We start from the raw sequence: 144,179 nt of genomic DNA on the forward strand, positions 1-144,179 counted from the left end.
AAAAATATACATATCTTTAAATAGCAGAGAGTAGAAATACGGATTTATCATTGTATTATTGACAAATGAATTAATACCAATATGGCCACGAAACATTAGGTAGGTACCCAGTGATCGGAACTCGATTTTCGATTTAATGTTAATATGGAAACAGATTATGAACTGCTTTCTGCGGCAAAGTCAACAAATTCACCTAGATTAATTTCACCCTTTATACCATATTTTTAGGTTCTATGAATTTGACACATTACCGCAAACGATCGCTCCAGACGTTTTACAAACTTGCCATTATATGCCAAAAATCGTTCGAGTGGATAAAAGCCCAGCTGGTTGTAAAATTAAGTTTTTTTTTTTCCATTATTTCTGGCTTTCACCCTTCAAGGGTGTTCTTGGCCATCATTTAAAATTATTGAGAAAGGTGTATTGAAAGGTGAATTTAAATATTAATTTTATTTAAATAGGCAAATTTCAAAATTATAATGAAAATTGGAGTCGAGTTCAGACTTAAAAGAGATGAAATGTTGAATGGAGGGGAGGCAATTTTAGTTAAGGCTTGATAGAAGAGAGGATATTTGTTTAGAGAGGGACAACCAAAAAATATGTGATCTAAAGTTCCCACTTCTAGACCACAGAATGTACAATCTGGGGAGTCAAGGACGTGAATTTTAAAAAGATGGGAAGGAACGGAACAATGACCGATCCTCATTCGAATGAGTGAAGAAATTTCTTTTTTGGAAAAATGAGGGAATTGCTGAAACCACGGTTTTGATGGAATAGTCCTTTGTATTGAGGCATAGCAGGCTCCCTTGGATTGACTAGCAATGTGCCAATACTCTGACCAAACATTGCGGGATCTTTCTTTGATGATGGAAAAAATGTCAGATAAGGGAATGTGGTTTACGAGGGTAACAACAGGGTTGGACGCTCCTTGTTTTGCCAAGGCATCCGCAATATCATTACCCATGATACCAACATGTCCAGGAATCCAAATCAGAGTTACAGATTTACCAGAGCTTTGAATGGATGCTATCATCACTCGAATAAGGCATACAAAATGATCATCAGGATGAAGAAGAGGACTGGATTTAAGTTTTTGGAGGGAACTGAGAGAGTCAGAGAGAACGAGGGAATGTTCAAAATTATTTTTGATTATATATTTGAGAGATTCTATTATTGCAATGCACTCAGCTGAAAATATTGAAAATTGATTTGAAATTGAATGAAATATTCTATCATTAGAATTATTGTGGTAAACGTTAATACCTATACCACAGTTAGGAGAGTCGGGAGATTTGGATCCATCAGTAAATAAAAGAGAAAAGTTGGGCCATTTAGATAAAATAATGTCATTGAACATATTATTGACAGTTCGGGCCGGGAGATTGGAATGACTTTTAAAGATTCCGATCCCTTCTAATATTGTTGGGGATAGGGTGACGTGACTATATTTTAGTTTGTATAAGGGAAGTAGATCATTTTGGATGATGTGGAGCTCTGAGAGAGACTTAAAATTTTTACAGATGTCAGGAATAGGTTTAGTTGAAGCTCTGATTGTAGATGAATGGTTTGAGTCAATGAACAACGAGACGCTGGGGATAACCTGATGACATTTAGAATTTAAACATTTAAGAACAAATTTGTCAGCAAATAGTTGACGCCTTAAATAAAGAGGAGGATCAGAACATTCTACTTGAAGGGAATTGATGGGTGACGATTGCATCGCTCCAGTTATTATTCGCAAAGATTTAGATTGAATTTTGTCTAATTTATTAAGTACATTTTTTGAGGCAGTACTAAAAAGTGGGCAGGCATAGTCGAGATGGCTTCGAATAAGTGCATTGTAAAGCAACTTAATGCAAGTAGGGTGAGCTCCCCACCAAACGCCAGATAATGATCTGATGATATTTAAATTTTTTTCGCATTTAGTAACTAAATTATTAATATGGGAAGACCATTTAAGTTTCCTATCAAATGTTACTCCCAAAAATTTTACTTCAGAAGCGTTGGAGATTGGAGAATTTTTAAATAAAATTTGAACGGGGGGGTTTTTATGGCGGTTTGAGAAGGTGACACACTGAGTCTTTTGGATTGAAAGTTCAAGACCATGTAACGTGAGCCATGTGCAAAGGGCATTCATGGCTTCGTTAAGATATTTGACGGCAAGAGGGATGATTTTGGATGATAAGAAGAAAGCTATGTCATCTGCGAACTCGATAATTTTTATTTGTGGGGGAATAGTGACATGCATATCATATGTGTATATATTATACAGTAAGGGGGACAATACATCGCCTTGTGGTAAACCCTTCCAAATAGACCTACTTTGAGGAGAAATATCTGGAAGTTCAATGAAAATTTTTCTATCTAGAAATAGATTAATAATTGATTGGACAAACATGGGGGGAAGGCCAAGGCCTAGAAGTTTTTTTTTCAGGATTGGGATGGAAACATTGTCAAAGGCGCCTTCTATATCTATAAAGACGGCAAGACAAACTTCCTGTTTAGAAATTGATAAATTAATATCAGTGCTGATGATGGCAAGGTTATCCTGAGTGGATTTTTTTTTCCTAAATCCAAATTGAGATGGAGAGAGAAGCTGTTTACTCTCGACAAAAAATTCTAATCGGTTTTTAATTAATTTTTCATAAAGTTTACTGAGGGTGGATGAAAGAGCGATTGGCCTGTAGTTGGATCCAAAATTTGGAGATTTGTTTGTTTTTAAAATAGGGATGATTATTTGACAACTCCAGTCATCAGGCATTATACCAGTCTGGAAGATTTTATTTAAGATGCTTAAGAAGTGATTTAGAACATTATCATTACTATTTTTGATTATGCTGTAAGGTATACCATCTCTGCCTGGAGATGAGTCCTTGACTGTTGATAAACCATTTTTTAGCTCAATTAAGGTGAATGGAGAGTCTAGCCAATGATTAGACATGGGAGTATTATAGATGGGCGTTATTTCATCTAAGTTAGGAACAGAAGGGGGGGCAATTTTGTCCAAGAATTCATCTATCCATTTAGAATGGGACGCTCGAGGAGATGGTGAACTGAAGGAGGATCGAAATCTTCGGATCATAGACCAAACTTCCGAAATTGGAGTGTTCGGAGATACTGAACTGCAAAAGTTGTACCACCCGGATCTTTTTTTTGACCTCAATACCCTTTTGGCATTGGATTCAGCGTTTTTGTATATAAGATAGTTCTCCATAGTCATATTGTAACGATAGGAAAGAGATTTAGCTTTCCGAATTCTTACTACTTTGGAACATTCCTCATCCCACCAGGGAGTTGGAGGGAGTTTTTTGAGAGATTTAGTTTTAGGGGGAGGATTTGATTTATTTATTGCAGTTATGAGCATTGATTTGAAGTTATTATAATCATCTTTGACGGAAAATATATCGGTGGCGGGTGAATTTAGTAGGAACTTGTCCATATGAGAGTTAAATTCATCCCATTTGGTGTGTTTCGTTTTAATCTTTGTCGAAATATGAGACTTGTCCGATTGGAAAGAAGTTTGATAAGTAATGATGATCGGGAAATGATCACTGGAGCAAGGGTCGGGGGACACCACCCACGAGGAGAGAGAAGCCAGACTAGTAGAACATATCGATAGATCCACTGCACTGGGGTTTGTGCTGGGGCGTGAGATCCTAGTAGGAGATCCGTCATTCAAAAGGAAAAGGTTGGATTGATCTAGGAAATCCATCACACTTCGACCATCTCGGTCGGAGAAAGCAGAACCCCAGACGGGGGAATGGGCATTAAAATCGCCTAATATAAAGAAAGGAGGGCTTAGTTGACTTACAATTTGCAACCAAGTTTGTTTATTGAAGTGGGCTGTTGGAGGAAGATAGACTGAAATAAAGGATGTGTCCTTTATTTTAGCTGCAACCATTTGGAAGTCAGCATTGGGGGGTTTGATATTATTTATTGGGGAAAATGATATGGATTTTTTAATAAAAAGGGCAGCACCGCCGCCCGAACCTTCCGGGCGATCGTCGCGGAGACAGGAATACCCTCCCACATTAAAGTGGGTGGATGGAGTAAACCAAGTCTCCGAGATAGCAGCCAAAGAAATAAAGTTGGAATTTAATAGGTTAAGGAGATCAGATTTGTTAGAAATAGCACTTCGGCTATTCCACTGAAGTATTCTGACATCCTGAAGAGCCATTTTGAATAAATGATTTTAATGTGGAAATAATAGTAGCAGCGTTGGACGGTAGATTAGTTTGAGAAGAAATAAGGTCAATTAGAAGAATAATAAGAGTTTGGATAAATGAAGAATTGTCTTGGGAGAGTTTTTCAGAAAGTTTAAGAGAGTTCATTGAGGACGGATTATAATTATTTGCACACCCATTTGTGGCATTTGAAAGAGGTGAACCATTGGGATTTAAGAGCAGTGAGTTGTGTTGTTGCTGATCGTATCCAGGAGCCGGTTTAGAGATAGCGTTTTTGTATGTGAATTTAGTTGAACGAGAAGAAGTTGTTGTAGTGGAGGGAAGAGGGTTGGATGAGGAGTTGCTGGATAAAGCCTCAGCAAATGATTTTTTGACAGGCGGGAATAATTTAGAAGCCTGCAGAAAAGACAAGTTCTGAGAGGCCATAGCAATTTTAATATTTTTTTGGCGAGATTGTTCTGGGCAAGATGTGTTGATAGCTGTATGTGAGCCTGAGCAGTTAAAACATTTAGGTGAGGAGGAAGAAGGACATTGGTCAGCTGCGTGGTTTTCTCCACATTTAAAACATCTGGGTTGAGATCTGCATGCAGCTTTGGTATGACCAAAACGGCAGCAATTGAAACATTGAGTGGTGGGATATGTATACATTTCAACTGGTAATGAGTTGAAGAATAAATATATATGGGAGGGAAGAGATTGACCTTCAAAGGTGATAACAACAGATTGGGAGGGCTTCCAGGTAATTATACCCTCAGAGGAGTCCTTGTAATTTAGCCTCCTGGCTTTTATGGGATTGCCAATGTGTTGGGGGGTTGAAAGTGAAGACAGAATTTCTTCGATGGACAGATCGGTCGAGATACCTCTGACCAGGCCCATGCGAGTGACATTGAAAGTAGGGATATATGCCTTGAACTTTGAATTAGATGAAATGAAGATATTTTTGATGAAACTGTTGGCAGCTGGCCCTGAGAGGAATTCGACGGAGATTCGGAAGCGACCCTCGGCTTTTACACCTCCAGGTTTGATTGAAAGATTCTTGCTATTTGATAGGAATTTGCCAAATTCAAGAGGGTGGATGGTTTTTCCTTGCTCAGTTTTTTGGGCGTATACTATGAATGGGCCACGGGAATGAGGAGAATAAAAGTTTGTTGGAGGAAGTTGAGAAAGTGCTGGTGGGGACAGTGAAGTTGAAGGCGAGTCAAGTTTTATTGGGGAAGAAGGAGTAAATTTCCTTTTTTTGGTAGAAGTCAAGATGACAGAATCACTGTCAGAAATTTCTACATTTTCCCCGTCTGGGGGGTCTGGAGAGGGATCTGGGGGCTTTGTAGGGGGTCCAGGAGGGAAATCTTCCTCCATTATTCACAACAGTAAACAACTACAATAATAGTATGAAAAATGACAGAAGTAAAAAAGTTTATAAATATCTGGAAATCAGCAGCGAAAAGTGACTCCTGGAAGATCAGGAGGGAGAAGAAACCTCAAGGCACAACACACTACACTTTTTTTTTGCCAGAAAACAAAAAAGAATGGTAAAAAATTAATTTTAGATAGAGCAAAACAAAACAACTGATGACAGCCAAATGTTATTGTTGCAATCTAAAATTAAGTTCTGCTTGTGAATTTAATCCTGAAATCGATTTAAAAATCAGGTTTTAAGTGTTCTCTCTAGAAAAAAAAATAGATTAGGTTATGTTAGATTGTATTTTTGGACAATCTGATAGTTACTAAGTTACTATGCCATGTTGTTATACTTCCTTTATTAGCCAACGTTTCTACCAGCGTTACGGTATCCATCATCAGGGCAGAAGATGTGTAGATTGTAGTAAAGTGTGTTTATGTTGGTTCCATGATAACTCAACACACTTTTAAAAAGTGATATAAGGTCATTAGAAACGATGAAATTATTTTTTTAACCTAAACTAACCTTCTTAACCCAGTTAATAAAGATTTTGTTTCATCACTTTCCATGACTTTATATAACTTTTTAAAGATGTGATGAATTATCATTGTGATGATTTATCCGGTCACCGTTTATGTCACGTAGATGTGATACCGTGTTGGACGGGTCAATCCACTTAGGGCCGGTATTTCAATACAATAATGGGCGAAATTTATATAGTTTTCTGCGTTTAGTTTTGGTGTAGCCGTCAAGTACCGGATATCAAGAACTATTTAGCTTAGCAACACAACTCTCAGAAATCCAAAAGATCTCAAATATGTGGCCTACTGTTGTTGTTTGTAAGATAGTCTTAAAATTGCAAATAATTGTTTTAAAATATTATTTTTGTGAGGGTGGGCGAAACCTTCCGAATGCTGCAATCTATTCATACATATTATAGATACTAATGCTGTATTTTCAAAAACTATGATTGAAGTTAAATGTTTGTAAAAGGTTTAAAGTTTATTTTTCTGATTATGATTATCTTACTAAACATATATATTTTTTATTAATAAATATTGTTTAAAAAAAAAAAAACGATTTAAAACAGCACATTCCAAAACGGTTCCAACTGGCTACAACGTCATTATGACACAGAAAACTCCCATTGTTGACATTGTTGCTGACGACGGCTCACGTCAACGCCGCCGAATTCACTAATAAAAACGAACTTCTCGTTTTAGCGGCAAAACGAAAATTGCACATTTTAAATAGTTTTTAAAAAAATATTCGTCAACATGAAAATAACTTCATTATCGTAATTTTCTTCAAAAATAAATAAACAATGAAAATAATGGTGACCGGATAACTCATCAAAATAACAATTCAACTCATCTTTAAAATGTGGTATAAAGTCATAAAAAAGTAATTTTTCGAAGAAAATTTCTTCTGAAAGCTTATCACTTTGTGATGACATTATTAATTATGTTAAAACACAAATAACTTGGTTTACATCACTTTAATATATATTACCGCTACATGTTTCATGAACAAAGTTCACCTCACCAGGAATAATAATATACTTTTTTTTTCATCGCTTTATATCACTTTTTAAAGGTGTACCGAATTATCAATGTGTTAAGTTATCACGGAACCGATTGTACCCTAGTATTGATTTTTCCCATAAATAATAGTACATATATATATTAGTGTGCAGGTACGGGAATTTAAAAGTCGCTTGTTTTTAACAAGCTTTATGAACCCAAACATATGTTTGGGTTCCTACCTATCTACATACGTCACATCGGTAGTGATAATTAGAAAACTCGTTTTCAATGTCATTAGCACCCGATTGATTTTGACCAACAAACAAGCCGTTATTATTTGAAGATATTATGTTTACTTATGGCACTAGGCACAGACCGAGACTTTTGAAACAAATCAAGTCTGTGAAACAAGTCGATCAAACTTACTGCAGATTTTGATCGACATCGAGAGACATTGATCAAAAGCAAACATTTACGTAATGCAATCGGCACATTTACAATATGTTTATCAGTCATTCTCAAGTCACTTCTGGATCAAGGCTTTCCCAGGCGAGATTGTCTTACAGGATAACTTCTTACAGGATACCTTAATCTTAAATCTATACTAATTATATATACCTACCATATTTTTTTTCGATTTTATTATGTCCGGGTTAAATCTTCCCCACAGGAAAAACTAAACCCTTCCACACACTTTTGCACAAATGATCATCTAGTCAATCCAGATTATGCAAGTTCCTTATATAAGCATAATAAATACAAAAACAACAAGTCAAATCACCAGAGATCAAATGGGAAAATAATTCACCGACTCCAGATATTTTCATATCAGAGGGTTCGGCTCAGTAGAACTCCTAACTGGACCTATATTTCCTACTGATCCCTCAATATAAATATTTAAAAAATCTTTTGTAATCCTACATGTATTTAAAATGACTGATTTTTGCTTTTTTATGTATAAATTCTTTGACAGATCTAATAAGCCTAAATTTGAAATGAGAGAGCTAGGTATAATGCCAGCAGCCGAAATAACAAATGGTAATTAATTAATTTTAAAATTATATATTAATACAGTACATATTTATTATATACAACTGTCAGTAACAATCTTTTGTATTTGTTAAGTTATAAATAAAATATGTCCACTGACTCGGTATAATTATTTCCCTCCATAAGTAATCTGGGTAGGGAGGAATACATATGGTAGTTAGTACCAAAATTTCTGCGCTGAAATAAAACCCGACTTCTAGAATTACGTGGTGAAAACCGAAAGCTTATAAATGCAAGCAATTCTGGACTACAAATGCATGATTTAGAATTTTATAAAGAAATAGTCAGTGAAATCTTTCTATCAGACAATTTAAGCTTATTCGTTTCATTCAAAGGAGTGTTATAGTTCAACAAGACTGCTGGAATACCCATTTTAAAACTTACAAAACGTAAGAATTTATTTTATATTCTTTTAATTCCTTGTACATGAATATGAGGGTGTTGTGATTATCAAATCATTTTTATATCTGTTTATTTTTTAGCAATATTTTGGAAAACGAAACTCAGAACACCGCCTATTCAATGCTAATAAATGTAATATAAACGATGGTCACCTACTAATAAATATTAACCTGAAATACCTATACAAATTGAATAAAATAATTTATTTATTTATTGCATCTCACTATACAACTAAGCCTGTATCGAGGTTAACAGAGAAAGTTTTAGGTATTTAGTCGAATAATTATTATTTATATTAATTTGTTATCCTTTGTGCTCTGCATACAAAACCTTGTCTTATGAACATTAGTTTATCATTTAAAATAAAATAAATAAATATAAATTTGTTCCCATTCGATCTTCAGCAAGCTCATTGTTTTACAAGACTTTTTACATTAGATTTTTTTAAATTACGTAGATAGTTGATGTTTATTTTATATTTTTTACTTTATTGACTGAACCGAATGAACGTAGCGAATTCCTGTTTTAACTCGACCGTTTTTGCATTTCATCTGTCTGTAAATTTGATTGAACATTCATTTTCCGGTTCAAGATGATAGCAGTTTTAATGGTTCAGTAACGATTATTTTTCAAATGTGAAATCGTCTTGCATTCACTTTCTTGTTCCCATTTTTTCAATATTATGGTACACGTACCTACCTGAAGAAAGTTTGAAAAAAGAATTATCAATGATATCTTAGGACAAATTGTATAATTCCTTATTTTAAATAAGAATTTTTTTTTACATGAAATACACTCATTTCAGTACCTACGTACAAATCTTGTTATTTCAGAGAAAGTTTTGGTTTTGATTTATTGAATAAGAGAAAATTAGAAACATGCTATATGGAGGCGAGGTTGACTATTCTCAGAACTAAAATATTTATTTTTTTTTTCTTGGGCGAAATGTTGTTGTTTGACTTGGCTTCGATTCATCAAAGACACTTACCATAGTGCGGACTCGAACCAACTTGTAACAGTCTCCGACTAAAATGAAATTGGTAAAGAACATCGATTATTAGCATTCTTTTGGAACGAACTAGTTTTTAAAATTTATTTTTTCAAGTTCAAAAAGGTTTTCTCAAAATATTTATCGGAAAGAATCAATAAAATTCCTCTTAAAAGTAATTTATTATAAAAAAATATCAGATTCACTTATTTCATATTACATTTCAGAACAAATAATAATATTCTTGTTTTTTTTATATAATATGAGCTTGTATAAAAATTGTATCTCGCGTTTCACTGAGCACAGCACCAAAGTTCTTATAACATGAAATAAATAACATCATCCTCCATGAAGAGTGGATATGAAGAGTATGGAGTCCCTCGGCTGCAGCTGATAGTCTCCGGCCCCGCAGAGCTCCCAGTCCTCCTGGTTAACCAGCACCAGGATCCCGGGCCTCACCGACTCCTGCTGCAGGAACAGCTCCGGCCTCTCGCGGAGCAGGTTTTTCTCCATCCAGCGCAGGAGGTGTGTGATGGTCCAATGGTTAGATGGACAGGTTGATGAGAGATACGTGTTTATGGGCGGCAGAATTACCTGAATTATTAATAATATTTATTTATTTATATATTTTCCATACGGGCTTTTACAAACATTTGACATACATAATAGTTTATGGAACAGTATTCAAGAAGTAAAATTTGCTATTACTTGCAAAGAAATTCCATACAGATGGATTATTAATATTATTGAAGTATGTTATTATAGCCTTCTTGTAACTATATTCCATGCAGTTGAACACATCTACTGTTTATTTTATTTAGTTATAAAAAAATTACATTTTTATTTCTAGTATAAACCTTTACTAACTACAAACAACTTATTTGTATGACATTTAGGCACACTTTCCTCACACTACATCTAAAACTTATTCTATATAGCATTTAGGCATAACCCACGAAAAGCAAGCAGCAAGGCTTTTAGCTTCTCTAAGGCCACGTAGTAAGCGTTCAAAGATGGTTTGAAAGGGAGATATGTATACAGGGTGTCCGGAAACTCGTAGTATAAGCGGGAAACTGGTGAATCTACATCACATTTGGAGTCGATTTTGTAGTATATATTTTTTTTATTTGAGCTTTCGTTATCGAGTAAATCGAGTTTGAAGTTGATTTTTTTTTTTTTTTTTTTTTTTTTTTAATCAAATTCTTATAAATTATTACTGAAGATCAAAGTACCCAACTAATTAAAACTATTTTAAAGTAAAACAAATGAAGAAACTCGGATTTGAAGCATTATTTTGAAATCACCCTTCATTTAACCCGGTGTAATCATAAAATATTTCTGCTCTGCAGGGTTAAAACATCTGTTATTCAACCCTAAACACCAGAAAAAACTTTAACCCTAAAATAGCCGAAAAATATTTTTTTTTGGTTTTTTTTTTTTTTTTTGAAAATGCTCAAATCAAAAAACTTTATGTTTTTTTGGGTTCCCCATGTGGTGTAGATTCTCCAGTTTCCCGCTTGTACTACGAGTTTCCGGACACCGTGTATACGAATTTAGAGGGAGCGCACTAATATTAAAAAACGACAATAATTAAGCGAAAATGGTGAAAATATTTAATAAAACACGTTTGAAATCTCTCGATAAATGCTTGGTTGCATTTATAGATACACTGTCAATTTTTTCACGCCCATAACATATTAAATAACAGAACAAAACGTGTTTTTATAATTTACGGAGTTTATTTTGCGTTTTTTTTCTATCGAGGGAATTTAATTTACTTAACGTTTCGGCATAACAAATGTATAGATATTACCTTAACTGTTTGAAAATCAAATTCGGCTAAGTAGCATTCATTACCCAAAGCCTGTAATTTGATAGAGTTTTTCATTTGTCAGGTTAAATCTTTTCTTAACAAGGGTGCGTCTTGTTCTTCTTTTTGCAGAAACATTTCTTCACCGTGTGAGAATACTTGAAGCACTTATCGCATTAATCATTACACGGCGTATGACAATTGAAATCAACAAAAATAATTTTATGAAAGAGCCAGTTTTTCTGGGATACAGTTCTCTTCCTTGCACTTATACATACATTGTTGGTATACATATTAAGGTCTATTGATAAGTATTCTTTGTTGGAATCATTCCTGGCATAATGAGAGGGCATCTTGGGGAATGATCTTATGACTTCTTATGAATTCTTAAGTTTCATCCGGACTTTTTGAGGAAGGGGGTTGGCGCCCTTTTTTATTTTGATACAAAATTGAGTGAATTTCTTTCCGACAGGACACAAAACGACAGGCAAAAATTTTGAGGAAATGTCTAACATTGAAGTCATAAATCGCTTGCAAACTTATAGTTTTGCTCCTAAGTTGTTTTTGAAATAGTATTCGATGCTTTTTGATCTCCTGGAGACTAACTGAACTGTTCTTGTGCTTTTTCTATCCCCAGATTTCAACTACTTAAAAATAAATTTTGTTTTTCCATATCTCCAATAAACCAAATGGAAGTAAAAATGCTTTGTCGCAATGATTGAAAACTTTTCATTGCAGGATCTGGGACATTTTCCGTAATCCTTAGTCTTCCAAGTCTCCCCTCCACACTTTTACCTCTCGTGGAAATATAAGCCTTTCCGCTTTTCCCACATTCGTTATTATTCCACTCCTTGGGATCTGCTGTCTCAAGGCGATGCACTACGTCGTGTAATATTTTAAATTGAGCCGCTATCAATAAACACCCTTATGTAGATGGCGATAAGGTTTAAATTCCCGCTTAACACCATCCGCCTGTTTTGATTTATGCAAGAAAAAAACATGGCCAAAAAGTGCCTTTTATTTTATTTTGTGGATGTTCAGGCATAAATATTTAATTTTTTTTCGATCATTTTATAAATAACTTAATTTGCCACATTATACAAGAAAATCATAACCGAAAATGGGTTCGTAACTAGGAGATTTTGAACTTTAAAGCAGTTTTCATAGGCCTTATACATTATTTTTTTCTGGGCTTATAAAAAGACTTATCTAAAAAATACTCGATTATTTCAAAGGCCAAGATGTATTCTACTCGCAGTATTTAATTAAAGCATCTGAAACATTTCTAGGCGACCAAATTTTCAAACCAAAAACACATGATTTTGCATTACTACGTATGGCATCGCCTTAATTCCTAATTCAAATGTTCAATCATGTATGACAAATATAAATATTACTCGCTTACACTAAGACGCATTAGGAATTCTGTACGAGACGACCTACTACCAGTACGATGTCTTACTTACAATTCTTCTTTCATATGGTGGGGGGTCAGAGAAGAACATCTAGTGAGCCAGTCTAGTCGCCCTGTGGACATAATCAATCCCGCCGGGAAATGAATGCAGCATGCATTCTTTGACCACATGTTCGGTGGTCTGCACCACACCGCATTCATACATCGCCGATTCTTTAAGGCCCCACCTGTGCATCATATGGGCACAGTGGCTGTGGGAGGACCTTACCCTATTGATGGCACTGTCTCTCAGTGGGGTCGTGCACGAGATGGGCATTTCTCATGTCTGCTGATTGCCACGCAAGTTTCCACCTATCTTCTAGAGTGAGAGGTATACAGAGGAGCCTCTCTCCTTCCATCTAGAAGGATTTTCGGGATTTCAAGCGGCATTTAAGGCACCGGCCGCACCTGTATAGCGCACAACCTCACATGACGCGTGACAGTATAACACTAAATCGAAAGGACGGCAATTACTGTATCTTTTGCATGTCACTTTGAGATCTCCACAGTGTGTCTATTATTTTTATATTGGCATTGATGTATAATAATAGTGAAGTTCCGATGAGTTTTTTCGGACTGAGTTTGTATAAAAGTGAACACCTTGTTTGTTCAATAATTTACCTCTCGTTTCTTTATTTTATCAAACAGCAACTCAGCACCACCAGCAAACTCTATTGTGATGGGGAGTGTTCCTTCTTGTTCTGCCATCCTGTAAAATACGTGTTTTTTAGGTTATGTTAGGAATATTCTTAAATAGTTAAAAATAATCCCCAAAAAATTGTAGAAAATATCAAATGAGGAATAATTTTATCAGAACCTAGATAGTCCCAGCAATTTGTGACATACTTTTTTTAATAATTATGTACAAAAAACATTAACAATCTCTGCTGTTTTATTACGGTTCGATTTTTGTAATAATTTGTGAATTACTATTTATTTTTTATGAAAGGAAAACGATTAAGTAATAAAAATTAAATTATGCCTCTTATTGAATCCTTGAAACTTCACGAATTTAGGTAGGTAGATTATCAAAATTTATTTGAGAAATAAAGAAATCTACTTTTGACAGCTGACAGCCGGAAAGTAGGGTTATGTTGTACTTTTTAAATGGCTGTTAAAACTACATTAATATTTATTTTACGGGGTATTTTTGAACAAAGTATTATTATCAGTTAGATTTTTATTAGAGGAAAGAATGCCTCGCATACTTACTAAAACACATCGCACCTCCGGTGCTAAACTGTCACTTATGCAAATGATGTAATTTTTCAGGAGAAGCGTTTGAAAATTCGACATCCTATTATTATATTTATTTTTTATTTTAAATTTATCTTTATTTTAATGTTGTTTTTCTTTTATTTTTTTTAAATGTATAAATTCTTAAATTATAAAATGGGGGCCCCAGCACGGGTAAACAACCCAGTGAGGCCAACATTACTAAATTGAAATATGAAATATTGTAAAAAAAATGTATCAACAATAAAAAATAAAAAAAAAAAAATGTATAGTTCTTCTTGTCTAAAAAATGAACTGGTAATTATTTAAACTACAACTTTAAACTTCATATCAAAGTAAAAGCAAACGTCTCACAACTTTGTAATAAAAAAATATAAACATTTTAAATTTAAAACCCTCCCAGAAGTGACATTATGGCACTAGAAAACAATTTACCAGGCAATTATGTCATAACAATCAAAACACGATATCATACTTTTCTAAAGTTTTATTAATTAAAATATCAAAGCAGTATAACAAACTTTCTCAATTCTACATATAGAACTTTACTATTAATCAGACTTTTTAATCTCAGCCTTCTTACCATTTTACGAACGGTTTTCAGCGATGTTTCATATTAAATCAGTCATTGGTCACGTATGGTTCCTATTTAAATACTATAATTACGCAATTATCAACAGTATCAAACAAATACAATTTCTTTTACTTATTATTATTTTTTTAATTAGCATTAATTTTGTACTAATTGGGTACTCTTAAAAAAACAAAAACCTTAAATTTATTGTCACATTCCCAGGAAAATCAGGGAGTCTTTAACGATGTGGTTTCAATAAACTTGTTTTCCCTGCAAGTGGAAATGTGACTTTAAGAATGTTAGAAGCACAAAAAATTAAATGATATCACTATAGAAACTTTCATAGTATCTTGGTATGATATTTGCCTCCACTAATTGCAATAAATCACGCTTTTTGCGTTCTGTAATTGGTATTTTTGAAGTGTATGCTTGCTTGAAGGGAATGTCATCTATTCTTTGGGCGTTGCCTCTACTTACGCGTAATTTTTTTCCTCTTGGTTGAATTATAGCTTTTGCTTCCTCCCAGTTTTCAGTTTTGTAAGTTGTTCGATATTGGTAACTTTCACAATTCTTTGTGAATTTAATGCATTTAATATCACCAGTTTTGATTACATCTCCGTTTAAATTTTTGCTATATTGAACTTCATGTTTTCCTCAAGTGACTTCAAATCAAAGAAATCATCGAAATTCATTTCTTTTACAACAAATGGTTTACCAGTCTTCTTTGCCCCACGAATCAGGAACATTGTCACAATTGTTAATCGAACGAAAACTTTATACCATAAAACATAAGGGTTGGAGAAACAATGTCACTACGTACACAAGTATCTTTATTATTTCATGTCACAACCAACTTAAGTGTTGTTATTGCTCCAAAATCATAAAAATGAATTGTCATAATTACCTTAGTGGCGTTGTAGCTCCAGGAGACTGCTATTCGTGCGGGGTGCCGCGCGCAACTAACCAATCAAACGTTGTTTCTCCCAGTGGTGGTTAGATTTGCACCAAAACCATAACGACATAACTACCCTCACGCGGAAATTATACGCACTACGCACTACACAAACGACGATGACACACCAAGTAAAGAGGTACATTAGTTATTTTTTCTCATACTTAGATCAATTTTGACAAAACTTGCATAAGTGACAGTTTAGCACCGGAGGTGCGACATATCTAATTTACAAAGAAATAACAAAAAAGTTATTGATTTGTAGCTGAATATTTTGTGCCTTCATATTAAAAAATCATTTGCCAGCATTGTTGAAAGAAAAATGTATTTTGTTTTCCATTTTTCATGATTCAACTCTTTTCCGGTTTATTTATGTCTTTTCCTTTCAGTGCCTTCATTTAACGGAAATAGGCTGTCGTTTGGAAAATATGTGTTTATGTAAATCGGACTAGTAAAAATTAAATAAATTAAATGAAAATACTTGGTTTGAGGTCTCGTTAAGTATTTTCATTTCATTTATTTAAAATCTCAAGTCACAATTTGTTTGCTTCTTTTGAAAAAAAAAACAGACTAGTAAAAGTCTGAAAGACATTAGCGTGTAGGAGGTACAAAAACTTTCTAAAAAGTAGGATTTCCAACATTATTGGTTACGGATCATCACTTACGCAATCAAAACAACAGCTTTGACACTCGAAATCTGGCTCAGGCCGGTTCTGTAAGGGTACAGTCACCCCAAATGGTTCGCTACGTTTGGTGACTTAGCAGAGGTGCCCGGGATCATAGGGTGAGGTTTGTCCGGGTCCTGGGGGTAGTTGCGCTTACCCACCTACTTACTGCGTGGCGGGCCAGATTGGGAAAGACTGGTTGAGGGAGACCTTTTGACCTCTCCAGCAGGATTCTCTTAAACATCGCCTTGCACGGTACATTCATCTGTCACTCTTGGACACACTGACCCCCAGATTCCTACACATCCCTCATCCCTTTTTCTTTCCCAAAACCTTCTCTCCTTCCTTTCCTAAAAAACCCTCCACACAGCAACTCCAAAGATGACATAGGTCCTGAGGGGAATTATTTTCCTTTAGGCCTTCTGTGTGAGCTAATGTAAAAAGATAAAGTCAAATTAATTCACTTGTTCTTCATTGAGTCAAAATGCCAAGAAAATACATCCGCATAGTCATGACTAGAAATGCAACGAATATCCGGTTATTATCCGATATCTGGCAACTTTATTACTATCTGCTCCATTCCCGGGTAGTACAAATGTAAATAAAACAGGTAAACTAAGTTAACTAATGGAAAATTATGGTTAGTATTTATTAAACTGATCATTGCTTTGTGCTGTCAGTTGTGCCATGCCAAGCTCTGTTGCGAGTTTGACCTTGAAAGTTTCACTTCTTGCATCCAGAATTTAAGCTTACTGATGGCCGGATATCCGGTCAAGGCGTATGTCAGATATCTGATGTCCGTCAAATACTAACAAATTTAATTTATTTTGAAATAAGCTACTCCCAGCGTCTTTACTTGCATACCTCTTGGCAGCCTCTTTCGCGATATTGAATGCCAAAATATTATAAAAATGCTTAGAAGCTACATGTCCACTATAATTTACTTTCTTCCACAAACCCCCCAGACATCAAACACGTATTCCGCATTCAGAAACACTGAATGATATATTTTAAATAATCAATCATTTCCAAAAGGTTTTCTTGTTTGTTCCATAACTACATTTCAGTAATAAGGGCTAGTATTTCAGTTCGGCTTATCTTGTCAGGGCTCTTACCAGAGAGTGACTTGATGGATGTAAATATATCTTGGATATCATAAAGAGTTAAATTTCAGTCCTAAGAGTCACAGTTTTTGGAATTGGAGACGATTATAGGAAATTAAATAAAACATAGCGATGAGGTTTTCTTTGTTTATTTAAACAAATTCCGATTGCTTTTATACACATTCAAAACCATTCACAGATTACACATTATTTGTATTGATCGTAAAATGTTTATATTAAAATATTTTTCTCGAAAATTAGAATCTGTGACACAATAGTGTGGTGCAGAGGAAGAAAAATAATACACAGACCTTGTAGCACCTTGTTAGATTATTGTTTGTAGTGTATCCATTCTTTTGAAATCATCAGCAAAAATGTTCTTCTCATTATATTCTTTATGATTTAGTTATGGATACATTGATGTAGGTATTTTATTTGTTGCATTAATCGGTATATTTGTAAACAAACATTAAAACTGAAGTCATTGACATTCTCATATCAGAACTTCAGAAGAACACTTTTGTGGAAAAATTATTAACACCTATCCCATGTGGACCTTCAAAAGCAGGCTGTTACATAGGATGATATTTTTTCACATTTGAACTAAGTAGTGATTTATTATAAAATAAGGCATTGTATTTATATAAAAGGTAAAACTTGAACTGAAGATAAAGATAAAGAAAAAAGGATTACGACATCACATTTCGCTTTATTTATCGATAAAAAATTTGTCCGCACAGAAAAATACAATACATATCAAACACATATTCGCTTTCATTCGTGTTGCAATCATCACTTTTAATTTTAAACATTACATTCTTATTTAACTCAACAATTATTGTACTAATGTAAACATAATACTTTACTAAAATAAATTATTGTATTGATTCATTTAAAATACAATCCATACATCTAAGAAAAATAAGAAATGCTAACTTCAAAAGATCTATTTCTTGTCGGAGAATGAATTTATGTTTCTTTTTCGATAATGCAAATGCACACCCTTTGATTGTAATGTAAAGAGATGCATACATCAACATGTTTGTATCAAAGTTATTAAATAAACCATTTGGTTAACTATTAAAATCCTTGAAAACTACATTATATAAATAAACTCGACTTCCAATGATAATAATGGTGTAAAGGCTTCTACAGTTAAACAAAAAGAGAGTTGCAAGGAACACAGAATGTGTCGTTCGCAATGAAAAGTTAAAGAACCAATAGAATACTAAAGGAAATAATACTTCAAAATCAAAATCAATATAAACTCTTATATTATTTCTGGAAACACCACGGCCTATTCAGTTAGTAGGTTATTCATACAGACAACAAACTTCCACAGCAATGACTAGTTTATCAAAATACTTTGTCTGCTGTGCTTTCAAAAACGACATTAACATTAAGTTTGAAGCCTAAAACTAAAATATCTCCAATAAGAATTTTGGCAGTTTCATGTCATTACAAATACATATATGGGTACATACACAGAATACTCTTACATTATGAGTAAAATGATAAATTGAATAAAGTTTACCACTGATTCGACATTAGCATACATGACAAGATGGAGCGGACAAGGTAATGTGGGATACAGATACATATTGATTGGGTTAGTTCCTACTCCTCACTCGGAGTCACCTGGCAACACACACCGAGTCCTTACCCAACTAAAAACAATGGAATATATTTTTACAGCTTATAGCAAATGGATGGCAATTCTAAATCATATAAGAAACAATCAAATAATTTTACATCTACATTCTTAAAGAAGCATACAAAAATGACCATATTTATGGTTTTATCTACATAAAAGTAAAGTGAACTGTGAACACAGATATGCATTATATCAAGTTAACACATAAAATGTCTTTATAGAGTATAATTTTTGTCAAATAATAGCAGATAGAGTTAAAAAAAACTTCACAGAAAATCTGTAAATTGTCATTACCATTATGTTTAATCATTCTCACTACTAAACAATATTTAATATAAAATTATATAACACAAATACTCGAAACAAAATAAGACAAAGGTGTTTTAAAGTTGCTCGCATTCTGAACACTTCGCGTCTTGCTTAACTTGAAAAAGTTACATTATAAAAATAATTTTATAGAGTCATACTTTTTGTACCATTTTCATTTGGTATTCCCGAAATAATGATCTTCTTGAGCGTCAAGAATGAATTGGTTGTAATCAATTTTTTCTTTACCTGATGTGGTGTGAATTGTTTTATTACAATAAGTCCTAAAATAAGGAAAATTATAATTTTTATAATATGTTGGTCTCGTTACATGTTGTAGAATAGTAAAAGTTAATGTTGAATTCAACCGCCTAATTGAATTGAAGGTACAATGTATTTAAAATCACTAATAAAATACTGCTAAAATCAAAATCACCACGCCAAGTATTTAGAAATGTGATATGACAGTAATATAATGCGTGGGCTTTATTACTAACACATTTGATGCTATGCTCAAGTGTAGTTAACATTGGGAAAAGAGATGATTGTAGCGGCGCACCTAATCGATCAAGAGCTCGAGATGAACGGATCCCAGTCTGTCGTGGCGGTCGTGCTTAATGTTGTGCGCCCACGCCTTGCATTCTATGTTGATCAGGATTCCAGCTGAAATGAACAATTATCAGATTAATCATACTGTTGTCATATGAATAATAAATAATGTTTGTTGGGCTATGAAAGCCATCATTTACGTTAATAATTAATAATCTGTCAATTTCAAAACCATTCTAAGTCGTATTTAAAACTTCGATGAATTTCAATTGCACTTATCAAGTTGTATTCAGCAATATATTTAGTTCCGCAGTTAGGTGAAAAAATTTAACATTATTTTAAAAATACATATTAACCACTTGGATTCAACCATTTTTATTTTTTAGATACAACTAACTTGTTTCGTGAGCAATGCTCACCACATCAAAGTGGTTAAAACTAATTTTCAAGTTTCATGAAGGTTCTTTCTATTCAAGTTCTATTATTATATCAATATTGGCTACACAACTAAAATAATAATAACAGAACTTGAATGGAATATTTACAGAACTTGAAAATTAACTTTCAAATTTGATAAATTGTTATTTTTAATTCAAATGGTGCTATAAGATATGTTTGCTGTATTTGAAGAAATTGTAAATTGTTATTATTTTGAAGTTATCCATTATATTTATCTGTGAAAGTGAACAGTTGCTAAGTAGTAACGTTATCTATGTAGTCAACAACATAACAAAAATTTTGTGTACTGATGAATTCTTATCATTTAAATCTCAAAAACCTATCAAAACCAGGTCGGGACTTAATTTTGTGCGTTAATCATAATCTGAAAGAAAAATCTACAAAGACGCATTACATAGTCATCAAAAATAATCCAAGACTTAGATAAGATAATGTACATAGAAAGCATGTTATTGACGTACATCATATTATTAAATCTATTTCGCAAAGGAATAGAGAGGTGTTACTCTTTGATGCCCCCCATGAAGACTTAACATTATGAATATGTTTTTAAATTAATTAATAACTTACGGGTAGGCCTTTCTAAGTGCACAGCCACGAGGGGGCTCAGGTAGCCCTCTGAGTTCTCGAAGGGGTAGAAGTACCCAGGGAAGCCCCTCCGGGGGTAGTACTGGATAGGGCCCACATTCTCCACATCGGCGGGGTTCTCTCCCTCACACGATACCCACACTGTGTTCAACTGGAAATAAACAGAATTATATTAAAATATTGGCTTTAAATCATACATACAGCCTTCAGGGAACCAACGGGGAGTGGACCCGTGGAACCAAGGAGGAGTGGAGAGGAGATATGAGAACTCATCCCTTGTGGGGCGTTCACGGAACCAATGGGGATTGGAGAGGAGAGATGAGACCTGGGAAGACACATTGTGGAACCAGAAGACATAGCCACATTTCCAATGACAACCCTGGTGAACTTTATGAAAGGGACCGGGTGACTGTTAAAGGAATGAAGTGAAATGGGAGATAGCACAATGGGCCTATGGCCTAAGTGCTCACGGGAACTATATGTAAGCCGTCTCCGCTCAATAAATAAATGAATAAGGGTATTTGCTTACTTCTATCTATTCATTATTACTACGTATTCAGCATAGGTATAATAAAGAATAACACAAGAAATGCCTTGTGTGTTTCGTGATCCAAATATTTTCCCAATTTATGCCTATATTTCCAAACAAAACTGTGTTTTAGAAATTCAAATGTGAAGGAGATCTACGATTTCAGGCGAGTGTAAATGAGACAGAAAGCTGGGTGGTTGGTCTAAATAAATATTTGTTCCCATTCAAATATCTGTATGGAAGGCCCTTTTAGTGTTATATTCTCTATTCTATGTTATTCAACAACAACTGTTACTTGCATTTTTTCTTATATTTCGTTTTACGTACCTATTTAAACACTTAAATAATTATAATTTGTTTAATTATGTGCTAAATTAGTAAGCAGTTACTTGTATCAAATTATATCTCATAAATACACAATTACAATAGGCAATAATTAACAAGCTGTTCCAGTGCAAACTGAAAATAAATTCAATAACCTTCAAGCAATCTGATGATTTTATTAATAAATCACTGATTAGATTGACAGATTGTAGATCTTTGATATAACATTTGTCTCTAAGATTGACTTGAAGGCCATTTTAATAAATTTAATGATAATGTAATTTGAACAATTACAGAGAATATAAAATCAAAGATTATGACTTTTTCCATTAAGTCTGTTGAGATTAATTTAAAAGGATGATTATCTAATGGCATTTTGATATTTATCACGATTTATTCTAAGCCGCAGGGCTTAGAATAAATAGAAAAGATAGATTTGAATTGTTTCCTCAATACTATATCAAGGAAAATGCGAATGTTTAACACATGTCACTTGCCGGAAAACAGAGGTTTATGATACATGCTGTCACATGTGTTTTGTCAAATGACACATGTGTTTTTCAAAATCAGTATCAGTATAAAAAAAGATGAATGTCTTTGGGCGTGTCACTATTCAAGTATCTAAGTGGTCGCGTTGTGAAACTATTGATTTACTACATACTTCTACAATACAATACTTGACTTCCCTGACTGTTGTGACCTGAGTGTTTTATCGCGTCCCTGAATAAAAGACGTATACCTACATTGTGTCATATCACATCTCCTTTATTATGATGATGGACACTGCAAGGTTGTCTGAAACGTTGTCTCAAGAAGGGGTGAGAAGTGCAACATGGTTTCTCACCATAAATGTTAAACAATATATAAAAAAAGAGGTTACAACAAAGCCATCAGCGGCAAGGTAACAATCAATCAATCAAATCTTTATTTTTTTACGTTAATACCACACAAGAGATTCATCTGCCTAGAGTCAGTGGAACTACAGAGTCCCCAACTGGGGTACATTGTGGGGCTGAAAAGAATGTGAGGGGAAGAAATTGGGAAGAGGAATGTCTGGTCAATAAATACGGCTGAAGCCATAACAAGCATTCTCAATTGTGGTCATTCACCAGTGTTATACCGATATTATCAACAACTCTGGAATGTACTGCAAATATATAATACATTATCGTATATATTAATTATTATGAAATTTTAGTGAAATAGATCAAATCTTAGCACTGGGGAAGGAATCTGAGAGGGCATCCGGAACGAACCATGCAACTACTCAATATGGACTGAAATTAACTGAGGGAACTGGTAGGCCTCCTAAGTGATGGCCAACTACCACTTAGCAATAACTGCCACCTCAGCAGACACATGAAGCTGTTGGAAACACCAATATTTGTAAGAAATGTGAAGAGGATGAAGAGACTTCAATTCACCAATAGTACTAATGTCCCGCCCTGGTGGGAACAAGGCTCAGATACCTGGGAAGACACATTGTGGAGCCAGGAAATATAATTATATCCGATGATAACCCTGGCGAAGTTTATCAAGGGACCTGGTTACTGTCAAATGGGAGATGGGCTCATTGCCTGACTGCTTATGGGAACTTTTGTATACTGTCTCCGCTTTGAATAAATAAAACTGAGTAAAATAACACGGTATTGATTTTGTACTTGCAGCCAACGATCTAAACCACTAAAACAAAGATTTATAAGAATTATTAGTTACCATTTTGGCATTTTCCTTCTTCTGTTCAGCAATATGATTTTTTAGTTCCAGCGGCATTTTTTCGGGCAGGTTAACCGTGTCGTTGTAGTACTCGGGTATCCATCCGTAGATCTTGTTGAGCTTGAGGAAGATGCAGGGAGCGGACTTGTGGAAGTTGAAGTGGTTCTCCTGTGTGCACGGGAACCAGTTCTTCACATCCACGTCGCACACCTGTCCCTTGGGCGGGTGCTTGTCGTAGTCACAGTTGTAGATGTTCTGGCCGCGACCAGGCGTCAGGCCGGGAGTCTTGTAAACTGGAAATAACAAATTATTGAATTTTAACATAAATTATCTTTTTTAAAGTGCTCTCGATGATGGTGTTAATTATTGAAACAATATGATATATGTATTCATAATAAAAAAGGGGAATTTTTTTCAGGATCAACCGGGCTTCGAGCTAGGAATAAGGCTCATAAGGCTCTCATTAATAATTACATTGGATATATGACATATGAATATTCCAATTATGTTAAACTCCTTTTACACTGTATGTTTTGATTAATTTTATCATTTATTAATTTTATTACATAATAATATAAGGTAAACCACAACAACAAAACTTCTCCAGGATTGTCATTGGATACAATATAAGGTAAGCAACAACAACAAAACTTCTCCAGGATTGTCATTGGATACAATATAAGGTAAGCAACAACAACAAAACTTCTCCAGGATTGTCATTGGATACAATATAAGGTAAGCAACAACAACAAAACTTCTCCAGGATTGTCATTGGATACAATATAAGGTAAGCAACAACAACAAAACTTCGCCAGGATTGTCATTGGAAACAATATAAGGTAAGCCACAACAACAAAAATATTGAGATGGGATGAAAAACTTTTAAGATATTTTTAATCTTCAAGACTAATTTCTAGAATACAATTTTAAATTTAATTTGTTATTTGGCTCATAAAATTTAACTGGTATTATTTAATATAAAACCAGATTATTACCAGACAAAAAGTTGTTTTTAAAACTAACTAACCATCACGCGTTTCTGCAAGGATAGGCAGAGGACAGATGGCTATATAGCTCGGTCTTGGCATACACTCTTTGCCTCATTCGCATTCATACATACTCTTCTGTTATTCCAACTCTTGACATGGTCCGACTCAAGTATCTGGTTCACTTGAACGTGTCATGTCTTCCTTTATAAAAAAAACTTTAAAATTATATAGGTATAAGATAATCTATGGGGATAATAACGAGATTTTTTAACTTTGGTATTTCAGTAGAGTACTTCTTTTCCAGGTCATTCGAACAATCATAAATTATATAATAGATAAGTAACCAGGAAGGAGGAATATATTTTTTGAAAATCCTATATTATTTTTATTTTGATTCTTCATTAAGATTTAACAAATATAAGTTAGAAAAAAAATCAATAATATTATTACATTGATTATACCTTCAAATTAAAGAAAAAGTTGTTTCTGAATATTTATTTACAATTTTAGAAAGAGTTAACATGTATTCCATTTAAATAAAAATTGGATATGTTTATCTGAGACACTATCTAGGTTGCAAACCAATTCATGGGAACTTTGTGATCTATTAAAATGGTAGCTACCAAAAATAGTTAAAGATGATATTGTTAATTCTGAATTTGAAATATGAGATCCACAAACATGACGTTTTATAATTATGTCCCAATGGTCGAGTGGTTAAGACGCTGTTCCGGTAAGACAAGAGATCCTGGGTTTGATTCCTAGATGTGACTTTTTATTTTATTTTCTGTGTCTTGTTCTGTTTCATGTTTCGTTTAGATTTGTAAGTATTATCTTCTCTTTCAATTACATATAATTTAATTCGATTGCAACTCTTCAGTCAAGGTTACAACTCAAAATTACTCGCAATAAGAAATATTATCAAAATCTATGCTTTGTTCAAAATAAAGTATAAGATATTACCAAAGTAATCCCAGAAATGTTGAAATAAATCGTTCAAAGGTTCATCTTTTGACAGCCAAGTTCGTAAATCTAAACCTTCTACAATATTTTCACAGTTTTGCTCAAATAACAACTTTTTTCATAAATATTATGTTAAAAATCACATAATTAATTTCTACACGTGTTATCTTTGTAGTCCATTGATTGAAGAATGCGGGCTATTAGGCCGATGGAACTGTTAATCAATTCGACTAACTTATAGGATATTATAATAAATTGGTAAAGAAAATGTCCCTTAGTTCAATTTCATTCTTAATTTAATAACCATCGCCGTTTCTTCGCAGGGGTCAGAGAGGATGGACCGCCAAACAACTCGATCGTCTCACCTTTCTTTTATTCTGACTCTTGACAAGGTCCTCGAGCGTCACCGACTTGTTCTACTAACAACACCCATTTCTTCATTCATTCGCTCTACGTGCCCAAACCATCTAAGTTCTTACTCGGAATTCTTTAAGAAACTCCACATGTCTCATTATATCTCAATACTCACTGCCAAAAAGTAACACATACGGGTTTAGTTCGGGGTTATGGGAAACAGATGTTGGGTTTCAAATGGACAAAACATCAAAACAGACAAACAGATACTGGGTCTGAAATGGACAAAGCCACCAAAGTAGTGCAAGATAGGAATTAATTGTTCATGTGATGGTTCCTTGACCCACCTTAGAAAAAGGGGATGCATAAAATGACAACCAGTAGGTTCATAAAAATGTTAGGTCTTTCAGTTTATTTATGTTTATCTTTAATCCGTCGTGTTGTTAAGGTTATCCAAACACAGCCGGGATAAAAATAACATTTGAAATCAGGTCACTGATTCATGTTACGATTATTTCGGAATCAGACGCTCTGTTTCTCGTAAATGGAGGAATTACGAATGCATGTAGTAAGCAAACTTTTGTTTTATGATGTAATAAATGAACGAATCCGTACGAATACTGATATCGTTACCGATGTTTTTGAAAATTTCTAATTGGCGTTGAATCATTGTATTTATCAAGTAAACCGTGGAAAACGACTTTACGAATAATATCAACAAATACTGTACCTATCAACGATTTCAAATATATAAAACCTTTTATGTTAAGTTTTGCTTGGCTTGTATATTTTCATAGGCAGTTGCACAAAATGGTATTATTCTAATCATAGAATAAAGGATAAAACTAGAAATGCCTTCCATATAGGGTTGCCATCTCTAAAATTTGGCAACCAGGACAAGAGGCGTGAAAACCCCGGATTTCAGAGCCCATAACCCGGACATGTCAACAGGTTTTTTTTAAACACAGTCAGTGTAATAAAAACAGTTTAAAATGTCATAAATCACCTTTTTATTTATTTGCAGACCTTAAAATTGAATTTTGTCACCTTTTATCATCATTTTAAATGTATCTAACAAAACAGAATCTTATTACAGCTTGTTACACATTGTTTTCATAATTAGTTTATTCTTAAAATAAAACAAAAATTATTAATATACTCTGTTATGAAAACTAAACCTAATTGAAATATTAAACTTAACAAAATTCAATTAAAATTTTAAACAAAAATCTTAAAAATACTGAGACCATTTAGGTATTCAGTCTTACAATTTTTGAGGTAACTCTTTTAACTGAATAATAATTATCTTCTTTCAATTTGTATCAGCAGCCATTTACACAACAAAATACCTCTTAACATAATATGTACTAAATTCAGTCTTCTTAAATCTTAAGCAACAAAACTGACCCTTTTTAAAGTTTAGACTTATTGGAATGTAAGTTACATTATTAATTTTTTAAAACATAAAATATCCAAAACTATTCTCATTTATATCATATTAAATTTTAAACAACAGCCATATTACCTTCACGGGCATTAGCCTAGTATGGTTGTAAAAAAAACATAACAATTTTAATTTCAAAAAATCTATGAAATAATAAAAAATAAAAATTCTGCGTTTCTTTTACGTAATGAAATCAATCATAACTTTAACTACAAAAATGAATAGAAATTATAGCACTTGTAAGTAAACTATTTGATTATCTAGCTATTAAAGATTTTTTCTCAGCCTCTTGCCTTTTTACTTTTCAGTTTTTTTGTATTTATCACTCTTTCCGATAGCTTTTAGAATATCTTCCCTTTTTAAAAGGAATTTGTAAAAATCAATGCAGCTGTATTCTTGGAAATTGAATTTAATTTTAATTACTGACGAGTTTGTTTCTACGTTTAGTAAATTTCTTTCTTTTGTCCATTGTTGTGAAATTAATGAGAATATTCTCTCCACGTTGGTATTATGAGCCGGAATGCAAAAAAATACTGTGCAATTTTCAGCAATTCCGAATATAAATTCGCTTTTGGTGTTTTAAAAAATTGTACCCAAAGTTGATTTGAATTTAAAAGCTTATCTTGTTCAGTTAGGTTTTGACTAAAAGCCTTTAAATTCACCCACTCGTCAAATAATTTTGGTTCGTCGCGGGCGGCGTGCAGGCACAGTCCGTGTGTGGCGGGCGGCCCAAGACTTTAAATTTTTAAACCCGGACAGCAAATGAAACCCCGCCCGGACGCTCCCCGGACGCCTTCTAAACTAGGACAAATCCGGGGAAACCCGGACGGATGGCAACCCTACTTCCATACAAATGTTTCATTTAGCCGAATAGCTCAGCGCTCCGTCTCACTTTGATTTACGTAAACAGTTTTGTATTGGAATTTTAAGTCTCGATTAGCTAAATATTTGGATCACGAAACACGCCAACAAAGCACTTCTTGTGTTATTCTTTATCCCATGATTCTAATAATTGTTATTTCAAACTCAAATTTTATCAGCCATTATATTTGATATAACCGCTATGTCTCCAAGGAGACTATCGAAAATGATTAAATTAATACTTCAAATTAATATTATTTAATAATTTAAACATGTAGGAAAGGCTTATGAGAATTCAAAAATTATTAAAAGAAATTAGGCTTACTGACCAACCTCTCAAAATGGCTCGTAGACGCGACTGCGGACAGCAGTTCAATTTATCATATAACCAAAATAAATTTGTCTTCTCGAATATCAGAAGAAAATTTGATATTTTCATTTATTCCATACTAAAATTTAAAACAGAAATTTATAACATTTTGTTTCGCTAACATTATTATATTATAGAATCTGTAACTTACTTTTATGTAAATATTTCATTTATAAGTTAGTTTTTCTTTTATGTTAATTTTGGTTATTCAGGCAAGTATTAATACCTTTTTTCTCTCTTCTCTTTTTTATAGATTTTGCATTGATGTATATTTATATTATTATTTTTATGATAACTAAATGCACTAAGACTTATAGAATAAATAAATAAATAATTTCTTGCGTAAACTTGCGTTCACTTGAAACTTTGGTAGATACTCGATTGACTGATTATTAATAAATAAGTGACTGTATTGCTATCTTTGAATGATGAATTGACCATTCTATTTGGGATTAGGGAGAACGTCATTGTTTCAAAAACAAAAAATCGAAGAACGTCATTAATAAAAAAAGCAGAAATAATCAGGTAAGTTAATTATATCGATGTCAGGTAACATTTGACGTAATCACTGCGTACTCCTACGCACATTACAAATATTTATGTTCTTAACAGATTAAAAACATACGTTCACTTTAATACCCGCAGACGTCTTCAGATTAATGTCCATTAAAATATAAGATAACAAAAATTAGTAATTTGTTTATCTAAAAACATATATCACTTTTCGGTAGGTAGTACAAATCTACAAATGCATTCCATTGTAACTGTTAACTATTCTCTTTGATAATCAATCATTGAATATGGTGTAATCGCATGGGGTGGTGCAACACTATTATCTGAGGCTCGAAAATTAATCATTAAAGTTATACTCTAAGTCCCCATAATTACAAGAACTGTAGATATATATTTGACAAATTTCAAGTACGAGATGTTCGACAAATTTAAAGAAAACAAGTAAAATTTACTTAAATACACAAACCATACGGCTTAAAACCAACGAACTCTTAGAAATATCTAACAAAAATACAACTGTCGGACAAATAAAGTTCAAATACATTTCTACTAAAATATACAATAATCTATCTGATAAAACAAGACAATTAAAAAATCTAAACAAATTAAAAATCTTGGCTAAACACTAAACACATTCTTGGTGAAATAATTAGTCAACTCACCCAAATCTAAATCTAAAGTAAAATTTCTCTAATCCCAATATCGTAACCATGTATCTGTGTACCTATCGTAAATAACCTTATATATTATTAAAAGAAAATAACTGATGAGACACACGATATCCCTAGTGATACAGGCTCGGAAAAAATTTGCGTAAACCCTACCTACATAGATGTCTAAAAAATAATAAATAAAATAATACATTTCACTTACAGAAGTTAATAAAATAACTATATCATCAAGAATCGTTATTTCCACTGCTTTTGATAAAAAGCCTTCAAAGGCCTACCAAGTAATGTAGAAGACGTAGTATTACGTTGTTTCTGCTATACTTAATTTTAATCAATAAAAAGGTTGTAAAAAAGTAGCTCTAGTATTCATTTTAGTAGACATAATGAAAAATCTTACCGCTTTACCACGGAGAAAGTCAATTGATTGACGGTGAAAATGGCTTGTTAGTGAGAAAACCCTTTAATTTAACTATCACAGACAACTCTCATCGTAATAATGCAGGTCAGGGCTTGTTCAAGATGCCACAAGGCAGAAAAGATTTATTTATTGTTATTAAGTTTAATTTGGAGAACTCCATTTTATTTTTTTATTTTTTTATATATACAATAATATTATTATTGGGTTTATAAAAACAGTTTATTTTAGTTAGTGGCATTTATAAACTCCAGTGTGACGAATGCAACGCTGTTTATGTTGGACAAACGGGCCGGTCCTTTAACACTAGGTTCAAAGAACATATAAGATCTTTTAAAAATAATAATAAAATACAATCTCAATTTGCCAAACATCTCCTAGATGAAAATCACTCACTTAATGATAATAATAAACCAACTCCGTTACACGTACAAAATAAAGGCCGTAAACTGAATCTTTTAGAGCAGTTAGAAATTAACAAAAATTCTAATAATCCGAAAGCTATTCTGATTAATGAACAAACCAATATAATTCGTTCACCCCTACTAGATATCTTCAAACCTAGTGCAAATACGAGTGCACATTGAAGTACTTAATTATACTATTAAAATAACCCTATGAGCCATCGTTTGGGAAGACATTCAGTCAAATTTAAACATTACAATAATTGGGGAAACTTTACTAGGGTAGTAACCATCAATAATTTCTAACATTTTTACACAGAAATCAATTAAGAAATCAGTAATTGAAATTAAAATACCTACCTAGAAATAATATAAATGTATCGTCTGTAAGTGGGCTACCCACAGTTTGATAATGCCTTCAGAGGGCGAAACAGCTGTCACGCGTAATAATAATTACACAGCAGAAAAGATGTTTTATCACAGCATAGTATGACAAGAGGAATGGTGATATTGAATACAAATTCTAAAACAGTTAATATATTTAATTACATTTATAAAAGCGTCATGTTGATAGTTAGCAAAAAACCCATTTATATTTCATTTGAAAAAAAATCTGGCAACTTGAAAAGCTATTACCTATTCAAAGTTATCAATTTTCACAGCCGATTTTGTTCGTTGGAACCGTTGCTAGGTTTCCCATAATATCAAAGCCACAATGAGTCACAACAGAGCCACGATGAGATGCAACAGAGATGGCATGTGGAAGAGAAATGACTTATAAATGTTTATAAATTATCAGAATATGAAGAAGTCCAGAAATGACCACTTCCACCTTTACGCAAGAGAGAGGGTCTTTTTGACCGATGCCAGAATATCAAATCCTAGCTAATGAGCCATACAAGAGCTGCCGCCGAATTAATAAACTTATTTAGAAATAAACAGAGTATGGAAGTTGTAATATGCTTACCAGCGATGAATTTCTCCAGCGCGTCAGTCCAGAACTTGAAGTTCTCCTTGCCGGAACCCTTGTACCAGATGAGCGTGCTTTCGACCTGCTCTTCTGGGGGCAGGGGACGGAATCCAAGACCAGGGTTGGTGCCGATGATGGATTGGTCTAGTTGCCATGTGGGCGTGCGGGGATCGAGCGTTTGGAAGAACACCCACATGCAGATGGCCACCAGGGCGGCTAGCACTCCGTAGAAGATGGAGTAGAACAGGCATATCTTGGCTGTAAACAAAGAAAAATATAAAATTAGTATAAAGTTAATAATATTCACACATTTTGGCCTTTGGAATAATCGAGCCTTTGTTTATAAGTCTTTTTATAAGCTAAACAAATTAATTATCAGGCCTATAGAAATTGCTTTAGAGTTTAACATATTTCTACGAACCTCTTTTCGATTATGGTTTTATTATTTGTGACAAATAAATTTCTTTATAAAATGATCGTATAGTATCTAAATATTTGTGCCTGAACTTCGCAAAATAAAATAAAACAGATTTTTAATGTACCTAAATTAAAAACGGTGGCTGGTGTTAAACGGTAATTTAAACCTTATCGTCGTCTACACATGGGGTGTTATTGTTAGCGGTCCAATTCCAAAGTTTACACGACGAGTTGCATCGCCTTAACCTTTTTTTATTAAGGTTGCTTTTTAAATTTATGAAGGTTCACAAATTGGTAATGTAATTTATTGCACTATTAATATTAAGGTGCTCGTTTAAAAACCTGCAATATCTGGATAGTATTCAAGTTGTTTCATAAGGTCATGACTCAAGTCTAAGATTAGTAGTGTATTTAGAATCGCAGCACAGATGATAATAAACGATTATTCAAAGTTGATAGATTCATTTGAATGCATCAGAGTTGGCACACTAAGGCCTGCATTTCAAGCTCAAAACGAAGGCTCGTGGGTAAGGTACCACTCCATTATGAAATTAACCGGTTATAGCAATAAAAACACGAAAGAAATAAACGACTGCCAAGTTATGTATGTCTTTAAAACTGCATCATAATGAAAATTAATAAGTTTATTGAAAGTCTGCGGGATGAAGCATACTAAACGAATACTTAAAGATTATTTCACGATTAAAAGTGCATTTTTACAGTAGTGAGATTAATGAGATAACTAAGAAAGGTTTGAGAAAGTAGAGAAATATGATGCAGGAATATGAGATAGGTAGATACACGGAGAAAATTTACTCCTAAAAATATAGCTAATTTATTAAGAATCTCTTCAAATTATTAGTTATCCGGTTACATACGAGATTTCAGGCCGTTTCCCGATAAACTTAAGATAAAGGCCCCTAACAAATGAATTGTAATAGGTTTCCTGATAAACAATTAGTAAAATACCAATGAATTGTCACGATGTCGGAACACGTGTTTATAAAAATCTTCGCATTTCGTTATTATATATTTTAAGACAAACGCAGGTGGATGAACACGTTTTCCGATATTATTAAGAATTTAATAAAAGTTTATCAGGACAGAAATCGGCCTGCAGTCCCCCTTTAAATCAGATTACCAATCATTTTAAGAGATTTTTAATAAATAACCAATACTCTTTATTAAGCAAAATTTAAACAAAAAAATATCTTCGGTGTTAGGTTAGGTTAGTAAGTAATTTAGTTCAGTTGTATGACCTCTTTCATTAGATACAACCTGTTATAACTTATAACTCTTTGAATTATGGTGGTTGTCTGCAATCACAGATGCAGAGAATTTATCACTACTATACATGCGGAGATATTCCGCTCAGTACCTACCTATTCGCTATTCCTATTCGCGATAACTTTGAAAGACAATTATTTATTTTTCTTGAATACAAATTTTATAATAATGTTTGATATGCCCGTCTCGCTGGGAAGATTATGCCAATCAATTGTTAAAAATAAGCTATTTTTCGTAAAATTTAACATGTTTATGTTCCGTGCCACTCGGGGTTGAAATACGATTGACGTTTCATGATGGAGAAAACTTTCTGATATAGAATTTATTAAAGACTAGCTGACGTGTAGTACCTACCCGGCGTTGCTCGGAATTGTGAATGATTTGGAGTAAAGTTTTGATTCTAAGATAAACAGCGATTTGTCTCTACTTTAAATTTAATATGGATGTATTATATATATATAAACCTCTAAAGGAAATTCTCTAAATGATACTGAAAACCCTCTCAAAATCCGTTGCGTAGTTTAGAATAACCAAGCGCACAAACAGACAGACGCGGATAGCGAATTTATTTTATACTGTTTAGAGATCTGGTCAAATTATTCATATTCCTTTTAAAAATGGGAATTGACAGGTTTCATAACAAACTGTCGTTATGAAACCTGTCAATTCTATTATTTTATGGTGATGTCGGAACACGTGTCCATAAAAATTCTAAAATTGAAGTATTTCGTCATTATATTTATCAGGAAAAGCGCAGTTCCCAGTACACATATTCCGATATATTCTGAATTTACTAATGTTTCATTAAGAAATGGCCTAACATTACGTATAAACAGGATTTTAATAAATAAGCAATACTCATTTTTCTCCACGAAGAAAACTTACTGATATAAAATACTGTTCATTTATTAAAAATCTTGTCAAATTATCGTTTTCCTGTTAAAAACGGGACTGCAGGCCTTCAACGAACGAATTCACAAAGTTGCTAACAAAGTGTCAGTCAAAAGCGAATGTTTTATTAGTACGGCGGAGCACGTGTTCATAAAAATATTGATATTGATATACTGATACGTGTTCTCGATATATTTTGAACGACTAATATTTTATCAGAAAATTGGCATGTTGTCACTTTTTAACAGGATCATTTTTATCAGTATACGTGTATTCATATCCAGTGAAGTTATGGATTAGTTTGGGTAGAAACCTCAAGATCTACGCAAGAATTTATCGATGTTCTGAGTTGCTATGGGAGGTACAAGGGCTGAATGGCAAGTGTTGCGACCCCGGTGTAAGGGAAGAGGGCCAGGGTCGGGAGTCCCCACAACTGCCGTTCAATTAGGAAAGTCTAGGGCATATGTCATCAACTGTTTACATACACATTTCGTACAAGTGCATAAATTCAGTTCATGATCAATTGAGAAATTACAATATGATTCTAGAAGGCAGTCAGGTATAAATTTCAGCAATGTTCACGCTTAAGAAACATACCAGACGATCGTTCAAACACCGGATTCGTTTTCAGTTACTCCCTTGTTGCTCACGACCACCGCAACAATTAGAAAATAATAACATTGGTGTGATTAAGAGGAAGCTACAAGCCAAAAATGTGTATATTCTTGTTATACCTTATATCGTAGGCAATAGGCATCAAAATCACTTGAAAAACGGAGTCTAGAAACGTTCGATTTCAAGCAAAAAACTGGTTTTTACTTATTTTGTAAATAATTTTATAAGAAAGCAAAAAGTTAATCAAGTGAAACTGTCACAGATAATCTTAGCTATAAAACTGTTTTTTTTTTAAGTTAAATAAGCTAATAAAAAAGTTCATTGGACTTTTTGAACTCAAATAGGTACGTTAGATATCTGAGGAAAGTACCTACAATACGAAGGATATGATAGGAATCTACTTATTAAGAGGAAGCTACAAGTCAAAAATTTGTATATTTTTGGTAAACCTTATATTGTAGGTAAATATGCAGTAAAATCGCTTGACAAATGGAGTCTAGAAACGTTCAATTTCAAGCACTTTTTATTTTTTAAATAATTTTATAAGAAAGCCAAAAAGTTAATCAAGTAAAACTGTCACAGATAATCTTATCTATAATACTATATTTGTTTTAAGTTGTTTCCTTTATGCGTTCATTCATTTCTATTGAAAAAATATTTTTTGTAGTAGTTTGTATTTATATTTTTTATTGATTAATTTATTTTTTATTTGTTTTCTACTCAAGCGAAGCGATAGGAAAACTTTCAATTTAACTAAAGCATATTTTTTGGTTATCATAATGTACACCAATTCGTTATAAAGATTAATCAAAATAGTGATTTGGCATTAAGCTTCGCCTTAATGGAGTCCGATATGTAGTAATAGCTACTAACCACAAAGCAACGTAAGAAAGGCAGTAGTTGTTGTAATACGACACTTTTTGAACCCCTTAAAGCTTACTGAAACTGCTTTTAACCCCTTTATCTATTTTGCGTACTTTGCAAATAAAACAGTTGGCGTAAAACTCCATTGCAATCTACAATTCTCTAAGAAAACTCGTTATCGTAATTTCCATTGAAATCGTATCGCTTGACTAAGTGTACAATGGCCAGTGTACAGTTAAAAAGAGGAACGACTAACGACATTATTCGGTTGAAATACTTGCTTACTGCCGTGAAAACGCAAAAAAGTTACTTCGTTTAAAAAACCGATGTGGTCAGGGTATTGATAAATAAACTGTGATAAAAATACAACACAGAAAACGTGACCGTTGAAGCTACAAGCACCAAAGCGCTGAAGATTAATTTGTTGTGTACGAGTATAAAACAACATTAATATTATTATTCTATAATAGGACATTGTTTGTATCGCGGTGTTAAATAATGCTATCAACTCAAGGGGAGGCACTGAGTATATGTATAATTTATTTATACATACAGGCACTGGTGACGACATTATACTCTGTGAAAGAAGTCAAGGGTAGGTAAGGTTTACAATTTCTCATCCCCGAGGTGAATGGATATATCAGTGGCGTGGCGTCAAATTTCAGCCCCCGATGCACGCCCGCTTTAACTGTATCCAATGGTAGTACTTTTTATTACTTTAAATTGCATAACTTTAATGTTACCTTGATTTATAAAGAAAACCATAATTATTGTGTATCCGGTAATGGTAAATAATAGTTTGCCTAATAAATTTATGAGAAGGTACAATAATATAGGTTTAGCTATTAGAGTACCTATAACGCACGGAGTAAAATATCACATAGTTGCCCTAAATAAATGGATTTTCGTTTTGATCAAGATCTGGAATAATAGTAGAGAATAGGTATTGTCGTATGTTTAAATATGAGCATATGCATGTGTGCGTTTATCACAAAGAGTGGTGCGACGTTCCGTCCTGTCCGCCTATTTCTGAAAGGTAATGGCGTAGAAATTTAATAGACATTTTTTCTTTGCTATGCGTAATCATTTACTAACGGAATCGCAATATGGAGAATATATGAAGCTCTTGTTCGCAGTACACTGGAATATAGCTTCATTATTTGGAACCAACCCCTTCTGAACAAAACCATATACTAGAAATAGAAGTATAAATTTGGTTAATGCGTTGCCTATATATGTGAGAGAATATATGAACTACGCATTCCTGTTCTTAACAGGAATGCTCGATTTAAAAAATATATTTTTTTAAAGTAAACTCTGGAACTATACTTATTCCACTTATATGGGAAGAGTTTAACTTATTTTTTTGGTAGGCAAAATACAAGTATAATCGTGAGAGATCCCTTAATCTTTTTTCCGAAAAGCGAGGACTATAGATACATCTAGCCTATCAGAACGCGCCAATCACTAGAGTGACTCAACTACGTAACTCCCTGCATTGACCATCGACATTTTAAACGTCACTTACAAACAGTTCGGCAACTATCTTTTGACATGTCACAAAATAATAAAACTGACCCCATGACCTTTTATACTTACGTGTACCTCAAATTTGTGATCTTCTCCGTAAAATATTGGTACATAACCGTATTATGAAGAACATAAATAAATATTCGCCCAGTAGAATGGAGCGATGTTTCTGGAGTCAGGTTTAGGCCACAGGGCGGTTACCTAGTCCGCACGAGCAGTCGTTACGCCACTGGTATATTAAATGCACGCTTATAATATTATCATGTTCGAGTACAACACTTGCGCATTTTTTAATATTACGTATACATATATATACACGTATACACAATCATAATAAAATTATAAGAGTTTTGTTTTAATCATCGCCCATGAAATATTTAAGCATAACTAATTACTATTATGAAATGGAAACTGAATTTTAGCACTTACGCTAATTAATATTGACACCAACGATTATAAATGGTTGTCTGCTTTTTAAGTATCCAAATTACGGGCAGAATTAATTAAGTGGTGAGTTTGTCTGCTAAATGACTGTTAAATAGTCGAATTGAACATTTGTGGCGACGTTTCCGCTGGCAAAGAATGTAGGTGCATAATGTGGATAGCTGGATTCAAATCCAATTATTCGTAGATAAACCATATTACGCGCATGAAATTGTAGACTGCAATTACTTGGCGTACAATTTAATGCATTAAGTTGCTGATTTGTGCACTTCAATTTAATCTAAATACAATACAGTAAAATCTGATTGTAACTAAATCATGGCTGTATGGCACAAAAACACAAATGTTTAAATTTACGCATGTTTTAAGAGAATCAATATAAAGTGTTTGTTTCATGGATTATACTGAAAAAACATTTGACGCTCCCTCTAAAACATTGTAGGCCCCCTTTAATATTCTTTCATTGAACTTTGAGGTAATCCAACACAGAAAGCTCGTAAAATATGGACCTCGAAAACTATTCTGTTTTGTATCGTAACATTTTAATTTATTTTTACAAAATAAACCTCGATATTGTCTAGTGTATTTTCGGGTTTATAAATGATAGGATCATTTGTTCACGTATAACCACAATGGTTTATTTTATAAATATTACTTTTTGTAATGCGTGTTTGAATGAAGATTACATATTTGTGGCTAGCGGTTAACTAGTAGATAACGAAAAGGAGTGTGAAGTGTGAATTTCGCGACCATAAGATTATTTTATTTATCCTTAAAAACTACCGAAATTCCTCTGGATGTTTATTAACCTAAAGGCCTGATAGAGCCTGCAATTATCGATATGTTTTGAATAGACAGTAAGTAAACACTACAGTAGAAGTCAAGAAAGGGATGAGAAGAAAACGTGCATATTGATGTGGTAAACAATCTCCCAGAACCCGGAGAGGAGTGGTACATTTTAGAGATTAATTAAAAAAAACTATACAAATTACTAAATAAAATAAATTACTTAAAAATTTCCAGGATTTTTTGCTGACAGTCCGGACGAAACATCCTTCAAAACACGACGAGCAAAATTCTCACGAGTAACATCGACAGCTGTAACTCAGATTTTTTTTTAACATAATCTAAACTTTTTGAATGTTGATAACGATGGCCTAGTGCACACATGTTTTAAGCGCAGTTTTAAGTAAAAACAATTACGTTTTTTGTAAAGTATTTATAGAGATCACTTTCTTTGTAAATAGATGCTTCATGGGAAATTTACATGACTTATTTCATATACAATGGATATAAAGAAAATATTCACATTAATTTTGTTGCATTACATTTTATAATTAACCTGGAGTATTCTTATAAATTCATTTTACAAATTGCAATTAACTAGTATACTGCGTCAACACGTTTGTAAATGATGCACATATAATGTGGCGACTATTTTCCCAAGGCGTTTCAAAGGGTTAAGGTTTTTTTTCTTTTGTCGGCAATCAAATCCAATTCAAAGATAACAATCCTAAAGCGATCGTCCGAACAGAAGCGATAATATTTGAAAAATAAAAATATTTTACAAAAATATTTATATATTTTTTCATTATAATTGAGTAAAGTAATGAATGATGCGTGGGTGTTAATCATTTCGCCGGTGTATTACCTACACTAAACGTATTTGAATGTATCAATTATTTACGCACACGTGAATGTGTGATTATTTGTCCTGAGTGTGCAAATTTGTTTACAGGATCTTCACAGAAAAGTACTACTTTCCCGACCTGACTAACATACTTAGCTTTTCTAGGAGGGCGTAACCAATACTACATACCCGTGAATTTGTTTATTCTTTCAAATCGGAATACATACAATTCTATATATTTTGTATATTCAGTGATTAAAACAAAAGACATTCAATTATTGAGGACTTTGGAAATATTTAATATTTGAAAATAATGATATTAATTATTATTCATTTTCTTTCCTGTTTCCTTGCAATCCTTGTTCTACATTTTAGCTTGAATGCAAAAACACAAAATGTCAGTATTTACCTTCGATTGTGTGCATTTTGCAGTAATTAATATTCACCTCGCGCATTCGATAGTAGCAATAAAACTGGCATCACGCATGCCTGAACAATTTTATTCAGTTACAGTATTAATTTCGTGGTGCAATGTTTACGTTTCAGTAAATAATATCGCCGAGAGTAAAAATACTAATTTATATAGCGTTATTTATTCTGAAATATCACCTCAAGGAGGGCTTAGTGTTTGTTATTGGTCATGGGTTATGTTTAGTTTGGTGTTATTAACCCCTCGTGCTAATTTGATCAGTTTTGCGAACAAACAGCTAATACCCGTAGAGTCATTTTTTTCGCTTTTCGTAACAGATCATGTGGTCTAGGTCGTATGGACATCATTGTGTCTCCCTTACTGTCGTAGTGATCTAAACGGTGTTAGAAAGAGAAAACACTACACTTTATATTCAAATCCAGAAGTTAACTAAAGAATAATTAAAATGTGCACCACTATGAAACCGAAGGTTCCCACCGCAATTTGAAAAAATAAGAGATTTTTTTATAAATTATTTTTATATGAAACGTTAAAAAAGTGAGCTGACAGTAATGTTTAATATACAAAAGTCTAATAAAATTTGTATTTTTTTCGTTATCCGTAGTTTTAGTTCAGTGTTTAGACGAAAAAACGTAAGATGAGCCATTTTTAAAACTTTTTATGTTTGCAAAAAAAAATTAAAATTTCGATAATTTAAAATTCATTTTCTTTAAAAAACATTTTATTTTATTTTTTGGACCCGTTAAGAAATATTCCATTATTTGGATTTTATTGCAAAGCTGAAATACACTCCAATGCTCCGACCTTCCAACAGCGTCTTTTTTTTATTTTATTTTTTATTTGGTACAATATATTTAACATTTCAAAGTTTTCCAGTAATGTTGGCCTCACTGGGTGGCTTACTGGCTTGCCCGTGCTGAGGCCTTCTTTTTATAGTGGTAAGAATTATAATAAATATAATTATTATTTAAGAATTATAGTGGTATTTTGACATCTGGCATGTTCTGGAAAAAAATGAGTATCTTTTGTTTTGATCCAAACTGAAACCTTTTGTTTAATTTTACGAGTTTGTGTATTAACTCTCGGCGGGTTGTTTCAATGATGTGGGCATAGTAGATGGTAGCCGTTTTTGTAAAATATCCAGTCCTTGTATTGTAGTTACTCGACCAAAGTAATATCTACAACTTTTTTTATGATTCTGATCGCGCACGTAAAACACAGGCGAAAGCCTCACCTTGCTGTGAATAACTAGAACATCGTTGAATTAAATTGTGAATTCAATGACGATTCAGATATACGGATTTCTACTTGCCAATAAAAAAAATTATTTCGGCCTTGGGGGCTTATTGCGCAATGTAAATTCTGTTACCATGTGCGCATAGTTAGGTCAAATGCTTACGGTTGCGCATGGAATTTGCAAACAGGTTTTCTACATTGATAATGCGCCAATGAATAAATAAAACAAACAATTAAAACTTAGTAGAATTCTTATTTCAGTACTTGCCCGAAGATAAAAATTTGGTGCAATCCGAAGGGGGTTACTAGGGTCCCCCATAAAATCGCACAAAGATAGTGTCTCTTAATGTTCCTTTTGCCCTTTCCAGTAACACTTATTATATTAGTTGTAACCACCTACCATTTTGATTGGACCTCGTCCATCTTCGCTCATAGTCAATCCGGTAAGAGAGTAAGGTACGAAATCGAGTGTAACTCAAATATATATTTTTGGCCCTTTCCAGTAAAATTCATATTTTATGACCTCACTTGCAGTTTGTTTTCAATAGGGGGTATCTGGAGGATGCAGGGGAGAGTATTTTTTTCCGGAATTACATTTTTTTCAAATATAGATCGAATAGTGAATAACTAATTGCCTAAATTTATAAAAACTCTCGTTTGGGGGAAGTGTAATACCTGTGTTAACCTGACTTTAAGTACAGTTTTTAGTTATTTAAATGTTTTTTTTTTAACCACACGTCCTTCGGGTGAATTTTCAGAAAAATTACGCTAAATAAATTTATTTATTTTATTACAATTATATTATTATAGTAATATAATTGTAAATGTTTTGACTGTCCAACTAGGAGTTTCCGTTTTAGGACAGTCAAAAAATGAATGAATTATTCAATTAGATAGGTACATATACTTAATAATAAGCGATTACGGTAGTAACTGGAGTTTGTCATCTATCCCGCAGCCAAGTGGGGAAGTAGGTAGTACCAACCCAAAATTACTATCCTCCTTATATTAGCTTAAATACCTGAAATATCATTTTAGTATTTTACGTATTCCTGTGCAAATACATAAGTCACCACTAATAATTGACTGAGTAATTTGGATTTCTATAGTTTAAAAGCCAGAAAAGTCATGGGGTCGTCGGAAGACCCACTTTGTTACAGACGTTTTGTTTGGCATCTTGGCCTGTCAAGAGTTAAGCATATTAATTAATTAATTAGTTCTACATTCATATTTTGTAACGAGTAGAAAATTTTACGTCAAAATTTGAAGCTTTTGTTTTTAGAAAAAAAAAGTAATATTAATTTAAGGCGATGCACTACATCGTGCAATATTTTAAATTGAGCCGCTATCAATAACAACCCTTACGTACATGGCGATAAGGTTTAAATTCCCGCTTAACACCATCCGCCTGTTTTGATTTATGCAAGAAAAAAGATGCCCAAAAAGTGCCTTTTATTTTATTTTTTGGATGTTCAGGCATAAATATTTAATTTTTTTCGATTATTTTATAAATAACTTAATTTTCCACATTATACAATAAAATTATAACCGAATGTGGGTTCGTAAGTAAGAGATTTTGAACTTTAAAGCAGTTTTCATAGGCCCTTACATTATATTTTTCTGGGCTTATAAAAAAAATTATCTAAAAAATACTCGATTATTTCAAAGGCCAAGATGTATTCTACTAGCAGTATTTAATTAAAGCATCTGAAAAATTTCTAGGCGACCAAATTTTCAAACCAAAAACACATGATTTTGCATTAGTACGTATGGCATCGCCTTAACCTTAACTATCTTGTTAGGCATGAGATTAGCAAAGTTTTCCAAAAAAATACCCATTTCCCACTAACACCTATTTAATATCAAGTGTTGATGCGAAAACAGATGTTTTTTTCGTTGTACGTATGTTGTGTCTATTTGACAAATATTTAGCGAAGATTTCTGTGGTTCAAGGTTCTCCGGCGTCATTTCTGACCAACAATGTGCTAAATCAGAAATCATATAAATGGATGACGTGTTCAAAATTTCTTTTTGAGCACTTCTGTCGAATAATAAGCGTGTGAATAATATTTTTGGGAAATTAGTAACTTTATTGAATGAAACACACTAACTTTGTGTAGGTACATCACTTTATTTGGCATACGCAAACCAGTTTCGGAATAAACGTGTCTTCGTCATAATCTGCTTACGTCGCAGGTCGGTTGTTAATGTGTGTGTATCAAATGTGATTTTGTACGCATTTATAATATTTTTTTAATGGAGGTCTTCGGATGTAGAAAATAAATTGACAGAAGGACAGACATAAATTAAAACAGATTAATTAGAGTGATTTGTTTTTGAGGTATTATGCCGTGTTGCGCCACCGACTTATTTAACCAACATTTCGGACACATTGCAGTGGTGGACAATCATCAGGTAGATGTGTAATCTGGCTAAAGAAGGAGGTAGCGCAACACGGCATAATATCCCAAAAACAAATCACTGTAATGCTTTTGGCCGTGAAAATCTCAAATCATACCAGATTAATTAGAGTTTTGATTTCGATTCGATGCTTAATAAACTTAAACGTGTAAAATAGAAAATATGTCCATATATCTAAAACTGTGTAAAAACAAAAAAAAGTGAAAAAAGCGTCATGAAATCATTATGTTTGTTTATAAGCAGAACTATTTTCAGCTCGCAAACCCATTCCAATCATAAAATCTTTTCTTTGCAATCTATTAACTCTTGACAGACCAAGATGCCAAGCAAAACGTCTGTAACTAAGTGGGTCTTCCGATGACCCCGTGCATTTTTCTGTCTTACGGGCTTTAAACTGTAGAAATACCAATTATAAATTGTAACTTATGTATTTGCGCAGGAAAACGTAAAATACTAAAATGATATGTCAAGTATTTAAGCTAATATAAGGAGGATAGTAATTTTGGGTACTACCTACTCCCCCACATGGCTGCGGGATAGTTAAATTTTCCAATAAGTTGATAAGCCAGACCATTTTTTAAAATTGTTCAATCAAAAAGCCACTCTGAAAAAGGTGTTGAAACACGGATGGATACGGGTAATAGGTAAATACTAATAAATACATAATCTATTCATCTATGTAAAGAAGATTGTCTATGGCGGGCGGTGTGGCTTTGATTATTACACCAATCTACAGTTTAATTCCCATATTGTTAAAAGTTTGCACACTTAACCTTCAAAACAAGAGGAAGATCACTGCTCACCCCTTAAAGCAGAATTTTGATACTACTTGATGAAATTTTACACACTTAACGTTCAAAAAAGAGGAAAATTACTGTCAACATTCATTAACTCTGCGTAAAGCTCGGGCAGCGCCGGGAAATTCAGCTAGTTATATACATTTAAAATAATAGGCACCTAAGGCGCGAACCTTGAATAAAATACATTAAAATGCATTTTCCGATAGATATTTCTACAGTGATTTATATCTGACTCCAACCAGAACTAAATAAAATTCTTCACACTTATAACTTATAACAGCAGAACTAATTACCCATAGTAATTATTTATTATTTAACTGTTAGGATACACATTTGCTTTAAGTCTGCACAGAACAATGATTAACTTTGATCGCCTTAGTTGAGGCGACATAAAGCTAAAACGTGTATTTATGTAATGCATAAATATTTATGCAATGTTATTTTCCTACATAACAACAGTTATGTTATGAATGTAAGTACAAATTACACGTATCGCGCGAATGTGTGTCACAGGAGACTCGTACTTTTGAATGAATTAAAATATTAATATTAACCTACATCATAACAGTAACATGCAACAACTATTCTAGTACCCATCTTAAGTAAAAATGGCTACCATATTACATACCAACTTACGAGGTCTATAAATAGTACAATTACTTATTTCAAATTTCTTCAGAAATACAAGTTATATAGAGTGGGATGGGAAGGAGATGGGAAAGGGGAAGTACCTGGCTATTCAGATCTGGTCACAAAACACGGCTAAAGCCATTTAATCACGGAGAAAAATTAGTATTGCTGATTTATAATAATCCTGTTAAAAATTGTGATAGCAGGCTATTTCCAAATAAAATTTTATGTGTTCATGCAGCTGCGTTTGTTCTGTTATTATATAATGACGAAATGCGAAAATATATGAACACGTGTTCCGACATCCTTATAACACATTCGAGTTTTACTGATACTTTGTTAGGAAATCTGTCAATTTATTCGTTAATGGCCTGCAGTCCCATTTTTAATAGGAATATAAATAATTTGATCAGATTTTTAATAAATTACCAATATTTTATATCAGTATGTTTTCTCCGTGTGTTTTTCAGAAAGTTTAATTATAATTGCTATTATGTGGTAAATTGAGTATTGTTTAAACATGTGAAACATTAATTCTATCCTGCAAGTCGTCTCATCTCGTCCGGCTTGCATAATATTGCACTAAAATCTAAAGACATGCCGATGCGTTCATTAGTGTTGGCATAAGTACCTAATTAAATTATGATGTTTGAATATTGCACATAGCAACAAGATGGCACGAGGGGGCGGTTACGACATTACGCTATTGACAAGAAGGGATGCCCACAAAGGAATAACGTCTAATAATAAAACAATGTAATTTCCGATGGAAGGGATATTGTAATTTAAGTTCCTTTCAAAATTGGAATGATTTAGGTAGGTGCCTAAAAAATATTAAAATTGTAAAAGAATCTTTTCAAATTATGAACAGACAAAAGTACCTACCTAAATAGTACCTACCTACATTTTACAAGGTGATTATTTTGGTTCCATATTTGAATGCTTAATATCTTTTGATTCCGTGGAAACAAATATTCTCAGTTTCCTTCTTGACAAGTCAAGTTACACCCGATGAGTTTATACGGGTAAAAAAATTATAAATATTATATGTGTGTACTTGTGATTTATGGAAATATTCCACGAAAAAAATCGCCTGCTCTACGTTGATATAAAGCACCTGTCAGAATGATAGTAATTTATAGACTATTTAGTATTTTTTTCCGATTTCAGTTTGTCTTTCGATTTTTCAGATAGTAAATTTCATAAAAAATCAGCGAATATTTTCGTTATTTCGTGAACGCCACGAAGGAAAAATCCAGAAAAAAATGTATTTTTAATGTTGGAGATTTCGCATTCGTGAGATTCCTGATATTTCTATGTAAAACTTAAGAGCGTCCTTCTGCTTCTATTTCAGATGACACATTCAAATGAGTAAATGACAGAGTTCGTGAATCGCGATCACTATCACAGGGAGGGTGGGTGAGGGAGGGGGAGGAGGGTGCCAAGAATAGTTCTTGGCACGCGTGCCGCCCAAACACTGTGCCAGACAGATTTTATAATCTTTGGAATATGCCAAACCGGATTTAAGCTCTGCCCTCTGCGAGGAATACGCGTGGTTACGAGTACCGAGACCTGCGAGTAGGTACCACATACGAGTAGGGAGTACGCCAGATTGACGCTGGCGTATGATGACTCCTTTACGACCTGAGTGAGAGACCATTGTTTCCGTCAACACAATGCCTTATGTTTACTCGTCGAATTCGTCGCCTCTACTTGCAACGCTAACAAAAACGCATTCACCGTTACATATCTTGCGCAACCACTGAATTGAAGTGAACAAGTACACCGATAGAAATGTGCTGTGAGCGTGTCCGTTTGCCCGAATTAAATTCAATTTCTCCTCACTTCTGGAGGAAGTTGATTTAATCGACTTATCTTGTAGAAAAACCACAAGCGATTTGATACTTTTATACAAATTAGTAGTTAATGGCTTAAGTGATGCATCTGACATAACCAAGCTAATATAATAACGTTACGAGTACCAAATCGTAACACGAGGCGTCCTGAGTTGTTCTTTGTTTATTTGTCTAAAACAAAGTATTTAATTCATTGGATAATGTAGGCTCGGAAATAAATTCAGTTCTGTTGATATTTTCATTTATTCCTTACTAAAATTAAGTCACAAATTTAAATCATGTTGTTTCGCTAACATTAGTATATATACAAAATAATAAATAATCCGTAGCTTACTTTTACTCACAATCTTTTTTTAAAATGTGAAACCACACAAGAGTAACTGTCTGAAGCCAGTGAGACTATGGCATCCCAAATTCGAGTATGTTGTGGGGTTGAAGGGTAGTGGGGAGGGGAAGAGGAAAGTCTGGAAGTTCCTGGCTACTCAGAGTAGGTCACCAAACATGGCCAAAGCCATTTCAAGAAACGTTTCGATTCTGAATGGCGGTCTTAAACTAGGGCGATACTAATAGTATTTTCCACTCTGGAAAGTGACGCAAATATACTATAGGTATATTATTTTGTATCAGTAAATAATGAAATAACACAAATCAATCAAATAAAATTGATTGGCGCTCACCGGGATTTGAACCCGCGAACTCCGGCATGCGAGTCGAGAGCATTACTTATCATGATTAATTTTAGGGGTTATTATGCCGTATGCATGGTATGTTCTCTTCCTCCTTCACTATTTCGAACACCTTCCGTGTTTCGTACACCAGGACAAACGTGTAGATTGTGGTGAAGTATGTTTATCTACGTAGAAGTGATACTGTATTTCGGGCGTTAATCCCCTTAGGGCCGGTAATTCTGCAAAATAATTTGTAAAAATAAAGTGGTTTTTGGCGTTTAGTTTTGGTGTGGACGTCAAGTGCGTATGCCAAGAACTATTAAGCATAGCACCGTCGTCCCTGTTAATATGAATGGGGTTTTCAGTTTTGCCCAAATCAGTTTTCCATCAAACTGACATGGAAGACACATCTATTTTCAGTGTGCGCAACACAATTTGGATTGAAACTACAATCTCTTCTCACATTCTTAAAATATAATTTCTATTGCATTATGCAGGGAGAGTTATATTATAAGACTTGCTGCATGTGCAACGTGTAATGAAATGCATTCATAACTACCTACGTTCTATTTATCAATAACCCGCAAATAGCAAAGCTCTAATGGTAACAGATTTGAGCTTTTACGCCCATTTTATAGGGAACATGATGATAAGCTTGAGATACTGCAGTTAATACTGACGCGTTTAACCTTAGAACAACAAACTTCGTCGAATTGTATCTTACGCTGATGATACAGCAATAATAGTAAATGGAAAATCCTGGCCTGAAACTTTTTTAAATGCAACAAAATGTATATCATATCTCTTATCATGGCTAACTTGTAATAGACTTTTCTTAAACTATAATAAAACATTTTACCTAACTTTTTATAAAAACAGTAAAAACAAAAAACCTCCCAATAACCTTAAAATTAGATTACATAATGCTAACTGTAATAAAGTAACATGCACCTCTTGCTTTGAAATTGGAAAAATTGAAAAGATCAAATATTTGGGTATATATATTGACACAAATTTAAACTGGCGACCACAAATTAATAACACTATTTCATAACACTAGTTTCTATATCACTAGTTTCATATCACTAGTTTTAATAACACTAGTTTCTAAATTAAGATATTATTTTTTTTTTTTTTTTTTTTTTGGAATTATTTTTTATTTTTAATAATAAGTTTACATGGTACATAATTCATTTTACATCTTGGGTTTTTTTACTACTCTTCCATTGAAAGCATTTGCTTGTGTATGTGTATTATATTGTTATTTGCTTATATTGTGTATTTGCTTCCTTAAGTCTATAAAATATGTATCTGACTTACATATTTTATAGACTTAAGGAAGCACTCAATGTTGACAAATTGAAAATGATTTATTTTTCTCTAGTGCAATCCTCAATTATGTACGGTATATTAGGTTGGGGTGGCGCACTAGATACATTTATAAAACCACTACAAATAGTACAAAATCATATTATCAAGGTTATATATAATAAAAAGAGGACATTTTTGACTGATCAATTGTACAAGGAATCTCAACTATTCAATCTCCGTAAACTATTTTTACTTCAAAGCCTGAAATATGTCATGAAAAACCAAAACAAATTTCAAAAATTTGAACCCAAAATCAACTTTAGAAGAAATCACGTATTTTATACCCCACAAACCAATACCAAACTAATGCAAACTCACAGTAGCTTTATTGGACCTCGCACTTTTAATCTATTACCAAAAAAAATTCAAATAACAACTAAACTAGCGCAATACCAAAAAGAATTAAAGTTGTGGCTGTACAATGCAAATGTTGAAGCATTATTCATTTGATTTTTACTTTTTTCTATTTTGTTTCTGTATAGATATTATTATTTTATTTTGTGTTCTTTTAATTCATATACATTATATTATATATATATATTATATATATATATATATATATAATATATATATATTATATATATATATATATATTATATATATATATTATATATATTATCTTACAATCTTTATTTTTACTTTGATTTATTTTTAATATTCACCTCTTGCACAATCTTTTAGACTAACTTTAATTATAATCCTACCGTTTTTCTTTATTATGATTACTGTTTATTTATAGGTACAAAAATCTAATGTATAACTTATATTACCCACGCACAGGCTGCGCCTTAGTGGGTTCCCTTTCCTATTATTATAAAACTTGTAATGTCAAATATACAAATTGGGAAAAAATAAAGGAAAAAAAAAAAAAAAAAAAAAAAAAAATCGACAACGCCGAATTACTGTGGTTTTTTTTCATGATTGCCATATCTTTCAATAATAGTAATAATTGGATAGATAATTTTTAAAGCGCCATTTTAGTGAAAAATCTTACGAAGGACGCTGTATAAATATTACATAATCGGATTTTATTACCTCTAGTACGAAAGATTAGTGCATTTTTTCGTTCAACCGATTAATAAGATAATTAATTAATTAAGGATTTATTTTAGTGCAGAAATCCTGGGACTAACTACCACATGTATTCCTCTTTGCCCAAAATACCAATGGAGGGAAACAATTGTACCAAGTCAGCGGACATCTTCAATTTATCTTTAAACAAATATAAAATGTTGTAAATAAAGCAATTCAGTTATAATTGACCGGTCAGTGGTTGAGTGGGCATAGCGCTTGGGTCTCACCCGAGCGTCGCGTGTTCGATTCCTCGGCTGGCTAAGTCCTCCATCACAACACAAGCAACATTTTCGGCTTTCTGTGGTGGTAGTAGGAGATTTTCAAATATTGTTGGGTTATTCGTAACCTGGGAATGTTTGTCTTTCTTTAAAAAAAAAAAAAAAAATGTAATATACAATAAATAATGTATATTTCTTAATATTCTTATGCAAAAGCCCCGAAAAAGTTAATTAATAAATAAATAGATTAACAGCTCGTTAAAGCACGCGCGTCGTCAAATCGATGAAGTATTATAATAACTAATAACATCATTTTCAACATGCAAACAAAGTAAAGCACAAAACTCACAATATGAGTTTTTTTACAAAGATATTAATTTTATCTTTAATTATGTTTGATTCACCTAACCTTTTTATATTTAGTATTAGTTTATTTGTTTCAACATGAGGGGTAAGTACTGGTGTTATCCGACAATTTTATAAACATTATTTATTATATTATCTAAAAGATTTTAATAAGTATGTAACATTTCTATAGTTATCTTTAAGAAGATCACATTTTTTATCAATAACTAATCCGTTGCAGATATTTGTTAATTTTTTTAACTTATAGCCGAATGAGGCATTTAATCCAGGTAATTATATTATATTTTAAATGCATTTTTGCGTCCTTGTGTTGTTAAGGCGATGCTCTACGTAGTAATGCAAAATCATGTGTTTTTGGTTTGAAAATTTGGCCGCCTAGAAATGTTTCAGATGCTTTAAATAAATACTGCGAGTAGAATACATCTTGGCCTTTGAAATAATCGAGTATTTTTTAGATACGTCTTTTTATAAGCCCACAAAAAAATAAAGTATAAGGCCTATGAAAACTGCTTTAAATTTCAAAATCTCCTACTTACGAACCCATTTTCGGTTATGATTTTATTGTATAATGTGGCAAATTAAGTTATGTGAACATCCACAAAATAAAATAAAAGGCACATTTTGGCCATGTTTTTTTCTTACATAAATCAAAACAGGCGGATGGTGTTCAGCGGGAATTTTAACCTTATCGCCATTTACGTAAGGGGTGTTCTTGATAGAGGCTCGATTTAAAACATTACACGACGTAGTGCATCGCCTTAAAGAAATTATCCAATTTTATTATTATTTTGGTGGTTTATTTAGTTTTATCTTGGTAAAAACTTGTACAAGTTTATGAGGCACATAACAATGCCAGATTTAGCTAAACGATTATTGCCCATGTTCGGAGTTGGAAGTGATAAAGCAGTTAGGTATATTAGTAAGGAATGCTATGTTCCACCAGCCGTTATAACTGAGTGGTTTGGCTGATAACTCCCACAGACTGCAGACTGTAGATTGCAGGGGGGCAGCGGGTTCCTCGCAAAAATCCATAAAGTGCACTGTCTGCGACTAAAGATTACACCAGGGTGCTGTTATATATACCGCACAAGAGTGTCAACTGCTCCCGACCGTCTGGAGCCAGTGAAGTAGATGAGGAAGAGAAGGTGAAGTACCCGATTCAGATATGGTCAACAAACAGGCTTAAGCCATTTCAAGCAACAAGTTTAAAGTTTAGAATCTGAATGATGGTCTTTCACCAGGGAGACAATGAAAATGTCTACCACTCTGGAACGTGCTGCGATTATACTATAATATATCTTAATTGAGCTCTATTTCTGTTACGTGTATAAAATAAAATAAAATAAATATATTTCAAAGTAAATTGTGTTTTGTAATTTCCTTGTCTTAGGTTCAAAGACCATAATTCCGTCAAAATTTGATAAATGATAAACTTATGTTTATAAGACAAGGTTTTTATGCATAGCACAAAGGATAGTTGACCCTTGACTCTGTGCAAAAACGGGCGGTACGTTTGATAGATTCCCCAATCTTAACAAACGGACTGCAATCTTTAGAGCACAGGCGTCAGGTAGGTATGCTGTCCTTGTTCTATCGGTATTACAATGGAAGATGCTCTGAGGAACTAGCGTCATTGATCCCTTCGGCACCGGTGCGAAGTCGGGATACACGCCAAACGTGCGCCCAACATTTTTGTACACGGTTGACATTTGTCACATGAGAACGGGTCGCTTCTACGATTCGTTCTTAGGTTCAACAGCTCGGCTGTGGAACGAGCTGCCGGCCTCTGTGTTTCCTCCCTCCTACAACATGGGACTCTTCAAGACCCATGTTCACTCCTTCCTCTCCACAAAAAGACCCTCCACACAGCATCCCCAAAGATGACATAGGCCCTGAGGGAAATTATTTTCTTCAGGGCCTCCTGTGTGGAGTTAATTTAAAAAAAAATAACAAAGTATTATAAGCAATAATTAGTCGCCTGAAATATCCATACAACTTGAAAATATCTCTGACGGGAATTGAACCCGCACCTTCTGATGTCCGGTCAGGTGCTCTGGACTACTGAGCTACGTCGGCTTTTTCCCAACACGCACCTTTTTTTTTCATCTGTGAACAGACTGTAAACAGTCTCGGGAGATATTTTCAATTCGTATGGATATTTCAGGCGACTAATAATTGTTTATAATAATTTGTTTTAATTTTGTCTGTTTTGTGTAAATCTCTTGTATTTTATCAAGCCTTAAAAATATGTATCATATTTGTATATAGAATTATTAATTCCCTCTGCTTATTATGATGTACACACCACCGTGTTTTTAATTTTGTTAAAAAATAGCACATCTGCATAGATTATTATACATATATCTAAGCAATTGTAAAGTAGCTATGTATAGTTTTTCTCACTAAACCGAGAAGACCGCTCTTGGGGGTAAATTATAATTAAATTGTTTTTTTTTATGTCATATTCATTCATTGAATTTAGATCAAAATAACACTTGGACCCGGTACCTTTTCAATGATTCGAATAATCACTACACCAATTGGGCCAATCTGTCACCCCGCCAAGGTAGAAGAATAAATACTGATTTCCACATTGTTTAATTATTATATCTCGGTTTCACTGAAAATAAACACCAATAGAAGCGTATTGTGGGCGTGTCTGTGTGTCCGAAGTAAGCTTTTCTTTACGTGACTGAAATTGATTTTCACAGAGACACAATGTCATTGGCCTGTCTAGACTATCTAGCCTTATTTTAATACGATCTTTCGACACTTTTTTGGATATTGGCGACTATTTCAGTCAAAATAGATCACTTTTTGGAATTGTCTATTCGGTGGTACAGTCTACTCAGAGTAGAGGAAACGTATGTTTTCTGAGGAAATCAAACAATATTTAAAAACATGTAGTTATACATTGCCTGGTTTTGGAATAACTTAATGAGTAAAACATGAAATTGTAATATTAAAGATTATTACTTATTATGACTATATTAGCGACTGCTAATTTGAAACAGAAAAAATAGAAAAAAATCGTTTGATAGTTGCTAATATTGTCTTCAATGATTTTCGTTAAGGTATAATTATTGACTTTTAAATAACTTGTCGTATAGTTAAATATGTGATATTACTCTTTTGTACTATACATATATTTTATATGAATTCATGCAAGAATTTAGTAAACGTTAATATTTTTATATTGTAATAGAACTGTATATAGACTAGTGGAATTTAAGTATTTCACAGAACGTCGATAGTAAATCTGGATAATATTGAAATCAAATGCAAATTGTTGTAACCTCGTAATAGTAAAAATAATTTTATTGTGCAATTTTCCATTCAACTTCGTGCATACGTTACATCACGAGCTATTTGACTGTGACTGCGAACTGTGTGGGTACAGACGTTTAATTGATTATTCAGAAGATGACGTGGATTTGGCACCCGAAGCATCGCCAAAACTAACATGACGTCAAAATACTTATTTTCAGCAAAGAAAAAGATTCGAGGGAATATCTAATTTTAAGAACCACGTGGTTATTATTTAATCGATTATTTTTTAATTGATCGGATGGCAAGATGATAAAAATCTAATTAAAGCGTTATTTTGTCATGTTCGATCCAATTTCGATTAGATTTATGTATTTTGATATATCAGATACCTATTACATAATACTTTTACGAGCCAAATCAAAGAGAAAATTTAAAAAGTATTTATGTATCTGCGTTAATGAAAAACGTCTTTATTTTAGATTAATATTAATGACATTGGGCAAAGGGAATAAATACATTTATTTTAATGAATGAACAATTTTAGATCGTCTTCAGTGCTTGAAAATCTTTAAAAATATACAAAACGAAAACAGGATTGGTCCTAAATATGACCCCTGCGGAACGCCATTCTTAGCAAACAATAACAGAAGTTGTTATTTGCTCAGTTATTATTTATCAACGAAATTAATTCAATATTGTTCATACATAGGTTTTAGTCGTTAGTCGTCATTAGACACTTAAGTTTTAGCTATAGGTTTTGTTGTAACATTTATTAGGTTTGAAATTATTTTGTTTAATTTTGTCTTAACGAAATTGTAAAGCGCTCCTGAGATGATTTTCATTAAAATGATTGCTTTTATGCAAATATAATCTTTATTCATTACTACACGTATCATAGCGGGTACTTTTTAGCAGAATTTTCTTAGTATTTTAAAAGTTTAAAATAGAACAATAAACGCACTAAGCAAAACCGGTACACGTGTTCCGATACATCGGGTAGTAAAACAGCTGTTTTAAAGATAGGTCGGAGATAAATTGGAGGTTATATTCAAAAATATGGTGTGGAAATATTTTTTAATAAATATAACGATATTATATGATACTACTATTGTAGCACTTCACAAATATTGATTTATTTATATATTTTATAATGAAATATCATCGCATTTCAAGTGTGTTCTATTTCTGATCATTCAATATAATCTAATAGTATTAATATTTATGGCAATCAATGTATTGATTGTCTTTTCGATAAATAAGTTCAAAGGAACGATCGATTATAGCAACTTCATAATGATAATAAACAATAATTTGTCGCGTTTGATGGTGCTTTCCTGTTCCGTATTAATAAAAAGGGAATATTTTCTGAGTATATTAACATATTACTTACATGTTAGTTGACAAAGACTATAATAATATTATTATATATAAACCATTCTATTAACAGAGGATATTAGATACATTTCAAACTGTAAGTGAATATATTTACGCAGTAGACGTTACGTAAGGTATCGATTAGAAACGGTTTCACTTCGCACCTGAAGTGAGCAAGCGTCTCATTACGGACATTCCTCTTCTGCGAATGCGATCAAATTAGCGTAATGACATGCAAACTTCCACTAGGTACTGATATTGGCAATCGTTAGCGTTTGGTAGTATTTTTATAATGGAATATGGGATTGCCAAACACTGTACAGAAGATGCTGGATAATTTTTTTGATTATTTATTTTTTGTTAACTTAATGAGTAAAACCTCAAAATCGCTAATAATATCTTTGATAATTAAATAATAATTTTTACTGTTGTATAAAGCTAACACTCAATTGGCAGAAATCAAATTAGAATTATCGTGATTAATTTTTAAGATCATTATGCCGTGTTGCGCTACAGTGTCCATCATCAGGGCAAATCAAATTACGATGCTTATTTTAATTTCTAGATCTCCTTTAGAATGTAACAGCGTGGAAATAGCAGACACTTCTACCTTTCCCTTTTTTAGTTCGTTAGTTTTTAGACATTATCAGTGTAAAACTCGTATCCACAATGGAAAAAAGGATCTCCCGATGATGTAAGCTACAGAGAGGTTCGAAATGTTGAATCAAGTAGGAGGAACCAATGTTTGACTAAGCACTAAAAAAAAAAAAAAATGATTATGGTCATCTACAAATATGAGACTGGACTCTATCCATGGAATAACACTATGTAGAAGCGCTTTCCATAAAAACTTGAATGGAAACAAATGACCCATTTAGCACAATATCCCAACGCTTCGTCCACTTACACTCGCCTGACTCTATCTACTTATGTACAAACAAGACACATAAAACATACTTATAGGTCACTTCAGATTTACACAGTTTTATTAGAAAGTTTTAGATTTTGCACGCAGAGGACACTATACTAAACAGTTACTATTTGAACCATTTTTGGTAACTGATATTACATTTATTAGAATAAGATTAGTGACAAGAGAAGATTTGATATTTAAATGTAAAGATAATCACGATGAGGTGTTAAAACAAGCACTTTCCATAGATAACATAAATCACATGAATAATTTAACTACTCTACCCGTCTAACAAAAAAAGCAGAATCTCACAATAAATAACACAATCACGAAGCATTTAACCACGGTGCTTGTAATCAGCAGACATTGAATCGAAGGCTTTCAAGGTATGCATAGTTCTCGCAACCTCATTTTGCAGAGTGGTGGCGCGAATGCAAAAGCTGTCGTAGAACGAGAACAACCATCGACCAAGTAGTTCATACTTCATACAACGATGCAAAAAACACATCGCGGTTACGTGATAGGCGATTTGATGTGGTCTATTTATCGCGTTTGTTTTTGCATCAACAAATAATACGAGAAATAATCAAAGGTGTTTATATGTCTTACATTATCTATCCGTTTATTGCTTCAAGACGTTAGAGTTAGAATGGCAGACCATTATCCAGTATTACAGACTAACCAGTAGCGCTGGTAGTAATTTAAAGTCTACGATGATATTATTTTTATCTAATCTGAGAGTTAACTATAACAACTCAGCGAGGAAAGAAAAACGTTGATCAAATATGAGTTTTATTGATCAAAATACAATAAATAATATTGATAACTAGGTAATCTATCTTTTAAATTTTTTTTCAATTCATTTGAGTTATAAAGTCAATGTTTTAGAGATAAATATTTATCTCTGATCAGTAAGGGAAATGACGGATACTATATTTCCACTGGGTTTAGAGAAAACTTACTACTACGAGTTTGAGGATTCTTTTCAATCAGTTTATTAAAAAGTATGGAACAAATAATATGACTACTTGTCAGAAATATGTTTATGAGAGAAATAAAGTTGATGAATATTATGTTCCTACATGAAAACAGTTGGTTGATTTATACGTTTTGTGAAAATGTGGAAGAAACAAGTCTTGTCTTATTTTTGGAAATTTAAATGGATATTTCATTTTGGTTTAATAGCTCTTGATGGGTTTGACAATGTGAGTTGAAAATAGTTAAAAATAAATAGTAAAAAAATCCTGACAGAAAAAGTTCTGCAAATTTCATAACGTCAGAGCCCACTAACCTTGTTGTCAGAGATCTTGTGGATGTAAACAAACATATTTACCGTTTTAGGGTTGAAAATACTACCTATTGTTCGAGGATTCATAATTCACACGATTGTTCATTTATGTTTCATAATCCATCTAATCATAACAGGTGAATAATATGGTTATTGGGAACCCTGTTGCTAATAACATCAAAGGTGCTGCTGTCTTTAATTAAAGTCACATAGGATCAGGGGGAGTTCATCATCCGACATTTACAGACGACAGGTCACAGGACATAAAAACATCAGGACATCAGGGGTGTCTAACTCGGGGAAAATTTTATGTATAGAGTGCCATCTTGCATTAGGCGCAGTGAGCGGAACTGTCATATTAAAACAGTACGTGTCCTTGCCTCCGTTTTTTATTTAACTGCACATCAATACTTCGGTTAACGCGATGAAAAAATACAGCAAGTTTTCAAGGAATCTGAGATAAAGCTAATATAAATATTAAATAAAATAAATCACGTTGCACACACTGTTTAAATAGTGGTGTACACAAGTTCATTGAACCACATTTGACGGGGACGCACAGACAACTAAATTAGTATGTATGACAATTGATGATTCCGTTAAAATATTTTACCAAGGGGTCCCGTGGCAACAATTAATAAATTTGATTTTATAAAATACAAACTGATGCTCTGTAAAGGATGGGGTTGTTTTTTATAACGGAAAGAAAGGATTACGAATTTAAAATTAAATTCAATAATAATTAAACTGTCTGGCAAAAGAATGTGGTACCGATTGAAGCGTGGTTGAACTTGTGGCAGGAACTCATCTCGGCTTGAAATACGACAAATAATATTCTTGTCAGTTCTAGAATCGCATTGTCAATGTTATATCCAAGACAAAAGCCGTGATTGTGCAGGATCGGAAAAGGATGAAGACTCCAGTTTTATAAATTACTGATGACGAAATCGAACAGATGCATCGGTCAGGAGCCAAAAGGATGCCCACTACTCTGAGCTTACGATCATTTAAGATCAAATGCGCTTACAATAAAATTATAATTACGATCTTTTTGCTTACGATCAAAACTTCGGTTACCTTTTAAAACTACTATGCTAATATTCTATTTCTTAGTGATATTTTGATAATCTGGCCATTAATATTCTTTTCTGATATGCAATATTATTACTTGGTTATCTGACCAAGGGCGTCTAATGGATGAGGACGGAGGTGTCCAGACTGTCCAGTGATGACATAATAACTAATATAAAACACACTCTTTTCTGCCAGCTAAATAAAAAGCCATGTTAGCTAGATTGTTGGACTGTTGGTCATTCCAGCCATGACAGGCATCATTATATTATTATCAAACATTATAGCTGATCAAATTACTTTTATGAGCGGAAGCAAGGTGGGGAGAATTAGATCAATTAGATTGACCCTAATTAAACAAAAGAAATACACATTTCAAATAAAGAATTGAAATAATTTTAAGATAAAAATATTATAAAATTATAGGTAGGTATTTTATCGATTTTCTGAATTCTTGACAGATTAATCTTGACGGTTCCAATTTTGAAAATGACAATTTAAAAGAGTTACATATATATATATTTTTTTTTTATAGTGAATACCTCACAAGAGTCCCAACTGCTCCCGTCTGGAGCCAGTGAGACTATGGCATCCCCAATTGGGGGATGTTGTGAGGCTGAAGGTAAGTGGGGAAGGGAAAGAGGAAGGTGGGGAAGTACCTGGCTATTCAGATCTAGTCACTAAACACGGCTAAAGCCATTTGGAGCAACGTTTCAATTCTGAATGGTGGTCTTACACCAGGGCGATACTGGTAGTATCTTCCACTCTGGAACGTGCCGCAAATATACTATATATTATTTTAATTAATTAATTGTGAAATAACACAAATTAATCAAATAAAATTTATTTGCGCACGCCGGGTTCGAACCCGCGACCTTCGGAATGGCAGTCCAAATGCGTTACCACTGGACTATGCCGGCCGTCATACTGGAGTTACACTGACACACAACTGATAAGAGTATTTTTTGATGATACGAGTATATAAGAACTTTTTCGTCTACAGGCAAAATTGGTAAAAAATTACAGTTTTAGTAAACATGTATTTATTTTCGACTTAGCAGGAGATGATGCCAATGAGGCGATAAAAAGATCCTAGGAGAGTAGGTACATGGAGAAAAATGAGTATTGCTGATTTATTAAGAATTGCTTCAAATTATTGGTAATCCGGTTATAAACGAGATTGAAGACCTTTACTTTTAGTAAATCACTTATTTACCCGAACACGTGTTCATGTGCGATAATATTTAATGGCGAAATGCGAAAATATTTAGATTTTTATGAACACGTGTTCCGACATCGTGATAATTTATTCACAATATACTAAGTTTATCAGGAAACCTATTAAATAATTCGTTAAGGCCTGCGATCCCGTTTTTAACCGAATTAAATTAGCAATATACTAATTTCTCTCTTCATATGCTCGACTATTTCCGACTCTAGAAATTTCCAGAAAATTGACTCACTTGAAGTCTTTCCGCCCCGAATAACTTCTCTAAAATAGGAATGTATGACGTATGTTTTTTTATGTACGACGGGAAAGAAAACTTTTCTGTCTTTCTCTCATAAATAAATAGTCTGTTTCTAACACCACCTGGTCTTAAAAGCAGACCTAGCCACACAATTGAAGTTAAATATTTTCACAAAAGGTAGGTACCTACTATCGCATTGTTTTCAATCTTAATAGGCGGTTTGACTCATGGGTAAGTACTGAAAGTACGATATAATAAAATGCGTTAAACAGTCTTCAGTCGTCACATCACTATGATAAAGACATGTCTGACTAATTGCGGCTATTATGGATTAAAAAAACAATGCCAGCTTAAAGAGAGATGTAGGCAAAGAGGAAACTGATAAAAAATCAAAATAAATGGATTACTTGCATAGCTCTTTTTAAGCTCCGTGATCCTAAATTGTTTGTATCTGATAGACCAGACGAAAATCTTCATCGTTCATATCATATGCAACGTAACATCGGTAAAGATATAGAGAAGTTGTTCCGAGATAAAAACCAGTTATATTACGTTGAACTTCAGCGTTCAGTTTTGCGGAACTCAGTATAATGGTGGTAAATTTAATGATATAATGATGATGGTCATTTTGGTGCTTGTGAATAGGTTTAGCTAAATGAGATTAGGATAGGTTAGGATAGGCGATATTAGGATAGGTTCGGATAATCATAAGGATGTGTCAGTGAACGTGTTGAGATAAACAAGTAACAGTTAAACAGATGGTAGAATTAGCAAGATTTGGGAATGGTAGGTTGCCAAGATTTATTCAGATCCTGAATTGTGTATTGTCGATATATTCAAACCACACAACACATTGTAAAACGAATTTCCTGGAGGCACATCTCGATGCCGTCGACTACACGGAGAAAAATTGGTAGTGTTGATTTATTAAAATCCTGTTAAAAAGGTGATAGCAGGCCATTTTCTAATAAACTATTAGTACTTTCAGTTGCGTTTATCCTTTTACTATATTATGATGAAATGCGAAAATATCAGAATTGTTATCAATACGTGTTCTTACATATATATAACACATTCGTGTTTTACTGATAGTTTATTAGGAAATATGACAATTCATTGGTTAAAGGCCCACAGTCCCGTTTTTAACAGGAATACGAATATTAAAAAAAATAGCAATTATTTATATCAGTATGTTTTCTCCGTGTACCTAGAAAACTCCACCATTCGAAAAAGAATGGTTAGAAATTTTTTGAAAGTTACGAATAAAATCTTAATAAAACAAAATAGGCGGACAGATGGATTGGCGGGGGGTTCAACTACAACAAGGTATAATTCATGATAATGCGTGGGGTGTCACCAAACGGCGCGCGGCGATCGCCGGTCAGCGTCCCGACGCCCATAGATAAAGACGGTGAAAGATGGCGGCGACTGAGACGCTTCGCGAGGCGTCCAATCAGTCGCTTGGCCCAGATTCCAATTTTAAAATTAAATTTAGAACAACCGACGTCCATCTGCTGACGCGCCGCGCGTCTTAACCCTGATCCTACTTTTGACCAAGCTGAACAGCGCTGACATATTTATTTTATTATTATTTTACGCTCTATAAAAAGATTTTGAAGTCTAAAATAAATGCTAAACCATGGAATAAGAACTAAAGTGATATGCTTGGGCATACGAGATAAGTATACACAAACCTCCTTCACGTGTATTATTTACAAATAGGAGTAGTTTTTCATTTTTGAACTTATTATTATTTTTTTCCATTTATATCCAGCATGCTGGATGTATTACAAAATGTTCAATTATACTTATAAAAAGGTTTATAACAATCATATTTGATAAGATTAGAACATTGGTTTAATTATTTATTCCACGTACAAGAGATTTAAAGATTAATTTCGTTTAAAAAAAGACGCACCGACATTACTATCTACGTCAGAGCAATCAAAAATAATTCCACCAAAAAAATTACATACGAGCGTGAAGATTATAAATTTTCCGGTTTGTTTTATTTTCCGATATCTTATAATAATTAATCGACATCTGTTATCGTCTGCACGTTTTCGTGTTCATAAATAGACACCAGATTTAAAAAGATTGCCGCAGTGAAAATAATCCGCGTTTCCTACGTAATGTCAGTTTGAACACGTCAAAACAAAGGTAAGGTGATCTACACACGTCAAATCGAAAGAGTGTATTATAATCAGAGATGTCTTTGAGATAATATCGCCAGGTTTACGATGATTATTACCGCGGGTTTATTTGCTAATGCACATAATAATTTTTAATCGTATGGCAACTCTCGTGGAAATAAACCGCAATATAATTCCAAGTAAGGACAAATTGTAGTAGGTACCTAACTAACTCGTAGAATATTTATAATTTGTCTATGGAAGGGGGGGTTTGATTATGACTTGTACGTTATTTGCTGTAACCCCGTTTATTTTATCACCATCTAGACAAGCAATCGAGCTTCGGATTAAATAGTAAATTGAAAAAGAGCGCAGCATTTCTTTGAAGTTTATTAGTTTCCTAATTGATCCAATAGCTCTTTTAGCAAGGTTCCAACTCAACAAAAATTAACGATTCAAATCATTTCACACCAACAGCTCTTAGGAGTTAATGGTTTTTCAGTACTTACCTACATGAAATAATATTACATATCATTGTTCCTGATGACAGAGCAGAGCCTTTTTTGTGAGGAAAAAAGAAAATCTCTAAAAAAACTCTCCAAACTGTTACACCGACGAATTAACAGCATATTAAATAATCTATGTAAGTATATGTATTTTTTTAGTTTTCCTGTACGCGTTTCTATACCATTCATCCGATTTCGCTGAAAATTTCAAAGTTTGTTCTTATTAGTGTCAGGAGTGTTTAGAGAGTGGTTCTAACGCTCGATAAAGACTTAACCCAATCTACGCAAGACAAGAATAAAAGGTGGTAAAATGAAATTTAAGTGAAGAACGAGGTGTCAAGAGAATGCATGAATTGGAAGAGGTCGAGGACACCCGAGGAAGATATGAAGACACGATCAAGTGAATACAATAATATTATTTCCATTGTAAAAATGCACCACAACCAATGAGTTGTCAGGTAGGTACTCTAGAATTCGCAGCCTCAAAACTTTACCCCAAAAAATTTATAAGTTCCCGAGCATCGCCGGGTGCATGTCATAAAAATAATGTAAAAGATATATTGAACTTATTCCAGACAAAATCGATGAAATAGGTATAATTCCTGACATATAGTTTTTTTGGTCATCGTTCACGTACACACGGCGGGTTTATACCAGCATTATTCTTGTGCAAGGTCAAGGGAACAACTGCAGGGGTTTGATCGCTTGGTGATCGGCACTCGCTCGGGGTATTATAATAGCTATGTACTTTCCAGAAATTTTAACATTATTGAAACACCACAATATTAAATTCTAATGATGCTAATTAGTTGTGCAGTAGAATCGTGGGTGAAAAGTTCACCGCATATGTAGTGTACGAAAAATATAGGGTAACAAAGTTTTTTTTTTTTAATTTTCATAAAGGTTTAATTATTTTCCCCTCGTCTATAACACCTTGGTACTATTGCCCGACGATTTTGACTAAGAAACATGGTTGTAAAGAACTAATCCATTTAGGTGGTGTCATCAAACCGAATTTTAAGTTCCTTCGAATTTGACTCGAAGGCATATTATCCTGTTTTTACTACAATTCATTTTTCCTTTAATTATTGAATCTTCAATTTTCAGAGAGTTGTTGGGAAAACGTTAAATTATATAATTAAGTTTATATCCTTGAAGAATAAGATAATACAAACAATATAAACGAAACATGAAACAGAACAAGACACAGAATATAAAAATATTGCGGTATCAACTGGGAATCGAACATTGGATCTCCGTCTTACTGGAACAACGTCTTAATCCACTCGACCATTGGGACCTAATTAGTATACGTCATATTTGTCGATCTTATATTCAAAATTCAGAAGGAACAATATTATCTTGCAACTAATTTTTCTAATATTTTTGGAAACTATCTTTTTGAATGATGAGAATTGGTAAATAACTTAGATAGTGTTTCGGATAAACATTTTCGTTTTTTATTATTATGGGATATCCGTTGACTCTTTCGAAAAATCTAAATGAATACTTTATAAATACAGAATACTACAACTTTACATTAACATATGACGGTTATACCGCAATTTTTCACTGGAGAAGAAGATAATAATAACAAATCTAAACGAAACATGAAACAGAACAAGACACAGAAAATTGAAAAAAAAGATAACGGGCTTAACTGGGAATCGAGCATTAATGGGTATAATCTTCAAAGTTAAGGAAAAAAAGTTCTTGTAAAAAAATAATTTTAATAATATTTATTTATTTTTAATTATATTTATTTTTAATTATATTTTAATAATTTTTCAGAACTCAGTTGTTCCATAATTTTTTAATATTCTGGGTAGGTACTGTAACATGTCAGCTTGGCGACCCATAGAAAAAACAACATATTCGCTCTTTCCGTACTTATTCACAGATCTATATAGTATCACAGTAATATTAATCCTGTAACAACTACACAACATGGATTGGGAATTCACTGCATGAAAAATTGTTAGACGTGATAGTGCGTGTGTATCTATATACATGTGAAGCTAATAAGAATCTCGTTAACCTCTCAAGATTTCTTAAAAATACGAAAATATTTAATTTCTCAGGTGGCTAGCATCTTATTTTTTAAAGTCCAACCAACCTTGCATTCCGCAGGCGAGTGCAGCCAGACTACCAACTGAGTGAGACCGAGACGAATACCTACTGGGAATAAATCAGCCGGCGAATTTGGCACGAGGAGAAAAGCAATACTTCCCGCGAACAAGAAATACGAGGCAGCGCCAACTTAACGCGTTTTTTAATAAAAAAAAGTACTCAAAGACTCAACTACATTTCGTTTTGGCCGAGAAGATTGATTATGCAATGGTCGCGTGTTGTGAATATATTATGTAAAAAATATGTAGTTACAGTTTTGTGCAGTTCGACACACTTGACTTTGCAGTCAGTGACGTATCTACTAGAGATGCACAAGTTCCATGATAACTCAACACAGTGACAATTCAACACATCTTTAAAAGTCATTAGAAACGATGAAAAAAAATAAAAATTAAACCTAACATAACCTAACCTAACCTACTTAACCCAGTTAATAAAGTTTTTGTTTCATCACTTTTCATGACTTTATATAAATTTTTAAAAATGTGATGAATTATCATTTTTATGATTTATCCGGTCACCAGATACACATACTGAAATGTCTTTTTGTGAAGTGAAAATGTCTTTTTTTTTTCATATGTTGTGAAGCTGAAAGTACTGGGGAGGGGAAGGAGATGCGGAAGAGAAAGGCGGGGAAGCACCTAGCTATTCAAATCTGGTCACCAAACACGGCCAAAGCCACTTCAAGCAACGTTTCAATTCTGAATGGTGGTCTTACATCAGGGCGATACTGAGAGTATCTTCCACTCTGGAAGGTGCTGCAATTACACTATATAAATAAATTGTGATATTTTTATTTACTATTATTATTTACTTGCGCACGTTCGGCTTAATTAATGTCAGTGGAGAGACTTACCCCTCGACCACCGAAGCCGTCCTATAATCGTTATAACATCAAACTGCAAACATAGACACTAAGTCTAACTTGACTAAAATGTATATTTGAAAGCTGTGTACTCATTTATTAATAGAAATTTTTCGACAACTTTACAAGTATTTGGTTGACCTTCGATACGCGACCGTTGAACTGAATGTCTCGCAGTTAGAACGGTTTTTAGTCACGCAAGACGCTTCATAACAAAACTGTAGTGAGGGTATTATTCCACGAATCAAGGGGGAAAGTAACGCATTTATTAAATACATTTTAGTACCTAGTTGTGTTCTAGAAAATGGTTGTTCTAAACATTTTAAAGAGAACGATTGCATAATTGACTTCGACGAACCACATGTTGTGTCAATAAGCAAATTAACATGTGTGTTCAGAAATGAAGAGTCGTTAATGAGGCGAAAATAGATGAGGACATAATATGCTTATTTATTTCAATATTAGTTTGTGACTACCATTTTGACTACAGTAATAGATAAAAATGAAAAATTAAAAAAAAAATACAATTGATGTTTCAAATCATCTTTGACATCTCCCACAGGTAGTGGCCAAAATGTGTTCTACCCCTAGTAGTTATTTAAAAAAGTTTTATCCAGGGTATCATTCCTAACATATTTTAAATTAAATAGAAATTTTAGAGACGTTATTTCATTCAATTAGGAACTTGTCTATTTGAACACCAAACTCCACGTACCTACCTACCCAAATCCCCACAATACAACATGTCCCACAACATAACCCCATAGTCTCACTGGCTCCAGTAAGCAGGGAACAATTGGGATTCACGTGCGGTATACCTACACAAAAAAGGAATGCATTATTATTTATCGTTCGCATATTTTGCATATTGTCATTGTTTTCGCATATCAATAATTGACGAGTGTTGGTACAGCATTTATAATTTAAACTAGTCGTAAAATAATAACAACACTATAATTATTGTTTCTGCACACCTATCATTACGATTGTGTTGTTTTTATAACATCGACTTAATAAGTATGCAGTTCTTACGATGCAGGTATTGGAAGTATTCAGGGCATTAAATAATTATTAGTTCTTAGAATCAATCTTTCCAGTGTTGGAGCATAACTACGATCAACGATCACTGATCACACTTCATTTTATGACTTCTGAGGTAGGTACTGGACGCGGATATTCATAAATCATATAATACTGGAAATTGAATGTACATCACTACGTTGGCATTTACTACTATGGCTACAAAATATTATCGACTGTGAACAGACAGAAGTTAAATATTATAGGTAGGTACTAAAGATGAAACGAAATATTTATGTTTTAATTGCAGGTTAAATGTCACGTTTACTATAAAGAAATTTACGAATGAGTAAAATGCCGATAACAGCATAAATTTCGTATATATTCCATTTATATAATAAGCGTATTTCTCTCATTTATTAGCATCTACTGTACAATGTTTTGCTTGTGTTTTTTCTTGTATAAAAGTCGTTGTGTATCACTTTTTACGTGAAAAAAAACAGCGACATAAAAAAAGTGGGTCAAATGCAATAATATACGTTTATTTTATAGATACTAAATAATAATTAAAAATAAAAACTTAACATTTCTAAGAAGTGTATTGATTATGATTGATAATGTCAGTTGCCGCCATATGTCAATATCACAAACATAGAGTTTGTAATTAATAATTAGAAGAAACATAGATTATAAAACATCATAAAATGTGTAAAAGGACATATTCCTCAAAGTAATTCAATTATTATAATCACAATGGTGCATTTTTTTCTTCTTTATTTCATGTGTTAAGAATATAAATGTATCGCTAACAGTGGCACTCGAATTAATACAAAAATTTTAGGAAACCGAATGAAAACAAACCATGTTTTAAATGAGGATAAATAATAACGTAAACATATTAAGGAGACTTTTATTATAAGTATGTAGGTATATGAAATTCAGCGAACTACATGCTGTATTGGAAGTTCCAACTGAGTTTCACATTTCATTTCGTGACTCAATACCTTACACGTGACCGATCCGTGACCCATCTAATTTCCTGGAACTGAGTACCTACGTCTGCAATATAAGTGCTGACTGTACTTAGTGTATAATAATAATATTGGACAATTTTTATAGCCTAACAATAGCTAGTGTACACTCAACTCCATAAGACATGGTGAGTACCTACTTCAGGAGTTCACTCGTTCGCTGTGCGTAAGAGTAATGCAAGAATCTACTTCGCACTTTTCTCGGTTCACAGCGGAGGTAATTGCTCCCAGTTATAACTGTTCTACGAGGAAATAGAAACATGATTCTGAAATGTAAATCGATCAGTTTTGAATGTATTTATGATTCACATGATCGTTAGATACAGACCATCTGTTAAAATATTAAATAGCACGCACCGGCTAATCTGCTATAGTGTATATTTATAGAAGTAAGATTAATGTTGGATGTACTTACGTCAGTCGGTGTTATATAGCAGCGAATCTTGAATGACTAATTTAATTTTTGTGAAACGTAACTCTCTTTGTAATCAAATTTAAAAAATGAAACTGATCCATTTCACTAGAGTGTAGTGCCAGAAAATAAATATTTAAAAAAAATACTAAAATCAGATATGATTTATGATTTTCATGGCCGTCTTCTTTAGCCATTCCTTCCATCAACAGAGCAGATGTGTGAATGATGATGGACACTGTAATGCTGTCCGAAACGTTGGCTAAAGAATGAGATAGAGCAACTCAGCGCAATAACCCAAAAATAAATTACTATAAATACTAAAACCACATTATTTAAAAGTAAACTCATCTTCGCTTCGTGATGATTATTTTCTTTGTGGGCAAATAATTTTAAAATAAATTGATTGTTGATTGATAAACTGGTTCGAAGACGCACGTTGTACATGTCTAGGTTTTTTTTAAAGTAAAGTTTTAGGTTGGTTTGGTGTCAAGAATGAATATAAAATGTAATGTCGAAAATAATACAAATATGCTTTCCCTACTCGTTTATTTTTTAAGGAGGGTTGTAGTTGACGTAGGTAGCAACACACCCAAAATTTCAGGTGCAAGCTAGTTTTGTTATTATTATTTTTATCAACCCCTGCACTAAGGGGAGAGCCGTCACCCGTCACGTGTGTCTGCGCACCAATTTAGGGGTTGTTCACGTTGATATTGTTTCCACAGGGTACAATATAGCAGGTAGTCTGGTTGGATTATATTTATATATACCCACCCCTGTATAAAAATATTTTATTTTTATTATTTTAGGGTAACTGTCTTCTGTTGGGCAGTGCCAATAGTTACCAGTCTCAAACAAACCATAAATCAAATAATAGTATTATGAATCTTGTCTCTTTCCCTGCACTATTTTGAGAAATATCACCCCAAATGAGTCTGTCAGCATATAGTTCATTCAGTGTACAATAAAATAAGGTAATTTTTTACTTAAAAATCGACACATAATTTGAACAGAAAATACTGCAGATTACTCTATAAAGTTGAAACAAAAGTGAATGTCAAAGAGGATAGAACAAAATTGAATTGCTAAAGAATGAAGCAGGCAGTTGAATGATTAAATTATATTGTTCAGTAATATTGTAGGGTTTCATTTTTGGGGTTTTATGCCGTGTAGCGTTACCTCCTTTAGCCGACGTTTCGGATAGCATTAGTGTCCATCATCAAGAAATATGAGTAATGAGTCTTGCATTGTGAAAATCTCAAATCATATTTGAGCAATATTATATATTATTATCTAAGAGAAATAATTTATTGATTGCTTATGTTGTATTAAAAAATGTTAATATTGTAAAAAATATATTAATTATTGTAGAAATATATATTTTTTAATGAGGAATTTGTATTCACAGGGAGGGAGAGTAAATATGATAATAAGTTTGATTTTGAAAGCAAAAGAAACAAATTATTTTGGCTAGTGTAAAATACACGTAGAATGAAACAGTGTATCTGTCCAGTGTCGTATTGGCAATATAACCTGATTAATAAATCAGTTTTCCATTTCAAATTTTGGTACATATAAAGTTGGGAATTATCTTGATAAAATTATTTATCTTCGTATGGGTTTAATGGCGATTAGTTTTTACGTTTCGTTTCCCTTGTAGATAGTATAATCGAAAACAACAATTAACTTCAGAAACGGAGAGAGTTAGAAGCGTGCGTAGCAGGTAGAATTTTTTGTGGATCCTTCACGTGTTTTTTTTTCTAGCAAGGACGTCTGATAAATTGCACAGGTCTGCGACTTTTTTTTTCTTTGAAATAAGAAGTAAGTCCCGTGTATTTTTGGTTGCTGAATTGGGGAAAATTATCAAAAAAATTTCATCACGTAAGGTTTTTCCGCAAAACGCAAAATACTGTGGGATTGCCTATCTTGAGGCGCAAAACGGGGTTTATTGCCGAAATATATTTTTTTTAATTAATTCCAACTTATTATAAGATAATGTTATGTTTTATAGACTGAAACAAAACATTTAGTAACTCATGACGATAAAATTAGTAAGAGTTGAATCGTATATATCGGGATTTTCCATAGTAAGTATAATGAGAGAATACCGGAATCCGGCACCCAAGGTGCCCCACTCCCTTGCATGCCCTTTCATTTATTTACTTCTGTTCCAACTTTCGTAACGTGCGTTTCAAAAATGACTTCAAGAGGTTGTGTAAATTCTTCTGAGAGTTTTTGCTATATTTGTGGTGAATTTGTAGTGAAAAAACAACAAAGAAATATTACTGATTTTGTTAATCGGAAAATCCTTACTTGATGGGTCGAAATGGATGGCATTCTCGACTTCAGCATACCGAAATACACATAATTCACCCATTACCATTTTTAAAAAATGTCAATTTGCAGACCTGTGTTGTCATTTACAAAGGTATCTTGATATCAATTATAATCTAGTATCTCTGTCGGCGACGACTCGATGTCGAGTGTATATTATTAATTATTATACTCCATTTACGCACAATCCTTATCAAATGATTTATCTATTCGATTGTGAAGGGGAAAAATAAATACTTAGTTTCGTTAATTCTACATTAAATCTGATGATATTTACGTAACACTATCATGCCGGATAAGATAAAAACAATATTAAGAAATTACAACATATGCACGAAAACATATAGGTATATTATAATTCCTTTTGATTTATTTGCTAATATGGTTGTATGGGCAGTACTTGAATTACTTTAACCAGTGATTCATGGTCGATCGATAAAGGATTTATCGATAATGACGGTAACTTGTCATCGCTCCCGATCTTGACTGTAGATCGCTAAGGAACAAAAAATAGTTCACAATAACTAAGTGTTTTAATTTATTCGATATGAACTGTCGTTTGTACTTTAACGATCTGCAGTCGTGCTCTGGAACGATAATAAGTTATTGAAATTATTGATAAAAATTTGAAGTAAAAAAGTAAATAAAATTTTGGACTCCGGTGTTTTATGGAAAATATATTTTTTTAATCTTCCACATGTCTACACAGGTCAACCCCTCACGTCGACCCTAGCTGTCCAATACCTGTACATTTTCTATGTTTTTGGTTAAAAAAAATGTCACGGAGACCAAAATTTCATTTATTTTTTTACTCAAAATAATGTCAGGAATTACTAGTTAAAGTAAGTCAAGTGCGTGCCTTAAAACCCATATTTAAAAAAAGGTAGATACAGATCAAAACAGAATTTTTATTTTTTATTGTTGATACATTTTTTTTTACAATATTTCATATTTCAATTTAGTAATGTTGGCCTCACTGGGTTGTTTACCCGTGCTGAGGCCCCCATTTTATAATTTAAGAATTTATACATTTAAAAAAAATAAAAGAAAAACAACATTAAAATAAAGATAAATTTAAAATAAAAAATAAAGATTAAAAATTAAAATATAATTATAACACTAAAAGAAAAATTAAATTAAATTAAATAATATGTCGCTAAAATATCAGTTGATGGACCAAGTTACAGTGTTTAAGATACCATTTCCAAAATGCTAAATTAACATAACAGAAATCTTCTAGTGAGGCGGGTTACTTTCATGTTTGTAATTTTGATCATGTTATTGCAATAAACGCCCGGGTTGCCGGCAATTAAAAAAAATATTTATCATTATAATGAATAAATAATACATTATAAATCGTGGTACATATAAAAGGCGGTAAAGCCTAGATGAAAGGTTACATTTTGTAAATTCAAAAAGCAAGTAAGAAAATAGTACTTATACACCCACATCTTCGTAATCATTGTATTCAAATACAGAATCACTGTATTAATAAACATTCAAGTCAAACAATAGAATTCGTCGCCACGCCATTTTGTAACATCTAAACATGAGAATTTATATTTACATGAGAATAAACATCAGTGGCGTCACTTTTATAAACATGGCCCATCCCGCAAAACAAAACATTACATTTGATTCGTGGATTTTACCTGGGGCTTTTGCCCAGCGCTCTTTGTAGGCTGTTCAGACGTCCGTTACGCCACTGATAAGCTTGTTGTTTTTATGACAAAATTGTGGGTGTAAGAAAACATGTGAAGTCACACCACTGTTTATTATACAACATCTAAAAACTATCCGAAAAAAAATAACCACGATTCTTAGAAGTTTATTTTTCAAATGAATTTAGGACCGTTTGCCAATGTAACCTCTTACTTCATACTCCTCAGTAATAGTCGAGTTGTGGTATTAAAAAAAGTGCAAAAGACCGCAGCAGATGTTAGGGAGGCTGGGAGAACACTTAGACAACATCAATCTGGTTTTCTGATCGGACCAACACAGGCTTAAAAGTTGTTTTGTAAAGATCGTGGCACATTTTGCATATTGTAATGGGGACATTGTGTATACGTTTTAAAGGGACAAAGCACAATTAAAAATGAGAAAAAAACTACAGGTCACAACTTCATGGAGATTTTTCACAAAAACGTATCAGAAACATTTTGAAGTGCTGGATAATTAAACCAGTATCCTAAATAGTTGTAGGACTCGTTATTTCTCAGAATTTGATCGATTCATCGAATTTTAAAGTTAAAATTCAACTTCTATGAAAGTTCTGTTATTATTCCATCATCTCAAAGCAAGTAAAAGATGTTTCACAGTTTTTGGATAGTTACAGAACTTTAATAGGATTTTCACAGAACTTGAATATTAACTTTGAAAGATAATGAATCGTTCAAATTCTGTGAAACAACACGTTCTTAGAGTGCCTACTTGAAACAACAAAAATAAAACTGGATTTTTTTTCTAGGCTGTTCCCACGTTGTGCTCCTAACTGAACCCATCATAAAAATCTGACATTTTTAACAGGAATTTTGGATAGCATGCTAATTTACCTACGTTTTATGATTTTGATTAGTCCCTTTTCATTTTATAAATTTTGCAGCTTATTTGGTTTGATATTTCACAAAAAAATAAGTATAGAGATAAGCCAAGTAATAATTGTATTATTGTTAAGCAATGTGTTCATCCATCGCAAACCGCTGAAACTTCCCAACGAACTGATTAAAAATAACCACAAAGTTTCGCACTGGAAACTGCAGATAGCGAATGCTGTAATTTCATGAATTATTTCGTTCCGGTTAAATATGTACAGCCCGACATATTAATTATTATAAAATGGTTCATGCTAATGGAACTGGCTAACTACACAACATCTGTCAGCGAGCAATTAATCAGTAAAAGTTGATAAAAAAAAACGATAGCATCAAAACATCGTAATTATTTGATGCAAAAAAAGCAAGTACAAGTATAAAGAATTAACTAAACCCGAACTTGCCTTCGATATTTGACCAGTTGAATGACAATGTTCTTGTTATTTAATTTACTAAAATATTCACCGTAATCTACAAGACTAACAAAGAAAGAAATAACGAAATTATTCATGGCTTACTGAGAATTAAAAATATCCAGATTGAATGGCATATCTGGTTCAGGGAATAAAATGTTATATTTTGTCTAAATTTACACGTAATCTTTTTCTAATATATATCGGAGAGCATCTGGTTCTGCGTGGATTTGATTTGTATACAAATTTACAGTTTTATTCCAAGATTGATGAAATTTGCCCACATAACCTCGAAACAATAGCAAGATCACAGTCTGCATTAGATTTTGAAAAAAATCTGTGTAAAGCACGGGCTACGCCGGAGACTTCAGCTAGTCTATCAATAATGAAAAGGGTAATTATTTCCTTAACTGCCACACTTTTAGGCACAAAAGATGGAAATTACATTTTGTTTTAACAATTACTACGAGAAAAACTATTTACACGCACAAAATAGGTTATTAGGTTGGGTTAATTAAGAATTTACCCATATTTAGATCGAAACAAAACTTACGCTAGTTTCACTACATACAAAAATAGGCGGAAAGAAAATGGCGGCAAAGTTCTATAAGGTAAATTTTGATCTTTGAGTAAAAAATGGAATTATAATGCATCCTTTACCATCTATCACGATGAAAATCGTTGTTTCTTGTAGTAATTAAGTTGAAATTAAACAAAGTGTAATTTCCATAATCTGTGCCGGCGGTTAGGGACATTTTTACAACAAAAACAATGATAATAGGTACTGAAATGTTGTACTTTGTTGAAATATAAATATTTCGATAGTGCTGTTTTAGAAAATGAAAAAAGGTTGAATGGACTAATTATAATACCGGGGGTAAAGTGCGCTAACTTCGGGAGTTGATTCTGCATGATGGTAAAAGTAAAAAAAGGTGTTTATTTCCAATGTTTATTTTCCCATACAAAAATTGATTTCCATAGAAGAATAATTATTTTCCCATACAAATAATTCAACTCTGTAAACTAAAAACTACCTTAAAACATTGGAAATTCGATAAAAGTTCTAAACGTTTTTTACTTCTAAAATGATATAGTATCACCACCCGAAGTTAGCGCACTTTACCCCCCGGACACCCTGTATACACGTACACTCAAGGTGTGATTCATCAATAAGTATTTTGTTTACAAGGCTTTCTATGAAATACGCTAATATCTATTTGTTCCTGATGTGAATTTACTTTCATTCGCGATTGCACGCTGATACGGCAAGAAAGTGAAAACAGAAGCAATAATAATTACCTACAAGAGCAATTTAAATTGTTTCACGTGTATAGGTGCAGAGATAGTGATAATTTATTTATTTATTTATTTATTACACGCCCTAGTGGGCTTTTCTTTTTTTAAAAATACAAGCATTTTGTATCAGAGTAAACACTTAAAGATTAATACAATAAAGAAGAATGTAAACATAATGGCAAAAATGAATCCTCACGCATATAATTTAATTTAAAAGATTCAACAAAACAAAATAGTAGAAGCGGAGAAGTTATATGGGTACATAGGTCTATTTGTGTCTAGAAGAATAAATGTGATAGAATAAAATCATAACCGAAAATGGGTTCGTAAGTAGGAGATTTTCAACTTTAAAGCAGTTTTCATAGGCCTTATACATTATTTTTTTCTGGGCTTATAAAAAGACTTATCTAAAAAATACTCCATTGTTTCAAAGGCATTCTACTCGCAGTATTTAATTGGCATCTGAAACATTTCTAGGCGACCAAATTTTCAAATCAAAAACACATGATTTGTAAATTTGTTGTTATTGTAAATTTATTTGTTGCCTTGTTTTAATCGATAATTCAATACAAACAGTATGTTACCTAAAATGGTTTTAAATTTAAAAAAAATTGTAAGGCGCCCTTGAGTTAATAATTCGTAAAAATGGCGTTACAGTAGATAATTAACAAAGCTTTATTATAATTATCTAGGTGGCTACATTATTTTATCTGCTTAAATGCATTATTATTTTTAGTTTTACGGTCGATAAGGAAATATATCAGGATAAAGTGACATTAGGCTCGTTAGGTTAGGATTTCAGTTGGGAAAGGGTATTTAATTGTAAAAAAGGAAAACCCAAAAATGAACATGTTTTGTTCAGGTATAATAGAATGGTGTTTATGAAATTCCCCCTCTGACGAATGATTCTCATAATGACAAAGTACACGCAGTAAGCACCTGCATAGCACCTGGGGACAACAGTAAACAATTCGTAGGAAACCAGTTGGAAGCTAGTAGCAGTCAGCAGTCTTCAACATGCGGAGTTAGTGCGTTGAGGATGAATCATGTTTGAATTCATTATTATTTGTTTTGTAGGTAATCAACACTGTATTTAGAAACGTGAATCTATTCCCAGAACTTTCCAGCGTTTTCAGAATCTGACCAAGGCAAGTGAGATTTCCTAGCACCACAAGAAGGAAGACAGTCGCATAAACGCTTATTGTGTAATACTTGAGAATATTATAATATCAGCATTTCTTCGTCACTCCATAGGACTGGGGACGTCCATAAATAAGTTCAGTTTACAAATACTTTTGGCAGAGCTCATAACGCGGCTGCGAGCTATAAGATTGGGGCCATTAAATCTTAACCGAGATTATACTGTACTACTACATACTATAGCGTGGAGCATTGCTAAACACTTGGTGGTGCATTACATCGATTTCAACGGCGATTTTTATTGCATCGATTCAGGTTTATTTGAAAACATTCGTTGTTTACGTTTATACCTGCCACGCCCGCGATCAACGACCACCTTCACAGCGGAGAGGCGTGTCGTTCTCTGATAACACCACTTCCTCACATATCAACACAGCTAAGCTTCTGCTTGCTTTTTGCTGATATGCAACTATTTATTTACGTCCCGGTGGAATATCAACTTCTTGTTCCACTTTTCATTCATGGGCAAACCCTTTTAGTCCGATCTGACAAGGAGTGCGGGCGACATAAACACCGAGAGGAGCTGAGAACTTTACTGCATCTCGCTCGCTCTGCTGGTAAATACTACTATGAGATTCCCCGCGCAAACTTTGGAAACCACCAAACACGACAGATCCCAAAAGAAGAAGCTGAGGAACTCTGCTCGAGCGACGAGTTTAACCGGAATGATTAACCGCCCAGACTTCAGACTTCATTCTTCAGATCCCCGGGCAATGTGGAACGACTAATTGTAAATTCAGAAAACATCGCGGTTTTTTGCACGAGCTGAATGGAAATCAATGTGTTGCGGCTTACCCCAGCTCTTTCCCGTGCGTCCAAGGACTTGTCCATTGCTGCTATTGTAGATGAATTGGGCAAGAGGGAGTTCCTCATTCTTCTTGTAGTAAATAAATTCCGGGTGCACCGGCGGCGGTTTAGCAGTAGACATAACTACAACACAATCCACACCACGACACGACACTCCGCACTGCTGGTTACCGGGCGACTGGTGATTTGCGGGTGCTGGCCGGACAGAAGAGGGCCATGCCGTCGCCGTGCCACAGGTAGTGGGGGCTGCAGGGCCGGCGCGGGCCTCCGGGGCGCCCCCCTGTTCTACCCACTTCCTCAGCGCCCTTTAATGGTCAGCGAGCGCGGCCCTGCTCCAGCTGTAAACGACCGTGCCAGCGTTGAAGTGTCGTATTACGCATGCCGGCTTTATGGGAATTTGTTGATTGTGCAATTGCGGACAAATAATATCGTTGCTGGCCTGACAACCTGATTATAACTTTAATAAATAATTACTTGCTCTCGAACCGAATAATTAATTTAAAAAAATGATTGGTGAATTAAAACAAAACAGGAGTATTTGAATCCAGTTACTAAAAACATAGTTTAAAAAAATATTTATAAAAGTTATTATTGTGCAATGATCACGGAAGAATTGTGCTATTTTATAAATTAACTTCATACAGGAAGAAAATAATTTCTCTCGGGGCCTATGTCAATTTTGGGGATACTGTGTGGAGGAAAGGAAGGAGTCGAAGTTCTGGAAAGGAAACATTTATAAGAGGGTTTACGTCCCGGTGAGCCTAGAATCAACAAAATATTATCCTTATTTTCACGATTTTTTAAAAATTTATTTTATACATATATTAGTATTTAATCCAGCAGGACTAGGAGAATAGTGCAATCACAGTCTACTATATTACATTATATGTATACTACTATTACATTTAAAGAGAGAAAAAAAACCCGTCATTAAATTACCTACAAAGGTTATGTAATTAATGTGATGTTTTTAATGGTTAATGTAATGTTTTTGTAGGTTAAGCTATAACATCGGAACGTAATTGAAGTGAAATATTGCGCTTTATAAATGTCATGGTATTTGAATGGCCCTGGCTATTCAATCCACTTGGGACCGTTCATAATAATTTGAATAATTCTGAAGAAAAAAAATTTGGTCATCGAACGATTTTGGTTGTGCACAATCCTACACCTCTGCGTCTTGCCGCATGTCTGGCCCGGTGAGCGGCAAGGTGAAGTCATCAGCGCAAGAATGTGCATAGAACTGAGGTGTATAAAGCAGCCGACCAATCAGGGCACTCGGTCACCGAGCTTTGTCATTGGTCGGCCTGTTCTTATTCTGTTTGTTGCGTTGGTAACTGAGAATGGCGCGCATTTTGAACCGCCAATAAGTTTGAAATATTTTTATTTGAGTTTGTTCTTCATGCGTTTTGTTGGTTTTTCAGATGTTTCAGGAATTATCAAGCATACGAATTTCGGTTGTTCGTGCTGTGTGTTAATTAGTCCTGCGTGAGATCTAGTTCACAAATTTGCTTTGAATTTAAGAGTCATTTTCATATTTGGAATCCGTTGTGTCAATAATTAAGACCAGAGATAAATTACCTACCTATAATAAATATTTTATTGTTTTATTAAATTGGAACTTATTTGTCAAGAATAAAGTGAACCCTTGAAAAAAAAAATGCCACGACAATCGATTCCCTTGGATCAACTGCTTGGTAAACAACTATGCTGATAATTACAGCAATAACTATTTGAGAAGAACGGCGGCATAAATTTATTTAATTTATTGAAATTTAAAAAAAATTGCATTATAGAATACTACGTTGCTTAGAATTTATTTATTTTAAATTATTTATTAAATTGTTTTTTTTAGCAAACTTTAAATGTGAAAGTGAAAAATCGATATCATCTTAAGCTTTATTGACAATAACTGTTTGGCGTTATTATTTTCTTATCGAATTACATATGGTACCTACCCACACGTTGCTTAATTGCCCGGGCATGCCTGCTAAGTTACCAAACGCAGCGAACCACTTGGGGTGACCTATGGAAGTGGTGTTGTTTATCCAATAAATGGTGTCTGGGGCGGCGGTACCCATACCCTCATCCCAAATTGATAATCAACTATTGATACAATTGTCGAAAAATCAATTTTATTTTGAAAATGGAAATTAAATTAATTTTTGATAAGAATACTATATTATAGGTAGATACTGCCAGAATACAATTCAATCAATTCCAATTTTGAAAATGGAAAATAAAATATTTTTTGGTAATAATACTATATTATAGGTAGATACTGCCAGAATTCAATTCAATCAATTCCAATTTTGAAAATGGAAAATAAAATATTTTTTGGTAATAATACTATATTATAGGTAGATACTGTCAGAATTCAATTTAATCAATTCCAATTTTGAAAATGGAAAAAAATTTTTTTTTGATAATAATACTATATTATAGGTAGATACTGCCAGAATACAATTCAATCAATTCCAATTTTGAAAATGATACTTAAATTCAAATTAAATTTGAGTTCATTGAACCAGATTTCTCGCAGGAATATTTTCACACAGGAATAAATAACGTATATCAACACTATGTTCCATAAGATAAAATAAATAATTGCAAACATCTTCGTGAGTCATTAAAACTTCCAAGAAAATCTTGCGTAATAATTTCGTTTTTCTCTTTGAACTATATAATATTAAACAGCTGCTTCTCTTTCATATATGATTAGTTTACAGATAAAGAATAATAAGATCCAGTTGTTGTCCAGTACGAGCTGCTCCAACTGTCAGAGGTCATAGTTCAATATGAATTTATTAATTACAGCGGCCTGAGACTGGAGTGGACAATCGGGGCACGGGTCAGACGTCAGACATGATTCATTCTTCAAGGAATTACTGTCTACAGCTGGATACTTGGTTCTTGGGATTTAGTGCCGATAAGTGATTCAGTGAAGTAAATAAAGAATACAATTTATTTTTAATAACTTCAAATTGTATTATTTAATTCTCTCTCTCTGGTTTCAATCCTGGGATTGGTTTGCAGCAATTTTATCTACTCTCCTCTTCCATTCTTCCCTGTCTTGTGCGGCTCTTTTGACTTCTGCATATGATGAGCAGCGCACGTCCACCAGCAGGTCCTCCAGGTACTCTCGGCGTGGGCGTCCCCTAGAGTTGGTCCCCTCGGTCATACCCTCTATTATGACATGCAGGCCTTCTTGTCGTATAACATGGCCGATCCATCTTGCACGCCTTTCGGACAAGGTCCTGAGCAGGTGCCTTCCTCCTTCGATTCTTTGGAGAACCTCCTCATTTGTAACATGGTCTCTCCAGGAAATTCCTAACAGTCTTCTATAGGACCACATCTCAAAAGCCTCTAGTCTCCGTTTATCTCTTTCGGATAGGCACCATGTTTCGCAGCCGTACATCAAGATACTCCATACATAGGTCTTGATGAGGAGTATTCTCAGTTTTAGGTCTATATTATTGGATTCTATTATTTTTGACCTTTTATTGAATGCAAGCCTAGCCTGATGTATACGGCTGTCGACCTCGCTCTTAGACCGACCGTCCCATGTTATTTTGCTCCCGAGGTAGACAAACTCCTTGGTGTTCTTTAGTGGAACTCCTGCCATCTTTACTCTCATCTGATGTTGCATTCGGCCTACAGTCAGCATGATGACAATATTAGCGATTTTTAAACGACAATTTGAAACAGAAAAATCAGAATAAAGATTCGGTCGCATCTAGCACATGAACCTACATAGGACCTTTGCCTTGTCGGGGTGCTGCTGTACCAACTAAGCTAATGAGACCCTTTTTCCTTCGGTCATATTTAACTGTATCATACTTAGAACAATAACTATCAATATTATCTTCATTTTTATTGGCTGCTATCTTTATGTATTTTTTTTTCATTAACCCACAGTAGGCCTTGAAGAAAATAATTTGCCATTTCAAGGACCTATTTCATCTTTGGGAATGCTGTGTGGAGGGTAACGTAACCAACCACTTGGGGTGACCTATCCAATACATGGCTCTCGGGGTGGCGGTACCTAAACCCGCCTTTCAAATGTATGAAGTAAATGCAATCTAGATAGTGGCTTTGATAAATATATCCTATTTTTATTTTTATGTGCGACATCTATTGACTTTTATGGAAGTCTAGGATGAATATTTTATTTTATTTTGCGAATAACTCAATAAGTAAAACATTAAATTAAAATATTTAATTAGACCCTATTTGTCCTAAATTACCGTATATTTTTATAATTTTCGTTTAAAAATCGCTAATATTGTCTGCAATAATGAAATAATACGTATTTTTGTTTGTATGCCTTTTGCACTGGAAATTAGAGCAATTTACATAATCTCTATAATCATAATTTTATTTTATTTCGTCTTTTGATTCGTTCGTAATAATTAAAGCGTTAGAGTGTTATAGAATCTAAAGATGGAGTTAAACGAATAGATAACAAATGCGGGGTTTCGAATTGTCTTGTATCATAGTAACTAACTAACTAACCATCACGTCGTTTGTTAGTGGAAGTTAGAGATGATACAACCACTCTGTCTTGGCACACACACCTTGCTTCATTTACATTCATACATCGTATCATATATACTCATCTTTTATTCTCACTCTTGATCTTGCCGTGTCTTTTTTTTCTGCCATAAATGTTCGCGTCATATAATATTCTCCTTTGAGTCCCAACTGCTCCCAATCGCTTGGAGTCAGAGAGACTATGGCATCCCCAAGTTAGATAAGTTGGTGACCAAACACGTCTAAAGCCATTTACAGCAACATTTCGATTCTGAATAGTTTTATCTCACCAGGGCGCTATTGAAAAATCTACAACTCTGGAAATATACCCCAAATATACCATGTATTATTTTCAATTAATGAATTGCGACATGACACAAATGAATAAAAATAAAATTTACTTGCGCACGCCGGTACTTTGGTTGATTTACTTGATTTGTAGCCGAGATTAGTTATCACTCGAATGAACACCGGCAGATACCAATAATAATTTAACACCTCAGTGTAGCATTTTTAAAGTGTTTTCAGCTTTGCTAATCCAAACCAGGAAACCAGGAAAATATTGTATGCCCTGTGTGGTATTCGAATTCGCAACCTCCAAACTCCCAACTCACTAACTACGTACATCACTATAATAAATTAGAAATGTTATTTGTATAATTATCACTAGACTAAATTCAATAAGTTACTTAAAAAACACTTACGATGATTAGTACAAGATGTTTTCAGTTTTCATTGAAAAAAAAAATGGTTGGTGAGGGACTTAAACGCGCTAAAAGGACCAATAATTTAAACCTGATTTTCGTGTGAAGGATTCTGAAAGAGTCTATTCAATTTTTTGAACTACCTTAAAATTATATAAATTTTTTTCATATTTAATTACTCCTCGTTAAATTTATAATTAAATTATTCAATTTAAAATTTAAATTATTATTATATGATTCAAGTTTTGTTGTTTTTTTTTACTAAACAATAATACGTATTATTAAACACAATTAAAAAAATAAAACTTCTACAAATTTTACTTAACAACAATAATTAAAAGATAATGTATGTCTCTATTTATTGTATTCAAATTCATGATTTTTTTTCACACTTGTAATTTCGGTTGTATGTGCGTTCGTCTTGCGCGAAATCTTGTTCAATTAACTCAAATTTGCTTTTAATTTAAGTGTCATTTTCAAAATTGGAACCGATTGTGCGAAGATTTTAGAAAAGCGGTAAAGTGGGTACCTACCCGTAATGTAATATGTTAAGAATTTTCGAAATTGGTAAAGTACATATTTTTTACCGGTAAATCTTGAATCACCCTGTTATTTATTATTTAGCTTTGTCACATCATTCTGATGCCACAATGCTTTCACGCGTTGAGCGCCATCTATGTGTAACATAATGAACGCGTGACGATGTTGAGGATGATTGTTTATCGGATTATTTGGGTTGATTGTACGGCTGTACGCGTCTGCGAGTGTGATTATAATGTCGGATTTTGTGATTAAATATGATAAAAATTAAGATATTATCAACTCCACATTACGCAGGTGAGATTGCGTCTAAAAACCTCCAATACATAGCATTATAATGCCTCTCAGGGCCGGCACTGAGCCAAACGGCGCCAAACCCCGAGGGCGCTGTCGTAAGGTGTAATTGCGCCTGCACATAACCGGTTGGGTGTTTTTATCCATGAAAATATTAACAGCATTTCGTTTTTTATCATTTTTTTCTACGTAGATGTGACACTTCAAACAACAAGGATTCATACTAAAAACCTTCAATTTGTGTTATTTAGTAATGTATTAAAATTTTGTTTGATTGTGCCTCACAAGGGCAAAAAAACTTGCATATTTTGTTAACAAATATTCTAACTTTTAACCACTCGGATCATGTGGCTGGTCACTGTTGAGTCAGATTGTGCCATCTATGCCACCAAGTATCAGATCCTCTCGTCCTTTCAAAACATGCTATATCTTCTTTCAATATGGACAGACTTTAAAAGTTTTAAAGGTTTACCATGTCTTGAAAAAAATTGTGTCATATATAATCATATAGTCTACAGTCCTAAAAAACAAACATAAACATTATAAAGAAAAAATAAACGAATTTCACTCCCTTTCTTCCGTAAATCAGTGAAATTTGTTAAAAATTTTGTTTTCAAATCGTTTTTTAATTAGTGGTATCGTGGTATGGTATGAACAATAAATTAATCACATCACATAAATAAGTGCCATTTTTATTTAGATTCTGTTCATAAAAACTTGGCAGAACTTAAAGATAACGTTATTGAATTGGATTTTGGAACTATGTTATATTATTTTTCCGTTTGCCGTAATTATTCCAAACTTTCAGGATTTTGGCCTTGCGTTTTCCACGTAAAGAAATCTGCATTAAAAATACACTTTAGCTAATCAGATAGATTACATCAGCTGTTTTTGTTACCGGCTTTCACAAGAAATCTTGATTAATTTTATAATTTATGTTTAATCTTCAATGTAATTACGTCTTTGAAGATTATGATAGCTTAGTAAGTATCAAATTACATAAGATAATAATTTCGATTACGATCTAGTGACGTTAAAATGGTATATGTAATTTGGTAATACAGCTTGTTCAAAATTCTAAAATAGAACATTGATAAAAAAATGTTAGTAGAAATGGGTATTGGGTATCTGAAATGGTATCAGTGACGTGTTTAAATATAATTAAATTTTGGTAGCATTTTTGGAATTAATCTATATTTATATTTAATGAATGTTTGTCCCATAATTTTTTTTTAATTCATTTTTAGTTAAGGTTATTAATAAAATCATGTGCGCTACCCGACTCACTAGACAATATCTGTTCTGAGCCGGGTAGCAGTATAATTACATACATTTTGTAGACAAATCAGGCACAGTAAAAATACAACAATGTAAAATATTAAATGCATATATAAAAACAAACAAAAAATGAGCAAATTTTAGTGTGAGAGAAAAAATGCAACAAAGAAAAAAAGGAAAAAAAGAGAAAGAGAAAAAGAGTATGCAATATATGGGAGACACATTAGAAACCGTTTTCGGTGTAAAAATTACATTTACTCAAAAATTATGTTTATTAACACGGACGGTTTGAAAGAACTTGTTAATGCAATTTCTATTTTTGTTCATTAACCATGTATTAGGACGGGTTGTTTCGGATGAACAATTCATCAAATTTCAATATCCACTTACAAGCTCTGTGAAAGACTTTTTCAAATTCTGTTTTTAGTTCAGTTCTGTCAAGCAACTAGCCTATAATGATATAAAGCGCCCCTGAGGTGATATCTCACAAAAGCGGCGCTATACAAATCATCCAATAAATAAATAAATAATAACAGAACTTGAAAAGGACTTTCACATAACTTGAAAATGAACGTTGAAATTTGATGAATTGTTCAAATTCTCCGAAATAACTCGCCCTTAAAGTTTTTATATGTATGTTTTCTGTTGGTTTGAGTTATATGTTGTGTTTCTTTTAAGAAAATGTTGAATATGGAAGGAGCGACGTAAGATTTTTGTTTTTTAGCAAGAGTGGATTTAATTTTTGGCACTTGTAAATGATTGTTAGATTTAGCTCTAGTGTTATGGGAGTGAGTGAGATATGTGGGAAGGTGACGATTTCATGCAATTTATGTGGATAATTTTTTTAATGATTAGCTTTCTGATATCAAGTATATTATTTTTATAAGCAATAATGATGAAACAATGAACAATGAATGAAACACTAGCATATATATTGAATTATTTCGCGGATAAGAGATAAACCGCCATAGCTCAGCGGTCAGAGCTGTCGACCGGAAATCGAAAGGACACGGGTTCAAGTCCCGTTGGCGTCATGTATCTTTTATCAGGAGATTTTTCAATGTGGATGAGTGTTTCAGGCTAATAATTATTGCTTATAAAAATAATTGTTACCCTTTGTGCTATGCATACAAAAATCTTGTGTTAAAAACATTAGTTTACCAAAAAAATAATAATTTTATTTTTAACTAAAAGATTTTCAGTGGGCTGAAGATATGGTTTTTTGAACATAGTTCTAATAAGGTATTTATTTTCTGTGTTAAGTAACTTAATGTATGTGTCTGCGGCTCCACCCCATGCCGATATACCATAAATTAAAATGCTTTGACAAATGGAAAAGTAAACATTTTTCAGTAATTTAAGTGACATAATGTTACTAATCGTTTTAAAAATGTATATTGGTTTCCGGATTCTCATTACAAGCGAATTTATGTGAAGTTCCCAGTTTAGTTTGCAATCCACTGTTAAACCAAGATACTTTTTACTATCCGAATGTTCATTTTTTTCACAATCGCAGTAAGTGGTTTGTGATGTAGTACATGGATACAGATGTAAGAGCGGAACGGTTTTTGGTTGCCCAGTACCTATTGGTTTTACTGAATGTTAAAAATTTGGTTTTCGAGGTGTTTAGGTTAAGAAGATTTTTGTCGAGCCATTTTTTTATCTCCTTCATACCAAATTCTGCGCATTTAAAAGCCTTTTGCCAAGATTGCTCCTTAAAAAGAAGTACAGTATCATCTGCGTAGCTGATCACATTATAGCATAATGTTGGAATTTTAATATTAGTGAGACCGTTAATATAGATAAGAAAAAGAATAGGACCTAAAACACTACCTTGAGGCACTCCGTACTTTATTTCTGCTGTGTCACTCAAGCATTTATTCAATTGAACTATTTGTTTCCTATTTTTTTGTATAACTGATGAACCATTTAAGCAGTTTTCCATTTATGCCTATATTTTTAAGTTTTTCGTATCGGAAATAATAAGAGATGGTGTCGAAGACCTTTGCCAGATCTAGAAATACTCCAATTACTTTAGATACCTTATCTACGTGTTTTACAATAAGGTTGGTTAATGCAGAAATAGCTTGTTCTGTGCTCATTTTAGCCCGAAAACCGAATTGATGACCTGAGAGTAGTTGTGTTTGTCGAGGTAGGATAGCAGTCTTTTTTTCATTGCTTTTTGATAGAGAGTTTAGTAATTAAATAGGTCTGTAGCTTAAGATTAAAGTTTTGTCTCCAGATTTATGTATCGGGGTAATACTGGCAATTTTTAGTTTGTCGGGTACAATACATTGGCAGAAACTTTGATTAAATATATGTATCAGAAGAATACCGATATATTCTCGTAGATTTATCAGGAATGGGTTAGAAATGTTGTCCGGGCCGGGTGCGCAATGAGTTTTGAGTGAAATAATGAGTTTATTTATTTCTGTTTTATTTATTTTATAGATGTTAAATGTATGATTTTGTCGCAAGGAAGAGCATTCTTTGACTACTAGCTCTTCTGTAGTGTGGTTCTTTGTAAGTATTTTCTCCGCTAAATCTAAGCCAACGTTGTTAAAATGATAATTTATGTGATTTATTTTTTTTGGGTTCATTTTTTGCTAAACAGATTTCCCCATTAACTAACAGTTTATTAATATAAGTACTGTTTTCAGGTTTTGAATAAGCGGCATCTTTGATAACTCTCCATATCTTTTTTGTGTCTCCTCCGGCACTATCTATTTTTTTCCTGTAGAACTCATGTTTCGCCTGCTTAAGTAGTCTATTACACAAGTTTCTGTATAGTAAATAATTGTGTTTTGGTTTACTGTCCATCGGGTTATTGTTAACTCTTGCATGCATGACATTCCGTTTGTGTATGCTTTTTACTAGCCCTGCTGTAATCCATGGTTTAATTTTAATTTTTTGTGTATAGTGAGGCCACTGTTTGCATGAGATGGTGAAAAATCACCCCCACCCCTTGACCCAACATTAAAGCAGAGTTCTGAACACTCGACGTTCAAAATAAGAGGAATATTACACAAAGATAACTTACTGATACAAAATTGTGGGACTACTTTATTTCCTCCCACATGTGGCAATACTAACGCAAATTAATCCGCCGCTAGACGCAAGCGAGCACGAGAAGAGAAATCTCCATTCCTGTTTCAACCTTCGATCCTACCGCCACTCTCTCTACTCTTTCTGCCACCGTCTCCGCGTTCTGTAAAATTGTAATATTCGTCCTCACGAATAAATTTAATTAATTGTGCAGACACTCATTTCAATCTCCCATCTCCTGAACGCAATTTACGGTTCGGGCAGCCACCGTAAATTACAAATAAGTATAGCTCTCATACACACATTACACACCCTGCCACAAAATATTGCTAATTTATTAAGAATCACTTCAAATCATTCGTAATCCGGTTAAAAACAGGATTGCAGACCCTTAACGAATGAATCGATAGGTTTCCTTATAAACTTTTAGTAAATTGGGAATGCCTATCATGATATCGGAACATGTGTTCATAAAAATTCTAATATTTACGCATTTCGTCATGTATATTATCAAGGCGAACGCAGGTGCCAGTGGCAGCTCGTGACTTTTGGGTGTTGTAGAGTACTACTATTACAAAAATGGAATTACCGATGTTGTTCTAGCTGAAAACAATTTTTTTCAAACGAAGGTTTTCAGGATATTTCAGTTTGGCCGCACATAAAATCAAATTTTCGAAATAAAGGGAAAATCGTTTTCAGCTAGAACAACATCAATAATGCCATTTTTTGTAATATTAGCACTCTACAAAACCCAAAAGTCATGAGCCGCCACTGGTAGGTGCATGAACACGAGTTCCGATGCATTACGAATTTGCAATTTTTTTTCAGCAACGGTCTGCAATCCCGTTTTAACCGGATTACCAATAATTTTATGAGATTTTTAATAAATTTGCAATACTCATTTTTCTTTCTACTGTCTGCATTTGATTTCGAAAACTTTCGCGTAAATTCCGAGAAATGCCAGGGACTTCGTAAAAAGTAATTTTTGAATAAGTAGATTCCTATCATGGACCTTCGTATTGTAGGTACCTTCCTCAGATATATAACGTACCTCTTTGAATTCAAAAAGTCCGCTGGACTTTTTTAGCGGCTTATTTCAATGTCGACATAATTATTTAATTTGAAATCATAATCGCATCCTCATAACGACACATCTAATGCTTATATCGCCGGCAATCTTTTTCATGAAGACTTTCAGCAAATTTCAGAAAAGCACGGCAATCCTGAAATTTCATGAAAATCTTCGTACATGTGTTTTAATTTTTTTTTGTGATAGTGTTGCTAGACTGTCACAAAACTATCCATATGAATTAATTTAGTATGCATTAATGTAATTTACACCACATTAATAAGCAATTTCAAGGTTAAGCCGGATATGATTTTATTGCCTTTTTATTAATTTTTCTTCACTTAAGGACACAGTAAATTCCATAATTTGTTTATTAAAATATGTAAGATTTATATATCAATAAAATGAATATTCAGCTAACAACAGATTTCCTTTTATTAACTACTGGCACAAGCCATTTGCACAAATAACTAATCTAAATTAAATGTGGCCATTTTAATTAAAAACCAATCACGATTAACATATTTAACAAAGTTCGTACTCAGAATAGATATTATTTACCACAGAATAAAGAATAACATAAGAAACGCGACGTGGGAGTGTTTCATAGTCCAAAAGTCTGGCCAATCGGGCTTTAAATTTCCAATTCAAAACTGGTCAGGCAAGTGTAAGAGAAACAAAAAGGTCAGTGGCGACATTTCAAATTATTTAAATAAAGATTAGAAATTATTAGATTAAACCTACATGGAAGGCATTTCTAGTAAGAACCGTCAATTCAGTGTTAGTTACTATGTGGCTTGTGTATTGTATAATGACTACATAATAAGTCCACAAGTTGTTTTGTTAGAATATTGATGGATTAAATGGAAATGCAAGGCCACCACTTTGCAGATTAATCCCATACCCTAAACGGATATGGTGACAATGACACCCTTTCCAACTCTGCTCCAATATATTCGTTCAATCATTGGCAAGTATGTAAAACCAAGTTGAATTAAGATCGGCGATTAGATCCTTATATATTGCAATTTATTCCCAGATGTAAGACGGATTGGAGACAATATGTAAAAGACATATTTCAATACTATTCCTAAATGGAAGTTATATTTTTGTAAACCAGTCAAATTGCTGTATTTTTTAATTTATGTTCTTGATATTTTTAATTTTGTTTCTCGCATATACTTATGTAATTTTATTTTTATTATTTCTTTCTTTTCTTTCTTATGTTTCAAAACTGTCATTAAATTTGTACCACCCACATGTAAAAGCCCTCTGGGCGTTAAATAAATAAATAAATAAATAAATAATATAAAAAAAAGATTTTAAGACCGAGAGATTTTAACCGCTGCGTCTAGTCTTTGACTTTTAGTCAAATTTAAACAATACGATTAGTGGGAAATCTTCACTGCGTAACAACCATAATATCCCTCAATTTACTCGGAAATCAATTAAGGCATTTGTAATAAAAATTAAAGCAATTTATAAAAACACGTTTTTTTTAATGTATGAAATCGCATAAGAGTCCCAACTGCTCTCAACTGTGTGGAGACAGTGAGACTATGGCAACCCCGATTGGGGTATGTTGTAAGGCTTAAGGTATTGGGGAGGGGAAGAATATGAGGAAGGGGAAGGTGGGTAAGTACCTGGCTATTCAGATCTGGTTACCAAACACGTCTGAAGCCATTTACAGCAACGTTTCGATTCTGAATAGTTAAATCTAACCAGGGCGTTATTGAAAATATTTACCACTCTGTAACTTGCCCCAAATATACCAGATATTAATTTTAATCAATGAATTGTGACATAACACACATTAATCAAATAAATAAATTCACTTGCATACGCCGGAATTTGAACCCGCGACCTCCAGCTTGCTATACGAGAGCCTTACCCCTCAACCACGGAGGCCGTCTTATAAGTACCTATATAGAAATAACATAAATAGATCGTCTGTAAGTGGCTTCGCCACAGTTTGATAATGCCTTCGGAAGACGAAACATCAAAAAAGTTCTTTGAAATAAAATAATAATATCAAAATCTTAAAATTTAAATGTCTCATAATGCATCTCAGTCAGTACCTATATAAGTCTGCGAATATGAAAAAAACAACAGAAAAAAATGGCAATAGGGTTTTTAAATTTATCCCTGAAAATTGGCAAAATAGTTACTACTAGGGATGTTTTTTCTCCATTACCAGCTATCACACCTTCCGCTGTTCAGTGTTGTGAAGTTTGCCTATATTTGCTTTTGTAGGCGCTGCGTCAAAATAGCGATCATGTAATCTGAAATGAAGTAGTGCCTGTTCACACTTTTTTGCATGTTTACTAAATGGAGTTACCAGAAATGCGATAATATTTTTATATTATTGACTTAATTTGCATCCTTACACAAATCTTTAAAACCAGTTACAAATATTCATCTACTATGCATATGCATTTGTATAATATTCGTATTGTCAAAACTAATTTGATTAAACTATTAACAAAATTGATTTGGTTTTTAAATTAAGGCGATCCACACTATTACGTTGAAGTTTTGATTTATTCAATAAAAACATCGCAAAAATGCATATTTTATTCAGTTTTGTCAAATTCAGGTACAAATATTAAAATGTCTTCCCATCTCAATCTAAACCTATTTTTATACATTATTTTTTAAACCGTATCCAAAAAGAGGTTCATAAGTAGTTGATTTTATACTGTAAATCAGTTTTTATTGGCCTGATAGTTTATTTATTTCCTCTTTTCTAACACAAAGGCCATAAGATTTAATTAAAGCATTTATAATATTTCTAGGCGATTAGACAAAAACACTATATGATTTTGCATTACTTCACATTGCATCATCTTAATGGTATTATAACAACTTTAATTTACTGTACTATATACGATTTTAAAAGACTGCAGCTTTCTATCTTTCTTTCTATTCGATTCTTTTAACTTTTCTTCTTTCATATTAATAATATTCTCATTCTCAGATAGTGAATAAACAACTATGTACAAGTAGGCATGTGTATATGTGTGTATGTATGTATGCATAAATATATATATGTGTATGTATGTATGTATACATATATATTTGTATATCTTTGTATGAATATGTATGCATCTATAAATATGAATAAGTGTGTGTGTGGATGTATACGTGTACACGCGTATTTACGCGCTCTTACATGCATGTACACTTACACAACCAGAAAAGAGAGTTATGTATTTGATCTTTTCCTGCATAATAGCATGTCTTAGACTTCAAACAATTTTTTTTTTTGTTTTTCTTTTATTTTTATTTCTTCTTTATTCTTTTTATTTTTATTTTGTCTTCTGCTTTCTACTTTAACATTTTTATATTTTCTATTTCCATTATAATTCATTCTAATATAATCTTTCATACTTTAAACATGTATAAATATTTAATTCATATGTTAACACTAGACCTCACATACTAACTATATACCATTGGTCGCCACGAGACAGGCAGTCGCCTAGTGTGGTGATTTAATGTATCACACGTAAGAAAATGTATTATTGTATTATCATGTATTCTATAAATAAAAATAAATAAATATTTATTTCAGCAATTCAAGTGCAGTGACGAAAATCCTGTGGAAAACGAGACAGCACGCCGTTTCCTATAAAAATATTAGTACTTTCCGAATATATCGAATCACGTGTTCATGCACCGGTGTTCCGTCATCGCATTAATAAATTGCTTTTTACTAAAAGTTATGCATAAAACTTATCAATTCATTCGTTTAGTTTAGGGCACAAATTCTCAAACTTATTTCGACCACCGCCCATTTATTGAAATGTAGTGCCCCATATTTTTAACTTACCTTTTTACATTAATATCTGTTGCTTATCTTAAAAACAGATATTGAAAATATATTTTTTAAATATGCATTATTTGGATAGGATAGATACGGTGTGACCCGTATCCTATTTCTGAGATCAAAGAAAGTTTCAATTAGAGGAAATAAAACTCGTACTTCATCATATTTAGAAGTATTTTTCATTAAAAGAAGGCTTTGAATAAAAAAATTATCTAATGTAATGTTACGCCGCGTTCAGTAACTTGTAGCCGATTTCTATTTTTAGTTTAGCTACAGCACTAAATCCACGCTCACACAAATACGGCGATGGGAATGACGATGCTACCAGAAATCTTTGAACAACCGACCCTTAACCGGGGTACAGTTGGGAAATTCAAAGATTTTGAACCTCCTGCGCCCACAGGGGGGCGTTATCGCCCACACTGAGAAAGATTGGTTCAGGGCCTGTCGTCCCGTTTTTAAGAGGATAACGAATAACTTTGCGAAGAGATTAAAAAACAGTAATTATTTTTGTCAATAAGGTTTTTCCGTGTGCAGGAGATGAGAAGTGATACAGTAAAATAAATAACTGACAACACACGCACTTTCAGTCTGCCTGCCAACAATGTATGCCCAGATATTTGAGGTCTAGAGTCGTTATAACTAAAAGTGGCTTCCCTTATAAACAAAAAAGAGTCCTGACGTGTTCGGTAGTTTGGTAAAACCATCTGTTTTCTTAGAACGCCATGGGAAAGTAGTAGGCACCTTCCAATGTATAATATTCGAACGTCAACGATCCAGCGAGTTTTCTATGAAACTTAAAAGCGACCAATAAAATTAAACTGAAACTTTTCTGTTTTCTGTAACCCGAATCTAATATAAGCATCGTGTTAATGATGATAATAATTGATTTCCCACGAATTTTATTTAGTTAGTATCAATACATCACTACATTTTAATTATTACATCGGTACCTACCTACCACGTTTGCAATTTCATTAACTCGCTAAAACCTAGGGCCAAGGTAAACCTGATGTCAGAGTGATAGAGTTGCGGATTCGCTGAATGAAGTCAGTCTGCACTATTCAATATTCACTGGACAAAAGTTTACAGATAATAATGCGAATAATGGTCATTGGATGGCTCTAGGTCGAACGGCCGTTTAATTGATCGCACAATACCGCTTCGATTGTTCGCCTGTAAAACCGATTACGCGGAAAATAGTCGTAATGCGCGCATCTAACACTAAGCCAACCATTGAGGACTAACTAACTAACTAACTAAGCATCACGCCGTTTCCCCGCAGGGGTAGGCAGAGAGGACGGACCGCCAAACAACTCGGTCACACCACACACTCCTTGCCTCATTCACATTCATACATCGTCTCATACATACTCTTCTATTGTTCTGACTCTTGACATGGCCCGACTCAAGTATCTGATTCACTTGGTCGTGCCATGTCTTCCTCGGGCGTCCTCGATTTCTGCTACCATTCACATTTGCATCGTATATTCTCCTTACACTCCTTTCTTCGCTCATTCGCTCTACATGCCCAAACCATCTAAGCGTCCCTTTCTTGATCTTACTCATTACGCTTACATCAGCCTTGCACTCTTTGCGGATCTCCATATTCCTCACACGATCATACATGGTTTTACCACACATACGCCTCAGAGATCTCATTTCAACAGCATTTATTTATTTATTTTATTTATTATTATTACATTTATTACATACAAGATATACAAATATAAAAGGAAGCTTTGACTGTCCAACTAGGAAGTTTCCCGTTTTAGGACAGTCAAATTGGCAGGTTGCGTGTACATAATTCCAGGTAGGTACATGTAAAATATAAAATAAAATTAAAATATAACATATAAATGTAAGAAAGAAAAATAGAAAGAAAATATTTTTTTAGGAAAATACAATTTAGCAGTAATGAACAATAAAATCCAGATAGGTACATGTAAAATATAAAATAAAAATATAATATATCAATGTAAGAAAGAAAAATAAAAAAAATATTTTTTAGGTAAATACAAAATACAAAATCGAGGAAATCAACTCAGACTACGTTTTTTAATAATTTTTCGGAATCTGTCCTACCTAAGTCTAATAACCATTTAGTAATTTTAGTACCGAAGGCTGATAATTCACATAGTTTAAATTGAGAGGGGATTTTGTTGTATATTTTTGGTCCCAGGTATGAGAAAACTTTTTGATAAGCCGCAGTATTGCTAGTTGGAATAGAAAGGTCGTTTCTGCTCTTACTTCTGGTGTGATGATTATGATCGACTGTTATCGTTTTGTTTTTATTTTTGTGGACGCAGATTGTTATTTTTTTTATGTAACACTGTCGAACATCAAGCACATTAAACTCCTTGAAGAAAGCGTCGCTCGAGTATCTGAAGGGTTTCTTCATAATGACGCGTAGAATGGATTTCTGTGCCTTCAGTAGCGGGTATAATATTGTTAATCCTGTTCCACCCCATCCAATGCAACCGTAGGTTATGACGGAGTTACAGAGCCCGTAGTATATTTTTTTAATGTCTTGAGTTTTTATAATTTCCCGCAATGCTATAAATATATAAATAAGCTTGCGCACTTTATTAGCTGTGTTTTCAATTTGTTGTTTCCATTTAAGATGGTTATCCACTATTATACCTAAATATTTAATAGATTTAACACATTCAAGGGTTTCGCATTTACAAGTATGATTATTATTTCCAAGGCTACACTTAATATTATGTATTGTGAGGTGATGAGGTGTTTTGGGTTGACCTGCAAGGGTAGCGCTAAATGTGAGATATTTTGTTTTTTGTATGTTTAGTGTAAGCAAATTACTGTCTAGCCACTGTTTTACTCTGTTTATACCTGTGTTCGCAAGGTGGTGTGTTTCTATCCAATCATCTCCTTCAAACAAAATAACTGTATCGTCAGCGAACGTGATAATTTTGCCACCAATGTGTTGGTTACAAAGTTCGTTTATGTATATAATAAAGAGAAGGGGCCCAAGTGTACTTCCTTGTGGTACCCCAAAAGTGTATTTTAGTGAAGTGCTAATAGCCTCGTTAATTCTGGTTTGTTGAAATCTATTAGATATATAACTTTCTATCCATTGAAAAGCTTTTCCCTTTATTCCTATATTTCTAAGTCTCTGTAAAAGAATTTTATGAGATATAGTGTCAAATGCCTTGGCCAGGTCCAGGAAAAGGGCAATAGTTTTCTTGCCATGGTTCATATTCCCTGCAATAGTTTCAGTGAGACATGCGATGGCATCATCCGTTCCCTTACCCGACCGAAAGCCGTATTGGTTAGGACTTAGAATGTTATGTTTCTCCACATATTCGTTTAACCTAGTTTTGAAAAGCTTTTCAATGACTTTGGATATCGCGCTTAATAGTGATATTGGCCTATAGTTTTCTACAAGAGATTTAGGTCCACTTTTGTGAATTGGGACAATTATTGATTTTTTGAAGTGATCAGGAAATATTCCTGATGCAAAACTTAAGTTGTAAATATATGATAGCGGAGCAGAAATCTGATTTTTAATTTTTTTTAGTATTTGTGTATTTAGACTATCTGGACCCTTTGCATGTGTAGTATTAAGGCCGTTGATTATTTTTAAGACCTCTTCTACAGTAGTTGGTTTAATATTAAATGAAAAAGATTGTTCCTTTGTTTCAATTGTCGATGCTAAAGAGTCTTCCGTTTTCTGGGTTTCTATTAAAAAATTTTTTGCTAGATTTGATCCAACAGATGCAAAATATTGATTAGTATGACATGCAATTGATTGATTGTCAGTTATAATCAAATTTCCGGTATTTAATTCAGTTACAGATGCATTGGTATTTCTTTTACTTTTAGTTATGTCTCTGACAACATTCCACATGTTTTTGCTGGAATTATCCTTATCAAGTAAGAATTTATAATAACGCTCTTTACATTTGCGAATAACGGTTTTGCAAATATTACGGTAACGGTAATAGTTTTGCTGTTTAGTATCGTTCAATGGGTCTCGTTTAGCTATTTTATGAAGGTGATTTCTTTTGTGTATAGATTTAACAATGCCGTTGGTAATCCATGGTGTGAGATGTATTTTACTATATGGAATGCGTTTAGTTATTGTGTGTTTTGTTATGAATGTATTGATTTCATTAATAAAATAGTTTAGAGCATTGTTAACTTCAGTCTCTTTATAAACATATTCCCAATTTTTATTATTAAGATCATTTAATAAAGCCTCATAATCGATAATCTGTTTGTGATTAATTTTATGTTTTTTGGGTGTTGAGTTTGGGATACTGATTGCAGTGGTGTAATGATCAGTGATTGTATTATGTATTACAAATGCATTTGAATTTGTTATATTTCTGGTATATATATGATCCAAACATAAGCTAGAGCTACCTTGTACCCTAGTTGGAGAATTAATATTGGAAATAAAGTTACTTTCAGCCATAGCACATAAGTAGTCGTCGGACTGCCTATGCAATACTTCTCCTATAGTATTTATATTCATGTCCCCGATCAGTACATATTGTGCATAATCCTTAGTTTTTTTTAACTCACCAATAAGATTTTCCAGGAAATCTTGGATGTCATTGAACGATGGTGATCGGTAGATAGCTAGGATACCTAAATTTTCATTAATGTTGATTTTTAAACAATTACACTGATTTATGTTTATTTCTTGTACTAAGGAATTTAATGTGTTGTCGATATATACTACTACTCCGCTATTTTGGTTAATATGCGATGTTGTATGGTATTCGTTATAGCCTGAAATTTGTTTGGCTATGTATGAATCATTTAACCTGCATTCAGTGAGAATTAGTACATGGAACTTTACCACAGCTTTTATTTTTTCCAAAAATATAAGAAAATCATCCAAGTTTCCCATCGTTCTAATATTTTGATGAACAATATTAATCCTATTAGATTCCCAATTAAATTGCATAATTTTGTTAATGTTTTCAAAAATTATTTCAGTATTTGGCACTAAGATACTATCGATTTCATGTTGAAGATCGTTTATTACCATTAGAATTCAAAAATTAATTGTTGTTTTCTGGGTAAAGTTATAAAACAGTATTTTATTATCATATAAATACTTGTAGTACGAAATATGTAGCGACAAAACTGTAAACAAAATGATGTAATTAGGAAAATTAAAATATATATGAGTAAGAAATAATATCTGAAATAAAATCCAGGAAATAAATAACGTATGTAGTTGGTGTGTGGCATTTTCTCTTTCAAAAGACAGTAAAAAGTAGTATAAGTATGAAAAATAAGTAATATCTGGGTTATATAAAATATGTTGATTAGAGTTCTCTTTTGCCGAATTATTAGTAATATTACTAATAAATCAAATAATAATCTTATAATAAGTGTAGTTACCATTCTAGAGAGAATAAAGATTAAAATTAAAGTTAAAATTAAAATTAGGATTAAAATTGTTCCAGTACAAATTGGAGTTATGCAAAAACCTAGGTGTTCATATAATATAGTGCTGTTATGTAATAGAGTATGAAATGGCGATATAAAGCGGTAGTCAGTAGTTTTATCACGATAATCAGAATAAAGAGCAGGTAGTCAGAGCTTCGGTATAGCTTGTTCTGAGTCTATTAATATAGGTCGAGAAGAGTCATCTTTTTTCATGTAGATTAGACCTGCTTTCGTCCAGACGTACCTATATTTACATTCCGTCGCACGTTGGCGAGCTAGATACCAAAGCCGTTTGCCTTTAGACGTGAGGAGTTCTGAGACGTATATGGGTGTAATTGGGCCAGACAATCCGATTGTTCCCGTGTTTAGTTTGTCCCCAATATTTTCGCAAGACCTATTATATTTTTTATAGCATTAAGGAGTTCCTCTTTTAACGGTATTGAATTAAAGTTAATTACCACTGACCTAGGTTTAACTGTTGGAGGAATATTTTTGTTTCTTTGTGATACTCTATATATATTATAAATATCATTTGTATTTAGTTGGCAGTCTACTATTTTACTGGTGTTGAATATAATGTCTTTTAAGGTTTGTGATGTTTCCTCTTTGAATTCTGGAAGTCCTCGAAGTTCCAAACAAGTATTGTTGATTCGTCTGTTCCTGTTTTCTTGGTCAATCTCGATCGCTATTATTCTTTTTTCTAGGTCTTCATTTCGTTCAGTCAAGAGACAAATTTTTATTTCATTTTCTTTATTTTTTTCGCTTTTTTTTTACAATCTACTTTCATCCTTTCTTTGCCAGTTCCATGCCTCACTTCCATACATCATGGTAGGCACCAGCACTCCATTATGGACTGCTAACTTCGCTTCTTTGGACAATTTTTTGTTAGCGCCAACTGCGTTCAGTCCTCCATTAATGGAGTTACCTGCATTTACTCTTCTTTCAATATCTCTGTCAGCCTTTCCACCTCTCGTAAACATGCTTCCTAAATACACAAACTCATCTACCTGCTCCGAGTATTCCTCATTCACAGCTATATTGCACATTGTTTTCGTACTCTCTCTTTCAAACACCCTTACTTTAGACTTACTTACATTCATCATTAACTCATTCTTCATGCATACTTCGTTCATTCTAGACACGAGAGACTGCAGATCATCTACACTATTAGCAATCAGCACCGCGTCATCAGCATACAAGAGACAACATACTTTCAAAACCATTGAGGAGATAAATCAATATAAGTGTGTTGTGTAAGAAGTAAGTCAGGTCAATTTTCTCTTACTATGGTGAAATTTCAGATATCATCATTCTTTCTTGGGAGACCTATGGCAAAGGTGTTGGTTATCCAATGGATGGTTCCTGAGGCGGTGGTACCCATACTCGCCTCTCCATTTGGTTCGCAGGGGTGCTCGAGTTTATGGGGTGAGGTTCGCCTAGGTCTTGGCAGCGGATGCCTGGCCACCAACTGCACCGCATTGAGATGGATATATGTATATGTCCGTCACTCCTGGACACACTTGCACCCAGATTCCTATACCACCCCTCATACCTTTTTCATTCCCAGAACTCAAGCATCGCATTTCCAAAGATGACATTGGCCCTGATGGAAATTATATTTCTCTTGGCCTCTTTTGAACCGATTTCCATTTTAATTGGTCTGCCTGCAACCATCTCACCATCTCGTGAGGTCTAATGTGAATTGGCGACAACAGTTTTCTTTCAAATCGGTAAAGTTCACACTTCATGGGATATTTTGTTCCGTGGTTTCAACACAACCATTCAAGGTAAGAGTATTTTAAATGAGCTGTGGAAATGAAAACTATTAATGCACATTATTAATCCATCTGCGTTCTCGAGACGGTACAATTTTTTTTTGCACCATAGAAAAATGAGGAATGTTGATTTATTAAATTATTTCTTCAAATTATTGGTAATTCTGTTAAAAATGGGACGGCTAGCCGCTTCCTGATACTCTGTTAGTAAATTCATAATAATATCGGAACACATGTTCAAACACCTGCGTTTGTTTTAATTTTTAATAATATATCATGACGGAATGCAAAAATTTTAGGTTTTTTTATAAAGACGTTGACAAAACATAGGTATTTTACCAGTTTTATAAGTCAATTAATTCATTAATTGCCTACAATCCCGTTTTTAACAGGACTACGAATATTTTGAAGAGATTCTTAATAAACTAGCAATATTTTTTTATCAGGAAGCTTTCTCGGTGTATAATAAAGCAAATATGATTTGAGATATTGGGGACCAAAAGTATTATCGTGATTAATGTTTGGGTAAAAATGCCGCGTTGCACTTTCTCTTTCGTTAGCCAACGTTTCGGAGATCGTTACAATGTTCATTATCTGTCCATGTCTGTTCACATCTGCCCTGAAGATGGACACATTTTTAGGGTACCTACGACATTTTTTAAATTAAATATCTTATAATGTAAGCTTGTACTAGAGTCCAGATTCAAGCAATCATTGAAAAAATGGAATTCCAATATGTTTATTTGTTAATTTCTGTTCAGTACATCGCTAATTTCTGTCTTGTAGACATTGTGTAATTCGCTATTCAGATCTGGAAAATAAACTGGTCGAGTTGTGGTCTCGCACAGGAAAAAAAATTGTGAGAGTCACAAGATTATCAAAGACGATATTTATACATTAGTTGATTAACCCCCACAATGGCGATCATATTCTTTTACTAATTATTAAACTATTATTATTATTTATTATTATTTTATTATTATTTTACTAATTTTAATAATTATTAATTATTAATTATTTATTAAACCTGAGAATTAATGTTTAAAGCTATAAAACGAAGAAATCATATTGATAATGCTGTTCCACTACCCTTACTTAATACATTTTTATTTCAGTTTTGATGTATTTATTTTAACTTAATATTCGTTTAACCCTAGAGTGGGCGGGCTATGAGAATTTTGCCGCCCTCTGCAAAAAAACGTTGATAATTCTAAAATCTATTGCGCGTAAACTTTGCACTTTTTAGTAGCTGCCCCCACTATCGTTCGCAACCTGTGCCAAAAGATTGGACGCCATCGGTACGCAGGAGGCTGCTTAAGAAGAAAGTTGTTACCATCAAGTGTCGTCCGGCGGCGATTTGCTCACTGCGCGCCTACTCACGTAAGTAAAAATTGTGCTCTATATTATTTACGGTTTAATACATTTATTTCCTCAAAATGAAAACTATTCACTTATTATTAAAAAAGTGATACTTACTTAAAACTAGATATAAGAATTACTTATGACTAATATAGTGGGTACTAAATAAAGAAACTAATAAGAAGTCGGACACTCTTAGTTCACCAATAAATTACAGTATTGTGGGTAGAATGAAAAGTGAATGTTCTATTATGTAGCATTATAAACGCAAGTCATTATATTATGCTTAGAGTAAATATGAGTTGTTTATTTACAAAATTGAAATGTAGACTTATATTTTATGATACTTTTATCGCAAAAAATAAAAAAAAGCCCTTTTATTTCAGTGTATCATACATGTCCAGAACCATGCCAGAATTTTGAATAAAATTCATATGAGACCAATGAGGTGGTTTTTTTTCAATGATGAATATTGCCGGTATAAATAGCCAAATAATTTATAAAGCCAATACTGAACACTTGATGCTACGCCGACAGTACTTGAAGGAGATTGAGATTGTCCTGGTTAAGCCATATATGACCGCAAGGTGTTCTGTAGACATCTTAAATATTCCTCTGAGGAACCGAATTGCTTGCTTTGTTCCTATAGAACAAGCATCATCTTCAAAGAAGGAAGGCAAATGCAGTATATGTCCATCAAAGAAAAATAGGTGCACGAAAAAAGGGTCTTACAGATGCTCAAAATTGCCGTGCAATTAACATTGCACATACTTATGTGAATACTGTTTCGCCAAAGCATATCCTGTAGATTTAGAAAATATTTAAATTTTTTATTTTTTTCCATTTTTATAAATATTATAGAAGGATAATGTAAGATAACTTAAAAAAGTAAATAAAAATATTAAATTTTATAAATCGACTGAAAACCAAGGATCCTTTAACAGAGTTCAATAAATATGTTGATTTGTTATTTTTTATTTGTGTTTTACTTAAATCCTGAGAAAATAAATAAATTAAATTGCAATATTCCTACTTAAAATTGTCCACGAAAACGAGCGGCAAAATGCTCCCCACGCGCCCACTCTAGGGTTAAAACCTAATTAACGTCTAATTCAGTCGGAGGTAGTCAGAAAAAAAAAATTGTTTAATATCACATTTTATCTTAAGGCGAAGCTTAATGCTAAATCATTATTTTGATTAATCTTTATACGTGCATTATGAATCCCAAAAAATATGTTTTAGATAAATTGAAGGTTTTCCTATCGTTTCGTTTGAGTAGAATACAAATGAAAAAATAAATTACTCAATAAAAAATATAAATGTAAACTAATAATCGAAATATTTTTTCAATAGAAATGTATGAACGCGTAAAGGAAACAACTTTAAAAAAATACAGTATTATAGCTAAGATTACGTGTGACAGTTTCACTTGATAATTTTTTTTGTCTTCTTATAAAAATTATTTACAAAATAAATAAAAACCAGTTTTTAAATCGAACGTTTCTAGACTTCGTTTCTCAAGCAATTTTAATGCCTATTACCAACAATATAAGGTATACCAAGAATATACACATTTTTGGCTTGTAGATTCCTCTTAAATCGAGCATTTAGCGATATGGTAGTTGGTCGATTCAATGAATGTAGCAATATAAAATGAAAATATAAGGGTATCAGAAGTGCAGTTTCGAATTTTTGGTGATTTCTAAACTCGGAATCAACTGCATTTACAATCAATTTAATTATTGAAGACAATATTGTAGACAGTATAGAGCGATTACTAAACGAAAAGGTCACATATAGGATACGAACCTAGGACCCTTCTATTTAACTAGATGTGACCGTGTCTTTTTCTGTTTCAAATTTTCGTTTGAATAAAATTGTCAATAATTAATAATTAAATATTATATTTTGAGGTTTTACTCATCAAGTTAATCCATAAATAAAATACTAACAATTTGTTAAACAGGAAGGGCATTAGAGAGATAAAAACATTAATTAACAAATTAATATACAGGTTTTTTTTGTTAACAGCGAACTTTATAAACGAGCCATCTGTTGTCGCAAGCAGCAAGCTAATACTCATCACCATTGGTACAACGCGACATTGAAGTCAGACTTATAAAGTAGTATGAACGGAATATGACATGAGGCGCTTTATAAGATAAGCTGCAGGATATCCGCCTATTAGAGATGGTTGACATATGAAACATGAAGTGGATTGTTACTGCGGCTCCAGTTACCGGAGACCGATGTGGAAAATAAATTTTGGAACCGGTTCCTCAAAAAGAAAAAAAAAAAAATGGGTGTGTCAAGCCTACGCAAGACAGAAGTGAAACTTCTAGTATTCTTCTCTCTCTCTCTTTTCATTTCATTCTCTCTTTTTTTCTGTCTATTGACATATTTATAAGTAGCATGTGATAAAAAAAATTAAAAGTTATAAAAAAAGAAAAAAAAAATTAGTTAAAGCGGGGATCGAACCTCGGTTCTTCACGACCACAGTCGTGCGCTCTGCCTGTAGACAGCGAAGATGAGTTAGGAGAGTGAGTTAAACTAGGTATATAATATTTACACCTTGCTAATGTTTTCAGTATTATTAGGGCTTTTTTATACTAATTTTCATATATTTATTGGCAGGTAGAGTAGAAATTAATATTGTTTAGCGTTTGCCAACGACCATACCATGTTGAACACACCGGTTCTCGTCCGATCACCGAAGTTAAGCAACATTGGGCGCGGTCAGTACTTGGATGGGTGACCGCTTGGGAACACCGCGTGCCGTTGGCCTATTTTTTATTTTAATTTCATGTTTTTTTTATTTTTTTATCATTACTATAATTAATAATATCATAAAATTCTTTAACTTTTCAAGTATGCTACAGGCCTAAAATATTACTTAGTGGATTGATATTATGGTCAACCATTGAAAAAAAAAATTCCTACAAACTTATTAATGTAATTACGATCTTTTTCAAGCGCGTATGTAATGATTATTTTTATCAACCTCGCACACACCTTGCTAATTTTTTCAATATTATTAGGGCTTTTTTATACTAATTTTCATATATTTATTGGCAGGTAGAATAGAAATTAATATTGTTTAACTTTTGCCAACGACCATACCATTTTGAACACACCGGTTCTCGTCCGATCACCGAAGTTAAGCAACATTGGGCGCGGTCAGTACTTGGATGGGTGACCGCTTGGGAACACCGCGTGCCGTTGGCCCATTTTTTATTTTAATTTTATGTTTTTTTTCATTTTTTTATCGTTAACATCATAAAAAATTTTATATCATTCTTTAACTTTTCAATTATGCTACAGGCCTAAAATATTACTTAGTGGATTGATATTATGGTCAACCATTAAAAAAAAAAAATTCCTTAAAAACAAAAAAATAATATTCCATGGCCGAGAATCGAACTCGGATCAACTGCTTCGAAAGCAACTATGCTGACCATTACACCACCAACGCCAGTTGTCGAGATGAGCTAAGAAGCATTTATATTTTACTTCAAAACTTTTACTACATCAAATGAACTTTAATCGGTCCCGCATTTTCGTTTCGGTCATGAGTTGGTTTTACTCCTCGAAATTGCATGACGCGCGTAAAGAAGTTTCACTTCAAAAACGATAGGAGGGGAAGGGGATTTACCATACTAAGGGGGTTGGGGAGGGGGGACGTGGGTTTTTAGAGAAAAAGGAACCGGTTCTTCAGAATATTTACGGGGGGAGGGGAGTAACCGGAAAGTATCGCCAAGTGCCCGGAAACGCCGTTTAGGAAATTATTACCACCAGCATCCTTATGGAACTAATATGCAAAATTTTAAGTGGAATTAATTTTGAATAGTCTGAATTTGAGAGTCAATATATGGGAATAACAATGGCGCGTTTCAAATGAATTGCATTTGAAATTCAAAGACTTTCATACATTTGCGACGCCTCTAAATATTATCTAAAGTACAAATATTTGCACCATCGCTGCATACATAGTTACGTCCCCTTTTATAATTATCTCTTCATATTGCGTAGCTGTTATATCTGTGGTTTTGTGTTATTTTTCATATTTCACGAGGCCTATAAGGAAATTGCTCTTTTTAGTAAGTTTGAAGTAAAACAATTTTCAAGAAAAATCTGCAGTTTTTTATGAACTATTTCATTGTAATGTGTGTTTGCTTTGCCCATAAAGTCTACCTTCATCCATTATTGATCTTTATCTGTAAGGTACTTATCCATCTTCCATATTAGGTGATAATTCCGGCAGTGCAGGGACACTCGACAGTCTAGATTAATTCAAAATGAATATGGTCTCCTTTGACAATTTGAGTCCTTGAAAGCGCTCTGTTACTTAGAACGAGACGGGAAAGAGGTGGGTCACCACGACTGAATCTAACCTTGGCACCTGAAAATCGAAAAATCTTTACCCAAAATCGGAAGGTTCTTTTCGAATTCGGAAGATTGCTTAATTTTGAGGCGAAATAGTAACAAAATAAATATGGAAAAACTTACATATTTTTAGAAGAAAGCCACATAAATGAAAGACGAGAATTTGAAGTAGTTCCAGATAAGAAGTGTTCTTGATTAAGAATAAATCAAGACGGTTTTAATCTCCTGATTGATACCCTCGGAAATAAAGAGAGTAATAGCAATCATCCCTCAACGATATGGCAAGAATAATATGACATGCATTTTTAAAATACAGTATTTCCTAAGAATAACGGGCTTCATACCTATGATATGAGAAAAGGGTAGGTGCGTTGTAATGGTAGAGTGGTGATTTACACTAAACTCATTTTGAGTATTAATAATTTATTAGGAATCTCTTCAAATTATTCGAAAATAGGTTACAAACGGGATTGCAGGCCTGATACACTTTCATCAAAATACGAATGTATTGTTTATAAAAATCCTAATATTTTCGCATATCGTCAATACATATTACTAACACAAACGCAGGTGCATGAATACGTGTTCCAACATATAAGGAATTTGCTAAAAGTTTACCAGGAAACGGCCTACAATTCCGTTTTTAACTGGATTACCAAAAATTTGGAGAGATTCTTGATAAATTAGAATTTTTATTTTTTCTCCGTGTACAAGTGATTTATTTATCACCAGCGCTGACCTTTGAAAACTGGATATTATAATTTTAGGCTTTAAGAAGAAAGTAATTAGTTAAATATATTATACCTCAAACTTAAAAAAATTACGACATCTAGCAAAATTTTATCGAGAATTTAACACAGTATTTAAAATTTCGAATTATTAAATAATAAAATAATTTTTGAATCCTACTTATCGCTAGTTTGAATCGTTTCCACAATCAATTCAAATTTAGAAAATCAAAGCAAATACTAGTTCTAGAGGTGATTTAACCGGAGTTACACAAAGACACGCCACCGGAATTATTACTATTTTGTTATTCCCCTGGTACCCTCTCCTTTTGGAGACAGGTAAACATCGAACTAGTACCGCACTCAAATCCTTAAGGCGCAATGTTTTTCTCGACTTCGTCTTAGAAAAGTTTGTTTTATGTCCCACACGAGCTGGTGAGGACATTGGAGATATCTTTTTTATGTCTATTTCGCAAGTCCGTAAAAAAACTCCTGTATTTTTCACCGGTATTTTGAGAATGTGTTTATTTCAGAAGCTTCTTCCGCATTGTACTGGAAAATACATACTACATACATCCACTCGAGCGATTTTTGAGATATATATACATTACTTCTTCACTTTATCACTTATCTCACTCCTAGACACGAGTGCAGCGTTTGACACGATTGATCATGAATTCCTCATTAATAGATTAGAGGAAACATTTGGTTTGAATTCCGACATAAAAATTGGCTGGTATCCTATTTATCCAATAGCTTACAAGCCGTGAGGGTTGGAAATAAATTGTCCAACTTCGCAACACTTTCTTCAGGGGTACCCCAGGGATCCGTTTTGGGTCCACTTCTCTTCATCCTTTTTATAAATGATGTCACCAAAATAATCGAGTCATTTGATCTCTTGTCTCACTGCTACGCTGATGATCAGCAAGTTTATTTTTACTGCGCTCCAAATGAAATCAATAGTCTCAAAATCCGTATAACTGAATGTCTAGAAGCAATGACTCGTTGGATGTCTTCAAACAAGCTGAAGCTCAATCTATCTAAGACTGAGTTTCTCTGGGCAGCCACAAACAAACGTCAACATTTCGTAGACAATTCACCTATTACTATTTCCGGCAGCGATATCATCCCAAAAACAACAGTCAAACTTCTCGGTGTCAATTTAGATTCAGACTTTTTGTTTAAAAGTCAAATAAATAGGACTGTAAGCACCGGTTTTTTTCACCTAAGACAACTCAAGTCTGTCCGAAGAAACCTTCCTTCAGAAGCAACAAAACTACCTTTTTAAGCTGTCGTGCCCTTAAATTAAATATACCAATCCTAAGAGAAAGTCCAGTTATATTCAATTTTTCAATTAAGTCCTAAATCCAGTATCTAAATTTCGCCAATAAACAATTAGATAATGTTGATTAAGTGTTAATCTCAAGTGACCTACCAGTTAAGTATTGTACTGTATATTTTCTCCATAAATAGTTAAGTAATAACATAGATCTGTAACTGTAGAAATGTATTATAAGTTTGTACAGCGCCCTTGAGGTGTTTTTGCACAAAAACGACGCTATACAGGTCATCCAAGTATTATTATTATTCGCCATATTATTTAATTTATATCTCAAAATATTAATATGGAAACATATAAAACTGCTTACTGTGGTTTAAAGCGAATTAATTCACTTAGATTTGACCGTTTATCCCATATTTTTAGGTTTTATTAATTTGGCACATTATGGCCAGTGATCGCTCAAAACGTTTTTGCAAACTTGGCATAGTTTGCCAAATGTCGCTTGAGTGGCAAACTAACTTTAGTATCTACTAATAAATCTCAACGTACGGCCATCCCATTATTTATTTGTTGTTGATTCAAGAGTAAGATGTTCTTTCGTTTTTGATTCTTCTTTGGTTAGGAAGGGTATGGTTAGGAAGTATTATGTTTTATCTGTCATATCACTGATTGATGATTTACCCCTATTTTTTCCTAACATCACAAATATTCTATAAATTAAAATATCATCCTGATAGCACCTCTTTTGACATTAAAACACCCAACGAACTTGTTATATGAACCGGAAAAATAATAATATTGTTTATTATTTTTCGGAATAACTTATTGAGTAAAACCTCAAATTATAATATTTAAATACTGAAGACAATATTAGTGATTTTTTCAAACGAAAATCTGAAACAGAAAAATCAGAAAAGGAAACGGTCACATCTGGGACTCGAACCCAGGACCCTTGGACCGTTTCCTTTTCTGATTTTTCTGTTTCAGATTTTCGTTTGAAAAAATCACTAATATTGTCTTCAGTATTTTAATAATATTGTCGTTACGTGTAGGTATTAAATTCAATTGACACGCGCAAATAGAAATTCGTTACTTGTACCCACTGCTAACAGACAAACAGACACATTTATTTACATATTCGAGACGGCGACAACCGGAGAAAACTTACTGATATGAAATATTATTAACTAGCAGTACCCGGCCACGAGTTGTTATGGCTCAGTCTGTCTATGCAGGTATAGAAACCATAGCGCGTGTTGCTTTTACGTCCAACAGATGGCGCTGTTTAAAAAAAAACCGCTGTTTTTATCTGTTACAGATGTGACATCCTTATGATATAGGTATATAAATACACGTGCGTATTCGAATGCAAAGTTGTGTCAAAATTTCAATGCAACCGGTGAAGAACTTTTGGAGATTAAAGATTTTGAACAAACGAATATTAACATTTTTATTTAAACAGATTTATTACAAATCCGGTCAAATTATTCGTTTTCCTGTTAAAAACGGGAATGGAGGCCTATAAAGAATGAATTGAAAATTTTCATAACAAACTATCAGTAAAGCACGAATATGTTCCGAGGAAGTCAGAACACGTTTTGTTGAAAATAATGATATTTTCCCACCTCTACCATCATATTTATTGGGACAAGGCAACCTGCGTGAACACGTGTTCAAATATATTCTGAATTACTAATATTTTACTCGGAAATGGTCAGTATGGGAATGGAAGAAATAAGTACATACTTCAAGGGGCTTGATTTACATTCTCCCATCGTTTTACACACAAAACATTTTTTGTGTTTATGGAGAAATGACAGATCGGTCGGAGATGCGTTATTATAAAGTGACTTATTAAAGTTCAATATCAGTAATACATATTTCTCTATGCTTTAATTTAATAAAGGTGTAGGATTTATAGTTAAGGCGATGCAATACGTCGTGTAATATTTTAAATGGAGCCGCTATCAATAACAGCCCTCACGTAGATCCGCCTGTTTTGATTTATGCAAGAAAAAAACATGGCCAAAAAGTGCCTTTTATTTTATTTTGTGGATGTTCATGCACAAATATTTAATTTTTTTCCGATCATTTTATAAGTAACTTAATTTACCACATTATAAAATAAAATCATAACCGAAAATGGGTTCGTAAGTAGGATATTTTGAACTTTAAAGCAGTTTTCATAGGCCTTATACATTATTTTTTTGGGCTTATAAAAAGACTTATATAAAAAATACTCGATTATTTCAAAGGACAAGATGTATTCTACTCGCAGTATTTCATTAAAGCATCTGAAACATTTCTAGGCGACCAAATTTTCAAACCAAAAACACATGATTTTGCATTACTACGTAGTGCATGGCCTTAAAAAAACCTCCCGCAAGAAATAGGCCCCATATAAAAAGTCACCCACCCCTTCCACTAATGTATTGCACTACGGAGGCGCGTATGGGCACCACCACCCCGGGAACCATTCATGGGATAGCCAAAATCTCTGCCATTATTCAGCCAAAGTGGTTTTCTACGTTTGGTGACTTTGTAGGGCTGCCCGGGAATCATGGGAAGAGGTTTTTGTTCAGGTCTTGGTGGCGGATGCTCCTGCACGGAAAAAACTTATTGATATGAAATACCGTTAATCTTTTAAATATAAGGTCTTATAATTCGTTTTCCTGTTAAAAATGGGACTGCTTGCCTATAACGAATGCATTGAAAGAGTTGGTAACAAAGTATCAGTCAAAAGCCAATGTTTTATGCGGACGGCGGAACACGTGTTGGTGCAAATACTGATACTGATACAGACATTCTTATTTTTTTATATTTTTTTTATTTATTTTTTATTTATTTATTTATTTGCAAAAACAGTAAAAAAACCAATACATTGCAAAAGCGGTAAACAAATTATGGAAGAAAATTTTATACATAAGTATACAGTTAAAACATATGCAAAAGCGGTAAACAAAATATGGAAAAAAATTTATACATAATTATTCAGTTAAGACAAATACAATATTTCGCGCTTAAAGTCGTTGTAGGACATATGGAAAATATCCAAGTTAGCTGCAAGGGAGTTAATTAACCTAGTGAGTCTTCCCAGGGGCATCACCATCGGTAAGTTAGTTCTGGACCTGGGAAGAATTAAAAGCCTGTGTTGGCGGCCTCTCGTGAAATTATCCGGGACATAAAGTCCTATTTTTGACAGAATGTCTGGAATTGATAGTAAACCATTCAGAAGCTTGTAAGCCATCAACAATAATGCGACGTCCCGTCTGGAACTAAGGCTGCAGATATTCAGCATTCCCGAGATAAATGCTGTTGGAAACAGCCATGGGTAAAAACCAAACTCTCTCATGTAGAGGTATCGTAAAATTTTTTTTTGTATTTTCTCGACCATTAGTACGTAGACAGTGTCCTCTGGCCCCCATACCTGAGATCCACTCTCGAGAATGCTACGCACTAAGCCAAAGTAAAGCAGCCTAATGACTGCAAGGTTTGTCAGTTCCTTTGAATTGTGTATGACAAAACCTAACATTCTTGTAGCTGATTTACAGATCTTTTCAATGTGAGCGTGAAATGTTAAGCGAGCGTCATACACAATTCCTAAGTCCTTATAAGTCACCGTATGCTTCAGTGATGTATCTTTCATTTTGTAATTAAAATATACGATCTTTTGTGACCTCGTAAAACACATAACTGAGCATTTTCGGAAGTTGATTTTTATTGCAGCATGCCGTCATGATATCTATTCGGAAAAGAACACGTGTTCTCGATATATTCTGATTGACTAATATTTTATCAGGAATGCATGCTGTCTTTTTAACAGGATCTGTTTTCCGTGTTTCCACCCACGCACTGGGAGAGATGGATTTATACTTCTGTAACTCATGGAAACACAGAGCCCTAGAATCCTACTCACCCGTCTTAAGTTTTCCTTCCCAGAACTTTCTCCCCCTCCTTTCTTTAGGTAGACCCTCCACACAGCATCTTCAAAGATGATATAGGTCTTTCCGGCAATTAATATTAATTAATTAATTAATAACTCCTGCGTGGAGTTAATGCAAATAACTATTCAAAGAGATATACTTTCAGTATTACTTATTATTATTCAGTACCGATGAGAGTCTCATTTGTAATAGAAAAGGTGCTTGAAATGGCTTTAGCCTGTTTAGCAACCAGGATTGAATAATCATACATTTCTCAAAGGTATGCTGCGTATACATACGTGAGCCAAACTGCCGAGCTGAACCTCAACTTATGGGAAAGGAACGAAACACCGCTTGCAGTTGCTTCATTCCTTTCCCGTAATTTGTGGCTCAGCTCGAGTTTCGGTTCGCAAATGTGTACGTACCATTACACTTTCACACCTAGCTCCCACTCATTGCAACCTCATTAGGTACTGAACTTAACACACTATTTAACGGGAATGTCGTAGTTTTGTTGGATAATGGCGGCTTGGACTCTTGTACGGTGTACACAATAAATATCAAAAGATAATAATTTCCATTTTTTTTTAATTCAGGAACCTATTAAGGGTTTTTTAAAATTTTATTATTATTGTAGAAGTGATCATAAACGCAAGGAATTTTGAAAATGAGGTAGGTTCAATTACAATGATCACTTTACTATCTGTTCTAAAAAAGAGATCATAATACACAGTAACAATAGAAATGGGTAAATTTAGTAAGGTAAGTTTTTTTTAATTAAGTGTGTGGAATTTAACATAAATAGAATAAAATCATATTAAATTTATTGGAATAACTTTTGAAGGATACATCAATGTTATAAACAAATCTGAACGAAACACGAAACACATCAAGGTACCCAAGACAATATAATCACACAAAGGTAGCAGCCAAAAATGTAGGAATTGATAAGTAAGGAAAATATTGTTATTAGATTCAGATTATGAGATCTACAAAAAGTCACGGAAAATAATCAGGTTTAATAGCTTAGTGGTTATAAGTATTGTCCCGTTAAGACAGATGTCCTTGGGACCTAGTTTCGATCCCTAGTTGCGGTAGTTATCTTCTTTACTGTGTATTTATTAGTATAATTTTGTTCTTAAAATGATCAAATATAATCATGGAATGTAAGATATTATGCGTTATATATCACAAGATCTTACGATCTACAACTTTACTTACACCAACTAGATCCGGTCCTGCCGCAAACGGCTCCCGTCTTAGGGTTCCACAGGAACCGCTTGAAGGCGGCCTTCTTGGTGATGTTCTCCGGGGACCTGTAATACTGCGTAAAGTGCTCGATGCTGTTCAGGTCGCTGATGCGTTTGTCCTTAGAGGCGCGCTTGCCCTCCTTCATCTTGCCCAGCGACGTCACGGACGGCCGAGGGTTGTTCACAATGGTCTGCGTTATTGACGGCATGACCGAGAAGTTAGATCACGGTAGTGGGACAAAGCGTCAACCTTAACGGCGTCGATCGTCGACCCTAACGGCGTCGGTGACAATAGGCGTCGACGTAAACCGCGCTTTCCCGTCGCGAAATATCTTCGATTCACACAACAAACATTGTAATCGGAACTTTTCCTCGGAATATAGTGTATATTTGTTGGTTCTTGAACGGTTTGCGAAGCAGGAGCGCGTGTTCGCGTCGCGGGACGTGGTGGGTCGTGCGGCACTGGTCCCGGCGTTGGCAGTGGCAGAAGTCGATCTGGCGAGGTCTGTCGGCCTAATGGCTTGACTGACAATCAGCCCAGTTTCGCTGATTGACCGCCATTATGGCCGCCGGATGAGGGGCGACCTGGAGACACTGAGAGCTCCTCGTGCTTGCAGCGACATCCTTAATTCGTTACTTATGACTTTATTCCCAGTTTCTCAAAGTACTGAATGGTATCCCATGAAAATATCGCGAAACATTATTTTTAATACTTTCCTTTAATTCAATTCGTTTGTATCTTCTCTTCCCTCCAAAATAAACTCCTTTAATGGATTAAAGGAGTTTATTTTATACCCCTTCGCAAAAAAATACTGTTGAAGTTTGAAGTAAAAAAAATCTAGTTTTCCCCATCATGTTGGTGCGATTATGCAAGTAAATAAGTTTAAAAAAGGATTCATTTTCTTTACACTACATTCAATGGGGATAATGTTATTGGTGTGATGAAGATGCATACGTTTTCAACATATTATTCTTCAGGTCTTGAGGCCCGGATTAAATTAAGGAAAACAGATGTTGGAAGTATGATCAGCATGCATGACTTTTTAAAGAAAAACTAGACGGAAAAATGACACTAGCCACGGGTGCTGTGATTTTGTATGACGAATGTTTTCCTGGATAACGTTGATGAAATATGATGAGGATATTTATTGTAAACTCTACAATGAATAGCAGGTGCTTAAACCAAAATCTAAACACATCTTGAAAAACTTTCATCTCATCAGCGGACCAAGATTGATAGGTTTCCTAGCCACTATAGCATACGTTCGCGTCACGGAGAAGGGTGACTTTTGATGGTAATATTTGTCTACCATATTGCAAAAAGAAATAATTTATTCGCAGAATCCAGCATGACCCCTTCGCAGTATTAGAGTTAGTAGAGCTGGTACTTGCTGCCACTGGCACTAGGCACCGAGGAACACAGCGGCGTCAGTGGGAGTGACCGGATATTACCCATTGAACATATTCTCCTCAGTACATGAGAACATCCTTTGTACGGGACCCTGGCGCGGCCGCACTGTTACCTCACTAACTACACGCAGTGTACATACAGTGACATAGTGCACACCTAGCAGGACTGGGGCGGTCAGCTTGCCGTTGGGCCAAACACTAAACACATCATAATATGAAAAGAAGTGAGCCAAGGTCAGAACATCAATTCCAGGATTTGGCTTCCATCACAAAGGTTTTTTTTCTGGTAAAACGCACGACGAAGCATTTATAACCTTTTTACCGGACTGGGCATTGCAATAGGTATTTAAAGATATAAATCATTTTATAGCTTCTGACAGTATAAACTGACTCGAATAAAATTATATATGAAAAAATTAATATCACCAGCATGCAGGATGGTTTGCAAGTTTAAAAAACTGTTACCAACATCATTTACGTAAATGGTACTTAATAATCTATGTTAAATGTAACAACTATGAACCTATTATGTGTATACATTACTGCTGTCATGGGTATCACCACGGTACCCTCCTCGAGTACCTCAAGGACGATGATGTGTTTTTATGTGACGGCATAATAACACTTTCCCAATACATGTGAATAACACCTCAGCACAGGTTCTCCCAGAGAGGTGTTAAAAAAACTTATGTTAACTGTATATAATAAAAGAGGGTCCCAACAAGTTGTCTTGAGGAACTCCATATGTGACAGCAATCGGTGGCGGTCCATAACTTTTCAGTGAGCTACATATAGTAAAATTGAAACAAAGCTGAAAACATTTTTTTTTTAATTGGTTTTTATATATTTTCAGCTACAACAACATTAATAATGTCGTTTTTTCAGAACAGTCTAGAACCGCCCCTGACAACAACAGTGTCTGATTTATATTAAGGCGATGCACTACGTCGTGTAATATTTTAAATTGAGCCGCTATCAATAACAACCCTTACTTAGATGGCGATAAGTTTTAAATTCCCGCTTAACACCATCCGCCTGTTTTGATTTATGCAAGAAAAAAACATGGCCAAAAAGTGCCTTTTATTTTATTTTGTGGATGTTCAGGCATAAATATTTGATTTTTTTCGATCATTTTATAAATAACTTAATTTTCCACATTATACAATAAAATCATAACCGAAAATGGGTTCGTAAGTAGGAGATTTTGAACTTTAAAGCAGTTTTAATAGGCCTTTACATTATTTTTTTCTGGGCTTATAAAAAGACTTATCTAAAAAAAACTCTATTATTTTAAAGGCCAAGATGTATTCTACTTGCAGTATTTATTTAAAGCATCTGGAACATTTCTAGGCGACCAAATTTTCAAACCAAAAACACATGATTTTGAATTACTGCGTATGGCATCGCCTTAAGTAACAACTACTATTTGGGTTGGAGATGTAAGAGGAGAGCCAACGGTGAAGATTGCCGTAAATACAACAAGGATGAGTCATCAACGGTGTAGATAGAATTCATTTTCCACAACTTCTTACACATTTTTTGCCTTCAGTGGGGTCCCCCAAGGTTCCCACCTAGGACCAATTCTTTTCCTACTATTTATTAATGCCATTTCACTAATTTTCGATAATATTCACTTTCTTCTATTCGCCGACGATCTAAAGATGTTTAAATCGATCGGTAATTCTTCTGATTATTTAACTCTACAAATGAACTTAAATAAACTTTATTAATGGTGCATCGTAAACAAATTACATCTTAATATCAACAAATGCCAAACGATCAGTTTCCATAGATCTAAAACCCCTTTATTATTCGACTACTCAATTAACAATGCCAATCTAAAAAGAGTCTTTGAATTCAATGACCTTGGAGTTATCTTTGACTCCAAATTACGCTTTTTGAATCACATTAATAGCATTACCAGTAAGGGATTACAAATGCTTGGATTTATTCTCAGAATCGCTAAAGACTTAATAACATAAAAACTATAAAACTACTATACACATCTCTGGTTAGAAGTCAGGTTGAATACAATTCAACCATTTGGTGTCCTCATTTCAACTCTCATTGTTTACAAATTGAAAAAATTCAAAATAAATTTTTACGTTTTATTAATTTCAAAATTGGTATTATTGAAATCAATTATGTCAATTTACGCAGTAAACTTAACTTCGAAATCGAAATTATCTGAAAGGCGAAAAATATTTGATATCCTTTTATTATATAAAATTGTTCATTCAACGTTGGACTGCCCTGACACTATAAATTTGCTATCTTTACATATACCTTCAAAATATACTAGACGGAATATTTTATTCTACAACAATAACTTCGCTACGAATTCTGTGTTAGAAAGAATACATAGGTTGGGCAATGAACTAAGTGATTTCGCTGACATATTTAATTTAAACTTCAATACATTTAAAGCCAAATTAGTCCACCACTTTTTAAATGTAAATAATGTATGAGAAATCATTGTATTTTATTTAGATTTTCTGTTGTTTGTTTTATACTGTTGTTAAAAATGAAATTTGTAATTGTTATGTACTTAAAAGCCCAATAGGGCGTCAATAAATCAATAAATAAATTATATTATCCAATGACAAATGGCCTCCATGGTCATGGGGAAAGGCTCTCGACTAGCAATCCGAAGGTCGCGGGTTCAAATTTTGTGGTGAGCAAGTACATTTCATTTAATGTGTTTGTTTATTTCAGAAATCATTCATTAAAAAATAACGTATGGTATACCACCATTAATAAATAGTAAATACCACCATTCAGAATCGATACTTTTCTTGGAGTGGCCGTAGTCGTGTTTGGTGATCAGATCTTAAGAATTATAAACATCCCTACCACCCACCTCCGCATCCCCCTCCCTTCCCCACTCCCTTCAGCATAAAAATCCTGATTGGGGTGCCATAGTCCCACTGGTTCCGTAGGATAAGTTACAGTTTTCACGGGATTAATAAACACATTTGGAATTTTGGCTAAAGATTATTTTATGAATTTTAATGGTCTGGGTCCAGCCCTGCACATGATTGAAATTCTGCTCGAATTGAACCATTAGTCCACAAAGACCTGGCAAAAGGAACGTTGTTAGTCCACTACAATGGCAGGCGTCGCTCGGACCTTGTGACGTCACTGATACATACATACATTGATATAGTCATGAATAAGAGGAAAGAGGTACTCTTTAGACAGGGACAGGGGATGGGAAGAAGTTGGCACGTGGCTGTACACGTGTAGCATTTTGTTTTGATCCAGAATATATTTTCGCTAATCTGGGTGTGTTCTATCATGGTAATATTTATCTTAAAATCATTGCTTTTTATTGCCGGGCTCCTATTTAAGCATCTCGATAAAGGTTTATCGATTTTTAACTAAATTTGCTTACATAGTTTAGTCGACGTGAACTGTTGCTTGATCATCGACGATTAGTCGAGGGAGTGTTAACAAATATTGTCGATAAAACTTTTTTCGTTATTCGTGTGCTTACGGTCTCGTATATTATTTTGTGAAATGCAGGTATAGATTATCGAAAACAACTATCTGAGGCAAACCAGTGCCATAAAAGTTATTAAACAATTAAGTACCGCCGCCCCGTGAACCAATCATTGTTTTACTAACATTTCTACCATTCATAGGTCACATCAAGCGGTTCGCTAAGTTTGGTGACTTAGCAGGGTGAACGTGCTCATGGGGTGAGATTTGTCCAGGTCTCGATGCTTCTGCTCACCATGTATCGGAAAAGGCCGGATGAGGGAGATGCTTTGACATCCCCAACCGGACTTTCTCAACCCCAACGCATCGCATTGGGAGGGGTGGTTTGATACGTCACTCCTGGACCTCCAGATTCCTACCCACCCCTCATACCTTTTCCTTCCCAGGACCTCTTCTCCTTCTTTCCCTTAAAAAGACTTTGTCCGCACAGCATCCTCAGTGTGGAGTTAATATAAAAAAGTCTTAATTATTTATAATAGAATTGGTGACATAGTTTCACATAACACAATATGTACGACGTACGTAGTAATGCTGTAATGCACCAATTTCACTATACCGTTACAAAAGTAGCACTAAATCAGGTACTATTTATTTATATTTATATTTTTTATTTATATTGAAAGTTATTGTTTTTTATATTTTAGCAGGAGTGGCGTGAGCGCAGTGTATATTCGTATTGTCGTATAATATAATATGTTCTGAAAATATGTCTTAAATCAGTGAAAATAATCATGTTTGCACATAAATTATTACACATTGTAGATACAAAGCTTAAAAAAACATTATTAAGTACATAAATTTTATTTAATATTGTAAATTTTATTGTATATTCTCCTTTAAATGTACTATGTATTAAAAATTCACTACTTGTAAACACATAACCTAACATAAAATCATCTCTTTATGTTGTAAATCTTAATGTCATTCCTCCAAAATGTTATCAGGTACCTGGTTTACATTGTTCAATACTACTCACTTACCTAACTTATGTCATACACTGTAAATCCGTACATATTATATGTTACCAGGTTAATTCGGTAAATTCCGAATATAATATATGCTACCAGGTTACTTTTTCTACATTTTCACAACTAGTAACAAAAAAAACCCTATATCTACTTTTCATTACTACTAAATACCTAACTTATCTCTTACGCTGTAAATCCGAATGCAATATATGTTACCATGTTAATCTTTTCAAAGCCACTACTACTGTAAAAGTATATACATATATATATATATTTATATATTTTTCCTCATCACACAACTTCGTTGCAGAGAAAAATTATTTTTTTATGTTATGTAGTTATGTACATTTCTTAAGGATTAATATAAACTACACCTGTTAATTTGTCTGTCCTGGAACGGGAAACTTTCCTAGTTGGAAAGGCAAAGCTTACTAATATGTAATTTGTAGTATATTTTGTATCTTTATCACTGACACTCCACTCAAATATGAAAATTGGAACTGATAATACACTATTATGAAATTGATGCGTAAAAATGACTTGAAAAACAACTTTTGACTCGGAACAAAAAAGAATTTTCGGAAACTATTATTGATTATTTTTCTATTTATTTAATATATGTGGATAATTTGATATGTTAATTTAAATTATAACAATCGGGGAATGACCGTACAATTGGGTATTGACACCATAATATTATCATCAACCCAAAATGTAAACACGAATTACAGTTTAGGGTCTATTAGTGACTGTAACTCTGTTCAGTGAACTCGGATTTGTTTGAATTTAAGCGTGATTTTTAATATGGGAACTGATTGTGTCAAGAAATCAGATAAGCAACAGACCTAGGTAACGAAAAGATAATATTTTAACTTAATTAGAAAATTGTTTTATTTCTCATTTTCAAAATTGGAACTGATGTGTTAAGAATTGAGACAAGCGGTTAAGCACCAATCTTAAACATAATATATTTTAACCGGATAATTATTTTATTTCTCTATTTGAAGTGTGTATTTTTTTTTGTTTATTTTTGTTGACAAACACTCGGAGAAAAATGACTGTTAAATAACTTAAAAAGAATTTCTTCAAATTATTGGTAGTTCGGGTTAAAAACGGGATTGTAGGCATTGTGAATGAATCAACAGGTTTCCTGATTTAGCAAATTACGAATATATTATCATGATGCCGGAAAACGTGTTCATGAGAATCCGAATATTTTTGCATTAGAAAGAAAATTCTCTGGAACGTCATGATTTATCAAGGAAAATTGTTAAAACATTTTTAAATTGATATTTTATTCATGTTAATTTATCGTGAGGGCGAAAATCGATTTTTCACCATGTAAAGTCTAATTTTGTGATCTTTCGTGAAGGATCTGCGCTTTATAGCTAACGTGCAATTATCATTCCTACAATAATAATATACCGTGATGAATTGTTTAATAAAGTTTAAAAAATAAAATTTAATCACGTACATATTGTAGATAATTGGTTGTAACAAATCAACTGACGGATCTCGGTTTGCGTTCGGGACCCGTTCTAGTTTGTTCACATTCCGGTCATTGGCCCTCAAATTCCAAAATGACGTATTACATAATAAAATGCTTTTTTTCATCGACTCGCTGTAATAACATATTTTCAGTATGCAAATGTGTCTTGTGATAAGGAATCCGAGGTCTTCTGAGACCGTCGGCCTGGTCTTCCCACGCCGAGGAAGTGCGAGGGAGCACGGAAAGCTCTGGTATTTCATATCACATATTTGACATCAGGCCTTCTAAGCAAGGAGGTCTCAGAAACAGCTAATTGTCATTAATTTAACGGATGAAACCTGTTAGGCGCCACCTACCAAAAAAACTCAGTTGCATCTAAATCTTAGGCAATGGCATATTTAGTGGTCTGCACGAGTTTTGATAATGAAATTAAGGCTAACAAGTCAATAAATAATAATGAGGGTGTTTCGACCATAAAATATAAGAATATGCTGTTTATTAGTTAACTAGATCATAAACTATATTTTTGTTGTTGAATTATTTTCAACTCCCTGTTGGTTTTATTATGCTTCGCTTGTGACGTCAAATTGGCAATAAGGGATGCAATTATTTCTCAGAAAATTTGTCTGTATTTTGTGTTCAAATGTTTCAGGCATTTCAGCATTATTTCAGGACATTGTTTGATCGAAATAAATTTGGACAGAAATAGGTCCTCTTTTAAATGGGTTTATTTTTTTGCTTACTTTTTCTATGTTATTTTTACACCTGCTAATAAAGTTATCGACAAAAAAATATTTTGAAAATTGTAGCAATCTTCTTCATTGAACGATATATTTCCGTATATTAAACTTTATTAAAAACAATTCAATGAATATAGAATCCGGTATTTACTCGTATTGTGCTGTTCTAATTTTAAAGCAATAAAGATAACGGAATATATTTCCGTAAATACAATAATAAACAAAACGGAAGCTTCGACACAAAAATATTATTGTTTTTAATCTGACGTACAATGTACAGTTAAAATTAAATTCAGAAAAGTTACATTGGAACATCCTGCTCAATATGCGTTATCGATGTTATTAAGATAAAGATGTATAAATCAATATAACTAATGGTCCAGGTTTTCCCCGTCTTTTAAACGGAATCAAAACATCGTTTAAGAATGGTAAGATAAATTAAAGAAGTGTTTTAAATGTAGTCATTATGATTTAGTGAAGAACTAAAATGTAGCCTTTCTGCATGAGCTAGAAATAATAAACAGCTCTCAACATCTGCAGACTCTTCGGAGGGAAGAAATTCTCTTTTTTCCCTTGAGAACTTCTTCCCTCCGAATAGGTGGATGGACACAGAAGAATATGAAGCCACCTGGATGAAGAAGGACCGCTACAAGATCGACAGTGAAGTCAGCCATGAGGATTCTAAAATGAAGGGTGTAATAAATAGATGTACCTGAATGAAAAAACTTCGAAAAAAAACTTAAAAACGACATAGAAAACTAATAAAACAGAAATCAATAACTTTTGTTCGCCTCGACACAGTGAGGAAAACTAAGAAATTTACTATACTTATATTTATTATCATTTCTTGTATGTACGATGTTTAAATAGTCGCTATAATAATAAAAAAAACGTCTGAATACAAGATGGTGACAATCATCAGTCAGAAGGTAAACGACGCACTGTGATTCGCCCCTTACAAGTTAGGAGGTATCAAATTGGAATTTCTGATTGCAAACAAAACGTCTGCAACCAAGTTGGTCTTCGGACGACCCCATGCATTTTTTTATCTATCGGGTTTTTAAACTATAGATATCCCAATTCTTCAGCCAATTATTAATAGTAACTTATGTATTTGCGCAGGAATACGTAAAATACTAAAATGATATGTCAAGTATTTAAGTTAATATAAGGAGGATACTTGATGTTGGGTATTACCTACTACCCCACTTGGCTGCGGGATAGTTAACGCATGGGTTTACTAATACCAGAGTTAGAAAGTCTGATAATTAGTTAGATAATTAGGTAGAATGAAATGTTGTATTTATTTGAATCTCACCGCGCAACATTTTAAGTTTGTTTATTGAGTTTGTGGTGTTGAATTTCGGTTCTGAGAAAATGGATTTTATTTTTGATTGTAATCTAGTATAACTTGTTTTTCTAATATTATAATAAAGTAATACAAACAATTTTAGTTTTTTTTTAAATAATAATAACAAAATAATATATTTTATTCCAGGATGTGGGGAGGTTAGTGCAATCCCACACATCCCATATAGATATACACATTGATTGTACAATAGATACAATATGGAAAAAATAAAATTTGTTTGATTAATTTGGGGTTTTCTACAATTTATTCATTTAAAATATACGAAGGATATCTGCGACATGCTCCTTCCTGAGTGGTAGTGGTGAAAAACCACCAAATCAAAATTGAAACGTTGCTTGAAATTACTTTAGCTGTGTTTGGTGACCAGATCAGATTAGCCAGGTACTTCCCCACCTTACTCTTTTCACTTGCTCCAGATGGTCTGGAGCATCTGCGACTCTTGTGCGGATAAAAAATGTTACCTGTGGCAGCTGTTTTGCATTCCGAAGACATCAGAATCGGAAAGCGAAACAGCTGTCACACAAAAACAACTATCGAAGAGATATTCTTGCGAGAAAACCTTATTGTGAGTGTGATGATTTCCGCCATTGTATTGGACCTCGTAAAAGTCAGGAAATATTACTGAATTAGGTAACTGTAATGTTAGTGACCATCTATCTGTGCGGTCGCGGTGGTTCAGCTTACTCCGTAGGCACTCCATTGTCTGAAAAATAACATGTTGCCATTTTTCACACAAGGAATGAAATTCTTATATACTCATATACAAAATGGTCGGATTCAAATGATCGTTACTCGCAAATGATCGTAAGCGAAATGATCATATTCAAAATAATCGTAATCAAATGATAGTTACTTTCAAATATTCGTAACTCTCAAGCGATCGTAAGAAAAATGATCGTATAAAAAATTATCGTAAACAAATGTAGGCGCTAACAAAAGATTGTCCAAAGAAGCGAAGTTAGCAGTCCACAACGGAGTGCTGGTACCTACCTTGATGTATGGAAGTGAGGCATGGAACTGGCAAAGAAAGGATGAAAGTAGATTAAATGCTGTTGAAATGAGATCCCTGAGGCGTATGTGTGGTAAAACCATGTTTGATCGTGTGAGGAATGTGGAGATCCGCAAAGAGTGCAAGGCTGATGTAAGCGTAATGAGTAAGATTAAGAAAGGGACGCTTAGATGGTTTGGGCATGTAGAGCGAATGAGCGAAGATAGGAGTGTAAGAAGGATATATGATGCAAATGTGAATGGTAGCAGAAGTCGGGGACGCCCGAGGAAGACATGGCACGATCAAGTGAATCAGATACTCAAGTCGGGCCATGTCAAGAGTCAGAATAATAGAAGAGTATGTATGAGACGATGTATGAATGTGAATGAGGCAAGGAGTGTGTGCCAAGACCGAGTTGTTTGGCGGTCCGTCCTCTCTGCCTACCCCTGCGGGGAAACGGCGTGATGGTTAGTTAGTTAGTTAGTTAGTAAACAAATGATCGTACGTAAAATGATCGTGTACAAAATTATCGTAATAAATGACTGTAACTCACAAATTATCGTAAGAAAAATGATAGTAGGCAAATAATAAGCATATAAAATAGTGTGTAATAATTCACGAGCAACCATTTATTTTAGGAGATAATGTACAGTACAGTACAGTACACTGAACAATATAATTTAATGTTTGGTATTTTATTACGTAAATCTAAATAGCAGGTAACAATCAATATATCTATTTAAACAAAATAAAGCACGTAGGTACAGTCATTATCATCACAAGATCGTGATAAGTTAAGATAAAATAATAATTACAATCTTTTTACATACGATCCTTTGCTAACGATATTTTTGCTGACGATCATTTGATAATGGAAAATCCCTTGATGCATGATCTTTACTGATTGGAAGTTAAACCTACTGATATCGATTTTCTGTTCAAATAAGAATTTTGGTATATGATCATTTTCTGACACGCTGTAGTTACATAATTGAATATTCGTCAACTTTTTTTAAAGATAGTTTTCTTTATTTGTTTACGTTTTTATCCAGTGATAAGGTTTATAGGGCATTGCCCTCTGAAATATTGACAGCAAATGGTTATATAAACTTATTAATACGTTGTTAGATTCTTTTTTGAACTTTAAACATTTATTTAAAATAGTTTATCATGCAACCATCATTATATACGAGTAATACCTAGAAGAGCTTTTCTTGGAGGTTACGAGGACTTGATTGCAAACCCTTGATTGAATATCGAAAAACTTAGATAAGATTTGTCACTAGTTATTTTATAATAAGACAATTCATGTTTAAATACTTTCAATTTTGTTTTCGTTAATGAACGAGTGAATGCAAATCTTGGATGTGGAAATCAACTCACTAACAATCAAGCTGAAACTCGGCAGATAGGCTCGTTATCGATGACAATGCGTTCTATAAACTTTTGGTGGCAATCACGCATACCCACGCGGAAACAAACGCATTTCTCTTAAATTGGATGAAATTCCAGAAGTTAATTTACCAAAGTTAACGCGGTTGACTTCATTCCCCGGGGAGGAAAATTCAGTCCTCTTTAAAATACACTTAAAGCTTACAGCAGTTAAGAGCCAGTCCCTGGGAGGAAGGGTAGATCCTCAGTCAATTTTTTATTTAAATATTTAAAATTACATCTATAAATAAAAATAGATTAGTTATAAAATCATTGTTTTTTTTCTCAATACTGCAGCAGCCCACCCTATTATTTAGTTACCAACTAAAAAAATTAATATGAATATTTTAGCTATAGGGAAAAATATCTCAAATATTTTGAGAATTAATATATCTTATTTACGAAACGTTGCCGAAAGCACCTGTGAAGTTATTCTATTAATTAAGTTGGCCCAATAAAATATGAATAATTTAGTGGAATACCGAGTTTCAATTATTTATTTAAAGCTGTTTGTTGGATTGGTCTCAATTCGAAGAAGTGGCAGTGGATTGTGGGATTGCAGAGGGGGGAGGTGAGGTGGGGTGGGGGGAGAGGCGCCAAGCTCGTTTGGTTTGATGGATCATCTCAATAAATAATACGTAATAAAATCACTTGGCTCCACAATGTGTAAGCTATTTATGTAAATCGATCAAACTGTAAATGTATAGATGAACCGTTATCATTGCGTCAATAACAATTCGTTATCTTCTCCTTCTATGGGATTTGGGTGACTATTAATAGTAGCTTTCTTAAACTGAAATATTTAATAACAAATATTTATAGAACTTATTTTCAACATCGGTATTGTATTCCTGAAACATTATTATGAATCTTGTATTATAGAACTTTCGAGCTAAACCAAACTTAGGATTGATGACCTCATTGCAAAAATTGTTTAATTAAATATTATTTATTCATATAAAATTGATACCAGATCAAGATGACGAAAAATAATGCATTGAAGAAGAAGATAATAATAACAAATCAAAACGAAACATGAAACAGAAAAATACACTGAAAAAAAAGATCTCAACTGGGAATCTAACCCAGGATATCTGTCTTAACGGGACAATGACTTTAACCACTCGACCAGTGGGAACTATTTATTATACTTCATTTTTGTCGATCTCATATTTCAAATATTATCTTGCTACTTATTATCCCATATTTTTGGCAGTTATCTTTTTTTAATTATTACAATGTTCCAAACAATTCTATTTTAACCTAGATAGTGTTTCGGATACACACATTATTGGTTTGAATTGAATAGTAATAAATAAAGGAAAAATTACTGACAAAAATTTAATAAATATAGTCTGATATCTTCAGACAAGTCAAATAGTCGGTGGAACAAAAGCAAGTTGTGATAACCAATAATAAAGTTGTGTATCATTATTTTCCTATGAAATTCCGCGACGAATTATTAAAAGTCTTAAAAACATTTATAAATACCGGTTGTCGTTTGTTTAATCTACGTGAATAACTCATTATTTTAAGTGTAATTTAACCGGTGTCGGGACAAAATTACACAGACGGAATTACATATACTTAAATTACACGTGCTAGAATTACACACATTTGAAAAGGCTTTTTAGTTTTTAATTTTAAAGTGTGTATTGTATGTGCTAAATTAATTTAATATTTGAAAAAAAGTGATGTTAGGTTTTTTTGACCTGACGATAATTAGTTATAATTACAGTAGGTTTGATTTAAGAAGTTTTAATTTTCTCAGTGTGTAATATCATCTATACATAACTCCGTTCGTGTTTAAATCTAGCATTTTAGTATTGGTAAATAATTTATACATGGTTTAAAGTAAGTTTTCGTAATATTACGCTTCTAAAGTATCATTCTATTACCAAAACTACACGGAGAAAAACGAGTATTGGTAATTTATTAAGATCCTGCAATCCGATTTAAAACCGGATAAAGAATAATATGTAGAGATTTTTTTAAATAAATTAGCAATACGCATATTTCTCCGTGAAATGGGTGTCATCAGAGTTATATATGGATGAAGTAATTCATAAATAACTCCATTCGTGTTTGAATTTAGCAATTTAATATTAGTAACCAATTTAACCATTTTTTAAAGTAAATTGTCGTAATATTAAGCAATAAGGTATCATTTTATTCAATCATTGATGACAATATTTAATAACTCTCAAACGAAACTCTGAAACAGAAAAATCAGATAAAGATATGGTCGTTTCAAGGAATTGATCCCAGGACCTTAGCCAGGCTTCCATTAAATATTAAAATTTAAGGTTTTTCTCAAGTTATTCTAAAATTACACGGAGAAAAATAAGTATTACTAATTAATTAATATTCTCTGTGCATGAACACATTCCGATATGTTAGGGATTTACTAAAAGTTTATCAGGAAACGGCTTGCTTCCCCATTTTTATAGGATTACCAATAATTTGTAAATATTTTTAATAAATTAGAAATACCAATTTTTCATCGTGTATGATTTATTCATGATGGTATTTTACTTCTCATTTTTTAAACTAAATTCGGCAAATATTGTTACTTCCAACTGCATGTTCTCGTGGTGCTGAATCATCATAGCGTGGGGTTATTGCCAAAAGTTGGTCACTACATTTTTTTGAGTTAGCGATGATTTTTTAATGCTTATGTATTATAATCCATGTCTGTAATAAATTTAGGTACCCTCTTATGTTGTTAAGTAGGTAAAATAACTTAAGAAACAACACTAATGAATTTAAAAAAATAACATTGTTTCTCAAAACCCTGACTTCATAATGAAGCTCAAACTTTAAAATTTTGTTTACTTCAAAACATGTTTTTGTAAGTTACCAATTTTTGGCAGTAACCTCACAATATTGTCTTGTAAACATTGTGCAAGCATTGTTATTGAGTTCCCGGTATCTGTTGTGTGTCGGTTGTATAATAGGTTACCGTGGTCATAGGGCCAGGGATAAGGTGGCGGGTCATCGTCCCTAAGACCGGTACCAGGACTCAGTTGGAAGTGGGATCCTCCCTGGCCTAATCCACGCTGCGGCCACCGGCAGAGGCGGAAGGCAGGAGGAAGGTACCCGCGGGTTACAGGTAAATAAATAGGTACACCACCTCGCTGCGAGACGTTTCTGGTTTGTTATGGGGGGCAGGGTCGCATCGGGCTGACGAATTATTGCGATAACGGGATTTTTCTGAAAAGAAAATCAATAAAAGTGTGATCCATAGGTACCAATTGTTTTCTTCTCATTTGACAGCATTCTGGGTCTATCTTCGGGTGTAGACCTCCTTTGAACGTTTTGCCGATTCTTGACGGGTAATTCACCGGCCGATAGTTCTTTTTTCAGCCCTTGTCATCTTATTGATAATCGAAACGAATCGTTTCAAAAACTTTCTAACAAACGAAAAACATAATACGTACAATAAAAAAATATAAATTTTTTTCAGACCACTTTAATTGTAATTGTACTCTACCGGTTTCGGAAGCACTCTTCCTTCGTCAGGAGAATATTAAAACTTTAATATTTTAATAAGTTTTAATATTCTCCTGACGAAGGAAGGGTGCTTCCGAAACCGGTAGAGTACAATTAAAATTAATGTGGTCTAAAACAAATTGATATCTTTTATTGTAAATTATGACGAGCCACAAAGTAAATGCTTATTACAAATACATAAAACGTAGGTATCTAAATGGTAATGCAGCCGCTGTGCACAAATGATCTGCGAAGGTGCGGCCTTAAAGAGTCGGCGATGTATGATTTCCAAACAACCGAATATGTAGTCAACGTATGACCGTTGTATTCATTCCCCAGCGGGATTGATGAGGTCCACGCTTGAGGTCTTAGACTGGCTCACTGACTTATATATTTCCTTCTGACCCCCCATCAAACGAAAGAAGAAGGACGTAAGTAGTGTCCGGAAACTAGTGGTACAAGCGGGAAGCTGGTGAATCTACATTACATGATTATTGAAAAAATTGAAAAAAATTCAAAAAATTCAAAATAAATTTTTACGTTTTATTAATTTCAAAATTGGTATTCCTATTATTGAAATCAATTATGTCAATTTACGCAGTAAACTTAACTTATCGAAATTATCTGAAAGGCGAAAAATATTTGATCTTCTTTTATTATATAAAATTGTTCATTCAAGGTTAGACTGCCCTGACACTATAAACTTGCTATCTTTACATATACCTCCAAAATATACTAGACGGAATATTTTATTCTACAACAATAACTTCACTACGAATTCTGTGTTAGAAAGAATACATAGGTTGGGCAATGAACTAAGTGATGTCGCTGACATATTTAATTTAAACTTCAATACATTTAAAGCCAAATTAGTCCACCACTTTTTAAATGTAAATAATGTATGAGAAATCATTATATTTTATTTCGATTTTGTATTGTTTGTTTTATACTGTTGCTAAAAATGAAATTTGTAATTTTTATGTACTTAAAATCCCAATAGGGCGTCAATAAATAAATAAATAAATTATTATTATTATCCTCTTTGGCCAGAATACAAATGGAGAGAAACAATTATAGCAAGTCAGTGGACATCTTCAATTTATCTTTAAACAAATATAAAATGTGATTAATGAAGCAATTCAGTTATGTACAATAAATAATGCATATTTCTTAATATTCTTATGTAAAAACCCCGAAAAAAGGCGTAAATTTAAAAATAAATAAATGAGGAGTTGATTTTGTCTTATAACTTTTTGTGATTTTGTGATTTTCATTTTCGAGTAAATCGAGTCCGAAGTCAGAATTTTTTATGTCAATTTAAATATAATTTCAATTTTAATGTAAACATCGGATTTTTTTTTTTTAAATCTGTCTCATCAAAAAAAAAATTAAGTATTTTGGGAAAGTGATATAAATTCACCGGCTTTCCGCTTGTACCACTAATTTCCAGAAACCGTGCATATATACTTATCCCCAAAAATTTTCAAATGGAAATATTATTTTGACTACAAAACTCTTTTGAACCTGAACAAGTTAAATATAAATATTAACAAATTATTTTTATACCGTTGCCATCGGTGTTAGTATTATTAGTTTATTAAACAAAAATACCTATATGTTCTTTATGTTCCAAAATGCTAACGAATATTTCCTTTTTTCACGAAGTACGAAAAACAATTCAAAATATTGTTTCGCTTCTTGGAATGAATTTTTATTTGGTATGTACTTCGTAATGCAAAATATCTTGATGGCATTCCGTCAATACTACGCACAATGTATTGTTAATATTTATTCTACCTACACTTGAGTATAACTTTGACGTGGGGACCTGCAACGTATAAATTTAATAATATTTTAATTTTGAAATCTCCCACTTGGTGTGGGCACAAATATGTAAAACATTTGTGGTATTGTGACCCTTTAGTGAGAATGTTTCCGATATTTGGTCCGACACTGGTTGGAAGTGATGTGCCAATGACCTTAGATGCCAATATAAAAGCTGATAGATTCAGTTAAAGCCTTCATTGTGGGAGAAGATGTGGTTGTTCAAGGAATTCAGTCTTCTGGTGAGACTTCAACTTATTATATTTGGATTTCATTTCAGTACTAATTTCACCAAATATCTTTATAAAAATGCTATAGATTTATCTAATAAGTGTGCACCTTTTAAAATACTTATACGTCTTAAAGCACGTTTTAAAATATTTATTTAAATTTCGATTTTAATTGATTTTGTTTCTGCAGGTATTCTTGGAAATTTGTGTTGTAACATGGAGTTACAAGGTTGATACCAAGAAGCAGATCTCCAGTCAGGTTTCCTTCAATGATGAGCACGACGCGACTGATTCCAAGGCCCAGGAGCACTTCAACCCCGGACACACGCAGCACGGCGGCTGGCACAAGCCCGAAGATTCAGTGCATCTAGGACCTAGTGTCAGTGACAACCAGTGGCATGCTGGAGACAGCAGCAGTTTTACCGGCAACGACGAGTCTATTCAACCAGACAGCCATGGAAGCTTCAGGGTCGGCCAGACCGTGGGCTTCCCCGGCAGCGGAGGGCAGTCCGAAGCGGGAAAATACTCCACGTTTACCGGTGGAAGCTTGAACCACGGCGGCGACCTCATTGTCGGACAGGGAAGTGTGCAACGTCCCGCAAACCTCGCCAATCAGTACCACAGCGGAACCTTCAGTCAAGGAGTTGGATCCTTTCCCGTTCAGGCCCACATTGCTCCCGGCGCTTCGCAATTCTCACAGGTGATTTCTTCTGGTAGCAAGAAGCCATCCTATAGTGTGAGCGAGCGCCCTGAGTACGTCAGCCAACACGCTGGCGTCAGTGCTTACAGACCATCCGTAGCCAAACCAGTGCAGTCTCAACCACACCCCCAGAAATCAGCATCTTACAATGGACAAGGAGGACAGCACGATGTTCACAACTCGTATCCTGGATACTCATCGTCTCCAGTCATCGGGCAAGGAAGCCAGTTCCCATCGCACGGTTCTGCAGGCCGCCCTCCGATATATTCTAGTCCAGGAGGTCTGAAGCCGCAAAATTATAAGCCTAAACCAGTGGAGGGCCACCACGGCCAGGGGGGCAGCCGCTACCCAGGCCACCTCGGGCCCTTTGGTAGTAACAGTGGACTCAGGAACGGCCCAAAGAATCCTCTTCCAAAACCTCCTAAATATCAGCCTTCTGCATCACAGCCTACCCACCACTACACGCAGCCCCAATCTCCATCCGGTGTTAAATATTTCCACAAGTAAAAATGCAAAGATATACATAAGAAAATAGATATAAGCTTAGGATAATACATTTTTCAGAGGACTAATATAATCGTCGTTCAACAAATGTCACATTTTATACATAAATGCAATCCTTTACATGATGTTTCAGATTATCGAAATTGGTGACATAAAAATATAAAGTGTGGGTGTTCCGATTATTTGAATACAACATAAAGTACACATAATAATAATCTTACTGGAAGCATTACATATAAAAAAAGACTGATACACTATTATTATTTGTGAATACTGAAATAAACGTATTTTTTATGAAACTGCCTTATCATTATGTTTTTTATCAAATGTTTTTTTAGTAAAGTATTAATAGTTCTGTGGCTTGCTTCTAAAAGAGTCAATGTTAAATTCAAAATTCATGAGGCATATATCTACTATGTGGATTATGTGGAATCAATTGTTTTTTAGTAAGTTTTAATTTAAAGAAGAGCAGTTATCTAGTGTAACATTGGCCCACCAAATAATCGTATCTCGAAGTTAAAAGATTCTTTTAGATTTCCGAAGTTAACCTAATTTTAAGGCGAAATTGCTAAGAAATATGTATGGAAAAGCTGAAATTTAGTTGAAAACTTACAAGAATAATTTAGTTGTGAGTAATCATAATATGTGTAAGTATTTTATGGATTTTATCTAAATGCATTATTATCGATATCCACCGCAATCCTGAAACCCGATCTGAGCTAATAACATTTATTTATTTATACTGGGTTTTTACAGATGTTCTCACTTATGTGAGAACTATCCAGTTACAAAAACTCAGTTAAGTTACAAGCGAAAATCTACAAATTACATACATCCAGGTAAAAATGCAATTAAATACAGGTTATGGACAATTAAAAAACCAAACAAATAATAATATTAAATTATAATATGTCGCTATACCAAATTCCTGTAATATTCAAAAATCTGTTAGCGAAAAAATAAGAAAATACACAGATTTAGGAAATGAAATAAAAAGAATTTGGCATTCTCAGACTATAAAAATATTACCATTCGTTATTTCGGCTACTGGCATTATACCTAGCTCTCTAATTAAAAATTTAGGCGTATTAGATTTATCAAAAAAATTATATATAAAGATGCAAAAGTCGGTCATTTTGAATACATGTAGGATAACAAAAGATTTTTTAAATATTTATGTTGAGGGATCAGTAGGATTTATAGGCCCTGTTAGAAGTTCGACCGAGCCGAACCCTCTGATATGAAAATATCTGGAGACGGTGAATTTTTTTTCCCATTTGATATCTGGTGAGTTGACGTGTTGTTGTTCTTGTATTGTTTTGTATTTATTTTACTTATACAATGCTCTTACATAATGTTGATTGACTAGATGATCATTTGTGGAAAAGTGAGTGGAAGGGTTAAGTTTTTCCTTTGGGGAAGATTTAACCCGGACAACTAAATCGGAAGTAGAAAATATAGGTTCAGTAAAATGAAAAATAAAAAAATGACAAATACAAACAAATACTAGGAGAGACAAGAAACACGAGAGTTACAGTGAAACATAATATATTTATCTAAACATATTATAACACAGTTATCATATCATCAAAATATAATATATTAGCGCAAACCAATAAAAAATCAAGGGATATTATTTTAGTAAATAATAACACTTTCTTAAAAATGTAAAAAGTACAGACCCTTGAAAAATCACAAAATCCGATTTTTCTTAAGAAGATAAATCCTTAGAAATTTAAACAGAAAAAATACACATTTCGTAAACATAATTTATTAATAATATCTAGGTAAAAAAATATTTTTGTACGTACTGTACTATACTGCAAAGAAATAAGAAATTCACACTTAGAAATCTGGTAAAAAAATTGTATTTTTACGAGGTCATGATGAGAGATTTTTTATAATACTGATAATAATAATTTTATGTAACTGGAAAAGTAGGTATTTATATAGAGAGATGCATGTACATTTGCCTTGATAATTTACCATGACAAAATGCAAAAAATCTTCAGATTTTCTCATTAATTCATTCGTTAAGGCCAGCAATCCCGATTTTAACAGGGTTACCGATAACTTGAAGAGAATCTTAATACATTAGCAATACTCATTTTTATCCGTGCATATTTACAAAATGGTGTCCTAAAACAGAAGTGAGATTTCTTGATGCAAAATTTTTGTGGTATTATGCCGTGTTATGACACATCTGCCTTGATGGTGGACAATGTAATGCTTTCCGAAACGTTGGCTAAAGAAGGAGGTAGCGCAAATTGGCATAATACCCCAAAAATAAATCACTATCATACACTATGTTTTTCAATAAATATCTACCTACATTAGTAGTAAATAACTAAACGTTTCGCATTTTCACGTCTGTCTAAGATTACTGTCAAAGATTACTTTTCAAATGTGAAATCTATGAGTGTATTTGGACTTTCTTATTGACATTTTTTCCAAAGTAATTGTCGTTAATATTGTGACGTTTCTTTGGACAAATTGTAAAATACCTTATTTGATTTTTTTTCTTCATAACTTGTGGTCTATAAAGAAGTAGGCGGTTATTTAAGAAGGTACCTACTTACAAATCTTAAAATTTCACAGGAAATTTTGGTTGTAATTTATATAATAAGAGGAAATTAGAAAGATATTCTTTTGAATGAGATGTCTACTGAAAAATGAGTATTGGTGATTAAATTAAAACTGGGTTGAAAATGAGATTGAAGGCCGTTTCCTGTTTTTTTAATTTTCCAGCTTTTAGTACATTTCTGCGATGAAACATTCCGTTTTTACTAAAAGTTTAACATTTATTAAGTTAGAATTCATTTGTTAAGGGCCTGCAGTTCCGTTTTTAACCGGATTACGAATAATTTTAAATATTCTTAATTATTTAGCAATAGTTTTCTTCGTGTATTTGTTAAAACAATTCTATTTTGTAATAATATTATTAATTTACTGTCCAATTTATTATTTCTAATATTTTATTGTCCAATATTTCTAATATATTATTGTCCAATATTTCAAATATTTTACTGCCCAATATTTCAAATATTTTGCTGTCCAATATTTTAGTAAGTTTTCTTCGTGTAGTTGTTCTACGATTCTAATTTGTTATAATAATAATAATTTACTGTCCAATATTTCTATCATTTACTCTCTAATATTTTTAATATTTTACTGTCCAATATTTCTAATATTTTATTTTTCAATATTTCTATTATTTTATTGTCCAATATTTCTAATATTTTACTGTCCAGTATTTCTAATATTTTATTGTCCAACATTTGTAGTATTTTATTGTCCAAAATGTTTAATATTATTTATTGTCCAATATTTCTAATATTTTACATACTTACTGGGAAACAAAGTGTACCTTCTATTTCAAAGCAAATATATAGTTACTTTGTTATTTTTAATATATAGTTCCCCAATATTTAATATTTCCCCAGTATTGCCATTGTATTATAATTTACAATTTGTGAGGAAGGTATGGGTACCACCGCCCTGGTAACTACGTATTGGATAACCAAAACCCCCGCATCATCATCATCCCAAGTGGTGCGCTACGTTTGGTGACTTAGCAGGGGTGAGATAGGTTTGTCTAGATCTCGGCGGCGGATGCGTTTACCTGCCTACTATGTGGCGGGCCGGATCGGGACCGACTGTTTGAAGGAGACTATTTTGACTTCTCCAGCCGGACTCTCTCGACACATCGCCTTGCACCGCAATGAGAGGGATGGATTCACACGTCCGTCACACCTGGACACATTGAACCCCGTATTCCTACCTATTCCTCATACATTTTAACTTCCCAGAACTTCCTTTCCCTAAAAAGACTTTCCATACAGCATCTCCAAAGATGACATGGCCCTCGGGGAATTGTTTTTCCTACTTTGGGAGATAATGCTAAGAAAGAAAAATAGTTTGTGAAATGGAGTTACCAAATCCTTCACAACAACCTTCGCTAAAAGTACCTTTACTTAGCTTTTGCGTAGTTTGCATTATTGAGAGTGGCTGTCATTTTAGGTATACTCGTTCACTTTGAGGATATTTAAGTTTGAAAATTTGGTTAAATACCAGAATCTCAACCTGACACTAACGGTACCCCGATGACCAGAGATCAGAAGAAGTTGTGATGTCCTGTTCGTGTGAGGTGGAGCCATTAAATGTTATAATCCTGTTCTCGCCACTGTATAAGTCCCTATGGCTTATTGCACCGGTGCAGATTGCGGAGCGCGGTGGAGTTGGACCCATATGCAGTAGAGGTGGGTGAGTTCTGCATTTTTCCGGAGGCATCCGAGGACTGCTTCCTTTTAAAAGAACTCGAGTTCTTGGAGTGGGTCCCGGGTCCGAGTTCTTGGGTGCGGACTAGGCGACTACCGGGACGCACGGGTCCGGCCAAGGACTCGGCACTCGGACTCGGATAGAACCCGCGAAAGAACTCGGACCCGTAGCAGGACAAGGACCCGCACAAGAACTCGGACCCACACGAGAACACGGAGTCAATCCCGTCACCCATCGCACCCGAGTCGCGAGTTGTGCAGTTTACATTTTGGCGAAGTTCAACGAAATCCATTCGTATCTTGTCGTGTTCCAGCTGATTGGGCTACGGCTAATGCGAGGCCGTAACGGATGTAGTATTAGGTTCCAAGTTCCAGATGATAATTTTAGCACACGCGTAAGCAGTAATAAATCAAATGTAGTAACATAAATTTCGGTTGTCGTTGAGAATTTGTCGTTTTCATAATCTCTGTCCATCGATATAGATAAAGGTACTTGGTCGAAGCCTCTATCAAATGAAACTCAGTAAAGGCGAGATGTTTTAAAAACAAAGTCAGGAAGTAGTTAGGTACAGCATTGAACTATTAAAATTTTAACAATTAACAACATGTTTTAATATCTATTTATTCCAGTCCATCGATTCATCGATTTTAATATCTATTTATTCCGAAATTATCACGTGAAACACACGAGAAAACGCATGCTAAAAACCGGCACACAGCAAAACACACGAGACAAACGCGTGCACAGCAGACCTCCCACCGCGCCGTGGAGCACGTGTAGTCGATATGATTTTGTGACAAAATGAATATTATATTCCTCTCAGCGTTTCCCAAACTTGTTTCCGCAGTCCTTTTGGTTTTATTTTTTTCACAGATCCACAAAATTTTATTTCACTCAATATTGACGTATTGTTTAAATAAAATCTAATTCAGTACCTACACATTTTAGAACCTACCTATTTACATTAAAAAAAACTAACCTTAATTAATATTTTTTAAAGGAATGTAAGACAGTACAAATATGGAGAAAAAGTGCACGGCGTAATGCACAAGATTAAGAAGTTACCGCTTCATCGATATAATAAGTATAGATTAGCCCTCCCATACCTAATTTCAATCCAAAAGTAATACCACCTAACGCGTCATTTCATAATACTACTAGGTACCTACCTACCGATCGAGTTCCGTCGCATCTGTTGCGTAACGTGTTTTTTTTCTTAGGAAGAATTTAACATTTTGATCTTTTGTTACTTTTCTTTGTACGCTGCCTCGGATCTATCTGTTAGGTACATCTATTTTTGAAGTATTCATATAACTGATCAATTTGTTAATAATAAAGTTTGCGATAGCCCGTACCTAAAATACTACGGACTGCCTCATGTTTGTGTTTGAAAAAAAAAGATTTTCACAAAACTAGCGATTCTGTTGCCGCGAACTTACTGGAGGACAAATTTGATCCACACAGACCAATAAAAGGTAAAAAACCAATGCTTATTGTTATTGTGATCTTTGGACTGCGAGAAAATGCACTTTGTTTTTGATAAATGTTTACGTAAACCAATGTTTTTGGTTCGGGTGGCATTTTTAAGATCACAGGGCTTGTCTAGAGATACTTGGTCGAAGGACCGCTTAGATAGTTTGGACATGAAGAGCGGAGAAAGGTGTTTCAGGAGATTATTAGATTAGTGTGTGTGTAATATGGAAGATTGATTTGCGGTATAAGTCAGGGAAGACAGAGGCCATTTCACAACCACCTGAATCAAATTCCTAAGATTATCTTTATTTATTTATTTAGTACAGGATGCACATAATGTTGGATATTTGGCATAGCGCCGTTTTGTGAAAAAATCACCTTATGGGCGCTGTAATATGTCATAGGTATCACAAAATGAGAGTCGTAATTCATAACAGAAGACAATAATATTTTGTTATGAGATGAAGTTAAATGTAAAATAATAAATTAATTAGAGTTTTTATTTTATCCAGACTCCAGACCCACCATTTGGGAAACGCTGTAACAAACAATCGGCTTGGCTGCAACTCCCGAATTATCTGATTTAGCCAACAATTTTTTTAAAAATATGTAAAAAGGGACGAACAATGGGCTTGATTTAAGATAATAACTTTCGGATGGCTGAGCCTTCCAAGGTTGTTCCTTCAAAATCCAATGAACTTGTTTTATCTGTTTTCTGTAGTCGTTGTAGTTATTAACAGTGACAACAAAAAATACAATATTTACAATGAAGTGTTATGGATATTATAAATAATAGGCAAGATGCTTTTTAGTGGCTTGTGTTTTTTAGAAGATAAATAAAAACATCCACTGGAGCGCTTTTCGTCAAATTTTTGCAAGTATTGCAATATCTTAGTAGCACCTCTAGGTACATCCTAGAGTACTTAGTGAGTCTAAAAATATTGGAAAAATGGTTAAATCTAGGTGAATTCATTGGCTATAAGCCGCAATAATCATTTCTTATTGTTTCTTACTAATATTTTGAGGAATGCTGTTAATTGTATCGAATGGCAGAATTGATTGCTGAAACAGAATTGATTGATAAAACTATCGACAATACTAGGGTAAGAATCAATTTTTTTTAAAGTGAAAACCCCAGTCACAGCCTAATTTTTATACACCTAATTAAATTAAATATTACTCAACTTATTTTTTTTTACATCACTCAAATAATTTATTGCTATTATTGATTTATTAGTACATGTCAGTCGATATTATTATTTAACTAATTAGCTCATCGGTTTAGAAAAGCAACTCATAACCCCAAATAACTCCAATAAGTACTAGATATTAAACAATAAACAAAACATCCACTTACTGTAAAGCAGGTAAACAGAAGATGTCTTCACCACCAGAACTTACCACTCACTGCAGGACTCGCGAGGCCGGTGGTGGAGGGAGGCATTCGGGTTCGAGACCCCGAGTGCGAGTTTTCTGGGAGTTGTTGATTAGAGGCATTCGGGTCCGAGTCCAAGTCCTTAGAGGCATTCTCGGGTCCGGGTTCTCTGGGAGTCGTTGATTGGAGGCATTCGGGTCCGAGTCCCAGACCGAGTTCTCTGGGAGTGGTTGATTACGAAAAGGAGTGGGAGTAGGACCCGCTTCCCGCAAAGGACTCGGGCTCAAGGACTCAATCCGGCTGAACCTACACATCGCTAATATGCAGTAGACACCTACCACTTGTCTGTTTTCTTTTTATGCGGATTTAGTCAACCTTTTGAGAAACTGGGTCAGTTAAATTAAATGACATTAATTTTTATAGCTAATTTATTTTTAGTTTATGAACATTTACAGAGTTTAACAGTTCAGAAATTCACCTGATATATCCATATTTAAAAATAATATCCCATATTTTAGCCCTTTTTAGCCGGATGTGTTGACCATATAATGAGTTAGAGTGTGCTGAAGTAGACATTTTCTTCGATAATTTTATACGAATTCAGAAATAATGGTAGTGCTAAACGGTGACCGGATTAATTCATCACATCTTTAAAAAGTTATATAAAGTCATGGAAAGTGATGAAACAAAACTTTATTAACCGGGTTAAGTAGGTTAGGTTAGGTTAGGTTTAAATTTTTTTTTCACAGTTTTCAATGATTTTTGTCACTTTTTAAAAGTGTGTTGAATAGTCACTTTGTTGAGTTATCGTGGAACCGTGCTAAACATAGTATGTATTACTTGTGTCTCTCTTTGTATCCTTTGTATTGTTTTTCATTATTTGAAAGTTTTTACAGTTTTTCGGATATAATTGTGTTTTTATGTTGATATTACACGGAGAAAAATGAGTATTGTTAATTTATTAAGAATCTCTTAAAATTATTAGTAATCCGGTTAAAAACGGGATTGCATGCCCTTAAAAAATGAATTAATAGGTTTTCCTGAAAAACTTTTTTTGAAAATACGAATATATTACAAAGATGTCGAAAAACTAATATTTTCGCATTTCGTTATTATATATAGGGGATTAGAACCATAGGGAACTAACTACGGAACTAGTTTCGGAAATAATATAATCATATTTATTAGTGACATCTCTATCTCACACATACAGCCGTTTAGAGATACCGTTGGACAAGTCAAACGGAAGAGTTTTTATTTCTTATTATAGACAAGTTTACACCTCTACATATGGTAGCGTTATGATGGCGTTAGAGACAATCACCTAAAGACATGGTATTTCGAGCATATTACAGGGTTTTCCAATAAGAGGGGTTATTTTGAATAGCCCGCTATTTCGGTAGATGTTACTTTTGAAGCTTTCATTTTTTAACATTTGACAAGTAGAAACTACGCCATTAATAAAAATGGAACGATACATGCTTCAACAACGCATTGAAATTATTAAAATTCACTTGAGTGAATCAAATGTAAATCATCTTGAGTGATGAGGCCCATTTCCACCTCAGTGGCTTCGTCAACAAGCAAAATTGTCGCATCTGCGTGTGACTGTTTGGTGCGGTTTATGGTCCGGCGGAGTCATTGGACTTTACTTTTTCGAAAATGAGGCTGGAGCAACAGTTACGGTGAATGGATTGCGCTATCGAGAGATGATTAATGATTTTTTATGGCCGGAATTGAATGGTATTGATCTGGACAACGTTTACTTTCAACAAGACGGCGCTACGTGCCACACGAGCAACGAAACCATTGATTTTTTACGATTGAATATCAAAATAACACCTCTTATTGGAAAACCCTGTATAACATAAACAACCGATATTATCGAGCCAAATGCAGGTACATGAACACGTGCTACGAAATATTAGGAATTCACCTTATAAAAGATTATCAGGAGATGGCATGTAATCACGTATTTAACCGGATTACCAAAATTTTGAAGAGATTCGTAATAAATTAGCAATACTCAATTTTCTGCGTGTGTGTATCCTTTGACTAAGTAGGTTTTTTTATTGTATGGACCTATGGACCTGCTTATTAACTGAGTTTTTATACCTGGATAGTTCTCACGTTAGAGAGAACATCAACATCTCGAACCATGTATAAAAAAAATAACATTATCATTTTATGAAATTAGCATTGGAAAGTACTTAAGTGTTAACAGTAAAAAAGTTCACAGGATGCATAGACTATGGCTTAGCTATCACAGGATAGAGATGCTAAACGATAAGGAGAAATGAGAAAAATGATACGTTAAGCGTAATATTATAAGATATCGAAAGAGAAAAAAAATTACAACATTTCTGTTCAGTATTAACACCGCTAATTAGGTACACAGATGACCAATTTATAATTAGCTAGCTGAAGTGAACTCGGCGTTGGTCAGGGGAGATCCCCGACTTCCTCTACCATTCAAACTAAACTCTAAACACTTCTGGTACTAATCAGTACAAAATTTGAAAAATTCAGCTATATCGGTCGAGTAGTTTTGATGTCATTGAAGAAGAAGATAATAATAACAAATCTAAACGAAACATGAAACAGAACAAGACACATAATATAAAAATGTAACGGAGTGGGACTTGAAAATCTTGAAAAAGATGAAAGATATTTAAATTCATTTTATGTCCGGGTTAAATCTTCCCCATGGGAAAAACAACACCCTTCCACACAGTTTTCCACAAATGATCATCTAGTCAATCAACATTATGCAAGTGCATTACATAAGCAAAATAAATACAAAACAATACAAGAACAACACGTCAACTCACTGAAGATCAAATGGGAAAATAATTCACCGACTCCAGATATTTTCATATCAGAGGGTTCGGCTCGGTAGAACTCCTAACAGGGCCTATAAATCCTACTGATCCCTCAACATAAATATTTAAAAAAATCTTTCGTTATCCTACATGTATTTAATATGACTGATTTTTGCATTTTTTTGATAGATCTAAATTTGTTGATAGATCTAAATTATAATTGTAATTGGTTTTGTAATTGTAATTCGTCTTGAAATTTTAACAATTAATAAATTTTAATTTGAACTGTAATTGGTATTGTAATTGTAATTATTATTGTATTACTGAATTCAATATAAATAAAGATCAATAACCAAAGGATAAGCTGTCGACCACCGAGTTATCGCGTAACTTGCCCTGTGACTGTACTGTGTAGCAAGTGTCGGGTAGCCGGTACATGGCCGGTACCCGGTAGCAGTAGCAGGAGAATAAGAGAACGCGTTACGTCAGATTTATGCGGAGGATTTACGAGCGCATAAGTGGGCACTTAGCGCCGTGATGTGGCTGCAAGGTCTGCTCAATAAATTATTAAGTGAAAAAATGGCTTATCCCGGTGGAGAATTATTATCGTCTCGATTCTAGGACACGGTTCTGCAAACTTCAAGCATCGCTAAATTGAACAATGTTGCCAACATCTCATTGCTATCCTACTACTATACGTATTTAATGATTTTCGAGAAAAAATTTACGCTCGTAAGTAAACCCAGGATTTTGGCATTTTTACGATAGTTAAAAAAGAATTAATATTTTTAAAGAAAAAAAACCTACCAAAAAATATAGGTAATAAATGTTCAAATAAAACATAGACATATGAATATTAGTAGACCTGCCCTAAGTGATTAAAAGCGTATTATCCCCACTCCCCATACCGGTTCCATTGGAACCGGCTGTGCTCGCGTATGGCCTCAAGTGAAATTTGAAAACGTGACGTCATCATTCTTGTGCGAACTATGGTCGAGGCATCATCGGTTCATTTTACGAAATAACACGGCAAAATGTTGACTTGTACCATGAAAACTTGTAAAAATAGATGTGAAAAAGAGAATAAACCCAATTGTCGTATTACATTCCATATATAAGCATTATTTTACTTTATTTTAAGCATATTCACATCGTATAATATGAATCAGTTGTTACTATCACATCGAGAAACGTCTGGACGCGAAACACAACGCTGGTTGGTTGCTGGGAAGTAAATTATGAACATTTATAAAAGTGTCTTAACTAAATACAACGAAATATTCGACTCTGAAAATATAACCGAATTTTTTTGCCGAATTTGGACTTCGCAAATTTGTTCATAACGTGGCGAGTAATTTGCGCTCCCATGTAAAAATGTCTATTCATTCAAAAGCAGATTTTACTTTTAAGAAGTAAATGGTGATATTATAATGCGAGATGCCTATTTACTGTCAGATTGATTTATTGACGAATCACAGTCAGCTTCACTCCCTTCGTTCTTCAACAGTTGATTTTACCCCTCGCCATTATCTTCTCGTCTATTAATTCCTATGTCTGTGAAATAAAACTAATATTAAGAACAAAATTGAGTAAATTACTGTTTGTAATTTCCTCAAAATTTCATCTTTATTTGTTTATGACTTCATTTACAATAGTTTGAGAACATCAGGTGCAGGATACAGTCCTGGAATTGCGACGCGTTCATCTTCTAGAATGTTGTTTAGAATTGCTGTAGTTTTGAGCACGGAATGAAAGAAAATTATGTTGTGTCAGTATTACGGATCATTCAGATGAAGTTCTAGACATATATTCAACTTACTGTTAGGTTATTCAGATGATTGAACATTTTACGGGTACAAAACTTTTTATTAAATTACATGATTTATTTCGGGGGGTAAGGGTATTATGATTACTAATACTATAAACAGCAATTCCAAAAATAACCAATGGTTCGAAAAAAAAACCCCACAGCCTACTGTTTTGACTTATTATAAAAATTTAAAAACAAATTTAAGAATACCATTTTCATACAGCACCATTTTTTTTAAAATATATTTTTATATTTACGAATTTAAAAGCCGTTTTCGTAGGAACTACATGGACGAACGGATTGAAATTTTGGATACGTATTCAGAATTATGGTCTAACGTTGAATCAGTGACAAAATCTGCAGAAAAAAGCATTTGAGGAAAAAACATATTTCTAACGGGCACAAACGCAAGATCTATGTAGCCGTATGGATTCAAATTTAAAAAATGTATATATTTTTTTTTAATTTGTAGATTGTTTTCCTGAAATTTACTATTCTTAGCTTCTATATAGGGTACATCGTGTTACGTCGGAATTAATGTTAGCGAAACTCAAACGAAAAGTTCATACAATTAAATTAGAAAAAACCACTGACCTAATGATTCTAATCTTTATTAATATTGAATTCAGTAATACAATACTAATTACAATTACAAAGCTAATTACAGTTACAATGCTAATATCTCTCAACTTTTTCAAGACTTTCAAGTCCCACAAAAAATACGTATAAAAATACACAGGAGGCCCCAAGGAAAATAATTTCCGTCAGCGCCTATGTCATCCTTTGGAATGCTGTGTGGAGGGTCTTTAATAATTAAAGGAATGAGAGGAAGTTCTGGGAAGGTAAAATATATGAGGGTTGGGTAAGAATCTAGGAATCAGTGTGTCCAGGAGTGACGTACATACGAACATATCCCTCACACTTCGGCGCAAGGCGATGAGTGGAGAAACCAGTTGGAGGGGTCATACGGTCTCCTAAAACCAGCCTCTTCCGATCTGGCACGCCACACAGCTGGTGGGCAGGCGCATTCTGAACACACCTCACCCGATAAACCCGGACACCCCTGCTAAATCACCAAACGTAACGAACTGGCCTCTGTAGTCGAGGGTTAGGCAAATTGAAGGCAACTCTACTTCTTTCGGTCATATTTAACTGTAGGTATCATACTTACTGTCAACATTATCTTAACTTAATGCATATTATTATTGGCTCTATATTTATGTATGATATCAAGATTCTTCCCGAACTAAATTCAATCTAGATAGTGTCTTGGATAAATATATCCGCTTTAATTTTAATGTGTGTGGGCTACTGTCCTGTTACGGGTTCAATTTCCAGATGCGCCCAAATTTTCAACTCAAATTTTCGTTTAAGAATTGCTAAAATTATCTTCAAATGAACAATTATATTTATTTTTATTGAATTTTTTTTTTATTTTATTTTTTTTATTTTTATTATTATTGATACATTATTTTACAGTGTTTCATATTTTAATTCAGTAATGTTGGCCTCACTGGGTTGTTTACCCGTGCTGAGGCCCCCATTTTATAATATAAGAATTTATACATTTAAACAAAAAACAACATTAAAATAAAGATAAATTTAAACTAAAAATAAAGATTAGAAATTAAAATCTAATTATCACACTAAAAGAAAAATATTAAAAGAGAATGGAAATCGGCATTTATAATGATTTATGTGTTTGTGCGTGTTGCGTGTTTTATATATTTTTTTGTGTTGCGTGTATATGTTTTATTCTTTTATGTTATAGAATTTTGGAAATATTGTATTTTTGTTCTTTAATCCATTTTTTTATTTTGTGTTTGAATTTATTTTTATTTTCCTCAATTTTTGTTTCAAGTGGAAGACTGTTGAATGCTTTAACGGCGTGGTATTTATGGTGCCTTTGTCCAAAGGTAGTGTTTACCGTCGACTTTTGACTTTTTGACTTTTGACTTTTGATTTAATTATTTTTCAGAGTACCTAAACCTAAGTTTACTTGCTCTAGCGTAATTATAAAAGGATTATCTAATGATGCTTTACTTGATTATTAATGTAT

The 144,179-nt window shown here is 33.5% G+C and overlaps 3 protein-coding genes and 2 non-coding genes across 6 annotated transcripts; 3 read left to right on the forward strand and 2 right to left on the reverse strand.

Moving 5' to 3' along the window:
* Positions 1 to 9,750: 9,750 nt before the first annotated feature.
* Positions 9,751 to 13,897, reverse strand: Urm1 (Ubiquitin-related modifier 1). Its single transcript, XM_089631477.1, has 3 exons — positions 13,795 to 13,897; positions 13,434 to 13,521; positions 9,751 to 10,143 (listed from the first exon to the last, which is right to left on the reverse strand). Exons 2-3 carry the CDS (start codon positions 13,518 to 13,520, stop codon positions 9,889 to 9,891), a joined length of 342 nt encoding a protein of 113 aa, XP_089487603.1. The 5' UTR covers position 13,521; positions 13,795 to 13,897; the 3' UTR covers positions 9,751 to 9,888.
* A 3,578-nt stretch (positions 13,898 to 17,475) lies between these two features.
* Positions 17,476 to 112,217, reverse strand: nrv2 (sodium/potassium-transporting ATPase subunit beta-2). Of its 2 annotated transcripts, none has more exons than XM_089630957.1 (5): positions 111,685 to 112,217; positions 31,419 to 31,679; positions 23,468 to 23,760; positions 20,881 to 21,049; positions 17,476 to 19,965 (listed from the first exon to the last, which is right to left on the reverse strand). In XM_089630957.1, the coding sequence occupies exons 1-5, from the start codon at positions 111,920 to 111,922 to the stop codon at positions 19,862 to 19,864; spliced, it is 1,065 nt and encodes a 354-aa protein (XP_089487083.1). In that variant the 5' UTR covers positions 111,923 to 112,217; the 3' UTR covers positions 17,476 to 19,861. The 2 variants fall into 2 exon arrangements, with proteins under 2 accessions (XP_089487083.1, XP_089487084.1); XM_089630958.1 differs by lacking the exon at positions 111,685 to 112,217 and adding an exon at positions 76,280 to 76,463.
* LOC149424711 (5S ribosomal RNA) lies at positions 102,813 to 102,931 on the forward strand. The gene has a single exon (XR_016302193.1). It is a non-coding gene; the product is annotated as a 5S ribosomal RNA (ribosomal RNA).
* On the forward strand, positions 103,254 to 103,372 carry LOC149424712 (5S ribosomal RNA). The gene has a single exon (XR_016302145.1). It is a non-coding gene; the product is annotated as a 5S ribosomal RNA (ribosomal RNA).
* Positions 112,218 to 129,084: 16,867 nt separating the features above from the next.
* LOC149424713 (uncharacterized) lies at positions 129,085 to 130,626 on the forward strand. Its single transcript, XM_089631478.1, has 2 exons — positions 129,085 to 129,170; positions 129,349 to 130,626. The coding sequence occupies exons 1-2, from the start codon at positions 129,141 to 129,143 to the stop codon at positions 130,363 to 130,365; spliced, it is 1,047 nt and encodes a 348-aa protein (XP_089487604.1). The 5' UTR covers positions 129,085 to 129,140; the 3' UTR covers positions 130,366 to 130,626.
* Positions 130,627 to 144,179: the final 13,553 nt, after the last annotated feature.

The sequence above is a fragment of the Hesperophylax consimilis genome, chromosome 4 (assembly GCF_061612785.1).
Source record: "Hesperophylax consimilis isolate HC1 chromosome 4, BYU_Hcon_1.0, whole genome shotgun sequence".
Taxonomy (NCBI): Eukaryota; Metazoa; Arthropoda; class Insecta; order Trichoptera; family Limnephilidae; genus Hesperophylax; species Hesperophylax consimilis.

Bases quoted from the DNA above. Each gene is read 5' to 3' on its own strand.
- nrv2 (XM_089630957.1), bottom strand. From the start codon at position 111,922: ATGCCGTCAATAACGCAGACCATTGTGAACAACCCTCGGCCGTCCGTG. The intron at 31,680-111,684 runs GTAAGTAAAGTT...CTTTGTTTACAG, and splicing joins CAGGACCGGATCTAGTTGGT to CCAAGATATGCCTGTTCTAC. The intron at 19,966-20,880 runs GTAAGTTATTAA...TGTTCATTTCAG, and splicing joins GCACTTAGAAAGGCCTACCC to CTGGAATCCTGATCAACATA.
- Urm1 (XM_089631477.1), bottom strand. From the start codon at position 13,520: ATGGCAGAACAAGAAGGAACACTCCCCATCACAATAGAGTTTGCTGGT. The intron at 10,144-13,433 runs GTAAATTATTGA...TTAATAATTCAG, and splicing joins ATAAAATAAAGAAACGAGAG to GTAATTCTGCCGCCCATAAA.
- LOC149424713 (XM_089631478.1), top strand. From the start codon at position 129,141: ATGTGGTTGTTCAAGGAATTCAGTCTTCTG. The intron at 129,171-129,348 runs GTGAGACTTCAA...TTGTTTCTGCAG, and splicing joins TCAAGGAATTCAGTCTTCTG to GTATTCTTGGAAATTTGTGT.